Genomic DNA, 137,770 nt, shown 5'->3' with positions numbered 1-137,770 from the left:
AGGGTTATGGAGCTCAGCGCAGGGTAAGATTTCAGGTTATCCCCCTGGCTTGAGGTGTTAAAGCCAAACACTCCACATGCCCAATAAAGTCTATTTCACGCCATCACAGTATCAGGAAAGGCCTGCAAGGCCTTGTACCTACTTCCAGCCTCCAGGCACCAATGTTACTGATACCTGTGACATTTGGTGGTGTTAAGCTTCAAGGGGAGGAAGTCACACCTTCTACCCAGGGTTATGGAGCTCAGCGCAGGGTAAGAATTCAGGTTATCCCCCTGGATGGAGGTGTTAAAGCAAAACACTTTGCATGCCCATTAAAGTCTATTTCACCCCTTCACAGTATCAGGAAAGGCCTGCAAGGCCGTGTGCCTACTTCCAGCCTCCAGGCACCAATGTTACTGATACCTGTGACATGTGGTGGTGTTAAGCTTCAAGGGGATGAAGTCACACCTTCTACCCAGGGTTATGGAGCTCAGCGCAGGGTAAGAATTCAGGTTATCCCCCTGGCTTGAGGTGTTAAAGCAAAACACTTCACATGCCCTATAAAGTCTATTTCACCCCTTCACAGTATCAGGAAAGGCCTTGTGCCTTCTTCCAGCCTCTAGGCACCAATTTCACTGACACTTGTGACATTTGTAGGTGTTCAACTTCAAGGGGATGAAGTTGCACCTTCTACCCAGGGTTCTGGAACTCAGCGCAGGGTAAGATTTCAGGTTATCGCCCTGGCTTGAGGTGTTAAAGCAAAACACTCCACATGCCAAATAAAGTCTATTTCACCCCTTCACAGTATCAGGAAAGGCCTGCAAGGCCTTGGGCCTACTTCCAGCCTCCAGGCACCAAAGTTACTGATACCTGTGACATTTGGTGGTGTTAAGCTTCAAGGGGAAGAAGTCACGCCTTCTACCCAGGGTTATGGAGCTCAGTGCAGGGTAAGAATTCAGGTTATCCCCCTGGCTGGAGGTGTTAAAGCAAAACACTTCACATGCCCATTAAAGTCTATTTCACCCCTTCACAGTATCAGGAAAGGCCTGCAAGGCCTTGTGCCTACTTCCAGCCTCCAGGCACCAATGTTACTGTTACCTGTGACATGTGGTGGTGTTAAGCTTCAAGGGGATGAAGTCACACCTTTTACCCAGGGTTATGGAGCTCAGCGCAGGGTAAGATTTCAGGTTATCCCCCTGGCTTGAGGTGTTAAAGCCAAACACTCCACAAGCCCACTAAAGTCTATTTCACACCTTCACAGTATCAGGAAAGGCCTGCAAGGCCTTGTACCTACTTCCAGCCTCCAGGCACCAATGTTACTGATACCTGTGACATTTGGTGGTGTTAAGCTTCAAGGGGAGGAAGTCACACCTTCTACCCAGGGTTATGAAGCTCAGCGCAGGGTAAGAATTCAGGTTATCGCCCTGGCTTGAGGTGTTAAAGCAAAACACTTCACATGCCCAATAAAGTCTATTTCACCCCTTCACAGGATCAGGAAAGGCCTTGTGCCTACTTCCAGCCTCCAGGCACCAATGTTACTGATACCTGTGACATTTGGTGGTGTTAAGCTTCAAGGGGAAGAAGTCACACCTTTTACCCAGGGTTATGGAGCTCAGCGCAGGGTAAGATTTCAGGTTCTCACCCTGGCTTGAGGTGTTAAAGCAAAACACTTCACATGCCCAATAAAGTCTATTCCACCCCTTCACAGTATCAGGAAAGGCCTTGTGCCTACTTCCAGCCTCTTGGCACCAATTTCACTGACACTTGTGACATTTGTAGGTGTTCAACTTCAAGGGGATGAAGTTGCACCTTCTACCCAGGGTTATGGAACTCAGCGCAGGGTAAGATTCCAGGCTTCACCCCTGACTGGAGGTGTTAAAGCAAAACACTTCTCATGCCCAATAAAGTCTATTTCACCCCTCCACAGTATCAGGAAAGGCCTGCAAGGCCTTGGGCCTACTTCCAGCCTCCTGGCACCAATTATACTGATACCTGTGACATTTGGAGGTGTTAAGCTTCAAGGGGATGAAGTCGCACCTTCTACCCAGGGTTATGGAGCTCCGCGCAGGGTAAGAATTTAGGTCATCCCCCTGGCTGGAGGTGTTAAAGGAAAACACTTCACATGCCAAATAAAGTCTATTTCACCCCTCCACAGTATCAGGGAAGGCCTGCAAGGCCTTGTGCCTACTTCCAGCCTCCAGGCACCAATGTTACTGATACCTGTGACATATGGTGGTGTTAAGCTTCAAGGGGATGAAGTCACACCTCTTACCCAGGGTTATGGAGCTCAGCGCAGGGTAAGATTTCAGGTTATCGCCCTGGCTTGAGGTGTTAAAGCAAAACACTCCACATGCCAAATAAAGTCTATTTCACCCCTTCACAGTATCAGGAAAGGCCTGCAAGGCCTTGGGCCTACTTCCAGCCTCCAGGCACCAAAGTTACTGATACCTGTGACATTTGGTGGTGTTAAGCTTCAAGGGGAAGAAGTCACGCCTTCTACCCAGGGTTATGGAGCTCAGTGCAGGGTAAGAATTCAGGTTATCCCCCTGGCTGGAGGTGTTAAAGCAAAACACTTCACATGCCCATTAAAGTCTATTTCACCCCTTCACAGTATCAGGAAAGGCCTGCAAGGCCTTGTGCCTACTTCCAGCCTCCAGGCACCAATGTTACTGTTACCTGTGACATGTGGTGGTGTTAAGCTTCAAGGGGATAAAGTCACACCTTTTACCCAGGGTTATGGAGCTCAGCGCAGGGTAAGATTTCAGGTTATCCCCCTGGCTTGAGGTGTTAAAGCCAAACACTCCACATGCCCAATAAAGTCTATTTCACGCCATCACAGTATCAGGAAAGGCCTGCAAGGCCTTGTACCTACTTCCAGCCTCCAGGCACCAATGTTACTGATACCTGTGACATTTGGTGGTGTTAAGCTTCAAGGGGAGGAAGTCACACCTTCTACCCAGGGTTATGGAGCTCAGCGCAGGGTAAGAATTCAGGTTATCCCCCTGGATGGAGGTGTTAAAGCAAAACACTTTGCATGCCCATTAAAGTCTATTTCACCCCTTCACAGTATCAGGAAAGGCCTGCAAGGCCGTGTGCCTACTTCCAGCCTCCAGGCACCAATGTTACTGATACCTGTGACATGTGGTGGTGTTAAGCTTCAAGGGGATGAAGTCACACCTTCTACCCAGGGTTATGGAGCTCAGCGCAGGGTAAGAATTCAGGTTATCCCCCTGGCTTGAGGTGTTAAAGCAAAACACTTCACATGCCCTATAAAGTCTATTTCACCCCTTCACAGTATCAGGAAAGGCCTTGTGCCTTCTTCCAGCCTCTAGGCACCAATTTCACTGACACTTGTGACATTTGTAGGTGTTCAACTTCAAGGGGATGAAGTTGCACCTTCTACCCAGGGTTCTGGAACTCAGCGCAGGGTAAGATTTCAGGTTATCGCCCTGGCTTGAGGTGTTAAAGCAAAACACTCCACATGCCAAATAAAGTCTATTTCACCCCTTCACAGTATCAGGAAAGGCCTGCAAGGCCTTGGGCCTACTTCCAGCCTCCAGGCACCAAAGTTACTGATACCTGTGACATTTGGTGGTGTTAAGCTTCAAGGGGAAGAAGTCACGCCTTCTACCCAGGGTTATGGAGCTCAGTGCAGGGTAAGAATTCAGGTTATCCCCCTGGCTGGAGGTGTTAAAGCAAAACACTTCACATGCCCATTAAAGTCTATTTCACCCCTTCACAGTATCAGGAAAGGCCTGCAAGGCCTTGTGCCTACTTCCAGCCTCCAGGCACCAATGTTACTGTTACCTGTGACATGTGGTGGTGTTAAGCTTCAAGGGGATGAAGTCACACCTTTTACCCAGGGTTATGGAGCTCAGCGCAGGGTAAGATTTCAGGTTATCCCCCTGGCTTGAGGTGTTAAAGCCAAACACTCCACAAGCCCACTAAAGTCTATTTCACACCTTCACAGTATCAGGAAAGGCCTGCAAGGCCTTGTACCTACTTCCAGCCTCCAGGCACCAATGTTACTGATACCTGTGACATTTGGTGGTGTTAAGCTTCAAGGGGAGGAAGTCACACCTTCTACCCAGGGTTATGGAGCTCAGCGCAGGGTAAGAATTCAGGTCATCCCCCTGGCTGGAGGTGTTAAAGCAAAACACTTTGCATGCCCATTAAAGTCTATTTCACCCCTTCACAGTATCAGGAAAGGCCTGCAAGGCCGTGTGCCTACTTCCAGCCTCCAGGCACCAATGTTACTGATACCTGTGACATGTGGTGGTGTTAAGCTTCAAGGGGATGAAGTCACACCTTCTACCCAGGGTTATGGAGCTCAGCGCAGGGTAAGAATTCAGGTTATCCCCCTGGCTTGAGGTGTTAAAGCCAAACACTCCACAAGCCCACTAAAGTCTATTTCACACCTTCACAGTATCAGGAAAGGCCTGCAAGGCCTTGTACCTACTTCCAGCCTCCAGGCACCAATGTTACTGATACCTGTGACATGTGGTGGTGTTAAGCTTCAAGGGGATGAAGTCACACCTTCTACCCAGGGTTATGGAGCTCCGCGCAGGGTAAGAATTTAGGTCATCCCCCTGGCTGGAGGTGTTAAAGGAAAACACTTCACATGCCAAATAAAGTCTATTTCACCCCTCCACAGTATCAGGGAAGGCCTGCAAGGCCTTGTGCCTACTTCCAGCCTCCAGGCACCAATGTTACTGATACCTGTGACATTTGGTGGTGTTAAGCTTCAAGGGGAGGAAGTCACACCTTCTACCCAGGGTTATGGAGCTCAGCGCAGGGTAAGAATTCAGGTCATCCCCCTGGCTGGAGGTGTTAAAGCAAAACACTTTGCATGCCCATTAAAGTCTATTTCACCCCTTCACAGTATCAGGAAAGGCCTGCAAGGCCGTGTGCCTACTTCCAGCCTCCTGCCACCAATTATACCGATACCTGTGACATTTGGAGGTGTTAAGCTTCAAGGGGAAGAAGTCATATCTTCTACCCAGGGTTATGGAGCTCAGCGCAGGGTAAGAATTTGGGTTATCCCCCTGGCTGGAGGTGTTAAATTAAAACACTTCACATGCCCAATAAAGTCTGTTTCACCCCTTCACAGTATCAGGAAAGGCCTGCAAGGCCTTGGGCCTACTTCCAGCCTCCAGGCACCAATGTTACTGATACCTGTGACATGTGGTGGTGTTAAGCTTCAAGGGGATGAAGTCACACCTTCTACCCAGGGTTATGGAGCTCCGCGCAGGGTAAGAATTTAGGTCATCCCCCTGGCTGGAGGTGTTAAAGGAAAACACTTCACATGCCAAATAAAGTCTATTTCACCCCTCCACAGTATCAGGGAAGGCCTGCAAGGCCTTGTGCCTACTTCCAGCCTCCAGGCACCAATGTTACTGATACCTGTGACATTTGGTGGTGTTAAGCTTCAAGGGGAAGAAGTCACATCTTCTACCCAGGGTTATGGAGCTCAGCGCAGGGTAAGAATTTGGGTTATCCCCCTGGCTGGAGGTGTTAAATTAAAACACTTCACATGCCCAATAAAGTCTGTTTCACCCCTTCACAGTATCAGGAAAGGCCTGCAAGGCCTTGTGCCTACTTCCAGCCTCCAGGCACCAATGTTACTGATACCTGTGACATGTGGTGGTGTTAAGCTTCAAGGGGATGAAGTCACACCTTCTACCCAGGGTTATGGAGCTCAGTGCAGGGTAAGAATTCGGGTTATCCCCCTGGCTGGAGGTGTTAAAGCAAAACACTTCACATGCCCAATAAAGTCTATTTCACCCATTCACAGTATCAGGAAAGGCCTGCAAGGCCTTGGGCCTACTTCCAGACCCCAGGCACCTGTTTTTGTGATACTTGTGACATTTGGAGGTGTTCAGCTTCAAGGGGATGAAGTCACACCTTCTACCCAGGGTTATGGAGCTCCGCACGAGGTAAGATTTCAGGTATCACCCCTGCCTAGATGTGTGAAAACTCAAAACATCACATACACAACAAAGTGTATTTCCCTCCTTTACAGTTACAGGGAAAGGTCCGCAAGGCCTCTGGCCTACCTCCAGCCTCCAGGCAGCAGTTTTAATGAAACTTGTGACATTTGGCGGTGTTAAAGTTCAAGGGGACGAAGTTGTACCTTCTACCCAGGGTTATTGAGGTCAGCGCAGGGTAAGATTTCAGGTTATCACCCTGGCTGGAGGTGTTAAAGCAAAACACTTCACATGCCCAATAAAGTCTATTTCACCCCTTCACAGTATCAGGAAAGGCCTGCAAGTCCTTGTGCCTACTTCCAGCCTCCAGGCACCAATGTTACTGATACCTGTGACATGTGGTGGTGTTACGCTTCAAGGGGATGAAGTCACACCTTTTACCCAGGGTTATGGAGCTCAGCGCAGGGTAAGAATTCAGGTATGCGCCCTGGCTTGAGGTGTTAAAGCAAAACACTTCACATGCCCAATAAAGTCTATTTCACCCCTTTCTCAGTATCAGGAAAGGCCTGCAAGGCCTTGGGCCTACTTACAGCCTCCAGGCACCAATTGTACTGATACCGGTGACATTTGGAGGTGTTAAGCTTCAAGGGTATGAAGTCACACCTTCTACCCAGGGTTATGGAGCTCAGTGCAGGGTAAGAATTCAGGTTATCCCCCTGGCTGGAGGTGTTAAAGCAAAACACTTCACATGCCCATTAAAGTCTTTTTCACCCCTTCACAGTATCAGGAAAGGCCTGCAAGGCCTTGTGCCTACTTCCAGCCTCCAGGCACCAATGTTACTGTTACCTGTGACATGTGGTGGTGTTAAGCTTCAAGGGGATGAAGTCACACCTTTTACCCAGGGTTATGGAGCTCAGCGCAGGGTAAGATTTCAGGTTATCCCCCTGGCTTGAGGTGTTAAAGCCAAACACTCCACATGCCCAATAAAGTCTATTTCACGCCTTCACAGTATCAGGAAAGGCCTGCAAGGCCGTGTGCCTACTTCCAGCCTCCAGGCACCAATGTTACTGATACCTGTGACATTTGGTGGTGTTAAGCTTCAAGGGGAAGAAGTCACACCTTCTACCCAGGGTTATGGAGGTCAGCGCAGGGTAAGAATTCAGGTTATCCCCCTGGCTGGAGGTGTTAAAGCAAAACACTTTGCATGCCCATTAAAGTCTATTTCATCCCTTCACAGTATCAGGAAAGGCCTGCAATGCCGTGTGCCTACTTCCAGCCTCCAGGCACCAATGTTACTGATACCTGTGACATGTGGTGGTGTTAAGCTTCAAGGGGATGAAGTCACACCTTCTACCCAGGGTTATGGAGCTCAGCGCAGGGTAAGAATTCAGGTTATCCCCCTGGCTTGAGGTGTTAAAGCAAAACACTTCACATGCCCAATAAAGTCTATTTCACCCCTTCACAGTATCAGGAAAGGCCTGCAAGGCCTTGGGCCTACTTCCAGCCCCCAGGCACCTGTTTTTGTGATACTTGTGACATTTGGAGGTGCTCAGCTTCAAAGGGGATGAAGTCACACCTTCTACCCAGGGTTATGGAGCTCAGTGCAGGGTAAGATTTCAGTTTATCCCCCTGGCCTGAGGTGTTAAAGCCAAACACTTCACATGCCAAATAAAGTCTATTTCACCCCTTTCACAGTATCAGGAAAGGCCTGCAAGGCCTTGGGCCTACTTCCAGCCTCCAGGCACAAATTTTACTGATACCTGTGACATTTGGTGGTGTTGAGCTTCAAGGGGATGAAGGCACACCTTTTACCCGGGGTTAAGGAGCTCAGTGCAGGGTAAGATTTCAGGTTATCCCCCTTGCTCGAGGTGTTAAAGCAAAACACTACACATGCCAAGTAAAGTCTATTTCACCCCTTCACAGTATCAGGAAAGGCCTGCAAGGCCTTGGGCCTACATCTATTCTCCAGGCACCAATTGTACTGATACCTGTGACATTTGGTGTTGTTCAACTTCAAGGGGATGAAGTCACACCTTCTACCCAGGGTTATGGAGCTCAGCGCAGGGTAAGATATCAGCTTTTCACCCTTAGCTGGAAGTGATGAAGCAAAACACTACACATGCCAAGTAAAGTCTATTTCACCCCTTCACAGTATCAGGAAAGGCCTGCAAGGTCTTGTGCCTACTTCCAGCCTCCAGGCACCAATGATACTGATACCTGTGACATTTGGTGGTGTTAAGCTTCAAGGGGATGAAGTCACACCTTCTACCCAGGGTTATGGAGCTCAGTGCAGGGTAAGAATTCGGGTTATCCCCCTGGCTGGAGGTGTTAAAGAAAAATACTTCACATGCCCAATAAAGTCTATTTCACCCCATCACAGTATCAGGAAGGACCTGCAATGCCTTGGGCCTACTTCCAGCCTCCAGGCACCAATTATACTGATACCTGTGACATTTGGTGTTGTTCAACTTCAAGGGGGTGAAGTCACACCTTCTACCCAGGGTTATGGAGCTCAGCGCAGGGTAAGATTTCAGGTTATCGCCCTGGCTTGAGGTGTTAAAGCAAAACACTTCACATGCCCAATAAAGTCTATTTCACCCCTTCACAGTATCAGGAAAGGCCTGCAAGGCCTTGGGCCTACTTCCAGCCCCCAGGCACCAATGTACTGATACCTGTGACATTTGGTGGTGTTAAGCTTCAAGGGGATGAAGTCACACCTTCTACCCAGGGTTATGGAGCTCCTCGCAGGGTAAGATTTCAGGCTTCACCCCAGGCTGGAGGCGTGAAAATAGAACAATTACCATACACAGCAATGTGTATTTCACCCATTCACAGTATCAGGAAAGGCCTGCAAGGCCTTGGGCCTACATCCAGCCTCCAGGCACCAATTTTACTGATACCTGTGACATTTGGTGTTGTTAAGCTTCAAGGGGATGACGTCACACCTTTTACCCAGGGTTATGGAGCTCAGCGCAGGGTAAGATTTCAGGTTATCCCCCTGGCTTGAGGTGTTAAAGCAAAACACTTCACATGCCCAATAAAGTCTATTTCACCCCTTCACAGTATTAGGAAAGGCCTGCAAGGCCTTGGGCATACTTCCAGCCTCCAGGCACCAATGTAACTGATACCTGTGACATTTGGTGGTGTTAAGCTTCAAGGGGATGAAGTCACACTTTCTACCCAGGGTCATGGAGCTCAGCGCAGGGTAAGAATTCAGGTTATCCCCCTGGCTGGAGGTGTTAAAGCAAAACACTTCACATGCCCATTAAACTCTATTTCACCCCTTAACAGTATCAGGAAAGGCCTGCAAGGCCTTGTGCCTACTTCCAGCCCCCAGGCACCAATGTTACTGATGCCTGTGACATTTGGTGGTGTAAAGCTTCAAGGGGATGAAGTCGCACCTTCTACCCAGGGTTATGGAGCTCTGCGCAGGCTAAGATTTCAGGTTATCCCCCTGGCTGGAGGTGTTAAAGCAAAACACTCCACATGCCCAATAAAGTCTATTTCACCCCTTTACTGTATCAGGAAAGGCCTGCAAGGCCGTGGGCCTACTTCCAGCCTCCAGGCACCAATTTTACTGATACCTGTGACATTTGGTGGTGTTAAGCTTCAAGGGGATGAAGTCACACTTTATACCCAGGGTTATGGAGCTCAGCGCAGGGTAAGATTTTTTGGTTATCCCCCTGGCTGGAGGTGTTTAAGCAAAACACCTCACATGCCCAGTACAGTGTATTTCACCCTTTCCCAGTATCAGGAAAGGCCTGCAAGGCCTTGTGCCTACTTCCAGCCTCCAGGCACCAATGTTACTGATACCTGTGACATTTGGTGGTGTTAAGCTTCAAGGGGAAGAAGTCACACCTTCTACCCAGGGTTATGGAGCTCAGTGCAGGGTACGATTTCAGGTCATCCCTCTGGCTGGAGGTGTTAAAGCAAAACACTTCACATGCCCAATACGTTGTATTTCAGTCCTTCACAGTATCAGGAAAGGCCTGCAAGGCCTTGGGCCAACTTCCAGCCCCCAGGCACCAATGTTACTGATACCTGTGACATTTGGTGGTGTTAAGCTTCAAGGGGAAGAAGTCACACCTTCTACCCAGGGTTATGGAGCTCAGCGCAGGGTAAGATTTCAGGTTATCGCCCGGGCTTGAGTTGCTAAAGCAAAACACTTCACATGCCCAATAAAGTCTATTTCACCCCTTTCACAGTATCAGGAAAGGCCTGCAAGGCCTTGGGCCTACTTCCAGCCCCCAGGCACCAATGTTACTGATACCTGTGACATGTGGTGGTGTTAAGCTTCAAGGGGAAGAAGTCACACCTTCTACCCAGGGTTATGGAGCTCAGTGCAGGGTAAGAATTCAGGTTATCCCCCTGGCTGGAGGTGTTTAAGCAAAACACCTCACATGCCCAGTACAGTGTATTTCACCCTTTCCCAGTATCAGTAAAGGCCTGCAAGGCCTTGTGCCTACTTCCAGCCTCCAGGCACCAATGTTACTGATACCTGTGACATTTGGTGGTGTTAAGCTTCAAGGGGATGAAGTCGCACCTTCTACCCAGGGTTATGGAGCTCCGCGCAGGGTAAGATTTCAGGCTTCACCCCAGGCTTAAGGCGTGAAAATAGAACAGTTACCATACACAACAATGTGTATTTCACCCATTCACAGTATCAGGAAAGGCCTGCAAGGCCTTGGGCCTACTTCCAGGCACCAATGTTACTGATACCTGTGACATTTGGTAGTGTTAAGCTTCAAGGGGATGAAGTCACACTTTCTACCTAGGGTTATGGAGCTCAGCACAGGGTAAGATTTTAGGTTATCCCCCTGGCTGGAGGTGTTTAAGCAAAACACCTCACATGCCCAGTACAGTGTATTTCACGCTTTCCCAGTATCAGGATAGTCCTGCAAGGCCTTGTGCCTACTTCCAGCCTCCAGGCACCAATGTGACTGATACCTGTGACATTTGGTGGTCTTAAGCTTCAAGGGGATGAAGTCACACTTTATACCCAGGGTTATGGAGCTCAGCGCAGGGTAAGATTTTAGGTTATCCCCCTGGCTGGAGTTGTTAAAGCAAAACACTTCACATGCCCAATAAAGTCTATTTCACCCCTTCACAGTATCAGGAAAGGGCTGCAAGGCCTTGGGCCTCCTTCCAGCCCCCAGGCACCTGTTTTTGTGATACTTGTGACATTTGGAGGTGCTCAGCTTCAAGGGGATGAAGTCACATCTTCTACCCAGGGTTATGGAGCTCAGCGCAGGGTAAGATTTCAGGTTATCCCCCTGGCTGGAGGTGTTAAAGGAAAACACTTTGCACGCCCATTGAAGTCTATTTCACCCCTTCACAGTATCAGGAAAGGCCTGCAAGGCCTTGTGCCTACTTCCAGCCTCCAGGCACCAATGTTACTGTTACCTGTGACATGTGGTGGGGTTAAGCTTCAAGGGGATTAAGTCACACCTTCTACCCAGGGTTATGGAGCTCAGCGCAGGGTAAGATTTCAGGTTATCCCCCTGGCTTGAGGTGTTAAAGCCAAACACTCCACATGCCCAATAAAGTCTATTTCACCTCTTCACAGTATCAGGAAAGGCCTGCAAGGCATTGGGCCTACTTCCAGCCTCCACGCACCAATGTTACTGATACCTGTGACATGTGGTGGTGTTAAGCTTCAAGGGGATGTAGTCACACCTTTTACCCAGGGTCATGGAGCTCAGCGCAGGGTAAGATTTCAGGTTATCCCCCTGGATTGAGGTGTTAAAGCCAAACACTCCACATGCCCAAGAAAGTCTATTTCACACCTTCACGGTATCAGGAAAGGCCTGCAAGGCCTTGGGCCTACTTCCAGCCTCCAGGCACCAATTTTACTGATACCTGTGACATTTGGTGGTGTTAAGCTTCAAGGGGACGAAGTCACACTTTCTATCCAGGGTTATGGAGCTCAGAGCAGGGTAAGATTTTAGGTAATCCACCTGGCTGGAGGTGTTTAAGCAAAACACCTCACACGCCCAGTACAGTGTATTTCACCCTTTCCCAGTATCAGGAAAGGCCTGCAAGGCCTTGTGCCTACTTCCAGCCTCCAGGCACCAATGTTACTGATACCTGTGACATTTGGTGGTGTTAAGCTTCAAGGGGATGAAGTCGCACCTTCTACCCAGGGTTATGGAGCTCCGCGCAGGGTAAGATTTCAGGCTTCACCCCAGGCTTAAGGCGTGAAAATAGAACAGTTACCATACACAACAATGTGTATTTCACCCATTCACAGTATCAGGAAAGGCCTGCAAGGCCTTGGGCCTACTTCCAGCCTCCAGGCACCAATGTTACTGATACCTGTGACATTTGGTAGTGTTAAGCTTCAAGGGGATGAAGTCACACTTTCTACCCAGGGTTATGGAGCTCAGCGCAGGGTAAGAATTCAGGTTATCCCCCTGGCTGGAGGTGTTAAAGCAAAACACTTCACATGCCCATTAAACTCTATTTCACCCCTTCACAGTATCAGGAAAGGCCTGCAAGGCCTTGGGCCTACTTCCAGCCTCCAGGCACCAATGTTACTGATACCTGTGACCTTTGGTGGTGTTAAGCTCCAAGGGGATGAAGTCGCACCTTCTACCCAGGGTTATGGAGCTCCGCGCAGGGTAAGATTTCAGGTTATCCCCCTGGCTGGAGGTGTTTAAGCAAAACACCTCACATGCCCAGTACAGTGTATTTAACCCTTTCCCAGTATCAGGAAAGGCCTGCAAGGCCTTGTGCCTACTTCCAGCCTCCAGGCACCAATGTTACTGATACCTGTGACATTTGGTGGTGTTAAGCTTCAATGGGAAGAAGTCAAATCTTCTACCCAGGGTTATGGAGCTCAGCGCAGGGTAAGAATTTGGGTTATCCCCCTGGCTGGAGGTGTAAAATTAAAACACTTCACATGCCCAATAAAGTCTGTTTCACCCCTTCACAGTATCATGAAAGGCCTGCAAGGCCTTGTGCCTACTTCCAGCCTCCAGGCACCAATGTTACTGATACCTGTGACATGTGGTGGTGTTAAGCTTCAATGGGATGAAGTCACACCTTCTACCCAGGGTTATGGAGCTCAGTGCAGGGTAAGAATTTGGGTTATCCCCCTGGCTGGAGGTGTTAAAGCAAAACACTTCACATGCCCAATAAAGTCTGTTTCACCCCTTCACAGTATCAGGAAAGGCCTGCAAGGCCTTGTGCCTACTTCCAGCCTCCAGGCACCAATGTTACTGATACCTGTGATATTTGGTGGTGTTAAGCTTCAAGGGGATGAAGTCACACCTTTTACCCAGGGTTATGGAGCTCAGCGCAGGGTAAGATTTCAGGTTATCGCCCTGGCTTGAGGTGTTAAAGCAAAACACTCCACATGCCAAATAAAGTCTATTTCACCCCTTCACAGTATCAGGAAAGGCCTGCAAGGCCTTGGGCCTACTTCCAGCCTCCAGGCACCAAAGTTACTGATACCTGTGACATTTGGTGGTGTTAAGCTTCAAGGGGAAGAAGTCACGCCTTCTACCCAGGGTTATGGAGCTCAGTGCAGGGTAAGAATTCAGGTTATCCCCCTGGCTGGAGGTGTTAAAGCAAAACACTTCACATGCCCATTAAAGTCTATTTCACCCCTTCACAGTATCAGGAAAGGCCTGCAAGGCCTTGTGCCTACTTCCAGCCTCCAGGCACCAATGTTACTGTTACCTGTGACATGTGGTGGTGTTAAGCTTCAAGGGGATGAAGTCACACCTTTTACCCAGGGTTATGGAGCTCAGCGCAGGGTAAGATTTCAGGTTATCCCCCTGGCTTGAGGTGTTAAAGCCAAACACTCCATATGCCCAATAAAGTCTATTTCACGCCTTCACAGTATCAGGAAAGGCCTGCAAGGCCTTGTGCCTACTTCCAGCCTCCAGGCACCAATGTTACTGATACCTGTGACATTTGGTGGTGTTAAGCTTCAAGGGGAAGAAGTCAAACCTTCTACCCAGGGTTATGGAGCTCAGCGCAGGGTAAGAATTCAGGTTATCCCCCTGGCTGGAGGTGTTAAAGCAAAACACTTTGCATGCCCATTAAAGTCTATTTCACCCCTTCACAGTATCAGGAAAGGCAGGCAAGGCCGTGTGCCTACTTCCAGCCTCCAGGCACCAATGTTACTGATACCTGTGACATGTGGTGGTGTTAAGCTTCAAGGGGATGAAGTCACACCTTCTACCCAGGGTTATGGAGCTCAGCGCAGGGTAAGAATTCAGGTTATCCCCCTGGCTTGAGGTGTTAAAGCAAAACACTTCACATGCCCTATAAAGTCTATTTCACCCCTTCACAGTATCAGGAAAGGCCTTGTGCCTTCTTCCAGCCTCTAGGCACCAATTTCACTGAAACTTGTGACATTTGTAGGTGTTCAACTTCAAGGGGATGAAGTTGCACCTTCTACCCAGGGTTATGGAACTCAGCGCAGGGTAAGATTCCAGGCTTCACCCCTGACTGGAGGTGTTAAAGCAAAACACTTCTCATGCCCTTAAAGTCTATTTCACCCCTCCACAGTATCAGGAAAGGCCTGCAAGGCCTTGGGCCTACTTCCAGCCTCCTGGCACCAATTATACTGATACCTGTGACATTTGGAGGTGTTAAGCTTCAAGGGGATGAAGTTGCACCTTCTACCCAGGGTTATGGAGCTCCGCGCAGGGTAAGAATTTAGGTCATCCCCCTGGCTGGAGGTGTTAAAGGAAAACACTTCACATGCCCAATAAAGTCTAGTTCACCCCTTCACAGTATCAGGAAAGGCCTGCAAGGCCTTGGGCCTACTTCCAGCCTCCTGGCACCAATTATACTGATACCTGTGACATTTGGAGGTGTTAAGCTTCAAGGGGATGAAGTCACACCTTTTACCCAGGGTTATGGAGCTCAGCGCAGAGTAAGATTTCAGGTTATCGCCCTGGCTTGAGGTGTTAAAGCAAAACACTTCACATGCCAATAAAGTCTAGTTCACCCCTTCACAGTATCAGGAAAGGCCTGCAAGGCCTTGTGCCTACTTTCAGCCTCCAGGCACCAATGTTACTGATACCTGTGACATGTGGTGGTGTAAGCTTCAAGGGGATGAAGTCACACCTTTTACCCAGGGTTATGGAGCTCAGCGCAGGGTAAGATTTCAGGTTATCGCCCTGGCTTGAGGTGTTAAAGCAAAACACTCCACATGCCAAATAAAGTCTATTTCACCCCTTCACAGTATCAGGAAAGGCCTGCAAGGCCTTGGGCCTACTTCCAGCCTCCAGGCACCAAAGTTACTGATACCTGTGACATTTGGTGGTGTTAAGCTTCAAGGGGAAGAAGTCACGCCTTCTACCCAGGGTTATGGAGCTCAGTGCAGGGTAAGAATTCAGGTTATCCCCCTGGCTGGAGGTGTTAAAGCAAAACACTTCACATGCCCATTAAAGTCTATTTCACCCCTTCACAGTATCAGGAAAGGCCTGCAAGGCCTTGTGCCTACTTCCAGCCTCCAGGCACCAATGTTACTGTTACCTGTGACATGTGGTGGTGTTAAGCTTCAAGGGGATGAAGTCACACCTTTTACCCAGGGTTATGGAGCTCAGCGCAGGGTAAGATTTCAGGTTATCCCCCTGGCTTGAGGTGTTAAAGCCAAACACTCCACATGCCCAATAAAGTCTATTTCACGCCTTCACAGTATCAGGAAAGGCCTGCAAGGCCTTGTGCCTACTTCCAGCCTCCAGGCACCAATGTTACTGATACCTGTGACATTTGGTGGTGTTAAGCTTCAAGGGGAAGAAGTCACACCTTCTACCCAGGGTTATGGAGCTCAGCGCAGGGTAAGAATTCAGGTTATCCCCCTGGCTGGAGGTGTTAAAGCAAAACACTTTGCATGCCCATTAAAGTCTATTTCACCCCTTCACAGTATCAGGAAAGGCAGGCGAGGCAGTGTGCCTACTTCCAGCCTCCAGGCACCAATGTTACTGATACCTGTGACATGTGGTGGTGTTAAGCTTCAAGGGGATGAAGTCACACCTTCTACCCAGGGTTATGGAGCTCAGCGCAGGGTAAGAATTTGGGTTATCCCCCTGGCTGGAGGTGTTAAATTAAAACACTTCACATGCCCAATAAAATCTGTTTCACCCCTTCACAGTATCAGGAAAGGCCTGCAAGGCCTTGTGCCTACTTCCAGCCTCCAGGCACCAATGTTACTGATACCTGTGACATGTGGTGGTGTTAAGCTTCAAGGGGATGAAGTCGCACCTTCTACCCAGGGTTATGGAGCTCAGCGCAGGGTAAGATTTCAGGTTATCCCCCCTGGCTTGAGGTGTTAAAGCAAAACACTTCACATGCCCAATAAAGTCTATTTCACCCCTTCACAGTATCAGGAAAGGCCTGCAAGGCCTTGGGCCTACTTCCAGCCTCCAGGCACCAATGTTACTGATACCTGGGACATTTGGAGGTGTTAAGCTTCAAGGGGAAGAAGTCACACCTTCTACCCAGGGTTATGGAGCTCAGCGCAGGGTAAGATTTCAGCTTTTCACCCCTAGCTGGATGTGTTGAAGCAAAACACTTCTCATGCCCAATAAAGTCTATTTCAACCCTTCACAGTATCAGGAAAGGCCTGCAAGGCCTTGGGCCTACTTCCAGCGTCCAGGCACCTGTGTTTGTGATACTTGTGACATTTGGAGGTGTTCAGCTTCAAGGGGATGAAGTCACACCTTCTACACAGGGTTATGGAGCTCAGCGCAGGGTAAGATTTCAGCTTTTCACCCCTAGCTGGATGTGTTGAAGCAAAACACTTCTCATGCCCAATAAAGTCTATTTCAACCCTTCACAGTATCAGGAAAGGCCTGTAAGGCCTTGGGCCTACATCCATTCTCCAGGCACCAATGTTACTGACACCTGTGACATTTGGTGGTGTTAAGCTTCATGGGGAAGAAGTCACACCTTCTACCCAGGGTTATGGAGCTCAGCGCAGGGTAAGATTTCAGGTTATTCCCCCTGGCTCGAGGTGTTAAAGCAAAACACTTCACATGCCCAATAAATTGTATTTCACCCCTTCACAGTATCAGGAAAGGCCTGCAAGGCCTCGTGCCTACTTCCAGCCCCCAGGCACCAATGTTACTGACACCTGTGACATTTGGTGGTGTTAAGCTTCATGGGGAAGAAGTCACACCTTCTACCCAGGGTTATGGAGCTCAGCGCAGGGTAAGAATTCAGGTTATTCCCCCTGGCTCGAGGTGTTAAAGCAAAACACTTCACATGCCCAATAAATTGTATTTCACCCCTTCACAGTATCAGGAAAGGCCTGCAAGGCCTTGGGCCTACTTGCAGCCCCCAGGCACCAATGTTACTGACACCTGTGACATTTGGTGGTGTTAAGCTTCAAGGGGAAGATGTCACACCTTCTACCCAGGGTTATGGAGCTCAGCGCAGGGTATGATTTTAGGTTATCCCCCTGGCTGGAGGTGTTTAAGCAAAACACCTCACATGCCCAGTACAGTGTATTTCACCCTTTCCCAGTATCAGTAAAGGCCTGCAAGGCCTTGTGCCTACTTCCAGCCTCCAGGCACCAATGTTACTGATACCTGTGACATTTGGTGGTGTTAAGCTTCAAGGGGATGAAGTCGCACCTTCTACCCAGGGTTATGGAGCTCCGCGCAGGGTAAGATTTCAGGCTTCACCCCAGGCTTAAGGCGTGAACATAGAACAATTACCATACACAACAATGTGTATTTCACCCATTCACAGTATCAGGAAAGGCCTGCTAGGCCTTGGGCCTACTTCCAGCCTCCAGGCACCAATGTTACTGATACCTGTGACATGTGGTGGTGTTAAGCTTCAAGGGGATGAAGTCACACTTTCTACCCAGGGTTATGGAGCTCAGCGCAGGGTAAGAATTCAGGTTATCCCCCTGGCTGGAGGTGTTAAAGCAAAACACTTCACATGCCCAATAAATTGTATTTCACCCCTTCACAGTATCAGGAAAGGCCTGCAAGGCCTTGGGCCTACTTCCAGCCTCCAGGCACCAATGTTACTGATGCCTGTGACATTTGGTGGTGTTAAGCTTCAAGGGGATGAAGTCACACCTTTTACCCAGGGTTATGGAGCTCAGTGCAGGGTAAGAATTCAGGGTATCCCCCTGGCTGGAGGTGTTAAAGCAAAACACTTCACATGCCCAGTACAGTGTATTTCACCCTTTCCCAGTATCAGGAAAGGCCTGCAAGGCCTTGTGCCTACTTCCAGCCTCCAGGCACCAATGTTACTGATACCTGTGACATTTGGCGGTGTTAAGCTTCAAGGGGAAGAAGTCACACCATCTACCCAGGGTTATGGAGCTCAGTGCAGGGTAAGATTTCAGGTTATCCCCCTGGCTTGAGGTGTTAAAGCAAAACACTTCACATGCCCAATAAAGTCTATTTCACCCCTTCACAGTATCAGGAAAGGCCTGCAAGGCCTTGGGCCTACTTCCAGCCCCCAGGCACCAATGTACTGATACCTGTGACATTTGGTGCTGTTAAGCTTCAAGGGGATGAAGTCACACCTTCTACCCAGGGTTATGGAGCTCCTCGCAGGGTAAGATTTCAGGCTTCACCCCAGGCTGGAGGCGTGAAAATAGAACAATTACCATACACAGCAATGTGTATTTCACCCATTCACAGTATCAGGGAAGGCCTGCAAGGCCTTGTGCCTACTTCCAGCCTCCAGGCACCAATTTTACTGATACCTGTGACATTTGGTGGTGTTAAGCTTCAAGGGGATGAAGTCACACTTTATACCCAGGGTTATGGAGCTCAGCGCAGGGTAAGATTTTTGGTTATCCCCCTGGCTGGAGGTGTTTAAGCAAAACACCTCACATGCCCAGTACAGTGTATTTCACCCTTTCCCAGTATCAGGAAAGGCCTGCAAGGCCTTGTGCCTACTTCCAGCCTCCAGGCACCAATGTTACTGATACCTGTGACATTTGGTGGTGTTAAGCTTCAAGGGGAAGAAGTCCCACCTTCTACCCAGGGTTATGGAGCTCAGCGCAGGGTAAGATTTCAGGTTATCCCCCTGGCTTGAGGTGTTAAAGCCAAACACTCCACATGCCCAAGAATGTCTATTTCACACCTTCACGGTATCAGGGAAGGCCTGCAAGGCCTTGGGCCTGCTTCCAGCCTCCAGGCACCAATGTTACTGATACCTGTGACATTTGGTGGTGTTAAGCTTCAAGGGGAAGGAGTCACATCTTCAACCCAGGGTTATGGAGCTCAGTGCAGGGTAAGAATTCAGGGTATCCCCCTGGCTGGAGGTGTTAAAGCAAAACATTTCACATGCCCAATAAGGTCTATTTCTCCCCTTCGCAGTGTCGGGAAAGGCCTGTAATGCCTTTGGCCTATTTCCAACCTCCAGGCACCATTTTTTGGGATACATGTAACATTTGGAGGTGTTAATCTTCAAAGGGATACAGTTGCTCCTTCTACCCAGGGCTATGGAAGTATGCACAGGGGGAGATCGCAGGTTTTCCCCTTGGAAGGAGGCGGAGAAGTAAAACACTTCCCTCAAATCCAAGGCGGCAAGGCTGAAATCTTACCCTATGCAGAGCTCCGTAGTTCTGGGTAGACGGAGTGCCATTGTCCCCTTGCAGCTGAGCACATCATAATTTCACATTTATCACTAAAACATGTGTTTGGTGGATAGAAATGTGCCCATGTCTCTGCAGGCCAAGGCCTGATCTTTCAAATGGGTGTATGTACCTTTTAGGCTAGGTGAAGTGTTTTCATTTCTTCACCTCCACTCGTGAGGGAAATCTTGAATCTTACCCTGCCTGGAGCTCCAAATCCCTGGGTAGAAAGAGTGACTTAGTGCCCTTGAATCTGAAAACCTCATAATGTCACAAATATCACTAAAGCAGGTCCCTGGTGGCTAGAAATGCCCCAGAGCCCTGAAGGCTCTATTCTGATATGGTGACTGGGTTATTTTGTGCTGTTTTGGGCCGTGTGAAGTATTTTATTCTTACACCGCCACCCCAGGGAAAGACGTGAAATATTTTCCTGTGCGGAGCTCTATATCTCTGGGAAGAAGGGCTGACGTTGTCCCCTTTATTCTGGAAACCTCATAGTATCAGATATATTACTAAAACAGGTTCCTGGAAGCTAGGGATGGGCCAGGGTACCTGAAGGCTAAGATCTGAAACTGTGAATGGTGTTCATGTACGTCTTGGACTATGAGAAGTGTTTTATTTGTGTTTCCCTCTACCTACATATAAGGCGAAAACCTGTAATTAGCAGTAGACCTCAATCAGGCTGCCAGGCGCAGAATCTGATTTGTCGGCGCAGGTCGCACTCTTGACATGCCATTTGATTCAGGAGTGGTCCCCACCCCAGCAATCGGGCTCAATACAACATTGATAGTCACAGGCCTCACTCTGTACTGTGGGATGTATGATGTAACAATTAGATTGCGGTACATTACATTGCTGTTTTAGGCGCTCTCCACGACTTGCACGGGAGGGCGCTCTAGACTTAGGAATAGTATGATTTACTATTCGAACTCCAGCCTAAGTAAGGTAGGGAAGGTGTTGGAATAGTAAATCGCACTATTCCATAGTCTAGTGCGCCCTCCCGTGCAAGTCGTGGAAAAGACTTGCGTTGTAAATGCAGCGATCGAAATGTACTGCGGTGTTTTGACCGCGTTGTTAAGGTCGGTTCCCGTCCAAAGATGTCACCTGAGATGTAAACCTAACTCCAGCTGTGAACATCAGCTCAGCAGAGTGCCTCCATGCAGGTACTGGGGTCACCATTTCAGGTGCCTTCACACCTTCTGCTCTCACGCTGGGTGCCAATGTAGGTCTAACTCGGCCGCCTGCCTCTATTGTGTCACTGTGTGTTTATTATGTTTAGTGTGCCCCCGTCTCCTCCAGCTCGGCGCTTGGCAGTGAATGCCCTCTGGCTGCATGTGAAGCTACCAGCGCGCAGCCGCCTTGTGATGCCCGTGAGTCTTGAGCCCGGCCCGTGCCCCGCTGCTTGTAAAAATCCCCCGGCTGCCCCCGAGTCGTGGGTGCCACAGCCGAGGGTGCAGGCGCGCGGCGAGGGCCCCCCTGACCCCCGGGCCGGGGCCCCCTGTTGTTGTCTTCGCTTCCCCGCTCGGCCGGCGGAGCCCTGTGTTACTTCGGCCCGTTCCAGAACGCGCTCCCCGCGTCCCCCTGAGCCCCATTGTGACGCCACAGGGCCCGCTCCCTGCAGGAGGCCCCTCCCGCCCGCGGGCCGCCGCTCCCGGCCTCAGAGCGCGAGGGTGGACCGGGGGAAAGGGGCCCGGGGCCCGGGATTCAAGGCACGGGGGCGTCAGCCATCGGGGGAGGGCAGAGATTCACGGCGGATTACAAGCCTCTGAGGACGGGGTCGGCTGAAACGGGGGAGGGCACGGGAAGGGGTTGAAGTTGGGCTTCTTTTCATGTGTGTATGGGAGCGTGTGTTTAACGGATTGTGTTTAAAAACTTAGATAATCCGATAGTAGGAAACACAAAAGTCAGCTCGGAGCAGAGAGCCGAGTGCGCCTCGCACACAGCCCTCACTCCTCGGAACCAATCAGGGGCTGGCTCCTCCCTATATATGCACGGGGCTCGGGTTGGGAGGTACATTTGACATTTCTCATTCATTTATTGATTGATACAGCTGATCTGGTGACGACGATGAGCAGCAGCTGATTAGGGCTCTCCCCCCCCCGCCCTCCCGCCCTCGCGCCTCGCTGCCTGCCTGCTCCTCCGAGGTGCTGGGCCTGCGTTCCCTGGCTTGTCCGGGGCCAGGCTGCGCTCCAAGGAGGGGAAGCTACAGCTGATGGCAGCACCTGAGTAGGGCCTCTCCCTCCCTCGCTCCACGCTCTCTCTCCCCACTCCTCTAAGGTGCTGGGCCTGCGCTCCCTGGCTTGACCGGGGCCAGGCTGCGCACCGAGGAGGGGAAGGAGAAGAGCTAGCCCCATTTCACAGCCAGCTCCTCTTGGGTGCTGGGCCTGCGTCTCCCTGGCTTGACCGGGGCCAGGCTGCGCACCAGAGAGGGGGGCAGGCAAGCAGGCTGACTGCCTGAGAATACCAAGGGCTTCCCCCAGACCCTCCCCCAGACCCATCCACCTGGACTGACTGTTCCTGCCGTGGGGGCGTGCTGTCTTCCGGAGAATCGCCGCTGGATTGCCGGGGGTCAACAAAACAGTGAGTACCTGCTAAAACTGCACTTGTGATTTGATTCTGTGCTTTTTAACCTGGTAAATACTATCATATTCTACTGCATTGCTCGCAATTGTGACCTTGTATTAACTGAATTTGTGGTTTCCGCATCGTTTCTTGCCTGCGCCTCTGCTAAACGCTGCGCTATTCCCTGGCATTGTTTAGCATTTGTAATATTATATTGCATTGCCTGCATTTGTGAACTTGCATTTACTGAACCTGTGGTTTTGCATAGTTTGCTACCTGCGCTTTCTGACCTGCTATAAGCTGTGCTATCCTCCTGCATTGTCTGCACTTGCATTTGTGATTTTACAACAGCTGATTCTGAGACTGTGGTTTTGCATCAATTGACCTTTTGATACTCTGGATCTTGCGACTCCCTAGCAACACTGTCTGTGAATTTCAGGTTTTTCTTAGCAAAAAACTTAGTGTTACTATACCCGTAGAAGCCCCATAGCTACTACCCTATGTCTACCCAAGGCGACCCACAGCCCCTCCACCAAGCAGCACCAACCATGGATGCAGACGCCGGGACTCAACCCTGCAACACCGGAGACGACACGGAATGGCGCACTCAGGCAAAAAGAAAGGGACGCGACTCAAATCCAAGCTCGCCGGAAAAACATGCAAAGCTTGCCCGCCCACCTCTCATCAGTCCTACAATTCCAACCTCAAACCGCTATCAGGCTCTCCAGCTTACCCAGGACTGCGACGCCAACCCTCAGGACCACGGGGCAGGTGAACCAGGGACGTCTCCAGGTCCCACAAAAAGACTACGGATCCCCCCCATCATCCTGAAGAACTTACCCACACACAAGGACCTCGTGGAGATGCTGGATGAACACTGCGGCTCCCCCTACACGATCAAGCCCAGGCAAGACCACGCCAAGCTTATGCTCACCACCCCAGAAGACTACAGGAGCGTGACCAGCACACTCACCGAACAGAAAATGGAGTATTACACCTTCCCAATGACCACTGCAAAAGCCCAGCGCTTTGTAATACGGGGACTCCCAGCAAATGCATCACTTGACCACATCACTGGGGACTTAGCTGAACGCGGGCTTCCAGTCAAAAATATCGCGCAGATTGCCTCTCCAGCAGACAAGAGCAAGAAATTTCCCCTCTTTGTCGTAACCCTGTCAGCAAGCCACGACGGGAAACCAGCGGACCTTTCAGCAGTCACACGGCTCTGCGGCTGCATCGTAACCACAGAAGCACCTAAAGGGAAACGAGGACCAGTCATGTGCTACAACTGCCAGCGCCTGGGGCACACCTCTGCTTTCTGCCAACAGAAGCCAAAGTGTGTACGCTGCGGAGGTGAACACACCTCCACCCAATGCACAAGGAACCGGGAAACCGAACCAGCAAAGTGTGCCAACTGCGCAGGACCCCACCCAGCGAGCTATCGCGGCTGTCCCTATCTACAGAATGCAAAGAAGGTTGAACACCGCAAGCCACCCTCACAACCACAAAGGTCTTCCCAACAATCATCAGCAACGGACCAGCACCAAAGGAAGACCTACAACCGCAGACCTGCACTGGACCACAGGATCCCAACCCCCAATACAACCGACAACAGTAGAGAAGCACACGTGGATGGAAGGACATACGCGGACGTCATAGTACCGAAACAAGTCAGCCCGCCTCCCACAACAGCACCGGGACCATCCGGTGGAACAGGCTCAACCAGCCCACCTCCAACAACCGCACCGGGACCATCCTGTGAAATAGGCTCAGCCATCAACTGGCAGGAACTCATTGCGAAGATTGCAAAAACGGTTGCAGATATGAACATCCACCCGGTGGTGACAATGGTGGCGAATATTATCGCCGGACTTTTCCAGGGCGAAGAAAACACCAGCAATGGCAGCAAAATCTAAAAGAAACTCCCTCTTCGTGATGTGGAATGCTAATGGCATTCAGAAGAAAACTGCAGAACTCCTGCACCTGATGGAAACCATGGACGTGGATATAGCGCTTATCTCCGAGACCCACCTTCAAGGAAGCCAGAAGCTCAACATAGCAAACCACAGGGTATACCGCACAGATCGCACCACTGGAGCCAAGGGTGGGGGAACAGCGGTGATCGTCAGCACAAAAGTGAAGCACCACGAGATCTCTCTACCACCAGTTGGGAGCATTGAAGCAACTGGCATACAGATTCAGACATCTGCAGGCCCGCTGCGGCTGATCGCCGCCTACTCACCCCCAGGCAAGCTAAGCCCAAAGGACCTGGATGCTTTACTGGACCCCAGCATCCCAACACTAATTGGAGGCGACCTTAATGCCAAGCACAAATGCTGGAACTCTCGGACGGGAAACAGCAAAGGACACGCCCTACTTGCCCACTCAAAGAAGGAGGACTTTGTAGTGGCCGGCCCGACTCAACCAACGCACTATCCAGGCTCTGCACTGCATAAACCAGATGTTCTGGACATTGTGGTCATGAAGAATCTCTCCCAGTCTATGGAGCTTGAAACCCTAACAGCGCTGACATCCGACCACAACCCAGTATTGATCACAGTTGGAGACGTACTTGAAGACCAGCAGCAGGGCATCAGACACAACTTCAAGAAGGCGGACTGGTGCCTATACAAGAGATGCCTGGAGGAGACACTGGTCCCAGGTCCCCTGCGAAGCACTGAAGACATTGACCAGGCAATTCACCACTTCACAGCTTCAATCCACACAGCTATTGAGCGCAGCATTCCAGAGCAGAAACTACAACGATGCTCTATCTACGATCTCCCGAAGGGCATCAAGCAGTCAATAGCTGCCAAGAACAGAGCCCGCAGAGAGTGGCAAAGGAACCGCACCCCCGACCTGCTGAAGAAGTATAATGAACTGACAAGACAGCTGAAGATGCAAATAAGCCAGCATAGAGGCGAAAAATGGGAAGCAGCTACAGCCAACCTTAAGGACTCAGACAACTCTCTCTGGAGAATGACCCGCCGCCTGACTGGGAAGAAGGAACCAAACCCACCGATACAAGGGACGACTCACCTGGCATGCAGCAGCAGGGATAAGGCTGAGGTCTTCGCTGACACGCTGGAGGCATCATTCAGGCCCAACCAGGCAAGCAAACTGGCACCAGAAGTAGAGCAAGAGGTCGCCAAGCATCACCGGGAGCACCCACCAGAAACAGAAACTGCACACATTGAGGAATGCTCAATGGGCGAATTACTGGACCTGGCAAAAACACTAAAAAACGGCAAGGCACCAGGGAAGGACAGAATAGTCAACCAAGCCATCAAGATGCTACCAGATACTGCAGTGGATCACCTTGCTGAGATATTTAACGCATGCATGAAGCACCAGTATTTCCCAAACACCTGGAAAGAAGCAAGAGTCGTCGTATTCCCCAAGGCTGGGAAACCACTGCGAGATCCTGCAAATTACCGGCCCATAAGTCTACTATCTGGCCTATCAAAACTCTTTGAAAAAGTTATCCACGCCCGTCTTGTGGACTTTGCGACAAGCAACAACCTCCTTGCCAAAGAACAGTTTGGGTTCCGGAAAGATCACTCAACCAATCACCAACTCCTCAGAGTTGTGGACATCATCAGCCATGGTTTCAACATCAACAAGTCTACCGGAGTAGTCTTTCTGGATGTAGCCAAAGCGTTCGACCGAGTATGGCACGAGGGACTGCTTTATAAACTTATCAAGCTCCAGTTTCCCAGCTACCTGGTCATGCTACTGTCCAGCTACCTGACAAATCGGACCTTTCACGTGGCAGTGCGAGAAGAATGCTCATCGCCACGCCCAATTCTTGCTGGAGTGCCTCAGGGATCAATCCTAGGACCATTCCTCTTCAACATATTCACAAACGACATCCCCACGGACCTAAAGAAGACTGATCTTGCCCTTTACGCAGATGATGTCGCGGTCATCTCTCAATCCTTCAGCGACAAGGAAGTGGCTAAGAACCTGGAGACATCGCTCTGCAGACTCTCCGAATGGTACAGCGACTGGCAGATCACCTTGAACACGGGCAAAACCACTGCAACATTATTTACCAGGAAGCAGAACAGGAAACACCCACAGATCCTCCTCAACGGGGACGAGGTCAAATGGGAAAACAGCAGCTCCTACCTGGGGGTGACTCTGGACTCTAAACTCAGCTGGAAAAACCACATAGAGAAGACCTGCCAGAAAGCAGCATCCAAACTGGCTGCATTATACCCACTCCTGAAGACCAAGTCGATGCCCATGCAGAGCAAGGTGCGAGTAGTCACTGCAATAATTCGACCAACTATGACATACGCTTCACCAGTTTGGAGTGGCTGCCGCCCACAGCTTCGGATGGACCTACAGAAAGTACAGAACAAGGCCTTACGGATTGCAGCAGGTGCACCTATGTTCACACGAACAGCAGACCTCCACAGAGACTTAGGGATTGAGATGCTGGACGACCATCTCCTCAAACTCAACAGGAAATTCTACACAGGATTAGATCAAAAAGAAAACCCACTGATCAGGAAACTCGCAGACATCTCTACGAACCCATTTGACCGCTACCCGCGTCCCATTGAAGCGCTAACCTTGCGAAACTGAAACAGAAACGCAGCATCCAAAAACTCAGCACTGCTTGAAGGCAAACGCCGGCAGGTACACAAAACCCACCGCTGCCAGATGGCATGATAGCCTCGGCAAGCAACCAAAACTCAACACTATCAGAAGGAACTTGATGGACAAAGACAAGACCCCCTGAGGAAACATGCTGACAATTCTGCATACTCAATCGACCGCTACCCGCGGCCCATCACTGAGATGACCATGTGATGCAACCTCAACTGTGACAAAGCGTCACACATCAATAAGACAATCTAAACAGCGACTAAAAAATTCAAAACGATTGTGGAGTAATGAGGCTACTGCCTCGGTATCCAAAAACTCACCACTGTCAGAAGGAATCTGACAGACGAAAACAAGACAGCAGACGGGAGGTACAGACATTGACCGATTCACAGACAGACATTGACCGATTCACAGACATTTGATTCGGCAGCAGCTGATTAGGGCTCTCCCCCCCCCGCCCTCCCGCCCTCGCGCCTCGCTGCCTGCCTGCTCCTCCGAGGTGCTGGGCCTGCGTTCCCTGGCTTGTCCGGGGCCAGGCTGCGCTCCAAGGAGGGGAAGCTACAGCTGATGGCAGCACCTGAGTAGGGCCTCTCCCTCCCTCGCTCCACGCTCTCTCTCCCCACTCCTCTAAGGTGCTGGGCCTGCGCTCCCTGGCTTGACCGGGGCCAGGCTGCGCACCGAGGAGGGGAAGGTGAAGAGCTAGCCCCATTTCACAGCCAGCTCCTCTTGGGTGCTGGGCCTGCGTCTCCCTGGCTTGACCGGGGCCAGGCTGCGCACCAGAGAGGGGGGCAGGCAAGCAGGCTGACTGCCTGAGAATACCAAGGGCTTCCCCCCAGACCCTCCCCCAGACCCATCCACCTGGACTGACTGTTCCTGCCGTGGGGGCGTGCTGTCTTCCGGAGAATCGCCGCTGGATTGCCGGGGGTCAACAAAACAGTGAGTACCTGCTAAAACTGCACTTGTGATTTGATTCTGTGCTTTTTAACCTGGTAAATACTATCATATTCTACTGCATTGCTCGCAATTGTGACCTTGTATTAACTGAATTTGTGGTTTCCGCATCGTTTCTTCCCTGCGCCTCTGCTAAACGCTGCGCTATTCCCTGGCATTGTTTAGCATTTGTAATATTATATTGCATTGCCTGCATTTGTGAACTTGCATTTACTGAACCTGTGGTTTTGCATAGTTTGCTACCTGCGCTTTCTGACCTGCTATACGCTGTGCTATCCTCCTGCATTGTCTGCATTTGCATTTGTGATTTTACAACAGCTGATTCTGAGACTGTGGTTTTGCATCAATTGACCTTTTGATACTCTGGATCTTGCGACTCCCTAGCAACACTGTCTGTGAATTTCAGGTTTTTCTTAGCAAAAAACTTAGTGTTACTATACCCGTAGAAGCCCCATAGCTACTACCCTATGTCTACCCAAGGCGACCCACAGCCCCTCCACCAAGCAGCACCAACCATGGATGCAGACGCCGGGACTCAACCCTGCAACACCGGAGACGACACGGAATGGCGCACTCAGGCAAAAAGAAAGGGACGCGACTCAAATCCAAGCTCGCCGGAAAAACATGCAAAGCTTGCCCGCCCACCTCTCATCAGTCCTACAATTCCAACCTCAAACCGCTATCAGGCTCTCCAGCTTACCCAGGACTGCGACGCCAACCCTCAGGACCACGGGGCAGGTGAACCAGGGACGTCTCCAGGTCCCACAAAAAGACTACGGATCCCCCCCATCATCCTGAAGAACTTACCCACACACAAGGACCTCGTGGAGATGCTGGATGAACACTGCGGCTCCCCCTACACGATCAAGCCCAGGCAAGACCACGCCAAGCTTATGCTCACCACCCCAGAAGACTACAGGAGCGTGACCAGCACACTCACCGAACAGAAAATGGAGTATTACACCTTCCCAATGACCACTGCAAAAGCCCAGCGCTTTGTAATACGGGGACTCCCAGCAAATGCATCACTTGACCACATCACTGGGGACTTAGCTGAACGCGGGCTTCCAGTCAAAAATATCGCGCAGATTGCCTCTCCAGCAGACAAGAGCAAGAAATTTCCCCTCTTTGTCGTAACCCTGTCAGCAAGCCACGACGGGAAACCAGCGGACCTTTCAGCAGTCACACGGCTCTGCGGCTGCATCGTAACCACAGAAGCACCTAAAGGGAAACGAGGACCAGTCATGTGCTACAACTGCCAGCGCCTGGGGCACACCTCTGCTTTCTGCCAACAGAAGCCAAAGTGTGTACGCTGCGGAGGTGAACACACCTCCACCCAATGCACAAGGAACCGGGAAACCGAACCAGCAAAGTGTGCCAACTGCGCAGGACCCCACCCAGCGAGCTATCGCGGCTGTCCCTATCTACAGAATGCAAAGAAGGTTGAACACCGCAAGCCACCCTCACAACCACAAAGGTCTTCCCAACAATCATCAGCAACGGACCAGCACCAAAGGAAGACCTACAACCGCAGACCTGCACTGGACCACAGGATCCCAACCCCCAATACAACCGACAACAGTAGAGAAGCACACGTGGATGGAAGGACATACGCGGACGTCATAGTACCGAAACAAGTCAGCCCGCCTCCCACAACAGCACCGGGACCATCCGGTGGAACAGGCTCAACCAGCCCACCTCCAACAACCGCACCGGGACCATCCTGTGAAATAGGCTCAGCCATCAACTGGCAGGAACTCATTGCGAAGATTGCAAAAACGGTTGCAGATATGAACATCCACCCGGTGGTGACAATGGTGGCGAATATTATCGCCGGACTTTTCCAGGGCGAAGAAAACACCAGCAATGGCAGCAAAATCTAAAAGAAACTCCCTCTTCGTGATGTGGAATGCTAATGGCATTCAGAAGAAAACTGCAGAACTCCTGCACCTGATGGAAACCATGGACGTGGATATAGCGCTTATCTCCGAGACCCACCTTCAAGGAAGCCAGAAGCTCAACATAGCAAACCACAGGGTATACCGCACAGATCGCACCACTGGAGCCAAGGGTGGGGGAACAGCGGTGATCGTCAGCACAAAAGTGAAGCACCACGAGATCTCTCTACCACCAGTTGGGAGCATTGAAGCAACTGGCATACAGATTCAGACATCTGCAGGCCCGCTGCGGCTGATCGCCGCCTACTCACCCCCAGGCAAGCTAAGCCCAAAGGACCTGGATGCTTTACTGGACCCCAGCATCCCAACACTAATTGGAGGCGACCTTAATGCCAAGCACAAATGCTGGAACTCTCGGACGGGAAACAGCAAAGGACACGCCCTACTTGCCCACTCAAAGAAGGAGGACTTTGTAGTGGCCGGCCCGACTCAACCAACGCACTATCCAGGCTCTGCACTGCATAAACCAGATGTTCTGGACATTGTGGTCATGAAGAATCTCTCCCAGTCTATGGAGCTTGAAACCCTAACAGCGCTGACATCCGACCACAACCCAGTATTGATCACAGTTGGAGACGTACTTGAAGACCAGCAGCAGGGCATCAGACACAACTTCAAGAAGGCGGACTGGTGCCTATACAAGAGATGCCTGGAGGAGACACTGGTCCCAGGTCCCCTGCGAAGCACTGAAGACATTGACCAGGCAATTCACCACTTCACAGCTTCAATCCACACAGCTATTGAGCGCAGCATTCCAGAGCAGAAACTACAACGATGCTCTATCTACGATCTCCCGAAGGGCATCAAGCAGTCAATAGCTGCCAAGAACAGAGCCCGCAGAGAGTGGCAAAGGAACCGCACCCCCGACCTGCTGAAGAAGTATAATGAACTGACAAGACAGCTGAAGATGCAAATAAGCCAGCATAGAGGCGAAAAATGGGAAGCAGCTACAGCCAACCTTAAGGACTCAGACAACTCTCTCTGGAGAATGACCCGCCGCCTGACTGGGAAGAAGGAACCAAACCCACCGATACAAGGGACGACTCACCTGGCATGCAGCAGCAGGGATAAGGCTGAGGTCTTCGCTGACACGCTGGAGGCATCATTCAGGCCCAACCAGGCAAGCAAACTGGCACCAGAAGTAGAGCAAGAGGTCGCCAAGCATCACCGGGAGCACCCACCAGAAACAGAAACTGCACACATTGAGGAATGCTCAATGGGCGAATTACTGGACCTGGCAAAAACACTAAAAAACGGCAAGGCACCAGGGAAGGACAGAATAGTCAACCAAGCCATCAAGATGCTACCAGATACTGCAGTGGATCACCTTGCTGAGATATTTAACGCATGCATGAAGCACCAGTATTTCCCAAACACCTGGAAAGAAGCAAGAGTCGTCGTATTCCCCAAGGCTGGGAAACCACTGCGAGATCCTGCAAATTACCGGCCCATAAGTCTACTATCTGGCCTATCAAAACTCTTTGAAAAAGTTATCCACGCCCGTCTTGTGGACTTTGCGACAAGCAACAACCTCCTTGCCAAAGAACAGTTTGGGTTCCGGAAAGATCACTCAACCAATCACCAACTCCTCAGAGTTGTGGACATCATCAGCCATGGTTTCAACATCAACAAGTCTACCGGAGTAGTCTTTCTGGATGTAGCCAAAGCGTTCGACCGAGTATGGCACGAGGGACTGCTTTATAAACTTATCAAGCTCCAGTTTCCCAGCTACCTGGTCATGCTACTGTCCAGCTACCTGACAAATCGGACCTTTCACGTGGCAGTGCGAGAAGAATGCTCATCGCCACGCCCAATTCTTGCTGGAGTGCCTCAGGGATCAATCCTAGGACCATTCCTCTTCAACATATTCACAAACGACATCCCCACGGACCTAAAGAAGACTGATCTTGCCCTTTACGCAGATGATGTCGCGGTCATCTCTCAATCCTTCAGCGACAAGGAAGTGGCTAAGAACCTGGAGACATCGCTCTGCAGACTCTCCGAATGGTACAGCGACTGGCAGATCACCTTGAACACGGGCAAAACCACTGCAACATTATTTACCAGGAAGCAGAACAGGAAACACCCACAGATCCTCCTCAACGGGGACGAGGTCAAATGGGAAAACAGCAGCTCCTACCTGGGGGTGACTCTGGACTCTAAACTCAGCTGGAAAAACCACATAGAGAAGACCTGCCAGAAAGCAGCATCCAAACTGGCTGCATTATACCCACTCCTGAAGACCAAGTCGATGCCCATGCAGAGCAAGGTGCGAGTAGTCACTGCAATAATTCGACCAACTATGACATACGCTTCACCAGTTTGGAGTGGCTGCCGCCCACAGCTTCGGATGGACCTACAGAAAGTACAGAACAAGGCCTTACGGATTGCAGCAGGTGCACCTATGTTCACACGAACAGCAGACCTCCACAGAGACTTAGGGATTGAGATGCTGGACGACCATCTCCTCAAACTCAACAGGAAATTCTACACAGGATTAGATCAAAAAGAAAACCCACTGATCAGGAAACTCGCAGACATCTCTACGAACCCATTTGACCGCTACCCGCGTCCCATTGAAGCGCTAACCTTGCGAAACTGAAACAGAAACGCAGCATCCAAAAACTCAGCACTGCTTGAAGGCAAACGCCGGCAGGTACACAAAACCCACCGCTGCCAGATGGCATGATAGCCTCGGCAAGCAACCAAAACTCAACACTATCAGAAGGAACTTGATGGACAAAGACAAGACCCCCTGAGGAAACATGCTGACAATTCTGCATACTCAATCGACCGCTACCCGCGGCCCATCACTGAGATGACCATGTGATGCAACCTCAACTGTGACAAAGCGTCACACATCAATAAGACAATCTAAACAGCGACTAAAAAATTCAAAACGATTGTGGAGTAATGAGGCTACTGCCTCGGTATCCAAAAACTCACCACTGTCAGAAGGAATCTGACAGACGAAAACAAGACAGCAGACGGGAGGTACATTTCTGTTCTGTGACAGCGCCGAGACTCGTATTGCAATGGCAGAAACCGCTCCAGCCGCCGCGGCTCCTCCCGCTGAGGTCGCCCCCAAGAAGAAGCAGAAGAAAGCAGCGGGGGCCTCCAAGGCCAAGAAGCCTTCCGGTCCCAGCGTGTCCGACCTGATTTTGAAGTGTGTGACCGCCTCGGCCGAGAGGAAGGGAGTCTCCCTGGTGGCTCTGAAGAAGGCGCTGACCGCCGCCGGCTACGATGCGGACAAGAACAAGGGCCGCGTTAAGGTCTCCCTGAAGAGCCTGGTCAGTAAAGGCGCCCTAGCCCAGCTGAAGGGCACCGGGGCCTCCGGGTCCTTCAAAGTGAACAAGAAGCAGCTGGAGGGCAAGAAGGCAGCCAAGAAGACAGCTGCCAAGACCAAGAAGCCAGCGGCCAAGAAAGCTGCCCCTGCCGCCGCGAAGCCCAAAAAGGCTCCCGCGGGGGTCAAGAAGAGCCCGAAGAAGGTCAAGAAGCCAGCAGCAGCCAAGAGCCCCAAGAAGCCCAAGGCTGCCCCTGCCAAGAAGGCTGCCAAGAGCCCAGCGAAAGCCAAGGCGGCGAAGCCCAAAGTAGCCAAGAAAAGCCCTGCCAAGGTAGTCAAACCCAAGGCAGCCAAGCCCAAAGCAGCGAAGCCCAAAAAGGCAGCGCCCAAGAAGAAGTAAGGGCTGGCACCGAGACACTGCAAACACAACGGCTCTTTTAAGGGCCACCACCCTATCTAGAAGAGAGCGTGTTCCTCCCCACCTTTGCACCCACCCAATGGCCCCACTTCTCAAAAATAAACCGCACCATACATCCATAGCGCACTTTTCCACACGCGAGTGCCGCGTGTGATCTTGGCCATATAAACGGCTCTTTCGGTGCTGCGTGGATTGAAATCGTTATTACATAGAAAATAAGGGGGTCCGGGAGTTATAAGGCCTCCGTTTATAATACATGTGCAATAACGTGTGTGTCTCTGTGCTTTCACTGTACCCGGGCAGACTCTAAATAGTGTCTGCATAAAGCAGATGATTGTGAACTTTAATTGGAGCGCAGGTAACTGCGTGCTCCAGGGTGAGGGTAAAAAGCGGGTCTGGGAGTTATAAGACCTCAGTTTATTATAAACGTGTTTGTGTTGGTGCTTTCACTGTATCCGGGCAGACTCGATATAGCGCCTGCATAAAGCAGACGATTGTGAACTTTCAATCGAGCGCAGGTAACGGGGGCGTGTTCCAGAGTGACCAAGGGCAGTGTGCTTATGACATCTCGGGCTCCTCTCCCGGTTGACCGGGGTCGAGTCGTCCTCGTGACTACAAGTGGATGGACGGACGGAGACAAAGGCTGACCGAGGCGCGGGCTCCGGCGCCATCATCCAAGGGGGGGGTCTCTTTTATCCACAGCTCATTGGACAGCTAGGCTGCAGCCTCCAGTTCAGTATCCAATCGTTGCACACCGCGGGCTATTTTCGAACGTGGGGCGGTCTCCTCAGCCAACCAGAGCAGCCCTCCGTCTGTGAGGGCATAAATAGGGCTCTTTCCCTGGTAGACGCCATTCTTCTCTGCCTTCGCTGAGAGAGACCGCTCCCGCCATGGCCCGCACCAAGCAGACAGCCCGCAAGTCCACCGGCGGCAAAGCGCCCCGCAAGCAGCTGGCCACCAAGGCAGCCCGCAAGAGCGCGCCTGCCACCGGAGGAGTCAAGAAGCCTCACCGCTACCGGCCAGGCACCGTGGCTCTCCGCGAGATCCGCCGCTACCAGAAGTCCACCGAGCTCCTCATCCGCAAGCTGCCCTTCCAGCGCTTGGTGAGGGAGATCGCCCAGGACTTCAAGACCGACCTGCGCTTCCAGAGCTCCGCCGTCATGGCCCTGCAGGAGGCCAGCGAGGCCTACCTGGTCGGGCTCTTCGAGGACACCAACCTGTGCGCCATCCACGCCAAGAGGGTGACCATCATGCCCAAGGACATCCAGCTGGCCCGTCGCATCCGAGGCGAGAGGGCCTAAGGAGACGGACCGACCCGAACAACCACCACCACAACGGCTCTTTTAAGGGCCACCACCCTGTCACCTACGAGCTTCTCTTATCTGTCATGGCATGTGTTTTACAGGTTAGGGAGGGTGTGCTGTGAGTACCACGGTCACTGGGCAACTTATACCGGCTCTGGGTTAACCAGAGCACTCTGTGTTCACAGTGCATAAACGCCTGTTCAATGTGTCCATCTAATAATAAAAAGCCTTTTTATAGGGGGTTGTGCAGGGATCCGCTGGTCACAAGCCACCGCTTAAGGGGCATCTGTGTCCCCGGTACATCGGGTTCGTGTGTCTGATTTCGGGAACGTTTGCCCCGGGGTGAACTAACGCCGTTCCCCAGGGTCTTAAAAGTACAAACACAACGTTAAACCCGCTCACAGAGACACTGTTCGCCCCCAACATGGAAAACCATAAGCCCGGGGGGGGGGGGGGGGCAGATGTGTGAATTCCCCAGTGGGTTTATTGAACCTCATCGTTACAGTGCTCATGTGACACTTGGTCCCATTCATATAGACATGTTAATTTAAAGAGGCGGAACGGGTTGCCTGCTGTCGGCCCTCGGTCTGCAGCAAGCCCCGTGAGAGCGGGCCTTTCTGCACTTAACATTACCCTTAAAAAACACATATTCCAAAACACATTTCTCCGGTCATAATAGAAGCACGTTAGCTCTTAGGGGAGGAAGTGGTTGGCCCTTAAAAGAGCCGTTGTGTTCGTTGGGGTGCGCCTGGAAGCCTTACTTGGCGCTGGTGTACTTGGTGACGGCCTTGGTGCCCTCCGACACGGCGTGCTTGGCCAGCTCTCCGGGGAGCAGAAGGCGGACTGCGGTCTGGATCTCCCGGGAGGTGATGGTGCGCCGCGAGTTGTAGTGAGCCAGTTTGGAAGCCTCTGCAGCGATGCGCTCGAAGATGTCGTTCACGAAGGAGTTCATGATGCCCATGGCCTTGGAGGAAATGCCGGTATCCGGGTGCACCTGCTTCATCACTTTGTAAATGTAGATGGCATAGCTTTCCTTCCTGCTCCTCTTGCGCTTCTTCCCGTCCTTCTTGGGCGGCTTGGAGAGCGCTTTCTTGGAGCCCTTCTTGGGTGCCGGCGCGGACTTGGCTGGTTCAGGCATGGTCGACGCTCTTTCGCTGCTTGCTGTGGAGCCGAGAGAAATGATGCCTGGGCGTCCGGCACTTGTATTTATAGGCTGGGCGTGCAAAGCAGCTTCTTCCCGTTTCTCCTTTCTCATTGGCAGGGCCCCCACTTCCTATTGTAATGCGGTTCTGGGACACTGATTGGTTAAACAGAAGCCCGCCTCCCTCCATTGAAAAGTACTATCGGCGCCTAGCTGTCAACCAATCAGACGCTCCCGAAGTCTTTATATTACCGGAGTCCAGCAGAAGGCGCAGTACCATTCTCTCTGTTGTGTGACTGAGACCCTAGATCGATCGCCATGTCTGGACGCGGAAAGCAAGGAGGAAAGGCCCGCGCCAAGGCCAAGACACGCTCTTCCAGAGCCGGGCTCCAGTTCCCCGTGGGCCGTGTGCACAGGCTGCTCAGGAAGGGAAGCTACGCCGAGAGGGTGGGCGCCGGTGCCCCCGTCTATCTGGCTGCAGTGCTGGAGTACCTGACCGCTGAGATTCTGGAGCTGGCTGGCAACGCCGCCCGGGACAACAAGAAGACCCGCATCATCCCCAGACACCTCCAGCTGGCCATCCGCAACGACGAGGAGCTGAACAAGCTGCTGGGCCGAGTCACCATCGCCCAGGGAGGAGTCCTGCCCAACATCCAGGCCGTGCTGCTGCCCAAGAAAACCGAGAGCCACAAGGCACAGGGCAAAGCAAGCAAGTAAAGGCCCGCAGACCACCGTGGAAACGCACCCTAAACACAAAGGCTCTTTTCAGGGCCATCCACAGACTCCATCAAAGAGCGTATCCGTGCCGAGGTGTTACTCTGGCGGCTTCATAGATGCGGCAGCGCCCGCCACCGTAGCTTTGTAGTGGAGGGCATGCCCAAGCTCTGGCCGTACACTTTAATGTTGTCCCGTCCCAAAGCCTAGCATGAGGCAGACCATATCGATGTTTTTGTTATACATATATAATTTTTAATTTTCAGGGACACGTTTTGCAGACGTGCCCCAGCCGAGCGGGCACCGAACGCGAGGGTTAGGCGGGCCGCGGTGACAAGTGGGGGCCTGGAAGGGAGGAGTGTGTGTGTTTGACTGATCAGTGCACCGGCGGCAGCTGCTGAGCCAAGCCGAGCGGGCACCGAACGCGAGGGTTAGGCAGGCCGCGGTGACAAGTGGGGGGGGGGGGGGGGCTGGAAGGTAGGAGTGTGCGTGTTTGACTGATCAGTGCACCGGCGGCAGCTGCTGAGCCCCCCATCGGGAGCCCCTGACAGAGGCGGGCTGGGAGCGCGCTCTTTTTCAAACAATATATACATATATATTTTTTTCTTTTCATTTTTGGGGGACACATTTTGCAGGCTTGCCCCAGCCGGGCGCGGGATGTGGGCAGTGCTACGAGGTTGCAGGCGGCCAAACGCAGCGGGGTGGTGCCGGTGAGGCCGCTAACGTGTGTGGCTCCATTAAAACATACAGAGCCTTCTGCTTATATTGGACAGGGGGCTCCGAACGCAGGGGATGGGTGGCCCGCGGTCACAAGGGGAGGCCGGGAAGGGAGGTGCTTGCGTGTGTTTGACTGTGATCTGTGCACCGGCAGCGGCAGCTGCTGAGCCAGCCCATGACAAAGGCGGGCTGGGAGCCCGCTCTTTTTCAGAAGGCAACGGCCGCTCCAGCCCCCGCTTCCTGCAGAAGGCGGGCCGGGTCCGAGCTCTCCCGCCTCACAGGGCGTCACGTGGGCGCTTGGAGCTCCCGCGCAGGTCCGCTGAGCCTCCATAGAAAGCAGCCGGTGCTGGTTTTCCTCTTCATTTCTGCTCCCAGCACCGAGAAGAGAACATGTCTGGACGCGGCAAAGGAGGGAAGGGGCTCGGCAAAGGCGGCGCCAAGAGACACCGCAAGGTGCTCCGGGACAACATCCAGGGCATCACCAAGCCGGCCATTCGCCGCCTGGCGCGCCGTGGCGGAGTCAAGCGCATCTCCGGCCTCATCTACGAGGAGACCCGCGGGGTGCTCAAGGTTTTCCTGGAGAACGTGATCCGGGACGCCGTCACCTACACCGAGCACGCCAAGAGGAAGACCGTCACCGCCATGGATGTGGTCTATGCCCTGAAGCGCCAGGGCCGCACTCTCTACGGATTCGGCGGTTACACCACGGAAAAAAAGGAAAAAAAAAACAACCCAAAGGCTCTTTTAAGAGCCGACCACCATGTCGTGTGAGAGCTGTGTCTATGAACTATTATCGCCGCAGCGCAGGGCTGCTATCTAGGCCCACACTCGCTCGGGAGGGGAGGAGGGGGGAACCCGGGGAGTTGCTCCGCAGCCACTCTGCTCTGGAAGGCACGGCCGGGAAGGCGGGTTTACCCCGTCCCACGGGCCCGCCACCATGGAGCTCTAAACTAGGGACCAAAGGTGGGTTCAGCCCGGCCCAGGGGCCCGCCACCGTGGAGCCCTTGCCTGGGGACCTACGGTGGGTTTAGCCCGGCCCGGCTGCCCGCCATCATGGAGCCCTTGTCTGGGGACCTACGGTGGGTTTAGCCCCGACCAGGGGCCCGCCATCATGGAGCCCTTGCCTGGGGGCCTACGGTGGGTTTAGCCCGGACCAGGGGCCCGCCATCATGGAGCCCTTGCCTGGGGACCTACGGTGGGTTTAGCCCGGAGCAGGTGCCCGCCATCATGGAGCCCTTGCATGGGGACCTAAGGCGGGTTTAGCCCGGCACAGGGCCCCACGAGTCACGCAGTTCTAAGGGGGGTGTTTAGACCGGCCCAGGTGCCCGCCATCATGGAGCCCTTGCATGGGGACCTAAGGCGGGTTTAGCCCGGCACAGGGCCCCACGAGTCACGCAGTTCACCGACTATTAAGCCCCCCACGTAGTGGGGGCTTACAGCGCCTGGCTGGGAAACAAAGTTGGAGATAGCGCGGCCGTTCCGCCGCCCGGCCATCTGGTCGCCGCAGCTCACTGGGCCATCTGGTCGCCCCTCTGTGGGTCGACCAGATGGCCCAGTGAGCTGCGGCGACCAGATGGCCGGGCGGCGGATTGGCCGCGCTAACTCCGACTTTGTTCTCCACCCAGGAGCTGTAAGCCCCCACTACGTGGGGGGCTTAATAGTCGATAAAATAGGGTTCCCATGCAGGCCCAAGGAAGCGGGTGTGGGATCCTAATTTTTGTGGTGAACCGCCATGTCCCTTTAGGGGTCCCTGTGGGCCTTTAAGCCCCCGTTTCAGTATTTTTATTTTTTTTGTGTGGGCATTTTGGTTCAAGGGGACGATGGCACTAATTCTACCCGGGGCTGGGGAGCTCAGATTCGGGTACAATTTCAGGTTCCCCCCCGTAGGTGGAGGTCGGAAAAAAAAAAACTTAAAAAAAAAAAACATACACGCATTTCTTTTTTTTTTTTAACAAACTCCTTAGGTTCAAGGGGACAAAGTCACTTTTTCTTCCCGGGGCTATGGAGCTCCGATTCGGGTAAAATGTCCGGTTTCCCCCCTTAGCTGGAGGTCGGCAAAAAAAAATAAACACACACACACACACACACACTTCTTTTTTTTTTTTTTTTTTACTAACTCCTTAGGTTCAAGGGGACAAAGTCACTTTTTCTTCCCGGGGCTATGGAGCTCCGATTCGGGTAAAATCTCAGTTTTCCCCCCTTAGCTGGAGGTCGGCAAAAAAAAAAAAAAAAATAAACACACACATTTCTTTTATTTTTTTTTACTAACTCCTTATGTTCAAGGGGACACAGTCCCTTTTTCTTCCCGGGGCTATGGAGCTCCGATTCGGGTAAAATTTCCGGTTTCCCCCCTTAGCTGGAGGTCGGCAAAAAAATAAAAAATAAACACACACACATTTCTTTTTTTTTTTTTACTAACTCCTTAGGTTCAAGGGGACAAAGTCACTTTTTCTACCCGGGGCTGTGGAGCTCCAATCCGGGTACAATTCCTGGTTTAACCCCTAAGCTGAAGGAGGGCCAAAAAAAGAAAAATAATAATTGTATATATATATATATATATATATATATATATATATCACAAATTAATTACAATAAGTCCCTCGCAGTATGGGATCTGAAAAAGTGTCTCTGTTCCATTTTTAGTCTCCAGGCACCCGTTTAAAACTGTTAACATTTATCACATTTTATTAAGGTTCAAGGGGACTAAGTCACTTTTTCTACAGAGGGCTATGGAGCTCCGATTAGGGTTATATTTCAGGATTTACCCCTTGGCTGGAGGTGGAGAAATACAAAACGTCATTCAAAAACCCCTTTACATTATCAGACATCAGTCTCCCAAGCCCATTTCTAGCCTCCAGGCACAGAGTGGCTATTTCTACTCAGAGCTATGGTGCTCCGCGCAATGTGAGATTCCCCCCTGTTACAGTATCAGCTCAAGGCTGTGGGCCCGTTTGCAGCCTCCATACACCTCTTTTAGTGATAATTGTAACATTTGGCGGAGTTAATCTTCAAAGGGGATACAGTTGCTCCTACTAGCCTGGGCTATGGAGCTCCGCGCAGGGTAAGATGTCAGGTTCCACTCCTGGCTGGAGGTGGGAAAACAGAATAATTCTTTATTCCAACACTGTATCTAACCCCTTTACAGTATCAGACCTAGGCCTGCAAGACCGTAGGCACATTTCCAGCCTCCAGGCACCTGTTTTAGTGATACTTGTGACATTAGGAAGCCTGCAGCTTCAAGGGGACAGAGTCACTCCTTCTACCCAGGGTAATGGAGCTCCGAACAGGGTAAGATTTCTGGTTATTCCCCTGGCTGGAGGTGTTAAAGCAAAACACTCCACATGCCCAATAAAGTCTATTTCACCCCTTCACTGTCTCAGGAAAGGCCTGCAAGGCCTTGGGCCTACTTCCAGTCTCACGGCACCAATTTTACTGATACCTGTGACATTTGGAGGTGTTAAGCTTCAAGGGGAAGAAGTCACACTTTCTACCCAGGGTTATGGAGCTCAGTGCAGGGTAAGAATTCAGGTTACCCCCCCTGGCTGGAGGTGTTAAAGCAAAACACTTCTCATGCCCAATAAAGTCTATTTCAACCCTTCACAGTATCAGGAAAGGCCTGCAAGGCCTTGGGCCTACTTCCACCCTCCAGGCACCAGTGTTTGTGATACTTGTGACATTTGGAGGTGTTCAGCTTCAAGGGGATGAAGTCACACCTTCTACCAAGGGTTATGGAGCTCAGCGCAGGGTAAGATTTCAGCTTTTCGCCCCTAGCTGGATGTGTTGAAGCAAAACACTTCTCATGCCCAATAAAGTCTATTTCAACCCTTCACAGTATCAGGAAAGGCCTGCAAGGCCTTGGGCCTACATCCATTCTCCAGGCACCAATGTTACTGATACCTGTGACATTTGGTGGTGTTAAGCTTCAAGGGTAAGAAGTCACACTTTCTACCCAGGGTTATGGAGCTCAGCGCAGGGTAAGACTTTAGGTTATCCCCCTGGCTGGAGGTGTCAAAGCAAAACACTTCTCATGCCCAATAAATTGTATTTCACCCCTTCACAGGATCAGGAAAGAGCTGCAAGGCCTCGTGCCTACTTCCAGGCACCAATGTTACTGACACCTGTGACATTTGGTGGTGTTAAGCTTCATGGGGAAGAAGTCACACCTTCTACCCAGGGTTATGGAGCTCAGCGCAGGGTAAGATTTCAGGTTATTCCCCCTGGCTCGAGGTGTTAAAGCAAAACACTTCACATGCCCAATAAATTGTATTTCACCCCTTCACAGTATCAGGAAAGGCCTGCAAGGCCTTGGGCCTACTTGCAGCCCCCCAGGCACCAATGTTACTGACACCTGTGACATTTGGTGGTGTTAAGCTTCAAGGGGAAGATGTCACACCTTCTACCCAGGGTTATGGAGCTCAGCGCTGGGTAAGAATTCAGGTTATCCCCCTGGCTGGAGGTGTTACAGCAAAACACTCCACATGCCCAATAAAGTTTATTTCACCCCTTCACAGTATCAGGAAAAGCCTGCAAGGCCTTGGGCCTACTTCCAGCCTCCAGGCACCAATGTTACTGATGCCTGTGACATTTGGTGGTGTTAAGCTTCAACGGGATGAAGTCACACCTTTTACCCAGGGTTATGGAGCTCAGCTCAGGGTAAGATTTCAGGTTATCGCCCTGGCTTGAGGTGTTAAAGCAAAACACTTCACATGCCCAATAAAGTCTAGTTCACCCCTTTCACAGTATCAGGAAAGGCCTGCAAGGCCTTGTGCCTACTTCCAGCCCCCAGGCACCAATGTTACTGACACCTGTGACATTCGGTGGTGTTAAGCTTCAAGGGGAAGAAGTCACACCTTCTACCCAGGGTTATGGAGCTTAGCGCAGGGTAAGATTTCAGGTTATCGCCCTGGCTTAAGGTGTTAAAGCAAAACACTTCACATGCCCAATAAAGTCTATTTTACCCCTTTCACAGTATCAGGAAAGGCCTGCAAGGCCTTGTGCATACTTCCAGCCTCCAGGCACCAATGTTACTGATACCTGTGACATGTGGTGGTGTTAAGCTTCAAGGGGATGAAGTCACACCTTTTACCCAGGGTTATGGAGCTCAGCGCAGGATTTCAGGTTATCGCCCTGGCTTGAGGTGTTAAAGCAAAACACTTCACATGCCCAATAAAGTCTATTTCACCCCTTTCACAGTATCAGGAAAGGCCTGCAAGGCCTTGTGCCTACTTCCAGCCTTCAGGCACCAATGTTACTGATACCTGTGACATTTGGAGGTGTTAAGCTTCAAGGGGATGAAGTCACACCTTCTACCCAGGGTTATGGAGCTCAGCGCAGGGTAAGATTTCAGGTTATCGCCCTGGCTTGAGGTGTTAAAGCAAAACACTTCACATGCCCAATAAAGTCTATTTCACCCCTTTCACAGTATCAGGAAAGGACTGAAAGGCCTTGGGCCTACTTCCAGCCTCCAGGTACCAATGTTACTGACACCTGTGACATGTGGTGGTGTTAAGCTTCAAGGGGATGAAGTCACACCTTTTACCCAGGGTTATGGAGCTCAGCGCAGGGTAAGATTTCAGGTTATCCCCCTGGCTTGAGGTGTTAAAGCAAAACACTTCACATGCCCAATAAAGTCTATTTCACCCCTTCACAGTATCAGGAAAGGCCTGCAAGGCCTTGGGCCTTCTTCCAGCCACCAGGCACCAATGTACTGATACCTGTGACATTTGGTGGTGTTAAGCTTCAAGGGGATGAAGTCACACCTTCTACCCAGGGTTATGGAGCTCCTCGCAGGGTAAGATTTCAGGCTTCACCCCAGGCTGGAGGCGTGAAATTAGAACAATTACCATACACAGCAATGTGTATTTCACCCATTCACAGTATCAGGAAAGGCCTGCAAGGCCTTGGGCCTACTTCCAGCCTCCAGGCACCAATGTTACTGATACCTGTGACATGTGGTGGTGTTAAGCTTCAAGGGGAAGAAGTCACACCTTCTACCCAGGGTTATGGAGCTCAGCGCAGGGTAAGAATTCAGGTTATCCCCCTGGCTGGAGGTGTTAAAGCAAAACACTCCACATGCCCAATAAAGTCTATTTCACCTCTTCACAGTATCAGGAAAGGCCTGCAAGGCATTGGGCCTACTTCCAGCCTCCAGGCACCGATGTTACTGATACCTGTGACATGTGGTGGTGTTAAGCTTCAAGGGGAAGATGTCACATCTTCTACCCAGGGTTATGGAGCTCAGCGCAGGGTAAGATTTCAGGTTATCCCCCCTGGCTGGAGGTGTTAAAGCAAAACACTTCACATGCCCATTAAAGTCTATTTCACCCCTTCACAGTATCAGGAAAGGCCTGCAAGGCCTTGTGCCTGCTTCCAGCCTCCAGGCACCAATGTTACTGATACCTGTGACATGTGGTGGTGTTACGCTTCAAGGGGACGAAGTTGTACCTTTTACCCAGGGTTATGGAGCTCAGCGCAGGGTAAGATTTCAGGTTATCACCCTGGCTGGAGGTGTTAAAGCAAAACACTTCACATGACCAATAAAGTCTATTTCACCCCTTCACAGTATCAGGAAAGGCCTGCAAGGCCTTGTGCCTACTTCCAGCCTCCAGGCACCAATGTTACTGATACCGGTGACATTTGGAGGTGTTAGGCTTCAAGGGTATGAAGTCACACCTTCTACCCAGGGTTATGGAGCTCAGTGCAGGGTAAGAATTCAGGTTATCCCCCTGGCTGGAGGTGTTAAAGCAAAACACTTCACATGCCCATTAAAGTCTTTTTCACCCCTTCACAGTATCAGGAAAGGCTCTGTGCCTACTTCCAGCCTCCAGGCACCAATGTTACTGATACCTGTGACATTTGGTGGTGTTAAGCTTCAAGGGGAAGAAGTCACATCTTCTACCCAGGGTTATGAAGCTCAGCGCAGGGTAAGAATTCAGGTTATCGCCCTGGCTTGAGGTGTTAAAGCAAAACACTTCACATGCCCAATAAAGTCTATTTCACCCCTTCACAGGATCAGGAAAGGCCTTGTGCCTACTTCCAGCCTCCAGGCACCAATGTTACTGATACCTGTGACATTTGGTGGTGTTAAGCTTCAAGGGGAAGAAGTCACACCTTTTACCCAGGGTTATGGAGCTCAGCGCAGGGTAAGATTTCAGGTTCTCACCCTGGCTTGAGGTGTTAAAGCAAAACACTTCACATGCCCAATAAAGTCTATTCCACCCCTTCACAGTATCAGGAAAGGCCTTGTGCCTACTTCCAGCCTCTTGGCACCAATTTCACTGACACTTGTGACATTTGTAGGTGTTCAACTTCAAGGGGATGAAGTTGCACCTTCTACCCAGGGTTATGGAACTCAGCGCAGGGTAAGATTCCAGGCTTCACCCCTGACTGGAGGTGTTAAAGCAAAACACTTCTCATGCCCAATAAAGTCTATTTCACCCCTCCACAGTATCAGGAAAGGCCTGCAAGGCCTTGGGCCTACTTCCAGCCTCCTGGCACCAATTATACTGATACCTGTGACATTTGGAGGTGTTAAGCTTCAAGGGGATGAAGTCGCACCTTCTACCCAGGGTTATGGAGCTCCGCGCAGGGTAAGAATTTAGGTCATCCCCCTGGCTGGAGGTGTTAAAGGAAAACACTTCACATGCCAAATAAAGTCTATTTCACCCCTCCACAGTATCAGGGAAGGCCTGCAAGGCCTTGTGCCTACTTCCAGCCTCCAGGCACCAATGTTACTGATACCTGTGACATATGGTGGTGTTAAGCTTCAAGGGGATGAAGTCACACCTCTTACCCAGGGTTATGGAGCTCAGCGCAGGGTAAGATTTCAGGTTATCGCCCTGGCTTGAGGTGTTAAAGCAAAACACTCCACATGCCAAATAAAGTCTATTTCACCCCTTCACAGTATCAGGAAAGGCCTGCAAGGCCTTGGGCCTACTTCCAGCCTCCAGGCACCAAAGTTACTGATACCTGTGACATTTGGTGGTGTTAAGCTTCAAGGGGAAGAAGTCACGCCTTCTACCCAGGGTTATGGAGCTCAGTGCAGGGTAAGAATTCAGGTTATCCCCCTGGCTGGAGGTGTTAAAGCAAAACACTTCACATGCCCATTAAAGTCTATTTCACCCCTTCACAGTATCAGGAAAGGCCTGCAAGGCCTTGTGCCTACTTCCAGCCTCCAGGCACCAATGTTACTGTTACCTGTGACATGTGGTGGTGTTAAGCTTCAAGGGGATAAAGTCACACCTTTTACCCAGGGTTATGGAGCTCAGCGCAGGGTAAGATTTCAGGTTATCCCCCTGGCTTGAGGTGTTAAAGCCAAACACTCCACATGCCCAATAAAGTCTATTTCACGCCATCACAGTATCAGGAAAGGCCTGCAAGGCCTTGTACCTACTTCCAGCCTCCAGGCACCAATGTTACTGATACCTGTGACATTTGGTGGTGTTAAGCTTCAAGGGGAGGAAGTCACACCTTCTACCCAGGGTTATGGAGCTCAGCGCAGGGTAAGAATTCAGGTTATCCCCCTGGATGGAGGTGTTAAAGCAAAACACTTTGCATGCCCATTAAAGTCTATTTCACCCCTTCACAGTATCAGGAAAGGCCTGCAAGGCCGTGTGCCTACTTCCAGCCTCCAGGCACCAATGTTACTGATACCTGTGACATGTGGTGGTGTTAAGCTTCAAGGGGATGAAGTCACACCTTCTACCCAGGGTTATGGAGCTCAGCGCAGGGTAAGAATTCAGGTTATCCCCCTGGCTTGAGGTGTTAAAGCAAAACACTTCACATGCCCTATAAAGTCTATTTCACCCCTTCACAGTATCAGGAAAGGCCTTGTGCCTTCTTCCAGCCTCTAGGCACCAATTTCACTGACACTTGTGACATTTGTAGGTGTTCAACTTCAAGGGGATGAAGTTGCACCTTCTACCCAGGGTTCTGGAACTCAGCGCAGGGTAAGATTTCAGGTTATCGCCCTGGCTTGAGGTGTTAAAGCAAAACACTCCACATGCCAAATAAAGTCTATTTCACCCCTTCACAGTATCAGGAAAGGCCTGCAAGGCCTTGGGCCTACTTCCAGCCTCCAGGCACCAAAGTTACTGATACCTGTGACATTTGGTGGTGTTAAGCTTCAAGGGGAAGAAGTCACGCCTTCTACCCAGGGTTATGGAGCTCAGTGCAGGGTAAGAATTCAGGTTATCCCCCTGGCTGGAGGTGTTAAAGCAAAACACTTCACATGCCCATTAAAGTCTATTTCACCCCTTCACAGTATCAGGAAAGGCCTGCAAGGCCTTGTGCCTACTTCCAGCCTCCAGGCACCAATGTTACTGTTACCTGTGACATGTGGTGGTGTTAAGCTTCAAGGGGATGAAGTCACACCTTTTACCCAGGGTTATGGAGCTCAGCGCAGGGTAAGATTTCAGGTTATCCCCCTGGCTTGAGGTGTTAAAGCCAAACACTCCACAAGCCCACTAAAGTCTATTTCACACCTTCACAGTATCAGGAAAGGCCTGCAAGGCCTTGTACCTACTTCCAGCCTCCAGGCACCAATGTTACTGATACCTGTGACATTTGGTGGTGTTAAGCTTCAAGGGGAGGAAGTCACACCTTCTACCCAGGGTTATGGAGCTCAGCGCAGGGTAAGAATTCAGGTCATCCCCCTGGCTGGAGGTGTTAAAGCAAAACACTTTGCATGCCCATTAAAGTCTATTTCACCCCTTCACAGTATCAGGAAAGGCCTGCAAGGCCGTGTGCCTACTTCCAGCCTCCAGGCACCAATGTTACTGATACCTGTGACATGTGGTGGTGTTAAGCTTCAAGGGGATGAAGTCACACCTTCTACCCAGGGTTATGGAGCTCAGCGCAGGGTAAGAATTCAGGTTATCCCCCTGGCTTGAGGTGTTAAAGCCAAACACTCCACAAGCCCACTAAAGTCTATTTCACACCTTCACAGTATCAGGAAAGGCCTGCAAGGCCTTGTACCTACTTCCAGCCTCCAGGCACCAATGTTACTGATACCTGTGACATGTGGTGGTGTTAAGCTTCAAGGGGATGAAGTCACACCTTCTACCCAGGGTTATGGAGCTCCGCGCAGGGTAAGAATTTAGGTCATCCCCCTGGCTGGAGGTGTTAAAGGAAAACACTTCACATGCCAAATAAAGTCTATTTCACCCCTCCACAGTATCAGGGAAGGCCTGCAAGGCCTTGTGCCTACTTCCAGCCTCCAGGCACCAATGTTACTGATACCTGTGACATTTGGTGGTGTTAAGCTTCAAGGGGAGGAAGTCACACCTTCTACCCAGGGTTATGGAGCTCAGCGCAGGGTAAGAATTCAGGTCATCCCCCTGGCTGGAGGTGTTAAAGCAAAACACTTTGCATGCCCATTAAAGTCTATTTCACCCCTTCACAGTATCAGGAAAGGCCTGCAAGGCCGTGTGCCTACTTCCAGCCTCCTGCCACCAATTATACCGATACCTGTGACATTTGGAGGTGTTAAGCTTCAAGGGGAAGAAGTCATATCTTCTACCCAGGGTTATGGAGCTCAGCGCAGGGTAAGAATTTGGGTTATCCCCCTGGCTGGAGGTGTTAAATTAAAACACTTCACATGCCCAATAAAGTCTGTTTCACCCCTTCACAGTATCAGGAAAGGCCTGCAAGGCCTTGGGCCTACTTCCAGCCTCCAGGCACCAATGTTACTGATACCTGTGACATGTGGTGGTGTTAAGCTTCAAGGGGATGAAGTCACACCTTCTACCCAGGGTTATGGAGCTCCGCGCAGGGTAAGAATTTAGGTCATCCCCCTGGCTGGAGGTGTTAAAGGAAAACACTTCACATGCCAAATAAAGTCTATTTCACCCCTCCACAGTATCAGGGAAGGCCTGCAAGGCCTTGTGCCTACTTCCAGCCTCCAGGCACCAATGTTACTGATACCTGTGACATTTGGTGGTGTTAAGCTTCAAGGGGAAGAAGTCACATCTTCTACCCAGGGTTATGGAGCTCAGCGCAGGGTAAGAATTTGGGTTATCCCCCTGGCTGGAGGTGTTAAATTAAAACACTTCACATGCCCAATAAAGTCTGTTTCACCCCTTCACAGTATCAGGAAAGGCCTGCAAGGCCTTGTGCCTACTTCCAGCCTCCAGGCACCAATGTTACTGATACCTGTGACATGTGGTGGTGTTAAGCTTCAAGGGGATGAAGTCACACCTTCTACCCAGGGTTATGGAGCTCAGTGCAGGGTAAGAATTCGGGTTATCCCCCTGGCTGGAGGTGTTAAAGCAAAACACTTCACATGCCCAATAAAGTCTATTTCACCCATTCACAGTATCAGGAAAGGCCTGCAAGGCCTTGGGCCTACTTCCAGACCCCAGGCACCTGTTTTTGTGATACTTGTGACATTTGGAGGTGTTCAGCTTCAAGGGGATGAAGTCACACCTTCTACCCAGGGTTATGGAGCTCCGCACGAGGTAAGATTTCAGGTATCACCCCTGCCTAGATGTGTGAAAACTCAAAACATCACATACACAACAAAGTGTATTTCCCTCCTTTACAGTTACAGGGAAAGGTCCGCAAGGCCTCTGGCCTACCTCCAGCCTCCAGGCAGCAGTTTTAATGAAACTTGTGACATTTGGCGGTGTTAAAGTTCAAGGGGACGAAGTTGTACCTTCTACCCAGGGTTATTGAGGTCAGCGCAGGGTAAGATTTCAGGTTATCACCCTGGCTGGAGGTGTTAAAGCAAAACACTTCACATGCCCAATAAAGTCTATTTCACCCCTTCACAGTATCAGGAAAGGCCTGCAAGTCCTTGTGCCTACTTCCAGCCTCCAGGCACCAATGTTACTGATACCTGTGACATGTGGTGGTGTTACGCTTCAAGGGGATGAAGTCACACCTTTTACCCAGGGTTATGGAGCTCAGCGCAGGGTAAGAATTCAGGTATGCGCCCTGGCTTGAGGTGTTAAAGCAAAACACTTCACATGCCCAATAAAGTCTATTTCACCCCTTTCTCAGTATCAGGAAAGGCCTGCAAGGCCTTGGGCCTACTTACAGCCTCCAGGCACCAATTGTACTGATACCGGTGACATTTGGAGGTGTTAAGCTTCAAGGGTATGAAGTCACACCTTCTACCCAGGGTTATGGAGCTCAGTGCAGGGTAAGAATTCAGGTTATCCCCCTGGCTGGAGGTGTTAAAGCAAAACACTTCACATGCCCATTAAAGTCTTTTTCACCCCTTCACAGTATCAGGAAAGGCCTGCAAGGCCTTGTGCCTACTTCCAGCCTCCAGGCACCAATGTTACTGTTACCTGTGACATGTGGTGGTGTTAAGCTTCAAGGGGATGAAGTCACACCTTTTACCCAGGGTTATGGAGCTCAGCGCAGGGTAAGATTTCAGGTTATCCCCCTGGCTTGAGGTGTTAAAGCCAAACACTCCACATGCCCAATAAAGTCTATTTCACGCCTTCACAGTATCAGGAAAGGCCTGCAAGGCCGTGTGCCTACTTCCAGCCTCCAGGCACCAATGTTACTGATACCTGTGACATTTGGTGGTGTTAAGCTTCAAGGGGAAGAAGTCACACCTTCTACCCAGGGTTATGGAGCTCAGCGCAGGGTAAGAATTCAGGTTATCCCCCTGGCTGGAGGTGTTAAAGCAAAACACTTTGCATGCCCATTAAAGTCTATTTCATCCCTTCACAGTATCAGGAAAGGCCTGCAATGCCGTGTGCCTACTTCCAGCCTCCAGGCACCAATGTTACTGATACCTGTGACATGTGGTGGTGTTAAGCTTCAAGGGGATGAAGTCACACCTTCTACCCAGGGTTATGGAGCTCAGCGCAGGGTAAGAATTCAGGTTATCCCCCTGGCTTGAGGTGTTAAAGCAAAACACTTCACATGCCCAATAAAGTCTATTTCACCCCTTCACAGTATCAGGAAAGGCCTGCAAGGCCTTGGGCCTACTTCCAGCCCCCAGGCACCTGTTTTTGTGATACTTGTGACATTTGGAGGTGCTCAGCTTCAAAGGGGATGAAGTCACACCTTCTACCCAGGGTTATGGAGCTCAGTGCAGGGTAAGATTTCAGTTTATCCCCCTGGCCTGAGGTGTTAAAGCCAAACACTTCACATGCCAAATAAAGTCTATTTCACCCCTTTCACAGTATCAGGAAAGGCCTGCAAGGCCTTGGGCCTACTTCCAGCCTCCAGGCACAAATTTTACTGATACCTGTGACATTTGGTGGTGTTGAGCTTCAAGGGGATGAAGGCACACCTTTTACCCGGGGTTAAGGAGCTCAGTGCAGGGTAAGATTTCAGGTTATCCCCCTTGCTCGAGGTGTTAAAGCAAAACACTACACATGCCAAGTAAAGTCTATTTCACCCCTTCACAGTATCAGGAAAGGCCTGCAAGGCCTTGGGCCTACATCTATTCTCCAGGCACCAATTGTACTGATACCTGTGACATTTGGTGTTGTTCAACTTCAAGGGGATGAAGTCACACCTTCTACCCAGGGTTATGGAGCTCAGCGCAGGGTAAGATATCAGCTTTTCACCCTTAGCTGGAAGTGATGAAGCAAAACACTACACATGCCAAGTAAAGTCTATTTCACCCCTTCACAGTATCAGGAAAGGCCTGCAAGGTCTTGTGCCTACTTCCAGCCTCCAGGCACCAATGATACTGATACCTGTGACATTTGGTGGTGTTAAGCTTCAAGGGGATGAAGTCACACCTTCTACCCAGGGTTATGGAGCTCAGTGCAGGGTAAGAATTCGGGTTATCCCCCTGGCTGGAGGTGTTAAAGAAAAATACTTCACATGCCCAATAAAGTCTATTTCACCCCATCACAGTATCAGGAAGGACCTGCAATGCCTTGGGCCTACTTCCAGCCTCCAGGCACCAATTATACTGATACCTGTGACATTTGGTGTTGTTCAACTTCAAGGGGGTGAAGTCACACCTTCTACCCAGGGTTATGGAGCTCAGCGCAGGGTAAGATTTCAGGTTATCGCCCTGGCTTGAGGTGTTAAAGCAAAACACTTCACATGCCCAATAAAGTCTATTTCACCCCTTCACAGTATCAGGAAAGGCCTGCAAGGCCTTGGGCCTACTTCCAGCCCCCAGGCACCAATGTACTGATACCTGTGACATTTGGTGGTGTTAAGCTTCAAGGGGATGAAGTCACACCTTCTACCCAGGGTTATGGAGCTCCTCGCAGGGTAAGATTTCAGGCTTCACCCCAGGCTGGAGGCGTGAAAATAGAACAATTACCATACACAGCAATGTGTATTTCACCCATTCACAGTATCAGGAAAGGCCTGCAAGGCCTTGGGCCTACATCCAGCCTCCAGGCACCAATTTTACTGATACCTGTGACATTTGGTGTTGTTAAGCTTCAAGGGGATGACGTCACACCTTTTACCCAGGGTTATGGAGCTCAGCGCAGGGTAAGATTTCAGGTTATCCCCCTGGCTTGAGGTGTTAAAGCAAAACACTTCACATGCCCAATAAAGTCTATTTCACCCCTTCACAGTATTAGGAAAGGCCTGCAAGGCCTTGGGCATACTTCCAGCCTCCAGGCACCAATGTAACTGATACCTGTGACATTTGGTGGTGTTAAGCTTCAAGGGGATGAAGTCACACTTTCTACCCAGGGTCATGGAGCTCAGCGCAGGGTAAGAATTCAGGTTATCCCCCTGGCTGGAGGTGTTAAAGCAAAACACTTCACATGCCCATTAAACTCTATTTCACCCCTTAACAGTATCAGGAAAGGCCTGCAAGGCCTTGTGCCTACTTCCAGCCCCCAGGCACCAATGTTACTGATGCCTGTGACATTTGGTGGTGTAAAGCTTCAAGGGGATGAAGTCGCACCTTCTACCCAGGGTTATGGAGCTCTGCGCAGGCTAAGATTTCAGGTTATCCCCCTGGCTGGAGGTGTTAAAGCAAAACACTCCACATGCCCAATAAAGTCTATTTCACCCCTTTACTGTATCAGGAAAGGCCTGCAAGGCCGTGGGCCTACTTCCAGCCTCCAGGCACCAATTTTACTGATACCTGTGACATTTGGTGGTGTTAAGCTTCAAGGGGATGAAGTCACACTTTATACCCAGGGTTATGGAGCTCAGCGCAGGGTAAGATTTTTTGGTTATCCCCCTGGCTGGAGGTGTTTAAGCAAAACACCTCACATGCCCAGTACAGTGTATTTCACCCTTTCCCAGTATCAGGAAAGGCCTGCAAGGCCTTGTGCCTACTTCCAGCCTCCAGGCACCAATGTTACTGATACCTGTGACATTTGGTGGTGTTAAGCTTCAAGGGGAAGAAGTCACACCTTCTACCCAGGGTTATGGAGCTCAGTGCAGGGTACGATTTCAGGTCATCCCTCTGGCTGGAGGTGTTAAAGCAAAACACTTCACATGCCCAATACGTTGTATTTCAGTCCTTCACAGTATCAGGAAAGGCCTGCAAGGCCTTGGGCCAACTTCCAGCCCCCAGGCACCAATGTTACTGATACCTGTGACATTTGGTGGTGTTAAGCTTCAAGGGGAAGAAGTCACACCTTCTACCCAGGGTTATGGAGCTCAGCGCAGGGTAAGATTTCAGGTTATCGCCCGGGCTTGAGTTGCTAAAGCAAAACACTTCACATGCCCAATAAAGTCTATTTCACCCCTTTCACAGTATCAGGAAAGGCCTGCAAGGCCTTGGGCCTACTTCCAGCCCCCAGGCACCAATGTTACTGATACCTGTGACATGTGGTGGTGTTAAGCTTCAAGGGGAAGAAGTCACACCTTCTACCCAGGGTTATGGAGCTCAGTGCAGGGTAAGAATTCAGGTTATCCCCCTGGCTGGAGGTGTTTAAGCAAAACACCTCACATGCCCAGTACAGTGTATTTCACCCTTTCCCAGTATCAGTAAAGGCCTGCAAGGCCTTGTGCCTACTTCCAGCCTCCAGGCACCAATGTTACTGATACCTGTGACATTTGGTGGTGTTAAGCTTCAAGGGGATGAAGTCGCACCTTCTACCCAGGGTTATGGAGCTCCGCGCAGGGTAAGATTTCAGGCTTCACCCCAGGCTTAAGGCGTGAAAATAGAACAGTTACCATACACAACAATGTGTATTTCACCCATTCACAGTATCAGGAAAGGCCTGCAAGGCCTTGGGCCTACTTCCAGGCACCAATGTTACTGATACCTGTGACATTTGGTAGTGTTAAGCTTCAAGGGGATGAAGTCACACTTTCTACCTAGGGTTATGGAGCTCAGCACAGGGTAAGATTTTAGGTTATCCCCCTGGCTGGAGGTGTTTAAGCAAAACACCTCACATGCCCAGTACAGTGTATTTCACGCTTTCCCAGTATCAGGATAGTCCTGCAAGGCCTTGTGCCTACTTCCAGCCTCCAGGCACCAATGTGACTGATACCTGTGACATTTGGTGGTCTTAAGCTTCAAGGGGATGAAGTCACACTTTATACCCAGGGTTATGGAGCTCAGCGCAGGGTAAGATTTTAGGTTATCCCCCTGGCTGGAGTTGTTAAAGCAAAACACTTCACATGCCCAATAAAGTCTATTTCACCCCTTCACAGTATCAGGAAAGGGCTGCAAGGCCTTGGGCCTCCTTCCAGCCCCCAGGCACCTGTTTTTGTGATACTTGTGACATTTGGAGGTGCTCAGCTTCAAGGGGATGAAGTCACATCTTCTACCCAGGGTTATGGAGCTCAGCGCAGGGTAAGATTTCAGGTTATCCCCCTGGCTGGAGGTGTTAAAGGAAAACACTTTGCACGCCCATTGAAGTCTATTTCACCCCTTCACAGTATCAGGAAAGGCCTGCAAGGCCTTGTGCCTACTTCCAGCCTCCAGGCACCAATGTTACTGTTACCTGTGACATGTGGTGGGGTTAAGCTTCAAGGGGATTAAGTCACACCTTCTACCCAGGGTTATGGAGCTCAGCGCAGGGTAAGATTTCAGGTTATCCCCCTGGCTTGAGGTGTTAAAGCCAAACACTCCACATGCCCAATAAAGTCTATTTCACCTCTTCACAGTATCAGGAAAGGCCTGCAAGGCATTGGGCCTACTTCCAGCCTCCACGCACCAATGTTACTGATACCTGTGACATGTGGTGGTGTTAAGCTTCAAGGGGATGTAGTCACACCTTTTACCCAGGGTCATGGAGCTCAGCGCAGGGTAAGATTTCAGGTTATCCCCCTGGATTGAGGTGTTAAAGCCAAACACTCCACATGCCCAAGAAAGTCTATTTCACACCTTCACGGTATCAGGAAAGGCCTGCAAGGCCTTGGGCCTACTTCCAGCCTCCAGGCACCAATTTTACTGATACCTGTGACATTTGGTGGTGTTAAGCTTCAAGGGGACGAAGTCACACTTTCTATCCAGGGTTATGGAGCTCAGAGCAGGGTAAGATTTTAGGTAATCCACCTGGCTGGAGGTGTTTAAGCAAAACACCTCACACGCCCAGTACAGTGTATTTCACCCTTTCCCAGTATCAGGAAAGGCCTGCAAGGCCTTGTGCCTACTTCCAGCCTCCAGGCACCAATGTTACTGATACCTGTGACATTTGGTGGTGTTAAGCTTCAAGGGGATGAAGTCGCACCTTCTACCCAGGGTTATGGAGCTCCGCGCAGGGTAAGATTTCAGGCTTCACCCCAGGCTTAAGGCGTGAAAATAGAACAGTTACCATACACAACAATGTGTATTTCACCCATTCACAGTATCAGGAAAGGCCTGCAAGGCCTTGGGCCTACTTCCAGCCTCCAGGCACCAATGTTACTGATACCTGTGACATTTGGTAGTGTTAAGCTTCAAGGGGATGAAGTCACACTTTCTACCCAGGGTTATGGAGCTCAGCGCAGGGTAAGAATTCAGGTTATCCCCCTGGCTGGAGGTGTTAAAGCAAAACACTTCACATGCCCATTAAACTCTATTTCACCCCTTCACAGTATCAGGAAAGGCCTGCAAGGCCTTGGGCCTACTTCCAGCCTCCAGGCACCAATGTTACTGATACCTGTGACCTTTGGTGGTGTTAAGCTCCAAGGGGATGAAGTCGCACCTTCTACCCAGGGTTATGGAGCTCCGCGCAGGGTAAGATTTCAGGTTATCCCCCTGGCTGGAGGTGTTTAAGCAAAACACCTCACATGCCCAGTACAGTGTATTTAACCCTTTCCCAGTATCAGGAAAGGCCTGCAAGGCCTTGTGCCTACTTCCAGCCTCCAGGCACCAATGTTACTGATACCTGTGACATTTGGTGGTGTTAAGCTTCAATGGGAAGAAGTCAAATCTTCTACCCAGGGTTATGGAGCTCAGCGCAGGGTAAGAATTTGGGTTATCCCCCTGGCTGGAGGTGTAAAATTAAAACACTTCACATGCCCAATAAAGTCTGTTTCACCCCTTCACAGTATCATGAAAGGCCTGCAAGGCCTTGTGCCTACTTCCAGCCTCCAGGCACCAATGTTACTGATACCTGTGACATGTGGTGGTGTTAAGCTTCAATGGGATGAAGTCACACCTTCTACCCAGGGTTATGGAGCTCAGTGCAGGGTAAGAATTTGGGTTATCCCCCTGGCTGGAGGTGTTAAAGCAAAACACTTCACATGCCCAATAAAGTCTGTTTCACCCCTTCACAGTATCAGGAAAGGCCTGCAAGGCCTTGTGCCTACTTCCAGCCTCCAGGCACCAATGTTACTGATACCTGTGATATTTGGTGGTGTTAAGCTTCAAGGGGATGAAGTCACACCTTTTACCCAGGGTTATGGAGCTCAGCGCAGGGTAAGATTTCAGGTTATCGCCCTGGCTTGAGGTGTTAAAGCAAAACACTCCACATGCCAAATAAAGTCTATTTCACCCCTTCACAGTATCAGGAAAGGCCTGCAAGGCCTTGGGCCTACTTCCAGCCTCCAGGCACCAAAGTTACTGATACCTGTGACATTTGGTGGTGTTAAGCTTCAAGGGGAAGAAGTCACGCCTTCTACCCAGGGTTATGGAGCTCAGTGCAGGGTAAGAATTCAGGTTATCCCCCTGGCTGGAGGTGTTAAAGCAAAACACTTCACATGCCCATTAAAGTCTATTTCACCCCTACACAGTATCAGGAAAGGCCTGCAAGGCCTTGTGCCTACTTCCAGCCTCCAGGCACCAATGTTACTGTTACCTGTGACATGTGGTGGTGTTAAGCTTCAAGGGGATGAAGTCACACCTTTTACCCAGGGTTATGGAGCTCAGCGCAGGGTAAGATTTCAGGTTATCCCCCTGGCTTGAGGTGTTAAAGCCAAACACTCCATATGCCCAATAAAGTCTATTTCACGCCTTCACAGTATCAGGAAAGGCCTGCAAGGCCTTGTGCCTACTTCCAGCCTCCAGGCACCAATGTTACTGATACCTGTGACATTTGGTGGTGTTAAGCTTCAAGGGGAAGAAGTCAAACCTTCTACCCAGGGTTATGGAGCTCAGCGCAGGGTAAGAATTCAGGTTATCCCCCTGGCTGGAGGTGTTAAAGCAAAACACTTTGCATGCCCATTAAAGTCTATTTCACCCCTTCACAGTATCAGGAAAGGCAGGCAAGGCCGTGTGCCTACTTCCAGCCTCCAGGCACCAATGTTACTGATACCTGTGACATGTGGTGGTGTTAAGCTTCAAGGGGATGAAGTCACACCTTCTACCCAGGGTTATGGAGCTCAGCGCAGGGTAAGAATTCAGGTTATCCCCCTGGCTTGAGGTGTTAAAGCAAAACACTTCACATGCCCTATAAAGTCTATTTCACCCCTTCACAGTATCAGGAAAGGCCTTGTGCCTTCTTCCAGCCTCTAGGCACCAATTTCACTGAAACTTGTGACATTTGTAGGTGTTCAACTTCAAGGGGATGAAGTTGCACCTTCTACCCAGGGTTATGGAACTCAGCGCAGGGTAAGATTCCAGGCTTCACCCCTGACTGGAGGTGTTAAAGCAAAACACTTCTCATGCCCAATAAAGTCTATTTCACCCCTCCACAGTATCAGGAAAGGCCTGCAAGGCCTTGGGCCTACTTCCAGCCTCCTGGCACCAATTATACTGATACCTGTGACATTTGGAGGTGTTAAGCTTCAAGGGGATGAAGTTGCACCTTCTACCCAGGGTTATGGAGCTCCGCGCAGGGTAAGAATTTAGGTCATCCCCCTGGCTGGAGGTGTTAAAGGAAAACACTTCACATGCCCAATAAAGTCTAGTTCACCCCTTCACAGTATCAGGAAAGGCCTGCAAGGCCTTGGGCCTACTTCCAGCCTCCTGGCACCAATTATACTGATACCTGTGACATTTGGAGGTGTTAAGCTTCAAGGGGATGAAGTCACACCTTTTACCCAGGGTTATGGAGCTCAGCGCAGAGTAAGATTTCAGGTTATCGCCCTGGCTTGAGGTGTTAAAGCAAAACACTTCACATGCCAATAAAGTCTAGTTCACCCCTTCACAGTATCAGGAAAGGCCTGCAAGGCCTTGTGCCTACTTTCAGCCTCCAGGCACCAATGTTACTGATACCTGTGACATGTGGTGGTGTAAGCTTCAAGGGGATGAAGTCACACCTTTTACCCAGGGTTATGGAGCTCAGCGCAGGGTAAGATTTCAGGTTATCGCCCTGGCTTGAGGTGTTAAAGCAAAACACTCCACATGCCAAATAAAGTCTATTTCACCCCTTCACAGTATCAGGAAAGGCCTGCAAGGCCTTGGGCCTACTTCCAGCCTCCAGGCACCAAAGTTACTGATACCTGTGACATTTGGTGGTGTTAAGCTTCAAGGGGAAGAAGTCACGCCTTCTACCCAGGGTTATGGAGCTCAGTGCAGGGTAAGAATTCAGGTTATCCCCCTGGCTGGAGGTGTTAAAGCAAAACACTTCACATGCCCATTAAAGTCTATTTCACCCCTTCACAGTATCAGGAAAGGCCTGCAAGGCCTTGTGCCTACTTCCAGCCTCCAGGCACCAATGTTACTGTTACCTGTGACATGTGGTGGTGTTAAGCTTCAAGGGGATGAAGTCACACCTTTTACCCAGGGTTATGGAGCTCAGCGCAGGGTAAGATTTCAGGTTATCCCCCTGGCTTGAGGTGTTAAAGCCAAACACTCCACATGCCCAATAAAGTCTATTTCACGCCTTCACAGTATCAGGAAAGGCCTGCAAGGCCTTGTGCCTACTTCCAGCCTCCAGGCACCAATGTTACTGATACCTGTGACATTTGGTGGTGTTAAGCTTCAAGGGGAAGAAGTCACACCTTCTACCCAGGGTTATGGAGCTCAGCGCAGGGTAAGAATTCAGGTTATCCCCCTGGCTGGAGGTGTTAAAGCAAAACACTTTGCATGCCCATTAAAGTCTATTTCACCCCTTCACAGTATCAGGAAAGGCAGGCAAGGCAGTGTGCCTACTTCCAGCCTCCAGGCACCAATGTTACTGATACCTGTGACATGTGGTGGTGTTAAGCTTCAAGGGGATGAAGTCACACCTTCTACCCAGGGTTATGGAGCTCAGCGCAGGGTAAGAATTTGGGTTATCCCCCTGGCTGGAGGTGTTAAATTAAAACACTTCACATGCCCAATAAAATCTGTTTCACCCCTTCACAGTATCAGGAAAGGCCTGCAAGGCCTTGTGCCTACTTCCAGCCTCCAGGCACCAATGTTACTGATACCTGTGACATGTGGTGGTGTTAAGCTTCAAGGGGATGAAGTCGCACCTTCTACCCAGGGTTATGGAGCTCAGCGCAGGGTAAGATTTCAGGTTATCCCCCCTGGCTTGAGGTGTTAAAGCAAAACACTTCACATGCCCAATAAAGTCTATTTCACCCCTTCACAGTATCAGGAAAGGCCTGCAAGGCCTTGGGCCTACTTCCAGCCTCCAGGCACCAATGTTACTGATACCTGGGACATTTGGAGGTGTTAAGCTTCAAGGGGAAGAAGTCACACCTTCTACCCAGGGTTATGGAGCTCAGCGCAGGGTAAGATTTCAGCTTTTCACCCCTAGCTGGATGTGTTGAAGCAAAACACTTCTCATGCCCAATAAAGTCTATTTCAACCCTTCACAGTATCAGGAAAGGCCTGCAAGGCCTTGGGCCTACTTCCAGCGTCCAGGCACCTGTGTTTGTGATACTTGTGACATTTGGAGGTGTTCAGCTTCAAGGGGATGAAGTCACACCTTCTACACAGGGTTATGGAGCTCAGCGCAGGGTAAGATTTCAGCTTTTCACCCCTAGCTGGATGTGTTGAAGCAAAACACTTCTCATGCCCAATAAAGTCTATTTCAACCCTTCACAGTATCAGGAAAGGCCTGTAAGGCCTTGGGCCTACATCCATTCTCCAGGCACCAATGTTACTGACACCTGTGACATTTGGTGGTGTTAAGCTTCATGGGGAAGAAGTCACACCTTCTACCCAGGGTTATGGAGCTCAGCGCAGGGTAAGATTTCAGGTTATTCCCCCTGGCTCGAGGTGTTAAAGCAAAACACTTCACATGCCCAATAAATTGTATTTCACCCCTTCACAGTATCAGGAAAGGCCTGCAAGGCCTCGTGCCTACTTCCAGCCCCCAGGCACCAATGTTACTGACACCTGTGACATTTGGTGGTGTTAAGCTTCATGGGGAAGAAGTCACACCTTCTACCCAGGGTTATGGAGCTCAGCGCAGGGTAAGAATTCAGGTTATTCCCCCTGGCTCGAGGTGTTAAAGCAAAACACTTCACATGCCCAATAAATTGTATTTCACCCCTTCACAGTATCAGGAAAGGCCTGCAAGGCCTTGGGCCTACTTGCAGCCCCCAGGCACCAATGTTACTGACACCTGTGACATTTGGTGGTGTTAAGCTTCAAGGGGAAGATGTCACACCTTCTACCCAGGGTTATGGAGCTCAGCGCAGGGTATGATTTTAGGTTATCCCCCTGGCTGGAGGTGTTTAAGCAAAACACCTCACATGCCCAGTACAGTGTATTTCACCCTTTCCCAGTATCAGTAAAGGCCTGCAAGGCCTTGTGCCTACTTCCAGCCTCCAGGCACCAATGTTACTGATACCTGTGACATTTGGTGGTGTTAAGCTTCAAGGGGATGAAGTCGCACCTTCTACCCAGGGTTATGGAGCTCCGCGCAGGGTAAGATTTCAGGCTTCACCCCAGGCTTAAGGCGTGAACATAGAACAATTACCATACACAACAATGTGTATTTCACCCATTCACAGTATCAGGAAAGGCCTGCTAGGCCTTGGGCCTACTTCCAGCCTCCAGGCACCAATGTTACTGATACCTGTGACATGTGGTGGTGTTAAGCTTCAAGGGGATGAAGTCACACTTTCTACCCAGGGTTATGGAGCTCAGCGCAGGGTAAGAATTCAGGTTATCCCCCTGGCTGGAGGTGTTAAAGCAAAACACTTCACATGCCCAATAAATTGTATTTCACCCCTTCACAGTATCAGGAAAGGCCTGCAAGGCCTTGGGCCTACTTCCAGCCTCCAGGCACCAATGTTACTGATGCCTGTGACATTTGGTGGTGTTAAGCTTCAAGGGGATGAAGTCACACCTTTTACCCAGGGTTATGGAGCTCAGTGCAGGGTAAGAATTCAGGGTATCCCCCTGGCTGGAGGTGTTAAAGCAAAACACTTCACATGCCCAGTACAGTGTATTTCACCCTTTCCCAGTATCAGGAAAGGCCTGCAAGGCCTTGTGCCTACTTCCAGCCTCCAGGCACCAATGTTACTGATACCTGTGACATTTGGCGGTGTTAAGCTTCAAGGGGAAGAAGTCACACCATCTACCCAGGGTTATGGAGCTCAGTGCAGGGTAAGATTTCAGGTTATCCCCCTGGCTTGAGGTGTTAAAGCAAAACACTTCACATGCCCAATAAAGTCTATTTCACCCCTTCACAGTATCAGGAAAGGCCTGCAAGGCCTTGGGCCTACTTCCAGCCCCCAGGCACCAATGTACTGATACCTGTGACATTTGGTGCTGTTAAGCTTCAAGGGGATGAAGTCACACCTTCTACCCAGGGTTATGGAGCTCCTCGCAGGGTAAGATTTCAGGCTTCACCCCAGGCTGGAGGCGTGAAAATAGAACAATTACCATACACAGCAATGTGTATTTCACCCATTCACAGTATCAGGGAAGGCCTGCAAGGCCTTGTGCCTACTTCCAGCCTCCAGGCACCAATTTTACTGATACCTGTGACATTTGGTGGTGTTAAGCTTCAAGGGGATGAAGTCACACTTTATACCCAGGGTTATGGAGCTCAGCGCAGGGTAAGATTTTTGGTTATCCCCCTGGCTGGAGGTGTTTAAGCAAAACACCTCACATGCCCAGTACAGTGTATTTCACCCTTTCCCAGTATCAGGAAAGGCCTGCAAGGCCTTGTGCCTACTTCCAGCCTCCAGGCACCAATGTTACTGATACCTGTGACATTTGGTGGTGTTAAGCTTCAAGGGGAAGAAGTCCCACCTTCTACCCAGGGTTATGGAGCTCAGCGCAGGGTAAGATTTCAGGTTATCCCCCTGGCTTGAGGTGTTAAAGCCAAACACTCCACATGCCCAAGAATGTCTATTTCACACCTTCACGGTATCAGGGAAGGCCTGCAAGGCCTTGGGCCTGCTTCCAGCCTCCAGGCACCAATGTTACTGATACCTGTGACATTTGGTGGTGTTAAGCTTCAAGGGGAAGGAGTCACATCTTCAACCCAGGGTTATGGAGCTCAGTGCAGGGTAAGAATTCAGGGTATCCCCCTGGCTGGAGGTGTTAAAGCAAAACATTTCACATGCCCAATAAGGTCTATTTCTCCCCTTCGCAGTGTCGGGAAAGGCCTGTAATGCCTTTGGCCTATTTCCAACCTCCAGGCACCATTTTTTGGGATACATGTAACATTTGGAGGTGTTAATCTTCAAAGGGATACAGTTGCTCCTTCTACCCAGGGCTATGGAAGTATGCACAGGGGGAGATCGCAGGTTTTCCCCTTGGAAGGAGGCGGAGAAGTAAAACACTTCCCTCAAATCCAAGGCGGCAAGGCTGAAATCTTACCCTATGCAGAGCTCCGTAGTTCTGGGTAGACGGAGTGCCATTGTCCCCTTGCAGCTGAGCACATCATAATTTCACATTTATCACTAAAACATGTGTTTGGTGGATAGAAATGTGCCCATGTCTCTGCAGGCCAAGGCCTGATCTTTCAAATGGGTGTATGTACCTTTTAGGCTAGGTGAAGTGTTTTCATTTCTTCACCTCCACTCGTGAGGGAAATCTTGAATCTTACCCTGCCTGGAGCTCCAAATCCCTGGGTAGAAAGAGTGACTTAGTGCCCTTGAATCTGAAAACCTCATAATGTCACAAATATCACTAAAGCAGGTCCCTGGTGGCTAGAAATGCCCCAGAGCCCTGAAGGCTCTATTCTGATATGGTGACTGGGTTATTTTGTGCTGTTTTGGGCCGTGTGAAGTATTTTATTCTTACACCGCCACCCCAGGGAAAGACGTGAAATATTTTCCTGTGCGGAGCTCTATATCTCTGGGAAGAAGGGCTGACGTTGTCCCCTTTATTCTGGAAACCTCATAGTATCAGATATATTACTAAAACAGGTTCCTGGAAGCTAGGGATGGGCCAGGGTACCTGAAGGCTAAGATCTGAAACTGTGAATGGTGTTCATGTACGTCTTGGACTATGAGAAGTGTTTTATTTGTGTTTCCCTCTACCTACATATAAGGCGAAAACCTGTAATTAGCAGTAGACCTCAATCAGGCTGCCAGGCGCAGAATCTGATTTGTCGGCGCAGGTCGCACTCTTGACATGCCATTTGATTCAGGAGTGGTCCCCACCCCAGCAATCGGGCTCAATACAACATTGATAGTCACAGGCCTCACTCTGTACTGTGGGATGTATGATGTAACAATTAGATTGCGGTACATTACATTGCTGTTTTAGGCGCTCTCCACGACTTGCACGGGAGGGCGCTCTAGACTTAGGAATAGTATGATTTACTATTCGAACTCCAGCCTAAGTAAGGTAGGGAAGGTGTTGGAATAGTAAATCGCACTATTCCATAGTCTAGTGCGCCCTCCCGTGCAAGTCGTGGAAAAGACTTGCGTTGTAAATGCAGCGATCGAAATGTACTGCGGTGTTTTGACCGCGTTGTTAAGGTCGGTTCCCGTCCAAAGATGTCACCTGAGATGTAAACCTAACTCCAGCTGTGAACATCAGCTCAGCAGAGTGCCTCCATGCAGGTACTGGGGTCACCATTTCAGGTGCCTTCACACCTTCTGCTCTCACGCTGGGTGCCAATGTAGGTCTAACTCGGCCGCCTGCCTCTATTGTGTCACTGTGTGTTTATTATGTTTAGTGTGCCCCCGTCTCCTCCAGCTCGGCGCTTGGCAGTGAATGCCCTCTGGCTGCATGTGAAGCTACCAGCGCGCAGCCGCCTTGTGATGCCCGTGAGTCTTGAGCCCGGCCCGTGCCCCGCTGCTTGTAAAAATCCCCCGGCTGCCCCCGAGTCGTGGGTGCCACAGCCGAGGGTGCAGGCGCGCGGCGAGGGCCCCCCTGACCCCCGGGCCGGGGCCCCCTGTTGTTGTCTTCGCTTCCCCGCTCGGCCGGCGGAGCCCTGTGTTACTTCGGCCCGTTCCAGAACGCGCTCCCCGCGTCCCCCTGAGCCCCATTGTGACGCCACAGGGCCCGCTCCCTGCAGGAGGCCCCTCCCGCCCGCGGGCCGCCGCTCCCGGCCTCAGAGCGCGAGGGTGGACCGGGGGAAAGGGGCCCGGGGCCCGGGATTCAAGGCACGGGGGCGTCAGCCATCGGGGGAGGGCAGAGATTCACGGCGGATTACAAGCCTCTGAGGACGGGGTCGGCTGAAACGGGGGAGGGCACGGGAAGGGGTTGAAGTTGGGCTTCTTTTCATGTGTGTATGGGAGCGTGTGTTTAACGGATTGTGTTTAAAAACTTAGATAATCCGATAGTAGGAAACACAAAAGTCAGCTCGGAGCAGAGAGCCGAGTGCGCCTCGCACACAGCCCTCACTCCTCGGAACCAATCAGGGGCTGGCTCCTCCCTATATATGCACGGGGCTCGGGTTGGGAGGTACATTTCTGTTCTGTGACAGCGCCGAGACTCGTATTGCAATGGCAGAAACCGCTCCAGCCGCCGCGGCTCCTCCCGCTGAGGTCGCCCCCAAGAAGAAGCAGAAGAAAGCAGCGGGGGCCTCCAAGGCCAAGAAGCCTTCCGGTCCCAGCGTGTCCGACCTGATTTTGAAGTGTGTGACCGCCTCGGCCGAGAGGAAGGGAGTCTCCCTGGTGGCTCTGAAGAAGGCGCTGACCGCCGCCGGCTACGATGCGGACAAGAACAAGGGCCGCGTTAAGGTCTCCCTGAAGAGCCTGGTCAGTAAAGGCGCCCTAGCCCAGCTGAAGGGCACCGGGGCCTCCGGGTCCTTCAAAGTGAACAAGAAGCAGCTGGAGGGCAAGAAGGCAGCCAAGAAGACAGCTGCCAAGACCAAGAAGCCAGCGGCCAAGAAAGCTGCCCCTGCCGCCGCGAAGCCCAAAAAGGCTCCCGCGGGGGTCAAGAAGAGCCCGAAGAAGGTCAAGAAGCCAGCAGCAGCCAAGAGCCCCAAGAAGCCCAAGGCTGCCCCTGCCAAGAAGGCTGCCAAGAGCCCAGCGAAAGCCAAGGCGGCGAAGCCCAAAGTAGCCAAGAAAAGCCCTGCCAAGGTAGTCAAACCCAAGGCAGCCAAGCCCAAAGCAGCGAAGCCCAAAAAGGCAGCGCCCAAGAAGAAGTAAGGGCTGGCACCGAGACACTGCAAACACAACGGCTCTTTTAAGGGCCACCACCCTATCTAGAAGAGAGCGTGTTCCTCCCCACCTTTGCACCCACCCAATGGCCCCACTTCTCAAAAATAAACCGCACCATACATCCATAGCGCACTTTTCCACACGCGAGTGCCGCGTGTGATCTTGGCCATATAAACGGCTCTTTCGGTGCTGCGTGGATTGAAATCGTTATTACATAGAAAATAAGGGGGTCCGGGAGTTATAAGGCCTCCGTTTATAATACATGTGCAATAACGTGTGTGTCTCTGTGCTTTCACTGTACCCGGGCAGACTCTAAATAGTGTCTGCATAAAGCAGATGATTGTGAACTTTAATTGGAGCGCAGGTAACTGCGTGCTCCAGGGTGAGGGTAAAAAGCGGGTCTGGGAGTTATAAGACCTCAGTTTATTATAAACGTGTTTGTGTTGGTGCTTTCACTGTATCCGGGCAGACTCGATATAGCGCCTGCATAAAGCAGACGATTGTGAACTTTCAATCGAGCGCAGGTAACGGGGGCGTGTTCCAGAGTGACCAAGGGCAGTGTGCTTATGACATCTCGGGCTCCTCTCCCGGTTGACCGGGGTCGAGTCGTCCTCGTGACTACAAGTGGATGGACGGACGGAGACAAAGGCTGACCGAGGCGCGGGCTCCGGCGCCATCATCCAAGGGGGGGGTCTCTTTTATCCACAGCTCATTGGACAGCTAGGCTGCAGCCTCCAGTTCAGTATCCAATCGTTGCACACCGCGGGCTATTTTCGAACGTGGGGCGGTCTCCTCAGCCAACCAGAGCAGCCCTCCGTCTGTGAGGGCATAAATAGGGCTCTTTCCCTGGTAGACGCCATTCTTCTCTGCCTTCGCTGAGAGAGACCGCTCCCGCCATGGCCCGCACCAAGCAGACAGCCCGCAAGTCCACCGGCGGCAAAGCGCCCCGCAAGCAGCTGGCCACCAAGGCAGCCCGCAAGAGCGCGCCTGCCACCGGAGGAGTCAAGAAGCCTCACCGCTACCGGCCAGGCACCGTGGCTCTCCGCGAGATCCGCCGCTACCAGAAGTCCACCGAGCTCCTCATCCGCAAGCTGCCCTTCCAGCGGAATATATGATGTTACCACGAATACAAGTTCCACGCATGGCAATACCACGCGAATTTTAGTTCGCAAGTGGCTTTACCACGCTGGAATTTGCAACGAAGGATCATACCACGCATTTTTACGTCCTAAACACAAACACAAATGCTAAAGATTATTTTCTTACCTGACACCTTCCTGTCTTTCACCAGCAGCCCGTACCTTCCATCCACCATCGAAACAAGCGTGAAAACACGTCTGCCAAAATTAAAAAAGGACTGCCGTAACGGCACGTCTTTGGGGGAGGCACTTTCCTTTTACCTCAGTGCTACTGAAGTGCGTTTTTTTTTTTAAATGTAATTAACCCGCTCTGGAGGAAGCCGTCGACGCCTGCTCAATTAATTTAGGTTTTTCTTTGTCTAATTATCGTAAGCACTGGGAAAGGGAGCCGAGCTCAGGGCAGTAAACTGACACTCTGACGCCGTGTGTGGCATCCTCGTTGGTACTGAAGTGCGTTTTTTTAAATTTAATTAACCCGTTCCTTTTTTTTTTTTCTGGGGGGGAGACCCCCCCAGGCCCCCCCAGCCCCGTTCCTTTTTTTTTTTCTGGGGGGGAGACCCCCCCAGGCCCCCCCCAGCCCCTCCCCCAGCCGACCCCCGCCAACCCACCAATCCCCCTAGCCAGTACGTATATGCGTGGCAAAGACTGTCGTTGAAGGCATACGCGTGGAAAAGACGTTTGCGAGGTAAGTGCCTCGTAGTAAACGTCACGCGTAGAAAAGCTTTCGTTGAAAATGATGTTTCCCCTTCCAGCGCTTGGTGAGGGAGATCGCCCAGGACTTCAAGACCGACCTGCGCTTCCAGAGCTCCGCCGTCATGGCCCTGCAGGAGGCCAGCGAGGCCTACCTGGTCGGGCTCTTCGAGGACACCAACCTGTGCGCCATCCACGCCAAGAGGGTGACCATCATGCCCAAGGACATCCAGCTGGCCCGTCGCATCCGAGGCGAGAGGGCCTAAGGAGACGGACCGACCCGAACAACCACCACCACAACGGCTCTTTTAAGGGCCACCACCCTGTCACCTACGAGCTTCTCTTATCTGTCATGGCATGTGTTTTACAGGTTAGGGAGGGTGTGCTGTGAGTACCACGGTCACTGGGCAACTTATACCGGCTCTGGGTTAACCAGAGCACTCTGTGTTCACAGTGCATAAACGCCTGTTCAATGTGTCCATCTAATAATAAAAAGCCTTTTTATAGGGGGTTGTGCAGGGATCCGCTGGTCACAAGCCACCGCTTAAGGGGCATCTGTGTCCCCGGTACATCGGGTTCGTGTGTCTGATTTCGGGAACGTTTGCCCCGGGGTGAACTAACGCCGTTCCCCAGGGTCTTAAAAGTACAAACACAACGTTAAACCCGCTCACAGAGACACTGTTCGCCCCCAACATGGAAAACCATAAGCCCGGGGGGGGGGGGGGGGGCAGATGTGTGAATTCCCCAGTGGGTTTATTGAACCTCATCGTTACAGTGCTCATGTGACACTTGGTCCCATTCATATAGACATGTTAATTTAAAGAGGCGGAACGGGTTGCCTGCTGTCGGCCCTCGGTCTGCAGCAAGCCCCGTGAGAGCGGGCCTTTCTGCACTTAACATTACCCTTAAAAAACACATATTCCAAAACACATTTCTCCGGTCATAATAGAAGCACGTTAGCTCTTAGGGGAGGAAGTGGTTGGCCCTTAAAAGAGCCGTTGTGTTCGTTGGGGTGCGCCTGGAAGCCTTACTTGGCGCTGGTGTACTTGGTGACGGCCTTGGTGCCCTCCGACACGGCGTGCTTGGCCAGCTCTCCGGGGAGCAGAAGGCGGACTGCGGTCTGGATCTCCCGGGAGGTGATGGTGCGCCGCGAGTTGTAGTGAGCCAGTTTGGAAGCCTCTGCAGCGATGCGCTCGAAGATGTCGTTCACGAAGGAGTTCATGATGCCCATGGCCTTGGAGGAAATGCCGGTATCCGGGTGCACCTGCTTCATCACTTTGTAAATGTAGATGGCATAGCTTTCCTTCCTGCTCCTCTTGCGCTTCTTCCCGTCCTTCTTGGGCGGCTTGGAGAGCGCTTTCTTGGAGCCCTTCTTGGGTGCCGGCGCGGACTTGGCTGGTTCAGGCATGGTCGACGCTCTTTCGCTGCTTGCTGTGGAGCCGAGAGAAATGATGCCTGGGCGTCCGGCACTTGTATTTATAGGCTGGGCGTGCAAAGCAGCTTCTTCCCGTTTCTCCTTTCTCATTGGCAGGGCCCCCACTTCCTATTGTAATGCGGTTCTGGGACACTGATTGGTTAAACAGAAGCCCGCCTCCCTCCATTGAAAAGTACTATCGGCGCCTAGCTGTCAACCAATCAGACGCTCCCGAAGTCTTTATATTACCGGAGTCCAGCAGAAGGCGCAGTACCATTCTCTCTGTTGTGTGACTGAGACCCTAGATCGATCGCCATGTCTGGACGCGGAAAGCAAGGAGGAAAGGCCCGCGCCAAGGCCAAGACACGCTCTTCCAGAGCCGGGCTCCAGTTCCCCGTGGGCCGTGTGCACAGGCTGCTCAGGAAGGGAAGCTACGCCGAGAGGGTGGGCGCCGGTGCCCCCGTCTATCTGGCTGCAGTGCTGGAGTACCTGACCGCTGAGATTCTGGAGCTGGCTGGCAACGCCGCCCGGGACAACAAGAAGACCCGCATCATCCCCAGACACCTCCAGCTGGCCATCCGCAACGACGAGGAGCTGAACAAGCTGCTGGGCCGAGTCACCATCGCCCAGGGAGGAGTCCTGCCCAACATCCAGGCCGTGCTGCTGCCCAAGAAAACCGAGAGCCACAAGGCACAGGGCAAAGCAAGCAAGTAAAGGCCCGCAGACCACCGTGGAAACGCACCCTAAACACAAAGGCTCTTTTCAGGGCCATCCACAGACTCCATCAAAGAGCGTATCCGTGCCGAGGTGTTACTCTGGCGGCTTCATAGATGCGGCAGCGCCCGCCACCGTAGCTTTGTAGTGGAGGGCATGCCCAAGCTCTGGCCGTACACTTTAATGTTGTCCCGTCCCAAAGCCTAGCATGAGGCAGACCATATCGATGTTTTTGTTATACATATATAATTTTTAATTTTCAGGGACACGTTTTGCAGACGTGCCCCAGCCGAGCGGGCACCGAACGCGAGGGTTAGGCGGGCCGCGGTGACAAGTGGGGGCCTGGAAGGGAGGAGTGTGTGTGTTTGACTGATCAGTGCACCGGCGGCAGCTGCTGAGCCAAGCCGAGCGGGCACCGAACGCGAGGGTTAGGCAGGCCGCGGTGACAAGTGGGGGGGGGGGGGGGGGCTGGAAGGTAGGAGTGTGCGTGTTTGACTGATCAGTGCACCGGCGGCAGCTGCTGAGCCCCCCATCGGGAGCCCCTGACAGAGGCGGGCTGGGAGCGCGCTCTTTTTCAAACAATATATACATATATATTTTTTTCTTTTCATTTTTGGGGGACACATTTTGCAGGCTTGCCCCAGCCGGGCGCGGGATGTGGGCAGTGCTACGAGGTTGCAGGCGGCCAAACGCAGCGGGGTGGTGCCGGTGAGGCCGCTAACGTGTGTGGCTCCATTAAAACATACAGAGCCTTCTGCTTATATTGGACAGGGGGCTCCGAACGCAGGGGATGGGTGGCCCGCGGTCACAAGGGGAGGCCGGGAAGGGAGGTGCTTGCGTGTGTTTGACTGTGATCTGTGCACCGGCAGCGGCAGCTGCTGAGCCAGCCCATGACAAAGGCGGGCTGGGAGCCCGCTCTTTTTCAGAAGGCAACGGCCGCTCCAGCCCCCGCTTCCTGCAGAAGGCGGGCCGGGTCCGAGCTCTCCCGCCTCACAGGGCGTCACGTGGGCGCTTGGAGCTCCCGCGCAGGTCCGCTGAGCCTCCATAGAAAGCAGCCGGTGCTGGTTTTCCTCTTCATTTCTGCTCCCAGCACCGAGAAGAGAACATGTCTGGACGCGGCAAAGGAGGGAAGGGGCTCGGCAAAGGCGGCGCCAAGAGACACCGCAAGGTGCTCCGGGACAACATCCAGGGCATCACCAAGCCGGCCATTCGCCGCCTGGCGCGCCGTGGCGGAGTCAAGCGCATCTCCGGCCTCATCTACGAGGAGACCCGCGGGGTGCTCAAGGTTTTCCTGGAGAACGTGATCCGGGACGCCGTCACCTACACCGAGCACGCCAAGAGGAAGACCGTCACCGCCATGGATGTGGTCTATGCCCTGAAGCGCCAGGGCCGCACTCTCTACGGATTCGGCGGTTAAACCACGGAAAAAAAGGAAAAAAAAAACAACCCAAAGGCTCTTTTAAGAGCCGACCACCATGTCGTGTGAGAGCTGTGTCTATGAACTATTATCGCCGCAGCGCAGGGCTGCTATCTAGGCCCACACTCGCTCGGGAGGGGAGGAGGGGGGAACCCGGGGAGTTGCTCCGCAGCCACTCTGCTCTGGAAGGCACGGCCGGGAAGGCGGGTTTACCCCGTCCCACGGGCCCGCCACCATGGAGCTCTAAACTAGGGACCAAAGGTGGGTTCAGCCCGGCCCAGGGGCCCGCCACCGTGGAGCCCTTGCCTGGGGACCTACGGTGGGTTTAGCCCGGCCCGGCTGCCCGCCATCATGGAGCCCTTGTCTGGGGACCTACGGTGGGTTTAGCCCCGACCAGGGGCCCGCCATCATGGAGCCCTTGCCTGGGGGCCTACGGTGGGTTTAGCCCGGACCAGGGGCCCGCCATCATGGAGCCCTTGCCTGGGGACCTACGGTGGGTTTAGCCCGGAGCAGGTGCCCGCCATCATGGAGCCCTTGCATGGGGACCTAAGGCGGGTTTAGCCCGGCACAGGGCCCCACGAGTCACGCAGTTCTAAGGGGGGTGTTTAGACCGGCCCAGGTGCCCGCCATCATGGAGCCCTTGCATGGGGACCTAAGGCGGGTTTAGCCCGGCACAGGGCCCCACGAGTCACGCAGTTCTAAGGGGGGTGTTTAGACCGGCCCAGGTGCCCGCCATCATGGAGCCCTTGCATGGGGACCTAAGGCGGGTTTAGCCCGGCACAGGGCCCCACGAGTCACGCAGTTCACCGACTATTAAGCCCCCCACGTAGTGGGGGCTTACAGCGCCTGGCTGGGAAACAAAGTTGGAGATAGCGCGGCCGTTCCGCCGCCCGGCCATCTGGTCGCCGCAGCTCACTGGGCCATCTGGTCGCCCCTCTGTGGGTCGACCAGATGGCCCAGTGAGCTGCGGCGACCAGATGGCCGGGCGGCGGATTGGCCGCGCTAACTCCGACTTTGTTCTCCACCCAGGAGCTGTAAGCCCCCACTACGTGGGGGGCTTAATAGTCGATAAAATAGGGTTCCCATGCAGGCCCAAGGAAGCGGGTGTGGGATCCTAATTTTTGTGGTGAACCGCCATGTCCCTTTAGGGGTCCCTGTGGGCCTTTAAGCCCCCGTTTCAGTATTTTTATTTTTTTTGTGTGGGCATTTTGGTTCAAGGGGACGATGGCACTAATTCTACCCGGGGCTGGGGAGCTCAGATTCGGGTACAATTTCAGGTTCCCCCCCGTAGGTGGAGGTCGGAAAAAAAAAAACTTAAAAAAAAAAAACATACACGCATTTCTTTTTTTTTTTTAACAAACTCCTTAGGTTCAAGGGGACAAAGTCACTTTTTCTTCCCGGGGCTATGGAGCTCCGATTCGGGTAAAATGTCCGGTTTCCCCCCTTAGCTGGAGGTCGGCAAAAAAAAATAAACACACACACACACACACACACTTCTTTTTTTTTTTTTTTTTTACTAACTCCTTAGGTTCAAGGGGACAAAGTCACTTTTTCTTCCCGGGGCTATGGAGCTCCGATTCGGGTAAAATCTCAGTTTTCCCCCCTTAGCTGGAGGTCGGCAAAAAAAAAAAAAAAAATAAACACACACATTTCTTTTATTTTTTTTTACTAACTCCTTATGTTCAAGGGGACACAGTCCCTTTTTCTTCCCGGGGCTATGGAGCTCCGATTCGGGTAAAATTTCCGGTTTCCCCCCTTAGCTGGAGGTCGGCAAAAAAATAAAAAATAAACACACACACATTTCTTTTTTTTTTTTTACTAACTCCTTAGGTTCAAGGGGACAAAGTCACTTTTTCTACCCGGGGCTGTGGAGCTCCAATCCGGGTACAATTCCTGGTTTAACCCCTAAGCTGAAGGAGGGCCAAAAAAAGAAAAATAATAATTGTATATATATATATATATATATATATATATATATATATCACAAATTAATTACAATAAGTCCCTCGCAGTATGGGATCTGAAAAAGTGTCTCTGTTCCATTTTTAGTCTCCAGGCACCCGTTTAAAACTGTTAACATTTATCACATTTTATTAAGGTTCAAGGGGACTAAGTCACTTTTTCTACAGAGGGCTATGGAGCTCCGATTAGGGTTATATTTCAGGATTTACCCCTTGGCTGGAGGTGGAGAAATACAAAACGTCATTCAAAAACCCCTTTACATTATCAGACATCAGTCTCCCAAGCCCATTTCTAGCCTCCAGGCACAGAGTGGCTATTTCTACTCAGAGCTATGGTGCTCCGCGCAATGTGAGATTCCCCCCTGTTACAGTATCAGCTCAAGGCTGTGGGCCCGTTTGCAGCCTCCATACACCTCTTTTAGTGATAATTGTAACATTTGGCGGAGTTAATCTTCAAAGGGGATACAGTTGCTCCTACTAGCCTGGGCTATGGAGCTCCGCGCAGGGTAAGATGTCAGGTTCCACTCCTGGCTGGAGGTGGGAAAACAGAATAATTCTTTATTCCAACACTGTATCTAACCCCTTTACAGTATCAGACCTAGGCCTGCAAGACCGTAGGCACATTTCCAGCCTCCAGGCACCTGTTTTAGTGATACTTGTGACATTAGGAAGCCTGCAGCTTCAAGGGGACAGAGTCACTCCTTCTACCCAGGGTAATGGAGCTCCGAACAGGGTAAGATTTCTGGTTATTCCCCTGGCTGGAGGTGTTAAAGCAAAACACTCCACATGCCCAATAAAGTCTATTTCACCCCTTCACTGTCTCAGGAAAGGCCTGCAAGGCCTTGGGCCTACTTCCAGTCTCACGGCACCAATTTTACTGATACCTGTGACATTTGGAGGTGTTAAGCTTCAAGGGGAAGAAGTCACACTTTCTACCCAGGGTTATGGAGCTCAGTGCAGGGTAAGAATTCAGGTTACCCCCCCTGGCTGGAGGTGTTAAAGCAAAACACTTCTCATGCCCAATAAAGTCTATTTCAACCCTTCACAGTATCAGGAAAGGCCTGCAAGGCCTTGGGCCTACTTCCACCCTCCAGGCACCAGTGTTTGTGATACTTGTGACATTTGGAGGTGTTCAGCTTCAAGGGGATGAAGTCACACCTTCTACCAAGGGTTATGGAGCTCAGCGCAGGGTAAGATTTCAGCTTTTCGCCCCTAGCTGGATGTGTTGAAGCAAAACACTTCTCATGCCCAATAAAGTCTATTTCAACCCTTCACAGTATCAGGAAAGGCCTGCAAGGCCTTGGGCCTACATCCATTCTCCAGGCACCAATGTTACTGATACCTGTGACATTTGGTGGTGTTAAGCTTCAAGGGTAAGAAGTCACACTTTCTACCCAGGGTTATGGAGCTCAGCGCAGGGTAAGACTTTAGGTTATCCCCCTGGCTGGAGGTGTCAAAGCAAAACACTTCTCATGCCCAATAAATTGTATTTCACCCCTTCACAGGATCAGGAAAGAGCTGCAAGGCCTCGTGCCTACTTCCAGGCACCAATGTTACTGACACCTGTGACATTTGGTGGTGTTAAGCTTCATGGGGAAGAAGTCACACCTTCTACCCAGGGTTATGGAGCTCAGCGCAGGGTAAGATTTCAGGTTATTCCCCCTGGCTCGAGGTGTTAAAGCAAAACACTTCACATGCCCAATAAATTGTATTTCACCCCTTCACAGTATCAGGAAAGGCCTGCAAGGCCTTGGGCCTACTTGCAGCCCCCCAGGCACCAATGTTACTGACACCTGTGACATTTGGTGGTGTTAAGCTTCAAGGGGAAGATGTCACACCTTCTACCCAGGGTTATGGAGCTCAGCGCTGGGTAAGAATTCAGGTTATCCCCCTGGCTGGAGGTGTTACAGCAAAACACTCCACATGCCCAATAAAGTTTATTTCACCCCTTCACAGTATCAGGAAAAGCCTGCAAGGCCTTGGGCCTACTTCCAGCCTCCAGGCACCAATGTTACTGATGCCTGTGACATTTGGTGGTGTTAAGCTTCAACGGGATGAAGTCACACCTTTTACCCAGGGTTATGGAGCTCAGCTCAGGGTAAGATTTCAGGTTATCGCCCTGGCTTGAGGTGTTAAAGCAAAACACTTCACATGCCCAATAAAGTCTAGTTCACCCCTTTCACAGTATCAGGAAAGGCCTGCAAGGCCTTGTGCCTACTTCCAGCCCCCAGGCACCAATGTTACTGACACCTGTGACATTCGGTGGTGTTAAGCTTCAAGGGGAAGAAGTCACACCTTCTACCCAGGGTTATGGAGCTTAGCGCAGGGTAAGATTTCAGGTTATCGCCCTGGCTTAAGGTGTTAAAGCAAAACACTTCACATGCCCAATAAAGTCTATTTTACCCCTTTCACAGTATCAGGAAAGGCCTGCAAGGCCTTGTGCATACTTCCAGCCTCCAGGCACCAATGTTACTGATACCTGTGACATGTGGTGGTGTTAAGCTTCAAGGGGATGAAGTCACACCTTTTACCCAGGGTTATGGAGCTCAGCGCAGGATTTCAGGTTATCGCCCTGGCTTGAGGTGTTAAAGCAAAACACTTCACATGCCCAATAAAGTCTATTTCACCCCTTTCACAGTATCAGGAAAGGCCTGCAAGGCCTTGTGCCTACTTCCAGCCTTCAGGCACCAATGTTACTGATACCTGTGACATTTGGAGGTGTTAAGCTTCAAGGGGATGAAGTCACACCTTCTACCCAGGGTTATGGAGCTCAGCGCAGGGTAAGATTTCAGGTTATCGCCCTGGCTTGAGGTGTTAAAGCAAAACACTTCACATGCCCAATAAAGTCTATTTCACCCCTTTCACAGTATCAGGAAAGGACTGAAAGGCCTTGGGCCTACTTCCAGCCTCCAGGTACCAATGTTACTGACACCTGTGACATGTGGTGGTGTTAAGCTTCAAGGGGATGAAGTCACACCTTTTACCCAGGGTTATGGAGCTCAGCGCAGGGTAAGATTTCAGGTTATCCCCCTGGCTTGAGGTGTTAAAGCAAAACACTTCACATGCCCAATAAAGTCTATTTCACCCCTTCACAGTATCAGGAAAGGCCTGCAAGGCCTTGGGCCTTCTTCCAGCCACCAGGCACCAATGTACTGATACCTGTGACATTTGGTGGTGTTAAGCTTCAAGGGGATGAAGTCACACCTTCTACCCAGGGTTATGGAGCTCCTCGCAGGGTAAGATTTCAGGCTTCACCCCAGGCTGGAGGCGTGAAATTAGAACAATTACCATACACAGCAATGTGTATTTCACCCATTCACAGTATCAGGAAAGGCCTGCAAGGCCTTGGGCCTACTTCCAGCCTCCAGGCACCAATGTTACTGATACCTGTGACATGTGGTGGTGTTAAGCTTCAAGGGGAAGAAGTCACACCTTCTACCCAGGGTTATGGAGCTCAGCGCAGGGTAAGAATTCAGGTTATCCCCCTGGCTGGAGGTGTTAAAGCAAAACACTCCACATGCCCAATAAAGTCTATTTCACCTCTTCACAGTATCAGGAAAGGCCTGCAAGGCATTGGGCCTACTTCCAGCCTCCAGGCACCGATGTTACTGATACCTGTGACATGTGGTGGTGTTAAGCTTCAAGGGGAAGATGTCACATCTTCTACCCAGGGTTATGGAGCTCAGCGCAGGGTAAGATTTCAGGTTATCCCCCCTGGCTGGAGGTGTTAAAGCAAAACACTTCACATGCCCATTAAAGTCTATTTCACCCCTTCACAGTATCAGGAAAGGCCTGCAAGGCCTTGTGCCTGCTTCCAGCCTCCAGGCACCAATGTTACTGATACCTGTGACATGTGGTGGTGTTACGCTTCAAGGGGACGAAGTTGTACCTTTTACCCAGGGTTATGGAGCTCAGCGCAGGGTAAGATTTCAGGTTATCACCCTGGCTGGAGGTGTTAAAGCAAAACACTTCACATGACCAATAAAGTCTATTTCACCCCTTCACAGTATCAGGAAAGGCCTGCAAGGCCTTGTGCCTACTTCCAGCCTCCAGGCACCAATGTTACTGATACCGGTGACATTTGGAGGTGTTAGGCTTCAAGGGTATGAAGTCACACCTTCTACCCAGGGTTATGGAGCTCAGTGCAGGGTAAGAATTCAGGTTATCCCCCTGGCTGGAGGTGTTAAAGCAAAACACTTCACATGCCCATTAAAGTCTTTTTCACCCCTTCACAGTATCAGGAAAGGCTCTGTGCCTACTTCCAGCCTCCAGGCACCAATGTTACTGATACCTGTGACATTTGGTGGTGTTAAGCTTCAAGGGGAAGAAGTCACATCTTCTACCCAGGGTTATGAAGCTCAGCGCAGGGTAAGAATTCAGGTTATCGCCCTGGCTTGAGGTGTTAAAGCAAAACACTTCACATGCCCAATAAAGTCTATTTCACCCCTTCACAGGATCAGGAAAGGCCTTGTGCCTACTTCCAGCCTCCAGGCACCAATGTTACTGATACCTGTGACATTTGGTGGTGTTAAGCTTCAAGGGGAAGAAGTCACACCTTTTACCCAGGGTTATGGAGCTCAGCGCAGGGTAAGATTTCAGGTTCTCACCCTGGCTTGAGGTGTTAAAGCAAAACACTTCACATGCCCAATAAAGTCTATTCCACCCCTTCACAGTATCAGGAAAGGCCTTGTGCCTACTTCCAGCCTCTTGGCACCAATTTCACTGACACTTGTGACATTTGTAGGTGTTCAACTTCAAGGGGATGAAGTTGCACCTTCTACCCAGGGTTATGGAACTCAGCGCAGGGTAAGATTCCAGGCTTCACCCCTGACTGGAGGTGTTAAAGCAAAACACTTCTCATGCCCAATAAAGTCTATTTCACCCCTCCACAGTATCAGGAAAGGCCTGCAAGGCCTTGGGCCTACTTCCAGCCTCCTGGCACCAATTATACTGATACCTGTGACATTTGGAGGTGTTAAGCTTCAAGGGGATGAAGTCGCACCTTCTACCCAGGGTTATGGAGCTCCGCGCAGGGTAAGAATTTAGGTCATCCCCCTGGCTGGAGGTGTTAAAGGAAAACACTTCACATGCCAAATAAAGTCTATTTCACCCCTCCACAGTATCAGGGAAGGCCTGCAAGGCCTTGTGCCTACTTCCAGCCTCCAGGCACCAATGTTACTGATACCTGTGACATATGGTGGTGTTAAGCTTCAAGGGGATGAAGTCACACCTCTTACCCAGGGTTATGGAGCTCAGCGCAGGGTAAGATTTCAGGTTATCGCCCTGGCTTGAGGTGTTAAAGCAAAACACTCCACATGCCAAATAAAGTCTATTTCACCCCTTCACAGTATCAGGAAAGGCCTGCAAGGCCTTGGGCCTACTTCCAGCCTCCAGGCACCAAAGTTACTGATACCTGTGACATTTGGTGGTGTTAAGCTTCAAGGGGAAGAAGTCACGCCTTCTACCCAGGGTTATGGAGCTCAGTGCAGGGTAAGAATTCAGGTTATCCCCCTGGCTGGAGGTGTTAAAGCAAAACACTTCACATGCCCATTAAAGTCTATTTCACCCCTTCACAGTATCAGGAAAGGCCTGCAAGGCCTTGTGCCTACTTCCAGCCTCCAGGCACCAATGTTACTGTTACCTGTGACATGTGGTGGTGTTAAGCTTCAAGGGGATAAAGTCACACCTTTTACCCAGGGTTATGGAGCTCAGCGCAGGGTAAGATTTCAGGTTATCCCCCTGGCTTGAGGTGTTAAAGCCAAACACTCCACATGCCCAATAAAGTCTATTTCACGCCATCACAGTATCAGGAAAGGCCTGCAAGGCCTTGTACCTACTTCCAGCCTCCAGGCACCAATGTTACTGATACCTGTGACATTTGGTGGTGTTAAGCTTCAAGGGGAGGAAGTCACACCTTCTACCCAGGGTTATGGAGCTCAGCGCAGGGTAAGAATTCAGGTTATCCCCCTGGATGGAGGTGTTAAAGCAAAACACTTTGCATGCCCATTAAAGTCTATTTCACCCCTTCACAGTATCAGGAAAGGCCTGCAAGGCCGTGTGCCTACTTCCAGCCTCCAGGCACCAATGTTACTGATACCTGTGACATGTGGTGGTGTTAAGCTTCAAGGGGATGAAGTCACACCTTCTACCCAGGGTTATGGAGCTCAGCGCAGGGTAAGAATTCAGGTTATCCCCCTGGCTTGAGGTGTTAAAGCAAAACACTTCACATGCCCTATAAAGTCTATTTCACCCCTTCACAGTATCAGGAAAGGCCTTGTGCCTTCTTCCAGCCTCTAGGCACCAATTTCACTGACACTTGTGACATTTGTAGGTGTTCAACTTCAAGGGGATGAAGTTGCACCTTCTACCCAGGGTTCTGGAACTCAGCGCAGGGTAAGATTTCAGGTTATCGCCCTGGCTTGAGGTGTTAAAGCAAAACACTCCACATGCCAAATAAAGTCTATTTCACCCCTTCACAGTATCAGGAAAGGCCTGCAAGGCCTTGGGCCTACTTCCAGCCTCCAGGCACCAAAGTTACTGATACCTGTGACATTTGGTGGTGTTAAGCTTCAAGGGGAAGAAGTCACGCCTTCTACCCAGGGTTATGGAGCTCAGTGCAGGGTAAGAATTCAGGTTATCCCCCTGGCTGGAGGTGTTAAAGCAAAACACTTCACATGCCCATTAAAGTCTATTTCACCCCTTCACAGTATCAGGAAAGGCCTGCAAGGCCTTGTGCCTACTTCCAGCCTCCAGGCACCAATGTTACTGTTACCTGTGACATGTGGTGGTGTTAAGCTTCAAGGGGATGAAGTCACACCTTTTACCCAGGGTTATGGAGCTCAGCGCAGGGTAAGATTTCAGGTTATCCCCCTGGCTTGAGGTGTTAAAGCCAAACACTCCACAAGCCCACTAAAGTCTATTTCACACCTTCACAGTATCAGGAAAGGCCTGCAAGGCCTTGTACCTACTTCCAGCCTCCAGGCACCAATGTTACTGATACCTGTGACATTTGGTGGTGTTAAGCTTCAAGGGGAGGAAGTCACACCTTCTACCCAGGGTTATGGAGCTCAGCGCAGGGTAAGAATTCAGGTCATCCCCCTGGCTGGAGGTGTTAAAGCAAAACACTTTGCATGCCCATTAAAGTCTATTTCACCCCTTCACAGTATCAGGAAAGGCCTGCAAGGCCGTGTGCCTACTTCCAGCCTCCAGGCACCAATGTTACTGATACCTGTGACATGTGGTGGTGTTAAGCTTCAAGGGGATGAAGTCACACCTTCTACCCAGGGTTATGGAGCTCAGCGCAGGGTAAGAATTCAGGTTATCCCCCTGGCTTGAGGTGTTAAAGCCAAACACTCCACAAGCCCACTAAAGTCTATTTCACACCTTCACAGTATCAGGAAAGGCCTGCAAGGCCTTGTACCTACTTCCAGCCTCCAGGCACCAATGTTACTGATACCTGTGACATGTGGTGGTGTTAAGCTTCAAGGGGATGAAGTCACACCTTCTACCCAGGGTTATGGAGCTCCGCGCAGGGTAAGAATTTAGGTCATCCCCCTGGCTGGAGGTGTTAAAGGAAAACACTTCACATGCCAAATAAAGTCTATTTCACCCCTCCACAGTATCAGGGAAGGCCTGCAAGGCCTTGTGCCTACTTCCAGCCTCCAGGCACCAATGTTACTGATACCTGTGACATTTGGTGGTGTTAAGCTTCAAGGGGAGGAAGTCACACCTTCTACCCAGGGTTATGGAGCTCAGCGCAGGGTAAGAATTCAGGTCATCCCCCTGGCTGGAGGTGTTAAAGCAAAACACTTTGCATGCCCATTAAAGTCTATTTCACCCCTTCACAGTATCAGGAAAGGCCTGCAAGGCCGTGTGCCTACTTCCAGCCTCCTGCCACCAATTATACCGATACCTGTGACATTTGGAGGTGTTAAGCTTCAAGGGGAAGAAGTCATATCTTCTACCCAGGGTTATGGAGCTCAGCGCAGGGTAAGAATTTGGGTTATCCCCCTGGCTGGAGGTGTTAAATTAAAACACTTCACATGCCCAATAAAGTCTGTTTCACCCCTTCACAGTATCAGGAAAGGCCTGCAAGGCCTTGGGCCTACTTCCAGCCTCCAGGCACCAATGTTACTGATACCTGTGACATGTGGTGGTGTTAAGCTTCAAGGGGATGAAGTCACACCTTCTACCCAGGGTTATGGAGCTCCGCGCAGGGTAAGAATTTAGGTCATCCCCCTGGCTGGAGGTGTTAAAGGAAAACACTTCACATGCCAAATAAAGTCTATTTCACCCCTCCACAGTATCAGGGAAGGCCTGCAAGGCCTTGTGCCTACTTCCAGCCTCCAGGCACCAATGTTACTGATACCTGTGACATTTGGTGGTGTTAAGCTTCAAGGGGAAGAAGTCACATCTTCTACCCAGGGTTATGGAGCTCAGCGCAGGGTAAGAATTTGGGTTATCCCCCTGGCTGGAGGTGTTAAATTAAAACACTTCACATGCCCAATAAAGTCTGTTTCACCCCTTCACAGTATCAGGAAAGGCCTGCAAGGCCTTGTGCCTACTTCCAGCCTCCAGGCACCAATGTTACTGATACCTGTGACATGTGGTGGTGTTAAGCTTCAAGGGGATGAAGTCACACCTTCTACCCAGGGTTATGGAGCTCAGTGCAGGGTAAGAATTCGGGTTATCCCCCTGGCTGGAGGTGTTAAAGCAAAACACTTCACATGCCCAATAAAGTCTATTTCACCCATTCACAGTATCAGGAAAGGCCTGCAAGGCCTTGGGCCTACTTCCAGACCCCAGGCACCTGTTTTTGTGATACTTGTGACATTTGGAGGTGTTCAGCTTCAAGGGGATGAAGTCACACCTTCTACCCAGGGTTATGGAGCTCCGCACGAGGTAAGATTTCAGGTATCACCCCTGCCTAGATGTGTGAAAACTCAAAACATCACATACACAACAAAGTGTATTTCCCTCCTTTACAGTTACAGGGAAAGGTCCGCAAGGCCTCTGGCCTACCTCCAGCCTCCAGGCAGCAGTTTTAATGAAACTTGTGACATTTGGCGGTGTTAAAGTTCAAGGGGACGAAGTTGTACCTTCTACCCAGGGTTATTGAGGTCAGCGCAGGGTAAGATTTCAGGTTATCACCCTGGCTGGAGGTGTTAAAGCAAAACACTTCACATGCCCAATAAAGTCTATTTCACCCCTTCACAGTATCAGGAAAGGCCTGCAAGTCCTTGTGCCTACTTCCAGCCTCCAGGCACCAATGTTACTGATACCTGTGACATGTGGTGGTGTTACGCTTCAAGGGGATGAAGTCACACCTTTTACCCAGGGTTATGGAGCTCAGCGCAGGGTAAGAATTCAGGTATGCGCCCTGGCTTGAGGTGTTAAAGCAAAACACTTCACATGCCCAATAAAGTCTATTTCACCCCTTTCTCAGTATCAGGAAAGGCCTGCAAGGCCTTGGGCCTACTTACAGCCTCCAGGCACCAATTGTACTGATACCGGTGACATTTGGAGGTGTTAAGCTTCAAGGGTATGAAGTCACACCTTCTACCCAGGGTTATGGAGCTCAGTGCAGGGTAAGAATTCAGGTTATCCCCCTGGCTGGAGGTGTTAAAGCAAAACACTTCACATGCCCATTAAAGTCTTTTTCACCCCTTCACAGTATCAGGAAAGGCCTGCAAGGCCTTGTGCCTACTTCCAGCCTCCAGGCACCAATGTTACTGTTACCTGTGACATGTGGTGGTGTTAAGCTTCAAGGGGATGAATTCACACCTTTTACCCAGGGTTATGGAGCTCAGCGCAGGGTAAGATTTCAGGTTATCCCCCTGGCTTGAGGTGTTAAAGCCAAACACTCCACATGCCCAATAAAGTCTATTTCACGCCTTCACAGTATCAGGAAAGGCCTGCAAGGCCGTGTGCCTACTTCCAGCCTCCAGGCACCAATGTTACTGATACCTGTGACATTTGGTGGTGTTAAGCTTCAAGGGGAAGAAGTCACACCTTCTACCCAGGGTTATGGAGCTCAGCGCAGGGTAAGAATTCAGGTTATCCCCCTGGCTGGAGGTGTTAAAGCAAAACACTTTGCATGCCCATTAAAGTCTATTTCATCCCTTCACAGTATCAGGAAAGGCCTGCAATGCCGTGTGCCTACTTCCAGCCTCCAGGCACCAATGTTACTGATACCTGTGACATGTGGTGGTGTTAAGCTTCAAGGGGATGAAGTCACACCTTCTACCCAGGGTTATGGAGCTCAGCGCAGGGTAAGAATTCAGGTTATCCCCCTGGCTTGAGGTGTTAAAGCAAAACACTTCACATGCCCAATAAAGTCTATTTCACCCCTTCACAGTATCAGGAAAGGCCTGCAAGGCCTTGGGCCTACTTCCAGCCCCCAGGCACCTGTTTTTGTGATACTTGTGACATTTGGAGGTGCTCAGCTTCAAAGGGGATGAAGTCACACCTTCTACCCAGGGTTATGGAGCTCAGTGCAGGGTAAGATTTCAGTTTATCCCCCTGGCCTGAGGTGTTAAAGCCAAACACTTCACATGCCAAATAAAGTCTATTTCACCCCTTTCACAGTATCAGGAAAGGCCTGCAAGGCCTTGGGCCTACTTCCAGCCTCCAGGCACAAATTTTACTGATACCTGTGACATTTGGAGGTGTTGAGCTTCAAGGGGATGAAGGCACACCTTTTACCCGGGGTTAAGGAGCTCAGTGCAGGGTAAGATTTCAGGTTATCCCCCTTGCTCGAGGTGTTAAAGCAAAACACTACACATGCCAAGTAAAGTCTATTTCACCCCTTCACAGTATCAGGAAAGGCCTGCAAGGCCTTGGGCCTACATCTATTCTCCAGGCACCAATTGTACTGATACCTGTGACATTTGGTGTTGTTCAACTTCAAGGGGATGAAGTCACACCTTCTACCCAGGGTTATGGAGCTCAGCGCAGGGTAAGATATCAGCTTTTCACCCTTAGCTGGAAGTGATGAAGCAAAACACTACACATGCCAAGTAAAGTCTATTTCACCCCTTCACAGTATCAGGAAAGGCCTGCAAGGTCTTGTGCCTACTTCCAGCCTCCAGGCACCAATGATACTGATACCTGTGACATTTGGTGGTGTTAAGCTTCAAGGGGATGAAGTCACACCTTCTACCCAGGGTTATGGAGCTCAGTGCAGGGTAAGAATTCGGGTTATCCCCCTGGCTGGAGGTGTTAAAGAAAAATACTTCACATGCCCAATAAAGTCTATTTCACCCCATCACAGTATCAGGAAGGACCTGCAATGCCTTGGGCCTACTTCCAGCCTCCAGGCACCAATTATACTGATACCTGTGACATTTGGTGTTGTTCAACTTCAAGGGGGTGAAGTCACACCTTCTACCCAGGGTTATGGAGCTCAGCGCAGGGTAAGATTTCAGGTTATCGCCCTGGCTTGAGGTGTTAAAGCAAAACACTTCACATGCCCAATAAAGTCTATTTCACCCCTTCACAGTATCAGGAAAGGCCTGCAAGGCCTTGGGCCTACTTCCAGCCCCCAGGCACCAATGTACTGATACCTGTGACATTTGGTGGTGTTAAGCTTCAAGGGGATGAAGTCACACCTTCTACCCAGGGTTATGGAGCTCCTCGCAGGGTAAGATTTCAGGCTTCACCCCAGGCTGGAGGCGTGAAAATAGAACAATTACCATACACAGCAATGTGTATTTCACCCATTCACAGTATCAGGAAAGGCCTGCAAGGCCTTGGGCCTACATCCAGCCTCCAGGCACCAATTTTACTGATACCTGTGACATTTGGTGTTGTTAAGCTTCAAGGGGATGACGTCACACCTTTTACCCAGGGTTATGGAGCTCAGCGCAGGGTAAGATTTCAGGTTATCCCCCTGGCTTGAGGTGTTAAAGCAAAACACTTCACATGCCCAATAAAGTCTATTTCACCCCTTCACAGTATTAGGAAAGGCCTGCAAGGCCTTGGGCATACTTCCAGCCTCCAGGCACCAATGTAACTGATACCTGTGACATTTGGTGGTGTTAAGCTTCAAGGGGATGAAGTCACACTTTCTACCCAGGGTCATGGAGCTCAGCGCAGGGTAAGAATTCAGGTTATCCCCCTGGCTGGAGGTGTTAAAGCAAAACACTTCACATGCCCATTAAACTCTATTTCACCCCTTAACAGTATCAGGAAAGGCCTGCAAGGCCTTGTGCCTACTTCCAGCCCCCAGGCACCAATGTTACTGATGCCTGTGACATTTGGTGGTGTAAAGCTTCAAGGGGATGAAGTCGCACCTTCTACCCAGGGTTATGGAGCTCTGCGCAGGCTAAGATTTCAGGTTATCCCCCTGGCTGGAGGTGTTAAAGCAAAACACTCCACATGCCCAATAAAGTCTATTTCACCCCTTTACTGTATCAGGAAAGGCCTGCAAGGCCGTGGGCCTACTTCCAGCCTCCAGGCACCAATTTTACTGATACCTGTGACATTTGGTGGTGTTAAGCTTCAAGGGGATGAAGTCACACTTTATACCCAGGGTTATGGAGCTCAGCGCAGGGTAAGATTTTTTGGTTATCCCCCTGGCTGGAGGTGTTTAAGCAAAACACCTCACATGCCCAGTACAGTGTATTTCACCCTTTCCCAGTATCAGGAAAGGCCTGCAAGGCCTTGTGCCTACTTCCAGCCTCCAGGCACCAATGTTACTGATACCTGTGACATTTGGTGGTGTTAAGCTTCAAGGGGAAGAAGTCACACCTTCTACCCAGGGTTATGGAGCTCAGTGCAGGGTACGATTTCAGGTCATCCCTCTGGCTGGAGGTGTTAAAGCAAAACACTTCACATGCCCAATACGTTGTATTTCAGTCCTTCACAGTATCAGGAAAGGCCTGCAAGGCCTTGGGCCAACTTCCAGCCCCCAGGCACCAATGTTACTGATACCTGTGACATTTGGTGGTGTTAAGCTTCAAGGGGAAGAAGTCACACCTTCTACCCAGGGTTATGGAGCTCAGCGCAGGGTAAGATTTCAGGTTATCGCCCGGGCTTGAGTTGCTAAAGCAAAACACTTCACATGCCCAATAAAGTCTATTTCACCCCTTTCACAGTATCAGGAAAGGCCTGCAAGGCCTTGGGCCTACTTCCAGCCCCCAGGCACCAATGTTACTGATACCTGTGACATGTGGTGGTGTTAAGCTTCAAGGGGAAGAAGTCACACCTTCTACCCAGGGTTATGGAGCTCAGTGCAGGGTAAGAATTCAGGTTATCCCCCTGGCTGGAGGTGTTTAAGCAAAACACCTCACATGCCCAGTACAGTGTATTTCACCCTTTCCCAGTATCAGTAAAGGCCTGCAAGGCCTTGTGCCTACTTCCAGCCTCCAGGCACCAATGTTACTGATACCTGTGACATTTGGTGGTGTTAAGCTTCAAGGGGATGAAGTCGCACCTTCTACCCAGGGTTATGGAGCTCCGCGCAGGGTAAGATTTCAGGCTTCACCCCAGGCTTAAGGCGTGAAAATAGAACAGTTACCATACACAACAATGTGTATTTCACCCATTCACAGTATCAGGAAAGGCCTGCAAGGCCTTGGGCCTACTTCCAGGCACCAATGTTACTGATACCTGTGACATTTGGTAGTGTTAAGCTTCAAGGGGATGAAGTCACACTTTCTACCTAGGGTTATGGAGCTCAGCACAGGGTAAGATTTTAGGTTATCCCCCTGGCTGGAGGTGTTTAAGCAAAACACCTCACATGCCCAGTACAGTGTATTTCACGCTTTCCCAGTATCAGGATAGTCCTGCAAGGCCTTGTGCCTACTTCCAGCCTCCAGGCACCAATGTGACTGATACCTGTGACATTTGGTGGTCTTAAGCTTCAAGGGGATGAAGTCACACTTTATACCCAGGGTTATGGAGCTCAGCGCAGGGTAAGATTTTAGGTTATCCCCCTGGCTGGAGTTGTTAAAGCAAAACACTTCACATGCCCAATAAAGTCTATTTCACCCCTTCACAGTATCAGGAAAGGGCTGCAAGGCCTTGGGCCTCCTTCCAGCCCCCAGGCACCTGTTTTTGTGATACTTGTGACATTTGGAGGTGCTCAGCTTCAAGGGGATGAAGTCACATCTTCTACCCAGGGTTATGGAGCTCAGCGCAGGGTAAGATTTCAGGTTATCCCCCTGGCTGGAGGTGTTAAAGGAAAACACTTTGCACGCCCATTGAAGTCTATTTCACCCCTTCACAGTATCAGGAAAGGCCTGCAAGGCCTTGTGCCTACTTCCAGCCTCCAGGCACCAATGTTACTGTTACCTGTGACATGTGGTGGGGTTAAGCTTCAAGGGGATTAAGTCACACCTTCTACCCAGGGTTATGGAGCTCAGCGCAGGGTAAGATTTCAGGTTATCCCCCTGGCTTGAGGTGTTAAAGCCAAACACTCCACATGCCCAATAAAGTCTATTTCACCTCTTCACAGTATCAGGAAAGGCCTGCAAGGCATTGGGCCTACTTCCAGCCTCCACGCACCAATGTTACTGATACCTGTGACATGTGGTGGTGTTAAGCTTCAAGGGGATGTAGTCACACCTTTTACCCAGGGTCATGGAGCTCAGCGCAGGGTAAGATTTCAGGTTATCCCCCTGGATTGAGGTGTTAAAGCCAAACACTCCACATGCCCAAGAAAGTCTATTTCACACCTTCACGGTATCAGGAAAGGCCTGCAAGGCCTTGGGCCTACTTCCAGCCTCCAGGCACCAATTTTACTGATACCTGTGACATTTGGTGGTGTTAAGCTTCAAGGGGACGAAGTCACACTTTCTATCCAGGGTTATGGAGCTCAGAGCAGGGTAAGATTTTAGGTAATCCACCTGGCTGGAGGTGTTTAAGCAAAACACCTCACACGCCCAGTACAGTGTATTTCACCCTTTCCCAGTATCAGGAAAGGCCTGCAAGGCCTTGTGCCTACTTCCAGCCTCCAGGCACCAATGTTACTGATACCTGTGACATTTGGTGGTGTTAAGCTTCAAGGGGATGAAGTCGCACCTTCTACCCAGGGTTATGGAGCTCCGCGCAGGGTAAGATTTCAGGCTTCACCCCAGGCTTAAGGCGTGAAAATAGAACAGTTACCATACACAACAATGTGTATTTCACCCATTCACAGTATCAGGAAAGGCCTGCAAGGCCTTGGGCCTACTTCCAGCCTCCAGGCACCAATGTTACTGATACCTGTGACATTTGGTAGTGTTAAGCTTCAAGGGGATGAAGTCACACTTTCTACCCAGGGTTATGGAGCTCAGCGCAGGGTAAGAATTCAGGTTATCCCCCTGGCTGGAGGTGTTAAAGCAAAACACTTCACATGCCCATTAAACTCTATTTCACCCCTTCACAGTATCAGGAAAGGCCTGCAAGGCCTTGGGCCTACTTCCAGCCTCCAGGCACCAATGTTACTGATACCTGTGACCTTTGGTGGTGTTAAGCTCCAAGGGGATGAAGTCGCACCTTCTACCCAGGGTTATGGAGCTCCGCGCAGGGTAAGATTTCAGGTTATCCCCCTGGCTGGAGGTGTTTAAGCAAAACACCTCACATGCCCAGTACAGTGTATTTAACCCTTTCCCAGTATCAGGAAAGGCCTGCAAGGCCTTGTGCCTACTTCCAGCCTCCAGGCACCAATGTTACTGATACCTGTGACATTTGGTGGTGTTAAGCTTCAATGGGAAGAAGTCAAATCTTCTACCCAGGGTTATGGAGCTCAGCGCAGGGTAAGAATTTGGGTTATCCCCCTGGCTGGAGGTGTAAAATTAAAACACTTCACATGCCCAATAAAGTCTGTTTCACCCCTTCACAGTATCATGAAAGGCCTGCAAGGCCTTGTGCCTACTTCCAGCCTCCAGGCACCAATGTTACTGATACCTGTGACATGTGGTGGTGTTAAGCTTCAATGGGATGAAGTCACACCTTCTACCCAGGGTTATGGAGCTCAGTGCAGGGTAAGAATTTGGGTTATCCCCCTGGCTGGAGGTGTTAAAGCAAAACACTTCACATGCCCAATAAAGTCTGTTTCACCCCTTCACAGTATCAGGAAAGGCCTGCAAGGCCTTGTGCCTACTTCCAGCCTCCAGGCACCAATGTTACTGATACCTGTGATATTTGGTGGTGTTAAGCTTCAAGGGGATGAAGTCACACCTTTTACCCAGGGTTATGGAGCTCAGCGCAGGGTAAGATTTCAGGTTATCGCCCTGGCTTGAGGTGTTAAAGCAAAACACTCCACATGCCAAATAAAGTCTATTTCACCCCTTCACAGTATCAGGAAAGGCCTGCAAGGCCTTGGGCCTACTTCCAGCCTCCAGGCACCAAAGTTACTGATACCTGTGACATTTGGTGGTGTTAAGCTTCAAGGGGAAGAAGTCACGCCTTCTACCCAGGGTTATGGAGCTCAGTGCAGGGTAAGAATTCAGGTTATCCCCCTGGCTGGAGGTGTTAAAGCAAAACACTTCACATGCCCATTAAAGTCTATTTCACCCCTTCACAGTATCAGGAAAGGCCTGCAAGGCCTTGTGCCTACTTCCAGCCTCCAGGCACCAATGTTACTGTTACCTGTGACATGTGGTGGTGTTAAGCTTCAAGGGGATGAAGTCACACCTTTTACCCAGGGTTATGGAGCTCAGCGCAGGGTAAGATTTCAGGTTATCCCCCTGGCTTGAGGTGTTAAAGCCAAACACTCCATATGCCCAATAAAGTCTATTTCACGCCTTCACAGTATCAGGAAAGGCCTGCAAGGCCTTGTGCCTACTTCCAGCCTCCAGGCACCAATGTTACTGATACCTGTGACATTTGGTGGTGTTAAGCTTCAAGGGGAAGAAGTCAAACCTTCTACCCAGGGTTATGGAGCTCAGCGCAGGGTAAGAATTCAGGTTATCCCCCTGGCTGGAGGTGTTAAAGCAAAACACTTTGCATGCCCATTAAAGTCTATTTCACCCCTTCACAGTATCAGGAAAGGCAGGCAAGGCCGTGTGCCTACTTCCAGCCTCCAGGCACCAATGTTACTGATACCTGTGACATGTGGTGGTGTTAAGCTTCAAGGGGATGAAGTCACACCTTCTACCCAGGGTTATGGAGCTCAGCGCAGGGTAAGAATTCAGGTTATCCCCCTGGCTTGAGGTGTTAAAGCAAAACACTTCACATGCCCTATAAAGTCTATTTCACCCCTTCACAGTATCAGGAAAGGCCTTGTGCCTTCTTCCAGCCTCTAGGCACCAATTTCACTGAAACTTGTGACATTTGTAGGTGTTCAACTTCAAGGGGATGAAGTTGCACCTTCTACCCAGGGTTATGGAACTCAGCGCAGGGTAAGATTCCAGGCTTCACCCCTGACTGGAGGTGTTAAAGCAAAACACTTCTCATGCCCAATAAAGTCTATTTCACCCCTCCACAGTATCAGGAAAGGCCTGCAAGGCCTTGGGCCTACTTCCAGCCTCCTGGCACCAATTATACTGATACCTGTGACATTTGGAGGTGTTAAGCTTCAAGGGGATGAAGTTGCACCTTCTACCCAGGGTTATGGAGCTCCGCGCAGGGTAAGAATTTAGGTCATCCCCCTGGCTGGAGGTGTTAAAGGAAAACACTTCACATGCCCAATAAAGTCTAGTTCACCCCTTCACAGTATCAGGAAAGGCCTGCAAGGCCTTGGGCCTACTTCCAGCCTCCTGGCACCAATTATACTGATACCTGTGACATTTGGAGGTGTTAAGCTTCAAGGGGATGAAGTCACACCTTTTACCCAGGGTTATGGAGCTCAGCGCAGAGTAAGATTTCAGGTTATCGCCCTGGCTTGAGGTGTTAAAGCAAAACACTTCACATGCCAATAAAGTCTAGTTCACCCCTTCACAGTATCAGGAAAGGCCTGCAAGGCCTTGTGCCTACTTTCAGCCTCCAGGCACCAATGTTACTGATACCTGTGACATGTGGTGGTGTAAGCTTCAAGGGGATGAAGTCACACCTTTTACCCAGGGTTATGGAGCTCAGCGCAGGGTAAGATTTCAGGTTATCGCCCTGGCTTGAGGTGTTAAAGCAAAACACTCCACATGCCAAATAAAGTCTATTTCACCCCTTCACAGTATCAGGAAAGGCCTGCAAGGCCTTGGGCCTACTTCCAGCCTCCAGGCACCAAAGTTACTGATACCTGTGACATTTGGTGGTGTTAAGCTTCAAGGGGAAGAAGTCACGCCTTCTACCCAGGGTTATGGAGCTCAGTGCAGGGTAAGAATTCAGGTTATCCCCCTGGCTGGAGGTGTTAAAGCAAAACACTTCACATGCCCATTAAAGTCTATTTCACCCCTTCACAGTATCAGGAAAGGCCTGCAAGGCCTTGTGCCTACTTCCAGCCTCCAGGCACCAATGTTACTGTTACCTGTGACATGTGGTGGTGTTAAGCTTCAAGGGGATGAAGTCACACCTTTTACCCAGGGTTATGGAGCTCAGCGCAGGGTAAGATTTCAGGTTATCCCCCTGGCTTGAGGTGTTAAAGCCAAACACTCCACATGCCCAATAAAGTCTATTTCACGCCTTCACAGTATCAGGAAAGGCCTGCAAGGCCTTGTGCCTACTTCCAGCCTCCAGGCACCAATGTTACTGATACCTGTGACATTTGGTGGTGTTAAGCTTCAAGGGGAAGAAGTCACACCTTCTACCCAGGGTTATGGAGCTCAGCGCAGGGTAAGAATTCAGGTTATCCCCCTGGCTGGAGGTGTTAAAGCAAAACACTTTGCATGCCCATTAAAGTCTATTTCACCCCTTCACAGTATCAGGAAAGGCAGGCAAGGCAGTGTGCCTACTTCCAGCCTCCAGGCACCAATGTTACTGATACCTGTGACATGTGGTGGTGTTAAGCTTCAAGGGGATGAAGTCACACCTTCTACCCAGGGTTATGGAGCTCAGCGCAGGGTAAGAATTTGGGTTATCCCCCTGGCTGGAGGTGTTAAATTAAAACACTTCACATGCCCAATAAAATCTGTTTCACCCCTTCACAGTATCAGGAAAGGCCTGCAAGGCCTTGTGCCTACTTCCAGCCTCCAGGCACCAATGTTACTGATACCTGTGACATGTGGTGGTGTTAAGCTTCAAGGGGATGAAGTCGCACCTTCTACCCAGGGTTATGGAGCTCAGCGCAGGGTAAGATTTCAGGTTATCCCCCCTGGCTTGAGGTGTTAAAGCAAAACACTTCACATGCCCAATAAAGTCTATTTCACCCCTTCACAGTATCAGGAAAGGCCTGCAAGGCCTTGGGCCTACTTCCAGCCTCCAGGCACCAATGTTACTGATACCTGGGACATTTGGAGGTGTTAAGCTTCAAGGGGAAGAAGTCACACCTTCTACCCAGGGTTATGGAGCTCAGCGCAGGGTAAGATTTCAGCTTTTCACCCCTAGCTGGATGTGTTGAAGCAAAACACTTCTCATGCCCAATAAAGTCTATTTCAACCCTTCACAGTATCAGGAAAGGCCTGCAAGGCCTTGGGCCTACTTCCAGCGTCCAGGCACCTGTGTTTGTGATACTTGTGACATTTGGAGGTGTTCAGCTTCAAGGGGATGAAGTCACACCTTCTACACAGGGTTATGGAGCTCAGCGCAGGGTAAGATTTCAGCTTTTCACCCCTAGCTGGATGTGTTGAAGCAAAACACTTCTCATGCCCAATAAAGTCTATTTCAACCCTTCACAGTATCAGGAAAGGCCTGTAAGGCCTTGGGCCTACATCCATTCTCCAGGCACCAATGTTACTGACACCTGTGACATTTGGTGGTGTTAAGCTTCATGGGGAAGAAGTCACACCTTCTACCCAGGGTTATGGAGCTCAGCGCAGGGTAAGATTTCAGGTTATTCCCCCTGGCTCGAGGTGTTAAAGCAAAACACTTCACATGCCCAATAAATTGTATTTCACCCCTTCACAGTATCAGGAAAGGCCTGCAAGGCCTCGTGCCTACTTCCAGCCCCCAGGCACCAATGTTACTGACACCTGTGACATTTGGTGGTGTTAAGCTTCATGGGGAAGAAGTCACACCTTCTACCCAGGGTTATGGAGCTCAGCGCAGGGTAAGAATTCAGGTTATTCCCCCTGGCTCGAGGTGTTAAAGCAAAACACTTCACATGCCCAATAAATTGTATTTCACCCCTTCACAGTATCAGGAAAGGCCTGCAAGGCCTTGGGCCTACTTGCAGCCCCCAGGCACCAATGTTACTGACACCTGTGACATTTGGTGGTGTTAAGCTTCAAGGGGAAGATGTCACACCTTCTACCCAGGGTTATGGAGCTCAGCGCAGGGTATGATTTTAGGTTATCCCCCTGGCTGGAGGTGTTTAAGCAAAACACCTCACATGCCCAGTACAGTGTATTTCACCCTTTCCCAGTATCAGTAAAGGCCTGCAAGGCCTTGTGCCTACTTCCAGCCTCCAGGCACCAATGTTACTGATACCTGTGACATTTGGTGGTGTTAAGCTTCAAGGGGATGAAGTCGCACCTTCTACCCAGGGTTATGGAGCTCCGCGCAGGGTAAGATTTCAGGCTTCACCCCAGGCTTAAGGCGTGAACATAGAACAATTACCATACACAACAATGTGTATTTCACCCATTCACAGTATCAGGAAAGGCCTGCTAGGCCTTGGGCCTACTTCCAGCCTCCAGGCACCAATGTTACTGATACCTGTGACATGTGGTGGTGTTAAGCTTCAAGGGGATGAAGTCACACTTTCTACCCAGGGTTATGGAGCTCAGCGCAGGGTAAGAATTCAGGTTATCCCCCTGGCTGGAGGTGTTAAAGCAAAACACTTCACATGCCCAATAAATTGTATTTCACCCCTTCACAGTATCAGGAAAGGCCTGCAAGGCCTTGGGCCTACTTCCAGCCTCCAGGCACCAATGTTACTGATGCCTGTGACATTTGGTGGTGTTAAGCTTCAAGGGGATGAAGTCACACCTTTTACCCAGGGTTATGGAGCTCAGTGCAGGGTAAGAATTCAGGGTATCCCCCTGGCTGGAGGTGTTAAAGCAAAACACTTCACATGCCCAGTACAGTGTATTTCACCCTTTCCCAGTATCAGGAAAGGCCTGCAAGGCCTTGTGCCTACTTCCAGCCTCCAGGCACCAATGTTACTGATACCTGTGACATTTGGCGGTGTTAAGCTTCAAGGGGAAGAAGTCACACCATCTACCCAGGGTTATGGAGCTCAGTGCAGGGTAAGATTTCAGGTTATCCCCCTGGCTTGAGGTGTTAAAGCAAAACACTTCACATGCCCAATAAAGTCTATTTCACCCCTTCACAGTATCAGGAAAGGCCTGCAAGGCCTTGGGCCTACTTCCAGCCCCCAGGCACCAATGTACTGATACCTGTGACATTTGGTGCTGTTAAGCTTCAAGGGGATGAAGTCACACCTTCTACCCAGGGTTATGGAGCTCCTCGCAGGGTAAGATTTCAGGCTTCACCCCAGGCTGGAGGCGTGAAAATAGAACAATTACCATACACAGCAATGTGTATTTCACCCATTCACAGTATCAGGGAAGGCCTGCAAGGCCTTGTGCCTACTTCCAGCCTCCAGGCACCAATTTTACTGATACCTGTGACATTTGGTGGTGTTAAGCTTCAAGGGGATGAAGTCACACTTTATACCCAGGGTTATGGAGCTCAGCGCAGGGTAAGATTTTTGGTTATCCCCCTGGCTGGAGGTGTTTAAGCAAAACACCTCACATGCCCAGTACAGTGTATTTCACCCTTTCCCAGTATCAGGAAAGGCCTGCAAGGCCTTGTGCCTACTTCCAGCCTCCAGGCACCAATGTTACTGATACCTGTGACATTTGGTGGTGTTAAGCTTCAAGGGGAAGAAGTCCCACCTTCTACCCAGGGTTATGGAGCTCAGCGCAGGGTAAGATTTCAGGTTATCCCCCTGGCTTGAGGTGTTAAAGCCAAACACTCCACATGCCCAAGAATGTCTATTTCACACCTTCACGGTATCAGGGAAGGCCTGCAAGGCCTTGGGCCTGCTTCCAGCCTCCAGGCACCAATGTTACTGATACCTGTGACATTTGGTGGTGTTAAGCTTCAAGGGGAAGGAGTCACATCTTCAACCCAGGGTTATGGAGCTCAGTGCAGGGTAAGAATTCAGGGTATCCCCCTGGCTGGAGGTGTTAAAGCAAAACATTTCACATGCCCAATAAGGTCTATTTCTCCCCTTCGCAGTGTCGGGAAAGGCCTGTAATGCCTTTGGCCTATTTCCAACCTCCAGGCACCATTTTTTGGGATACATGTAACATTTGGAGGTGTTAATCTTCAAAGGGATACAGTTGCTCCTTCTACCCAGGGCTATGGAAGTATGCACAGGGGGAGATCGCAGGTTTTCCCCTTGGAAGGAGGCGGAGAAGTAAAACACTTCCCTCAAATCCAAGGCGGCAAGGCTGAAATCTTACCCTATGCAGAGCTCCGTAGTTCTGGGTAGACGGAGTGCCATTGTCCCCTTGCAGCTGAGCACATCATAATTTCACATTTATCACTAAAACATGTGTTTGGTGGATAGAAATGTGCCCATGTCTCTGCAGGCCAAGGCCTGATCTTTCAAATGGGTGTATGTACCTTTTAGGCTAGGTGAAGTGTTTTCATTTCTTCACCTCCACTCGTGAGGGAAATCTTGAATCTTACCCTGCCTGGAGCTCCAAATCCCTGGGTAGAAAGAGTGACTTAGTGCCCTTGAATCTGAAAACCTCATAATGTCACAAATATCACTAAAGCAGGTCCCTGGTGGCTAGAAATGCCCCAGAGCCCTGAAGGCTCTATTCTGATATGGTGACTGGGTTATTTTGTGCTGTTTTGGGCCGTGTGAAGTATTTTATTCTTACACCGCCACCCCAGGGAAAGACGTGAAATATTTTCCTGTGCGGAGCTCTATATCTCTGGGAAGAAGGGCTGACGTTGTCCCCTTTATTCTGGAAACCTCATAGTATCAGATATATTACTAAAACAGGTTCCTGGAAGCTAGGGATGGGCCAGGGTACCTGAAGGCTAAGATCTGAAACTGTGAATGGTGTTCATGTACGTCTTGGACTATGAGAAGTGTTTTATTTGTGTTTCCCTCTACCTACATATAAGGCGAAAACCTGTAATTAGCAGTAGACCTCAATCAGGCTGCCAGGCGCAGAATCTGATTTGTCGGCGCAGGTCGCACTCTTGACATGCCATTTGATTCAGGAGTGGTCCCCACCCCAGCAATCGGGCTCAATACAACATTGATAGTCACAGGCCTCACTCTGTACTGTGGGATGTATGATGTAACAATTAGATTGCGGTACATTACATTGCTGTTTTAGGCGCTCTCCACGACTTGCACGGGAGGGCGCTCTAGACTTAGGAATAGTATGATTTACTATTCGAACTCCAGCCTAAGTAAGGTAGGGAAGGTGTTGGAATAGTAAATCGCACTATTCCATAGTCTAGTGCGCCCTCCCGTGCAAGTCGTGGAAAAGACTTGCGTTGTAAATGCAGCGATCGAAATGTACTGCGGTGTTTTGACCGCGTTGTTAAGGTCGGTTCCCGTCCAAAGATGTCACCTGAGATGTAAACCTAACTCCAGCTGTGAACATCAGCTCAGCAGAGTGCCTCCATGCAGGTACTGGGGTCACCATTTCAGGTGCCTTCACACCTTCTGCTCTCACGCTGGGTGCCAATGTAGGTCTAACTCGGCCGCCTGCCTCTATTGTGTCACTGTGTGTTTATTATGTTTAGTGTGCCCCCGTCTCCTCCAGCTCGGCGCTTGGCAGTGAATGCCCTCTGGCTGCATGTGAAGCTACCAGCGCGCAGCCGCCTTGTGATGCCCGTGAGTCTTGAGCCCGGCCCGTGCCCCGCTGCTTGTAAAAATCCCCCGGCTGCCCCCGAGTCGTGGGTGCCACAGCCGAGGGTGCAGGCGCGCGGCGAGGGCCCCCCTGACCCCCGGGCCGGGGCCCCCTGTTGTTGTCTTCGCTTCCCCGCTCGGCCGGCGGAGCCCTGTGTTACTTCGGCCCGTTCCAGAACGCGCTCCCCGCGTCCCCCTGAGCCCCATTGTGATGCCACAGGGCCCGCTCCCTGCAGGAGGCCCCTCCCGCCCGCGGGCCGCCGCTCCCGGCCTCAGAGCGCGAGGGTGGACCGGGGGAAAGGGGCCCGGGGCCCGGGATTCAAGGCACGGGGGCGTCAGCCATCGGGGGAGGGCAGAGATTCACGGCGGATTACAAGCCTCTGAGGACGGGGTCGGCTGAAACGGGGGAGGGCACGGGAAGGGGTTGAAGTTGGGCTTCTTTTCATGTGTGTATGGGAGCGTGTGTTTAACGGATTGTGTTTAAAAACTTAGATAATCCGATAGTAGGAAACACAAAAGTCAGCTCGGAGCAGAGAGCCGAGTGCGCCTCGCACACAGCCCTCACTCCTCGGAACCAATCAGGGGCTGGCTCCTCCCTATATATGCACGGGGCTCGGGTTGGGAGGTACATTTCTGTTCTGTGACAGCGCCGAGACTCGTATTGCAATGGCAGAAACCGCTCCAGCCGCCGCGGCTCCTCCCGCTGAGGTCGCCCCCAAGAAGAAGCAGAAGAAAGCAGCGGGGGCCTCCAAGGCCAAGAAGCCTTCCGGTCCCAGCGTGTCCGACCTGATTTTGAAGTGTGTGACCGCCTCGGCCGAGAGGAAGGGAGTCTCCCTGGTGGCTCTGAAGAAGGCGCTGACCGCCGCCGGCTACGATGCGGACAAGAACAAGGGCCGCGTTAAGGTCTCCCTGAAGAGCCTGGTCAGTAAAGGCGCCCTAGCCCAGCTGAAGGGCACCGGGGCCTCCGGGTCCTTCAAAGTGAACAAGAAGCAGCTGGAGGGCAAGAAGGCAGCCAAGAAGACAGCTGCCAAGACCAAGAAGCCAGCGGCCAAGAAAGCTGCCCCTGCCGCCGCGAAGCCCAAAAAGGCTCCCGCGGGGGTCAAGAAGAGCCCGAAGAAGGTCAAGAAGCCAGCAGCAGCCAAGAGCCCCAAGAAGCCCAAGGCTGCCCCTGCCAAGAAGGCTGCCAAGAGCCCAGCGAAAGCCAAGGCGGCGAAGCCCAAAGTAGCCAAGAAAAGCCCTGCCAAGGTAGTCAAACCCAAGGCAGCCAAGCCCAAAGCAGCGAAGCCCAAAAAGGCAGCGCCCAAGAAGAAGTAAGGGCTGGCACCGAGACACTGCAAACACAACGGCTCTTTTAAGGGCCACCACCCTATCTAGAAGAGAGCGTGTTCCTCCCCACCTTTGCACCCACCCAATGGCCCCACTTCTCAAAAATAAACCGCACCATACATCCATAGCGCACTTTTCCACACGCGAGTGCCGCGTGTGATCTTGGCCATATAAACGGCTCTTTCGGTGCTGCGTGGATTGAAATCGTTATTACATAGAAAATAAGGGGGTCCGGGAGTTATAAGGCCTCCGTTTATAATACATGTGCAATAACGTGTGTGTCTCTGTGCTTTCACTGTACCCGGGCAGACTCTAAATAGTGTCTGCATAAAGCAGATGATTGTGAACTTTAATTGGAGCGCAGGTAACTGCGTGCTCCAGGGTGAGGGTAAAAAGCGGGTCTGGGAGTTATAAGACCTCAGTTTATTATAAACGTGTTTGTGTTGGTGCTTTCACTGTATCCGGGCAGACTCGATATAGCGCCTGCATAAAGCAGACGATTGTGAACTTTCAATCGAGCGCAGGTAACGGGGGCGTGTTCCAGAGTGACCAAGGGCAGTGTGCTTATGACATCTCGGGCTCCTCTCCCGGTTGACCGGGGTCGAGTCGTCCTCGTGACTACAAGTGGATGGACGGACGGAGACAAAGGCTGACCGAGGCGCGGGCTCCGGCGCCATCATCCAAGGGGGGGGTCTCTTTTATCCACAGCTCATTGGACAGCTAGGCTGCAGCCTCCAGTTCAGTATCCAATCGTTGCACACCGCGGGCTATTTTCGAACGTGGGGCGGTCTCCTCAGCCAACCAGAGCAGCCCTCCGTCTGTGAGGGCATAAATAGGGCTCTTTCCCTGGTAGACGCCATTCTTCTCTGCCTTCGCTGAGAGAGACCGCTCCCGCCATGGCCCGCACCAAGCAGACAGCCCGCAAGTCCACCGGCGGCAAAGCGCCCCGCAAGCAGCTGGCCACCAAGGCAGCCCGCAAGAGCGCGCCTGCCACCGGAGGAGTCAAGAAGCCTCACCGCTACCGGCCAGGCACCGTGGCTCTCCGCGAGATCCGCCGCTACCAGAAGTCCACCGAGCTCCTCATCCGCAAGCTGCCCTTCCAGCGCTTGGTGAGGGAGATCGCCCAGGACTTCAAGACCGACCTGCGCTTCCAGAGCTCCGCCGTCATGGCCCTGCAGGAGGCCAGCGAGGCCTACCTGGTCGGGCTCTTCGAGGACACCAACCTGTGCGCCATCCACGCCAAGAGGGTGACCATCATGCCCAAGGACATCCAGCTGGCCCGTCGCATCCGAGGCGAGAGGGCCTAAGGAGACGGACCGACCCGAACAACCACCACCACAACGGCTCTTTTAAGGGCCACCACCCTGTCACCTACGAGCTTCTCTTATCTGTCATGGCATGTGTTTTACAGGTTAGGGAGGGTGTGCTGTGAGTACCACGGTCACTGGGCAACTTATACCGGCTCTGGGTTAACCAGAGCACTCTGTGTTCACAGTGCATAAACGCCTGTTCAATGTGTCCATCTAATAATAAAAAGCCTTTTTATAGGGGGTTGTGCAGGGATCCGCTGGTCACAAGCCACCGCTTAAGGGGCATCTGTGTCCCCGGTACATCGGGTTCGTGTGTCTGATTTCGGGAACGTTTGCCCCGGGGTGAACTAACGCCGTTCCCCAGGGTCTTAAAAGTACAAACACAACGTTAAACCCGCTCACAGAGACACTGTTCGCCCCCAACATGGAAAACCATAAGCCCGGGGGGGGGGGGGGGGCAGATGTGTGAATTCCCCAGTGGGTTTATTGAACCTCATCGTTACAGTGCTCATGTGACACTTGGTCCCATTCATATAGACATGTTAATTTAAAGAGGCGGAACGGGTTGCCTGCTGTCGGCCCTCGGTCTGCAGCAAGCCCCGTGAGAGCGGGCCTTTCTGCACTTAACATTACCCTTAAAAAACACATATTCCAAAACACATTTCTCCGGTCATAATAGAAGCACGTTAGCTCTTAGGGGAGGAAGTGGTTGGCCCTTAAAAGAGCCGTTGTGTTCGTTGGGGTGCGCCTGGAAGCCTTACTTGGCGCTGGTGTACTTGGTGACGGCCTTGGTGCCCTCCGACACGGCGTGCTTGGCCAGCTCTCCGGGGAGCAGAAGGCGGACTGCGGTCTGGATCTCCCGGGAGGTGATGGTGCGCCGCGAGTTGTAGTGAGCCAGTTTGGAAGCCTCTGCAGCGATGCGCTCGAAGATGTCGTTCACGAAGGAGTTCATGATGCCCATGGCCTTGGAGGAAATGCCGGTATCCGGGTGCACCTGCTTCATCACTTTGTAAATGTAGATGGCATAGCTTTCCTTCCTGCTCCTCTTGCGCTTCTTCCCGTCCTTCTTGGGCGGCTTGGAGAGCGCTTTCTTGGAGCCCTTCTTGGGTGCCGGCGCGGACTTGGCTGGTTCAGGCATGGTCGACGCTCTTTCGCTGCTTGCTGTGGAGCCGAGAGAAATGATGCCTGGGCGTCCGGCACTTGTATTTATAGGCTGGGCGTGCAAAGCAGCTTCTTCCCGTTTCTCCTTTCTCATTGGCAGGGCCCCCACTTCCTATTGTAATGCGGTTCTGGGACACTGATTGGTTAAACAGAAGCCCGCCTCCCTCCATTGAAAAGTACTATCGGCGCCTAGCTGTCAACCAATCAGACGCTCCCGAAGTCTTTATATTACCGGAGTCCAGCAGAAGGCGCAGTACCATTCTCTCTGTTGTGTGACTGAGACCCTAGATCGATCGCCATGTCTGGACGCGGAAAGCAAGGAGGAAAGGCCCGCGCCAAGGCCAAGACACGCTCTTCCAGAGCCGGGCTCCAGTTCCCCGTGGGCCGTGTGCACAGGCTGCTCAGGAAGGGAAGCTACGCCGAGAGGGTGGGCGCCGGTGCCCCCGTCTATCTGGCTGCAGTGCTGGAGTACCTGACCGCTGAGATTCTGGAGCTGGCTGGCAACGCCGCCCGGGACAACAAGAAGACCCGCATCATCCCCAGACACCTCCAGCTGGCCATCCGCAACGACGAGGAGCTGAACAAGCTGCTGGGCCGAGTCACCATCGCCCAGGGAGGAGTCCTGCCCAACATCCAGGCCGTGCTGCTGCCCAAGAAAACCGAGAGCCACAAGGCACAGGGCAAAGCAAGCAAGTAAAGGCCCGCAGACCACCGTGGAAACGCACCCTAAACACAAAGGCTCTTTTCAGGGCCATCCACAGACTCCATCAAAGAGCGTATCCGTGCCGAGGTGTTACTCTGGCGGCTTCATAGATGCGGCAGCGCCCGCCACCGTAGCTTTGTAGTGGAGGGCATGCCCAAGCTCTGGCCGTACACTTTAATGTTGTCCCGTCCCAAAGCCTAGCATGAGGCAGACCATATCGATGTTTTTGTTATACATATATAATTTTTAATTTTCAGGGACACGTTTTGCAGACGTGCCCCAGCCGAGCGGGCACCGAACGCGAGGGTTAGGCGGGCCGCGGTGACAAGTGGGGGCCTGGAAGGGAGGAGTGTGTGTGTTTGACTGATCAGTGCACCGGCGGCAGCTGCTGAGCCAAGCCGAGCGGGCACCGAACGCGAGGGTTAGGCAGGCCGCGGTGACAAGTGGGGGGGGGGGGGGCTGGAAGGTAGGAGTGTGCGTGTTTGACTGATCAGTGCACCGGCGGCAGCTGCTGAGCCCCCCATCGGGAGCCCCTGACAGAGGCGGGCTGGGAGCGCGCTCTTTTTCAAACAATATATACATATATATTTTTTTCTTTTCATTTTTGGGGGACACATTTTGCAGGCTTGCCCCAGCCGGGCGCGGGATGTGGGCAGTGCTACGAGGTTGCAGGCGGCCAAACGCAGCGGGGTGGTGCCGGTGAGGCCGCTAACGTGTGTGGCTCCATTAAAACATACAGAGCCTTCTGCTTATATTGGACAGGGGGCTCCGAACGCAGGGGATGGGTGGCCCGCGGTCACAAGGGGAGGCCGGGAAGGGAGGTGCTTGCGTGTGTTTGACTGTGATCTGTGCACCGGCAGCGGCAGCTGCTGAGCCAGCCCATGACAAAGGCGGGCTGGGAGCCCGCTCTTTTTCAGAAGGCAACGGCCGCTCCAGCCCCCGCTTCCTGCAGAAGGCGGGCCGGGTCCGAGCTCTCCCGCCTCACAGGGCGTCACGTGGGCGCTTGGAGCTCCCGCGCAGGTCCGCTGAGCCTCCATAGAAAGCAGCCGGTGCTGGTTTTCCTCTTCATTTCTGCTCCCAGCACCGAGAAGAGAACATGTCTGGACGCGGCAAAGGAGGGAAGGGGCTCGGCAAAGGCGGCGCCAAGAGACACCGCAAGGTGCTCCGGGACAACATCCAGGGCATCACCAAGCCGGCCATTCGCCGCCTGGCGCGCCGTGGCGGAGTCAAGCGCATCTCCGGCCTCATCTACGAGGAGACCCGCGGGGTGCTCAAGGTTTTCCTGGAGAACGTGATCCGGGACGCCGTCACCTACACCGAGCACGCCAAGAGGAAGACCGTCACCGCCATGGATGTGGTCTATGCCCTGAAGCGCCAGGGCCGCACTCTCTACGGATTCGGCGGTTAAACCACGGAAAAAAAGGAAAAAAAAAACAACCCAAAGGCTCTTTTAAGAGCCGACCACCATGTCGTGTGAGAGCTGTGTCTATGAACTATTATCGCCGCAGCGCAGGGCTGCTATCTAGGCCCACACTCGCTCGGGAGGGGAGGAGGGGGGAACCCGGGGAGTTGCTCCGCAGCCACTCTGCTCTGGAAGGCACGGCCGGGAAGGCGGGTTTACCCCGTCCCACGGGCCCGCCACCATGGAGCTCTAAACTAGGGACCAAAGGTGGGTTCAGCCCGGCCCAGGGGCCCGCCACCGTGGAGCCCTTGCCTGGGGACCTACGGTGGGTTTAGCCCGGCCCGGCTGCCCGCCATCATGGAGCCCTTGTCTGGGGACCTACGGTGGGTTTAGCCCCGACCAGGGGCCCGCCATCATGGAGCCCTTGCCTGGGGGCCTACGGTGGGTTTAGCCCGGACCAGGGGCCCGCCATCATGGAGCCCTTGCCTGGGGACCTACGGTGGGTTTAGCCCGGAGCAGGTGCCCGCCATCATGGAGCCCTTGCATGGGGACCTAAGGCGGGTTTAGCCCGGCACAGGGCCCCACGAGTCACGCAGTTCTAAGGGGGGTGTTTAGACCGGCCCAGGTGCCCGCCATCATGGAGCCCTTGCATGGGGACCTAAGGCGGGTTTAGCCCGGCACAGGGCCCCACGAGTCACGCAGTTCTAAGGGGGGTGTTTAGACCGGCCCAGGTGCCCGCCATCATGGAGCCCTTGCATGGGGACCTAAGGCGGGTTTAGCCCGGCACAGGGCCCCACGAGTCACGCAGTTCACCGACTATTAAGCCCCCCACGTAGTGGGGGCTTACAGCGCCTGGCTGGGAAACAAAGTTGGAGATAGCGCGGCCGTTCCGCCGCCCGGCCATCTGGTCGCCGCAGCTCACTGGGCCATCTGGTCGCCCCTCTGTGGGTCGACCAGATGGCCCAGTGAGCTGCGGCGACCAGATGGCCGGGCGGCGGATTGGCCGCGCTAACTCCGACTTTGTTCTCCACCCAGGAGCTGTAAGCCCCCACTACGTGGGGGGCTTAATAGTCGATAAAATAGGGTTCCCATGCAGGCCCAAGGAAGCGGGTGTGGGATCCTAATTTTTGTGGTGAACCGCCATGTCCCTTTAGGGGTCCCTGTGGGCCTTTAAGCCCCCGTTTCAGTATTTTTATTTTTTTTGTGTGGGCATTTTGGTTCAAGGGGACGATGGCACTAATTCTACCCGGGGCTGGGGAGCTCAGATTCGGGTACAATTTCAGGTTCCCCCCCGTAGGTGGAGGTCGGAAAAAAAAAAACTTAAAAAAAAAAAACATACACGCATTTCTTTTTTTTTTTTAACAAACTCCTTAGGTTCAAGGGGACAAAGTCACTTTTTCTTCCCGGGGCTATGGAGCTCCGATTCGGGTAAAATGTCCGGTTTCCCCCCTTAGCTGGAGGTCGGCAAAAAAAAATAAACACACACACACACACACACACTTCTTTTTTTTTTTTTTTTTTACTAACTCCTTAGGTTCAAGGGGACAAAGTCACTTTTTCTTCCCGGGGCTATGGAGCTCCGATTCGGGTAAAATCTCAGTTTTCCCCCCTTAGCTGGAGGTCGGCAAAAAAAAAAAAAAGAAATAAACACACACATTTCTTTTATTTTTTTTTACTAACTCCTTATGTTCAAGGGGACACAGTCCCTTTTTCTTCCCGGGGCTATGGAGCTCCGATTCGGGTAAAATTTCCGGTTTCCCCCCTTAGCTGGAGGTCGGCAAAAAAATAAAAAATAAACACACACACATTTCTTTTTTTTTTTTTACTAACTCCTTAGGTTCAAGGGGACAAAGTCACTTTCACTTTTTCTACCCGGGGCTGTGGAGCTCCAATCCGGGTACAATTCCTGGTTTAACCCCTAAGCTGAAGGAGGGCCAAAAAAAGAAAAATAATAATTGTATATATATATATATATATATATATATATATCACAAATTAATTACAATAAGTCCCTCGCAGTATGGGATCTGAAAAAGTGTCTCTGTTCCATTTTTAGTCTCCAGGCACCCGTTTAAAACTGTTAACATTTATCACATTTTATTAAGGTTCAAGGGGACTAAGTCACTTTTTCTACAGAGGGCTATGGAGCTCCGATTAGGGTTATATTTCAGGATTTACCCCTTGGCTGGAGGTGGAGAAATACAAAACGTCATTCAAAAACCCCTTTACATTATCAGACATCAGTCTCCCAAGCCCATTTCTAGCCTCCAGGCACAGAGTGGCTATTTCTACTCAGAGCTATGGTGCTCCGCGCAATGTGAGATTCCCCCCTGTTACAGTATCAGCTCAAGGCTGTGGGCCCGTTTGCAGCCTCCATACACCTCTTTTAGTGATAATTGTAACATTTGGCGGAGTTAATCTTCAAAGGGGATACAGTTGCTCCTACTAGCCTGGGCTATGGAGCTCCGCGCAGGGTAAGATGTCAGGTTCCACTCCTGGCTGGAGGTGGGAAAACAGAATAATTCTTTATTCCAACACTGTATCTAACCCCTTTACAGTATCAGACCTAGGCCTGCAAGACCGTAGGCACATTTCCAGCCTCCAGGCACCTGTTTTAGTGATACTTGTGACATTAGGAAGCCTGCAGCTTCAAGGGGACAGAGTCACTCCTTCTACCCAGGGTAATGGAGCTCCGAACAGGGTAAGATTTCTGGTTATTCCCCTGGCTGGAGGTGTTAAAGCAAAACACTCCACATGCCCAATAAAGTCTATTTCACCCCTTCACTGTCTCAGGAAAGGCCTGCAAGGCCTTGGGCCTACTTCCAGTCTCACGGCACCAATTTTACTGATACCTGTGACATTTGGAGGTGTTAAGCTTCAAGGGGAAGAAGTCACACTTTCTACCCAGGGTTATGGAGCTCAGTGCAGGGTAAGAATTCAGGTTACCCCCCCTGGCTGGAGGTGTTAAAGCAAAACACTTCTCATGCCCAATAAAGTCTATTTCAACCCTTCACAGTATCAGGAAAGGCCTGCAAGGCCTTGGGCCTACTTCCACCCTCCAGGCACCAGTGTTTGTGATACTTGTGACATTTGGAGGTGTTCAGCTTCAAGGGGATGAAGTCACACCTTCTACCAAGGGTTATGGAGCTCAGCGCAGGGTAAGATTTCAGCTTTTCGCCCCTAGCTGGATGTGTTGAAGCAAAACACTTCTCATGCCCAATAAAGTCTATTTCAACCCTTCACAGTATCAGGAAAGGCCTGCAAGGCCTTGGGCCTACATCCATTCTCCAGGCACCAATGTTACTGATACCTGTGACATTTGGTGGTGTTAAGCTTCAAGGGTAAGAAGTCACACTTTCTACCCAGGGTTATGGAGCTCAGCGCAGGGTAAGACTTTAGGTTATCCCCCTGGCTGGAGGTGTCAAAGCAAAACACTTCTCATGCCCAATAAATTGTATTTCACCCCTTCACAGGATCAGGAAAGAGCTGCAAGGCCTCGTGCCTACTTCCAGGCACCAATGTTACTGACACCTGTGACATTTGGTGGTGTTAAGCTTCATGGGGAAGAAGTCACACCTTCTACCCAGGGTTATGGAGCTCAGCGCAGGGTAAGATTTCAGGTTATTCCCCCTGGCTCGAGGTGTTAAAGCAAAACACTTCACATGCCCAATAAATTGTATTTCACCCCTTCACAGTATCAGGAAAGGCCTGCAAGGCCTTGGGCCTACTTGCAGCCCCCCAGGCACCAATGTTACTGACACCTGTGACATTTGGTGGTGTTAAGCTTCAAGGGGAAGATGTCACACCTTCTACCCAGGGTTATGGAGCTCAGCGCTGGGTAAGAATTCAGGTTATCCCCCTGGCTGGAGGTGTTACAGCAAAACACTCCACATGCCCAATAAAGTTTATTTCACCCCTTCACAGTATCAGGAAAAGCCTGCAAGGCCTTGGGCCTACTTCCAGCCTCCAGGCACCAATGTTACTGATGCCTGTGACATTTGGTGGTGTTAAGCTTCAACGGGATGAAGTCACACCTTTTACCCAGGGTTATGGAGCTCAGCTCAGGGTAAGATTTCAGGTTATCGCCCTGGCTTGAGGTGTTAAAGCAAAACACTTCACATGCCCAATAAAGTCTAGTTCACCCCTTTCACAGTATCAGGAAAGGCCTGCAAGGCCTTGTGCCTACTTCCAGCCCCCAGGCACCAATGTTACTGACACCTGTGACATTCGGTGGTGTTAAGCTTCAAGGGGAAGAAGTCACACCTTCTACCCAGGGTTATGGAGCTTAGCGCAGGGTAAGATTTCAGGTTATCGCCCTGGCTTAAGGTGTTAAAGCAAAACACTTCACATGCCCAATAAAGTCTATTTTACCCCTTTCACAGTATCAGGAAAGGCCTGCAAGGCCTTGTGCATACTTCCAGCCTCCAGGCACCAATGTTACTGATACCTGTGACATGTGGTGGTGTTAAGCTTCAAGGGGATGAAGTCACACCTTTTACCCAGGGTTATGGAGCTCAGCGCAGGATTTCAGGTTATCGCCCTGGCTTGAGGTGTTAAAGCAAAACACTTCACATGCCCAATAAAGTCTATTTCACCCCTTTCACAGTATCAGGAAAGGCCTGCAAGGCCTTGTGCCTACTTCCAGCCTTCAGGCACCAATGTTACTGATACCTGTGACATTTGGAGGTGTTAAGCTTCAAGGGGATGAAGTCACACCTTCTACCCAGGGTTATGGAGCTCAGCGCAGGGTAAGATTTCAGGTTATCGCCCTGGCTTGAGGTGTTAAAGCAAAACACTTCACATGCCCAATAAAGTCTATTTCACCCCTTTCACAGTATCAGGAAAGGACTGAAAGGCCTTGGGCCTACTTCCAGCCTCCAGGTACCAATGTTACTGACACCTGTGACATGTGGTGGTGTTAAGCTTCAAGGGGATGAAGTCACACCTTTTACCCAGGGTTATGGAGCTCAGCGCAGGGTAAGATTTCAGGTTATCCCCCTGGCTTGAGGTGTTAAAGCAAAACACTTCACATGCCCAATAAAGTCTATTTCACCCCTTCACAGTATCAGGAAAGGCCTGCAAGGCCTTGGGCCTTCTTCCAGCCACCAGGCACCAATGTACTGATACCTGTGACATTTGGTGGTGTTAAGCTTCAAGGGGATGAAGTCACACCTTCTACCCAGGGTTATGGAGCTCCTCGCAGGGTAAGATTTCAGGCTTCACCCCAGGCTGGAGGCGTGAAATTAGAACAATTACCATACACAGCAATGTGTATTTCACCCATTCACAGTATCAGGAAAGGCCTGCAAGGCCTTGGGCCTACTTCCAGCCTCCAGGCACCAATGTTACTGATACCTGTGACATGTGGTGGTGTTAAGCTTCAAGGGGAAGAAGTCACACCTTCTACCCAGGGTTATGGAGCTCAGCGCAGGGTAAGAATTCAGGTTATCCCCCTGGCTGGAGGTGTTAAAGCAAAACACTCCACATGCCCAATAAAGTCTATTTCACCTCTTCACAGTATCAGGAAAGGCCTGCAAGGCATTGGGCCTACTTCCAGCCTCCAGGCACCGATGTTACTGATACCTGTGACATGTGGTGGTGTTAAGCTTCAAGGGGAAGATGTCACATCTTCTACCCAGGGTTATGGAGCTCAGCGCAGGGTAAGATTTCAGGTTATCCCCCCTGGCTGGAGGTGTTAAAGCAAAACACTTCACATGCCCATTAAAGTCTATTTCACCCCTTCACAGTATCAGGAAAGGCCTGCAAGGCCTTGTGCCTGCTTCCAGCCTCCAGGCACCAATGTTACTGATACCTGTGACATGTGGTGGTGTTACGCTTCAAGGGGACGAAGTTGTACCTTTTACCCAGGGTTATGGAGCTCAGCGCAGGGTAAGATTTCAGGTTATCACCCTGGCTGGAGGTGTTAAAGCAAAACACTTCACATGACCAATAAAGTCTATTTCACCCCTTCACAGTATCAGGAAAGGCCTGCAAGGCCTTGTGCCTACTTCCAGCCTCCAGGCACCAATGTTACTGATACCGGTGACATTTGGAGGTGTTAGGCTTCAAGGGTATGAAGTCACACCTTCTACCCAGGGTTATGGAGCTCAGTGCAGGGTAAGAATTCAGGTTATCCCCCTGGCTGGAGGTGTTAAAGCAAAACACTTCACATGCCCATTAAAGTCTTTTTCACCCCTTCACAGTATCAGGAAAGGCTCTGTGCCTACTTCCAGCCTCCAGGCACCAATGTTACTGATACCTGTGACATTTGGTGGTGTTAAGCTTCAAGGGGAAGAAGTCACATCTTCTACCCAGGGTTATGAAGCTCAGCGCAGGGTAAGAATTCAGGTTATCGCCCTGGCTTGAGGTGTTAAAGCAAAACACTTCACATGCCCAATAAAGTCTATTTCACCCCTTCACAGGATCAGGAAAGGCCTTGTGCCTACTTCCAGCCTCCAGGCACCAATGTTACTGATACCTGTGACATTTGGTGGTGTTAAGCTTCAAGGGGAAGAAGTCACACCTTTTACCCAGGGTTATGGAGCTCAGCGCAGGGTAAGATTTCAGGTTCTCACCCTGGCTTGAGGTGTTAAAGCAAAACACTTCACATGCCCAATAAAGTCTATTCCACCCCTTCACAGTATCAGGAAAGGCCTTGTGCCTACTTCCAGCCTCTTGGCACCAATTTCACTGACACTTGTGACATTTGTAGGTGTTCAACTTCAAGGGGATGAAGTTGCACCTTCTACCCAGGGTTATGGAACTCAGCGCAGGGTAAGATTCCAGGCTTCACCCCTGACTGGAGGTGTTAAAGCAAAACACTTCTCATGCCCAATAAAGTCTATTTCACCCCTCCACAGTATCAGGAAAGGCCTGCAAGGCCTTGGGCCTACTTCCAGCCTCCTGGCACCAATTATACTGATACCTGTGACATTTGGAGGTGTTAAGCTTCAAGGGGATGAAGTCGCACCTTCTACCCAGGGTTATGGAGCTCCGCGCAGGGTAAGAATTTAGGTCATCCCCCTGGCTGGAGGTGTTAAAGGAAAACACTTCACATGCCAAATAAAGTCTATTTCACCCCTCCACAGTATCAGGGAAGGCCTGCAAGGCCTTGTGCCTACTTCCAGCCTCCAGGCACCAATGTTACTGATACCTGTGACATATGGTGGTGTTAAGCTTCAAGGGGATGAAGTCACACCTCTTACCCAGGGTTATGGAGCTCAGCGCAGGGTAAGATTTCAGGTTATCGCCCTGGCTTGAGGTGTTAAAGCAAAACACTCCACATGCCAAATAAAGTCTATTTCACCCCTTCACAGTATCAGGAAAGGCCTGCAAGGCCTTGGGCCTACTTCCAGCCTCCAGGCACCAAAGTTACTGATACCTGTGACATTTGGTGGTGTTAAGCTTCAAGGGGAAGAAGTCACGCCTTCTACCCAGGGTTATGGAGCTCAGTGCAGGGTAAGAATTCAGGTTATCCCCCTGGCTGGAGGTGTTAAAGCAAAACACTTCACATGCCCATTAAAGTCTATTTCACCCCTTCACAGTATCAGGAAAGGCCTGCAAGGCCTTGTGCCTACTTCCAGCCTCCAGGCACCAATGTTACTGTTACCTGTGACATGTGGTGGTGTTAAGCTTCAAGGGGATAAAGTCACACCTTTTACCCAGGGTTATGGAGCTCAGCGCAGGGTAAGATTTCAGGTTATCCCCCTGGCTTGAGGTGTTAAAGCCAAACACTCCACATGCCCAATAAAGTCTATTTCACGCCATCACAGTATCAGGAAAGGCCTGCAAGGCCTTGTACCTACTTCCAGCCTCCAGGCACCAATGTTACTGATACCTGTGACATTTGGTGGTGTTAAGCTTCAAGGGGAGGAAGTCACACCTTCTACCCAGGGTTATGGAGCTCAGCGCAGGGTAAGAATTCAGGTTATCCCCCTGGATGGAGGTGTTAAAGCAAAACACTTTGCATGCCCATTAAAGTCTATTTCACCCCTTCACAGTATCAGGAAAGGCCTGCAAGGCCGTGTGCCTACTTCCAGCCTCCAGGCACCAATGTTACTGATACCTGTGACATGTGGTGGTGTTAAGCTTCAAGGGGATGAAGTCACACCTTCTACCCAGGGTTATGGAGCTCAGCGCAGGGTAAGAATTCAGGTTATCCCCCTGGCTTGAGGTGTTAAAGCAAAACACTTCACATGCCCTATAAAGTCTATTTCACCCCTTCACAGTATCAGGAAAGGCCTTGTGCCTTCTTCCAGCCTCTAGGCACCAATTTCACTGACACTTGTGACATTTGTAGGTGTTCAACTTCAAGGGGATGAAGTTGCACCTTCTACCCAGGGTTCTGGAACTCAGCGCAGGGTAAGATTTCAGGTTATCGCCCTGGCTTGAGGTGTTAAAGCAAAACACTCCACATGCCAAATAAAGTCTATTTCACCCCTTCACAGTATCAGGAAAGGCCTGCAAGGCCTTGGGCCTACTTCCAGCCTCCAGGCACCAAAGTTACTGATACCTGTGACATTTGGTGGTGTTAAGCTTCAAGGGGAAGAAGTCACGCCTTCTACCCAGGGTTATGGAGCTCAGTGCAGGGTAAGAATTCAGGTTATCCCCCTGGCTGGAGGTGTTAAAGCAAAACACTTCACATGCCCATTAAAGTCTATTTCACCCCTTCACAGTATCAGGAAAGGCCTGCAAGGCCTTGTGCCTACTTCCAGCCTCCAGGCACCAATGTTACTGTTACCTGTGACATGTGGTGGTGTTAAGCTTCAAGGGGATGAAGTCACACCTTTTACCCAGGGTTATGGAGCTCAGCGCAGGGTAAGATTTCAGGTTATCCCCCTGGCTTGAGGTGTTAAAGCCAAACACTCCACAAGCCCACTAAAGTCTATTTCACACCTTCACAGTATCAGGAAAGGCCTGCAAGGCCTTGTACCTACTTCCAGCCTCCAGGCACCAATGTTACTGATACCTGTGACATTTGGTGGTGTTAAGCTTCAAGGGGAGGAAGTCACACCTTCTACCCAGGGTTATGGAGCTCAGCGCAGGGTAAGAATTCAGGTCATCCCCCTGGCTGGAGGTGTTAAAGCAAAACACTTTGCATGCCCATTAAAGTCTATTTCACCCCTTCACAGTATCAGGAAAGGCCTGCAAGGCCGTGTGCCTACTTCCAGCCTCCAGGCACCAATGTTACTGATACCTGTGACATGTGGTGGTGTTAAGCTTCAAGGGGATGAAGTCACACCTTCTACCCAGGGTTATGGAGCTCAGCGCAGGGTAAGAATTCAGGTTATCCCCCTGGCTTGAGGTGTTAAAGCCAAACACTCCACAAGCCCACTAAAGTCTATTTCACACCTTCACAGTATCAGGAAAGGCCTGCAAGGCCTTGTACCTACTTCCAGCCTCCAGGCACCAATGTTACTGATACCTGTGACATGTGGTGGTGTTAAGCTTCAAGGGGATGAAGTCACACCTTCTACCCAGGGTTATGGAGCTCCGCGCAGGGTAAGAATTTAGGTCATCCCCCTGGCTGGAGGTGTTAAAGGAAAACACTTCACATGCCAAATAAAGTCTATTTCACCCCTCCACAGTATCAGGGAAGGCCTGCAAGGCCTTGTGCCTACTTCCAGCCTCCAGGCACCAATGTTACTGATACCTGTGACATTTGGTGGTGTTAAGCTTCAAGGGGAGGAAGTCACACCTTCTACCCAGGGTTATGGAGCTCAGCGCAGGGTAAGAATTCAGGTCATCCCCCTGGCTGGAGGTGTTAAAGCAAAACACTTTGCATGCCCATTAAAGTCTATTTCACCCCTTCACAGTATCAGGAAAGGCCTGCAAGGCCGTGTGCCTACTTCCAGCCTCCTGCCACCAATTATACCGATACCTGTGACATTTGGAGGTGTTAAGCTTCAAGGGGAAGAAGTCATATCTTCTACCCAGGGTTATGGAGCTCAGCGCAGGGTAAGAATTTGGGTTATCCCCCTGGCTGGAGGTGTTAAATTAAAACACTTCACATGCCCAATAAAGTCTGTTTCACCCCTTCACAGTATCAGGAAAGGCCTGCAAGGCCTTGGGCCTACTTCCAGCCTCCAGGCACCAATGTTACTGATACCTGTGACATGTGGTGGTGTTAAGCTTCAAGGGGATGAAGTCACACCTTCTACCCAGGGTTATGGAGCTCCGCGCAGGGTAAGAATTTAGGTCATCCCCCTGGCTGGAGGTGTTAAAGGAAAACACTTCACATGCCAAATAAAGTCTATTTCACCCCTCCACAGTATCAGGGAAGGCCTGCAAGGCCTTGTGCCTACTTCCAGCCTCCAGGCACCAATGTTACTGATACCTGTGACATTTGGTGGTGTTAAGCTTCAAGGGGAAGAAGTCACATCTTCTACCCAGGGTTATGGAGCTCAGCGCAGGGTAAGAATTTGGGTTATCCCCCTGGCTGGAGGTGTTAAATTAAAACACTTCACATGCCCAATAAAGTCTGTTTCACCCCTTCACAGTATCAGGAAAGGCCTGCAAGGCCTTGTGCCTACTTCCAGCCTCCAGGCACCAATGTTACTGATACCTGTGACATGTGGTGGTGTTAAGCTTCAAGGGGATGAAGTCACACCTTCTACCCAGGGTTATGGAGCTCAGTGCAGGGTAAGAATTCGGGTTATCCCCCTGGCTGGAGGTGTTAAAGCAAAACACTTCACATGCCCAATAAAGTCTATTTCACCCATTCACAGTATCAGGAAAGGCCTGCAAGGCCTTGGGCCTACTTCCAGACCCCAGGCACCTGTTTTTGTGATACTTGTGACATTTGGAGGTGTTCAGCTTCAAGGGGATGAAGTCACACCTTCTACCCAGGGTTATGGAGCTCCGCACGAGGTAAGATTTCAGGTATCACCCCTGCCTAGATGTGTGAAAACTCAAAACATCACATACACAACAAAGTGTATTTCCCTCCTTTACAGTTACAGGGAAAGGTCCGCAAGGCCTCTGGCCTACCTCCAGCCTCCAGGCAGCAGTTTTAATGAAACTTGTGACATTTGGCGGTGTTAAAGTTCAAGGGGACGAAGTTGTACCTTCTACCCAGGGTTATTGAGGTCAGCGCAGGGTAAGATTTCAGGTTATCACCCTGGCTGGAGGTGTTAAAGCAAAACACTTCACATGCCCAATAAAGTCTATTTCACCCCTTCACAGTATCAGGAAAGGCCTGCAAGTCCTTGTGCCTACTTCCAGCCTCCAGGCACCAATGTTACTGATACCTGTGACATGTGGTGGTGTTACGCTTCAAGGGGATGAAGTCACACCTTTTACCCAGGGTTATGGAGCTCAGCGCAGGGTAAGAATTCAGGTATGCGCCCTGGCTTGAGGTGTTAAAGCAAAACACTTCACATGCCCAATAAAGTCTATTTCACCCCTTTCTCAGTATCAGGAAAGGCCTGCAAGGCCTTGGGCCTACTTACAGCCTCCAGGCACCAATTGTACTGATACCGGTGACATTTGGAGGTGTTAAGCTTCAAGGGTATGAAGTCACACCTTCTACCCAGGGTTATGGAGCTCAGTGCAGGGTAAGAATTCAGGTTATCCCCCTGGCTGGAGGTGTTAAAGCAAAACACTTCACATGCCCATTAAAGTCTTTTTCACCCCTTCACAGTATCAGGAAAGGCCTGCAAGGCCTTGTGCCTACTTCCAGCCTCCAGGCACCAATGTTACTGTTACCTGTGACATGTGGTGGTGTTAAGCTTCAAGGGGATGAAGTCACACCTTTTACCCAGGGTTATGGAGCTCAGCGCAGGGTAAGATTTCAGGTTATCCCCCTGGCTTGAGGTGTTAAAGCCAAACACTCCACATGCCCAATAAAGTCTATTTCACGCCTTCACAGTATCAGGAAAGGCCTGCAAGGCCGTGTGCCTACTTCCAGCCTCCAGGCACCAATGTTACTGATACCTGTGACATTTGGTGGTGTTAAGCTTCAAGGGGAAGAAGTCACACCTTCTACCCAGGGTTATGGAGCTCAGCGCAGGGTAAGAATTCAGGTTATCCCCCTGGCTGGAGGTGTTAAAGCAAAACACTTTGCATGCCCATTAAAGTCTATTTCATCCCTTCACAGTATCAGGAAAGGCCTGCAATGCCGTGTGCCTACTTCCAGCCTCCAGGCACCAATGTTACTGATACCTGTGACATGTGGTGGTGTTAAGCTTCAAGGGGATGAAGTCACACCTTCTACCCAGGGTTATGGAGCTCAGCGCAGGGTAAGAATTCAGGTTATCCCCCTGGCTTGAGGTGTTAAAGCAAAACACTTCACATGCCCAATAAAGTCTATTTCACCCCTTCACAGTATCAGGAAAGGCCTGCAAGGCCTTGGGCCTACTTCCAGCCCCCAGGCACCTGTTTTTGTGATACTTGTGACATTTGGAGGTGCTCAGCTTCAAAGGGGATGAAGTCACACCTTCTACCCAGGGTTATGGAGCTCAGTGCAGGGTAAGATTTCAGTTTATCCCCCTGGCCTGAGGTGTTAAAGCCAAACACTTCACATGCCAAATAAAGTCTATTTCACCCCTTTCACAGTATCAGGAAAGGCCTGCAAGGCCTTGGGCCTACTTCCAGCCTCCAGGCACAAATTTTACTGATACCTGTGACATTTGGTGGTGTTGAGCTTCAAGGGGATGAAGGCACACCTTTTACCCGGGGTTAAGGAGCTCAGTGCAGGGTAAGATTTCAGGTTATCCCCCTTGCTCGAGGTGTTAAAGCAAAACACTACACATGCCAAGTAAAGTCTATTTCACCCCTTCACAGTATCAGGAAAGGCCTGCAAGGCCTTGGGCCTACATCTATTCTCCAGGCACCAATTGTACTGATACCTGTGACATTTGGTGTTGTTCAACTTCAAGGGGATGAAGTCACACCTTCTACCCAGGGTTATGGAGCTCAGCGCAGGGTAAGATATCAGCTTTTCACCCTTAGCTGGAAGTGATGAAGCAAAACACTACACATGCCAAGTAAAGTCTATTTCACCCCTTCACAGTATCAGGAAAGGCCTGCAAGGTCTTGTGCCTACTTCCAGCCTCCAGGCACCAATGATACTGATACCTGTGACATTTGGTGGTGTTAAGCTTCAAGGGGATGAAGTCACACCTTCTACCCAGGGTTATGGAGCTCAGTGCAGGGTAAGAATTCGGGTTATCCCCCTGGCTGGAGGTGTTAAAGAAAAATACTTCACATGCCCAATAAAGTCTATTTCACCCCATCACAGTATCAGGAAGGACCTGCAATGCCTTGGGCCTACTTCCAGCCTCCAGGCACCAATTATACTGATACCTGTGACATTTGGTGTTGTTCAACTTCAAGGGGGTGAAGTCACACCTTCTACCCAGGGTTATGGAGCTCAGCGCAGGGTAAGATTTCAGGTTATCGCCCTGGCTTGAGGTGTTAAAGCAAAACACTTCACATGCCCAATAAAGTCTATTTCACCCCTTCACAGTATCAGGAAAGGCCTGCAAGGCCTTGGGCCTACTTCCAGCCCCCAGGCACCAATGTACTGATACCTGTGACATTTGGTGGTGTTAAGCTTCAAGGGGATGAAGTCACACCTTCTACCCAGGGTTATGGAGCTCCTCGCAGGGTAAGATTTCAGGCTTCACCCCAGGCTGGAGGCGTGAAAATAGAACAATTACCATACACAGCAATGTGTATTTCACCCATTCACAGTATCAGGAAAGGCCTGCAAGGCCTTGGGCCTACATCCAGCCTCCAGGCACCAATTTTACTGATACCTGTGACATTTGGTGTTGTTAAGCTTCAAGGGGATGACGTCACACCTTTTACCCAGGGTTATGGAGCTCAGCGCAGGGTAAGATTTCAGGTTATCCCCCTGGCTTGAGGTGTTAAAGCAAAACACTTCACATGCCCAATAAAGTCTATTTCACCCCTTCACAGTATTAGGAAAGGCCTGCAAGGCCTTGGGCATACTTCCAGCCTCCAGGCACCAATGTAACTGATACCTGTGACATTTGGTGGTGTTAAGCTTCAAGGGGATGAAGTCACACTTTCTACCCAGGGTCATGGAGCTCAGCGCAGGGTAAGAATTCAGGTTATCCCCCTGGCTGGAGGTGTTAAAGCAAAACACTTCACATGCCCATTAAACTCTATTTCACCCCTTAACAGTATCAGGAAAGGCCTGCAAGGCCTTGTGCCTACTTCCAGCCCCCAGGCACCAATGTTACTGATGCCTGTGACATTTGGTGGTGTAAAGCTTCAAGGGGATGAAGTCGCACCTTCTACCCAGGGTTATGGAGCTCTGCGCAGGCTAAGATTTCAGGTTATCCCCCTGGCTGGAGGTGTTAAAGCAAAACACTCCACATGCCCAATAAAGTCTATTTCACCCCTTTACTGTATCAGGAAAGGCCTGCAAGGCCGTGGGCCTACTTCCAGCCTCCAGGCACCAATTTTACTGATACCTGTGACATTTGGTGGTGTTAAGCTTCAAGGGGATGAAGTCACACTTTATACCCAGGGTTATGGAGCTCAGCGCAGGGTAAGATTTTTTGGTTATCCCCCTGGCTGGAGGTGTTTAAGCAAAACACCTCACATGCCCAGTACAGTGTATTTCACCCTTTCCCAGTATCAGGAAAGGCCTGCAAGGCCTTGTGCCTACTTCCAGCCTCCAGGCACCAATGTTACTGATACCTGTGACATTTGGTGGTGTTAAGCTTCAAGGGGAAGAAGTCACACCTTCTACCCAGGGTTATGGAGCTCAGTGCAGGGTACGATTTCAGGTCATCCCTCTGGCTGGAGGTGTTAAAGCAAAACACTTCACATGCCCAATACGTTGTATTTCAGTCCTTCACAGTATCAGGAAAGGCCTGCAAGGCCTTGGGCCAACTTCCAGCCCCCAGGCACCAATGTTACTGATACCTGTGACATTTGGTGGTGTTAAGCTTCAAGGGGAAGAAGTCACACCTTCTACCCAGGGTTATGGAGCTCAGCGCAGGGTAAGATTTCAGGTTATCGCCCGGGCTTGAGTTGCTAAAGCAAAACACTTCACATGCCCAATAAAGTCTATTTCACCCCTTTCACAGTATCAGGAAAGGCCTGCAAGGCCTTGGGCCTACTTCCAGCCCCCAGGCACCAATGTTACTGATACCTGTGACATGTGGTGGTGTTAAGCTTCAAGGGGAAGAAGTCACACCTTCTACCCAGGGTTATGGAGCTCAGTGCAGGGTAAGAATTCAGGTTATCCCCCTGGCTGGAGGTGTTTAAGCAAAACACCTCACATGCCCAGTACAGTGTATTTCACCCTTTCCCAGTATCAGTAAAGGCCTGCAAGGCCTTGTGCCTACTTCCAGCCTCCAGGCACCAATGTTACTGATACCTGTGACATTTGGTGGTGTTAAGCTTCAAGGGGATGAAGTCGCACCTTCTACCCAGGGTTATGGAGCTCCGCGCAGGGTAAGATTTCAGGCTTCACCCCAGGCTTAAGGCGTGAAAATAGAACAGTTACCATACACAACAATGTGTATTTCACCCATTCACAGTATCAGGAAAGGCCTGCAAGGCCTTGGGCCTACTTCCAGGCACCAATGTTACTGATACCTGTGACATTTGGTAGTGTTAAGCTTCAAGGGGATGAAGTCACACTTTCTACCTAGGGTTATGGAGCTCAGCACAGGGTAAGATTTTAGGTTATCCCCCTGGCTGGAGGTGTTTAAGCAAAACACCTCACATGCCCAGTACAGTGTATTTCACGCTTTCCCAGTATCAGGATAGTCCTGCAAGGCCTTGTGCCTACTTCCAGCCTCCAGGCACCAATGTGACTGATACCTGTGACATTTGGTGGTCTTAAGCTTCAAGGGGATGAAGTCACACTTTATACCCAGGGTTATGGAGCTCAGCGCAGGGTAAGATTTTAGGTTATCCCCCTGGCTGGAGTTGTTAAAGCAAAACACTTCACATGCCCAATAAAGTCTATTTCACCCCTTCACAGTATCAGGAAAGGGCTGCAAGGCCTTGGGCCTCCTTCCAGCCCCCAGGCACCTGTTTTTGTGATACTTGTGACATTTGGAGGTGCTCAGCTTCAAGGGGATGAAGTCACATCTTCTACCCAGGGTTATGGAGCTCAGCGCAGGGTAAGATTTCAGGTTATCCCCCTGGCTGGAGGTGTTAAAGGAAAACACTTTGCACGCCCATTGAAGTCTATTTCACCCCTTCACAGTATCAGGAAAGGCCTGCAAGGCCTTGTGCCTACTTCCAGCCTCCAGGCACCAATGTTACTGTTACCTGTGACATGTGGTGGGGTTAAGCTTCAAGGGGATTAAGTCACACCTTCTACCCAGGGTTATGGAGCTCAGCGCAGGGTAAGATTTCAGGTTATCCCCCTGGCTTGAGGTGTTAAAGCCAAACACTCCACATGCCCAATAAAGTCTATTTCACCTCTTCACAGTATCAGGAAAGGCCTGCAAGGCATTGGGCCTACTTCCAGCCTCCACGCACCAATGTTACTGATACCTGTGACATGTGGTGGTGTTAAGCTTCAAGGGGATGTAGTCACACCTTTTACCCAGGGTCATGGAGCTCAGCGCAGGGTAAGATTTCAGGTTATCCCCCTGGATTGAGGTGTTAAAGCCAAACACTCCACATGCCCAAGAAAGTCTATTTCACACCTTCACGGTATCAGGAAAGGCCTGCAAGGCCTTGGGCCTACTTCCAGCCTCCAGGCACCAATTTTACTGATACCTGTGACATTTGGTGGTGTTAAGCTTCAAGGGGACGAAGTCACACTTTCTATCCAGGGTTATGGAGCTCAGAGCAGGGTAAGATTTTAGGTAATCCACCTGGCTGGAGGTGTTTAAGCAAAACACCTCACACGCCCAGTACAGTGTATTTCACCCTTTCCCAGTATCAGGAAAGGCCTGCAAGGCCTTGTGCCTACTTCCAGCCTCCAGGCACCAATGTTACTGATACCTGTGACATTTGGTGGTGTTAAGCTTCAAGGGGATGAAGTCGCACCTTCTACCCAGGGTTATGGAGCTCCGCGCAGGGTAAGATTTCAGGCTTCACCCCAGGCTTAAGGCGTGAAAATAGAACAGTTACCATACACAACAATGTGTATTTCACCCATTCACAGTATCAGGAAAGGCCTGCAAGGCCTTGGGCCTACTTCCAGCCTCCAGGCACCAATGTTACTGATACCTGTGACATTTGGTAGTGTTAAGCTTCAAGGGGATGAAGTCACACTTTCTACCCAGGGTTATGGAGCTCAGCGCAGGGTAAGAATTCAGGTTATCCCCCTGGCTGGAGGTGTTAAAGCAAAACACTTCACATGCCCATTAAACTCTATTTCACCCCTTCACAGTATCAGGAAAGGCCTGCAAGGCCTTGGGCCTACTTCCAGCCTCCAGGCACCAATGTTACTGATACCTGTGACCTTTGGTGGTGTTAAGCTCCAAGGGGATGAAGTCGCACCTTCTACCCAGGGTTATGGAGCTCCGCGCAGGGTAAGATTTCAGGTTATCCCCCTGGCTGGAGGTGTTTAAGCAAAACACCTCACATGCCCAGTACAGTGTATTTAACCCTTTCCCAGTATCAGGAAAGGCCTGCAAGGCCTTGTGCCTACTTCCAGCCTCCAGGCACCAATGTTACTGATACCTGTGACATTTGGTGGTGTTAAGCTTCAATGGGAAGAAGTCAAATCTTCTACCCAGGGTTATGGAGCTCAGCGCAGGGTAAGAATTTGGGTTATCCCCCTGGCTGGAGGTGTAAAATTAAAACACTTCACATGCCCAATAAAGTCTGTTTCACCCCTTCACAGTATCATGAAAGGCCTGCAAGGCCTTGTGCCTACTTCCAGCCTCCAGGCACCAATGTTACTGATACCTGTGACATGTGGTGGTGTTAAGCTTCAATGGGATGAAGTCACACCTTCTACCCAGGGTTATGGAGCTCAGTGCAGGGTAAGAATTTGGGTTATCCCCCTGGCTGGAGGTGTTAAAGCAAAACACTTCACATGCCCAATAAAGTCTGTTTCACCCCTTCACAGTATCAGGAAAGGCCTGCAAGGCCTTGTGCCTACTTCCAGCCTCCAGGCACCAATGTTACTGATACCTGTGATATTTGGTGGTGTTAAGCTTCAAGGGGATGAAGTCACACCTTTTACCCAGGGTTATGGAGCTCAGCGCAGGGTAAGATTTCAGGTTATCGCCCTGGCTTGAGGTGTTAAAGCAAAACACTCCACATGCCAAATAAAGTCTATTTCACCCCTTCACAGTATCAGGAAAGGCCTGCAAGGCCTTGGGCCTACTTCCAGCCTCCAGGCACCAAAGTTACTGATACCTGTGACATTTGGTGGTGTTAAGCTTCAAGGGGAAGAAGTCACGCCTTCTACCCAGGGTTATGGAGCTCAGTGCAGGGTAAGAATTCAGGTTATCCCCCTGGCTGGAGGTGTTAAAGCAAAACACTTCACATGCCCATTAAAGTCTATTTCACCCCTTCACAGTATCAGGAAAGGCCTGCAAGGCCTTGTGCCTACTTCCAGCCTCCAGGCACCAATGTTACTGTTACCTGTGACATGTGGTGGTGTTAAGCTTCAAGGGGATGAAGTCACACCTTTTACCCAGGGTTATGGAGCTCAGCGCAGGGTAAGATTTCAGGTTATCCCCCTGGCTTGAGGTGTTAAAGCCAAACACTCCACAAGCCCACTAAAGTCTATTTCACACCTTCACAGTATCAGGAAAGGCCTGCAAGGCCTTGTACCTACTTCCAGCCTCCAGGCACCAATGTTACTGATACCTGTGACATTTGGTGGTGTTAAGCTTCAAGGGGAAGAAGTCAAACCTTCTACCCAGGGTTATGGAGCTCAGCGCAGGGTAAGAATTCAGGTTATCCCCCTGGCTGGAGGTGTTAAAGCAAAACACTTTGCATGCCCATTAAAGTCTATTTCACCCCTTCACAGTATCAGGAAAGGCAGGCAAGGCCGTGTGCCTACTTCCAGCCTCCAGGCACCAATGTTACTGATACCTGTGACATGTGGTGGTGTTAAGCTTCAAGGGGATGAAGTCACACCTTCTACCCAGGGTTATGGAGCTCAGCGCAGGGTAAGAATTCAGGTTATCCCCCTGGCTTGAGGTGTTAAAGCAAAACACTTCACATGCCCTATAAAGTCTATTTCACCCCTTCACAGTATCAGGAAAGGCCTTGTGCCTTCTTCCAGCCTCTAGGCACCAATTTCACTGAAACTTGTGACATTTGTAGGGGTTCAACTTCAAGGGGATGAAGTTGCACCTTCTACCCAGGGTTATGGAACTCAGCGCAGGGTAAGATTCCAGGCTTCACCCCTGACTGGAGGTGTTAAAGCAAAACACTTCTCATGCCCAATAAAGTCTATTTCACCCCTCCACAGTATCAGGAAAGGCCTGCAAGGCCTTGGGCCTACTTCCAGCCTCCTGGCACCAATTATACTGATACCTGTGACATTTGGAGGTGTTAAGCTTCAAGGGGATGAAGTTGCACCTTCTACCCAGGGTTATGGAGCTCCGCGCAGGGTAAGAATTTAGGTCATCCCCCTGGCTGGAGGTGTTAAAGGAAAACACTTCACATGCCCAATAAAGTCTAGTTCACCCCTTCACAGTATCAGGAAAGGCCTGCAAGGCCTTGGGCCTACTTCCAGCCTCCTGGCACCAATTATACTGATACCTGTGACATTTGGAGGTGTTAAGCTTCAAGGGGATGAAGTCACACCTTTTACCCAGGGTTATGGAGCTCAGCGCAGAGTAAGATTTCAGGTTATCGCCCTGGCTTGAGGTGTTAAAGCAAAACACTTCACATGCCAATAAAGTCTAGTTCACCCCTTCACAGTATCAGGAAAGGCCTGCAAGGCCTTGTGCCTACTTTCAGCCTCCAGGCACCAATGTTACTGATACCTGTGACATGTGGTGGTGTAAGCTTCAAGGGGATGAAGTCACACCTTTTACCCAGGGTTATGGAGCTCAGCGCAGGGTAAGATTTCAGGTTATCGCCCTGGCTTGAGGTGTTAAAGCAAAACACTCCACATGCCAAATAAAGTCTATTTCACCCCTTCACAGTATCAGGAAAGGCCTGCAAGGCCTTGGGCCTACTTCCAGCCTCCAGGCACCAAAGTTACTGATACCTGTGACATTTGGTGGTGTTAAGCTTCAAGGGGAAGAAGTCACGCCTTCTACCCAGGGTTATGGAGCTCAGTGCAGGGTAAGAATTCAGGTTATCCCCCTGGCTGGAGGTGTTAAAGCAAAACACTTCACATGCCCATTAAAGTCTATTTCACCCCTTCACAGTATCAGGAAAGGCCTGCAAGGCCTTGTGCCTACTTCCAGCCTCCAGGCACCAATGTTACTGTTACCTGTGACATGTGGTGGTGTTAAGCTTCAAGGGGATGAAGTCACACCTTTTACCCAGGGTTATGGAGCTCAGCGCAGGGTAAGATTTCAGGTTATCCCCCTGGCTTGAGGTGTTAAAGCCAAACACTCCACATGCCCAATAAAGTCTATTTCACGCCTTCACAGTATCAGGAAAGGCCTGCAAGGCCTTGTGCCTACTTCCAGCCTCCAGGCACCAATGTTACTGATACCTGTGACATTTGGTGGTGTTAAGCTTCAAGGGGAAGAAGTCACACCTTCTACCCAGGGTTATGGAGCTCAGCGCAGGGTAAGAATTCAGGTTATCCCCCTGGCTGGAGGTGTTAAAGCAAAACACTTTGCATGCCCATTAAAGTCTATTTCACCCCTTCACAGTATCAGGAAAGGCAGGCAAGGCAGTGTGCCTACTTCCAGCCTCCAGGCACCAATGTTACTGATACCTGTGACATGTGGTGGTGTTAAGCTTCAAGGGGATGAAGTCACACCTTCTACCCAGGGTTATGGAGCTCAGCGCAGGGTAAGAATTTGGGTTATCCCCCTGGCTGGAGGTGTTAAATTAAAACACTTCACATGCCCAATAAAATCTGTTTCACCCCTTCACAGTATCAGGAAAGGCCTGCAAGGCCTTGTGCCTACTTCCAGCCTCCAGGCACCAATGTTACTGATACCTGTGACATGTGGTGGTGTTAAGCTTCAAGGGGATGAAGTCGCACCTTCTACCCAGGGTTATGGAGCTCAGCGCAGGGTAAGATTTCAGGTTATCCCCCCTGGCTTGAGGTGTTAAAGCAAAACACTTCACATGCCCAATAAAGTCTATTTCACCCCTTCACAGTATCAGGAAAGGCCTGCAAGGCCTTGGGCCTACTTCCAGCCTCCAGGCACCAATGTTACTGATACCTGGGACATTTGGAGGTGTTAAGCTTCAAGGGGAAGAAGTCACACCTTCTACCCAGGGTTATGGAGCTCAGCGCAGGGTAAGATTTCAGCTTTTCACCCCTAGCTGGATGTGTTGAAGCAAAACACTTCTCATGCCCAATAAAGTCTATTTCAACCCTTCACAGTATCAGGAAAGGCCTGCAAGGCCTTGGGCCTACTTCCAGCGTCCAGGCACCTGTGTTTGTGATACTTGTGACATTTGGAGGTGTTCAGCTTCAAGGGGATGAAGTCACACCTTCTACACAGGGTTATGGAGCTCAGCGCAGGGTAAGATTTCAGCTTTTCACCCCTAGCTGGATGTGTTGAAGCAAAACACTTCTCATGCCCAATAAAGTCTATTTCAACCCTTCACAGTATCAGGAAAGGCCTGTAAGGCCTTGGGCCTACATCCATTCTCCAGGCACCAATGTTACTGACACCTGTGACATTTGGTGGTGTTAAGCTTCATGGGGAAGAAGTCACACCTTCTACCCAGGGTTATGGAGCTCAGCGCAGGGTAAGATTTCAGGTTATTCCCCCTGGCTCGAGGTGTTAAAGCAAAACACTTCACATGCCCAATAAATTGTATTTCACCCCTTCACAGTATCAGGAAAGGCCTGCAAGGCCTCGTGCCTACTTCCAGCCCCCAGGCACCAATGTTACTGACACCTGTGACATTTGGTGGTGTTAAGCTTCATGGGGAAGAAGTCACACCTTCTACCCAGGGTTATGGAGCTCAGCGCAGGGTAAGAATTCAGGTTATTCCCCCTGGCTCGAGGTGTTAAAGCAAAACACTTCACATGCCCAATAAATTGTATTTCACCCCTTCACAGTATCAGGAAAGGCCTGCAAGGCCTTGGGCCTACTTGCAGCCCCCAGGCACCAATGTTACTGACACCTGTGACATTTGGTGGTGTTAAGCTTCAAGGGGAAGATGTCACACCTTCTACCCAGGGTTATGGAGCTCAGCGCAGGGTATGATTTTAGGTTATCCCCCTGGCTGGAGGTGTTTAAGCAAAACACCTCACATGCCCAGTACAGTGTATTTCACCCTTTCCCAGTATCAGTAAAGGCCTGCAAGGCCTTGTGCCTACTTCCAGCCTCCAGGCACCAATGTTACTGATACCTGTGACATTTGGTGGTGTTAAGCTTCAAGGGGATGAAGTCGCACCTTCTACCCAGGGTTATGGAGCTCCGCGCAGGGTAAGATTTCAGGCTTCACCCCAGGCTTAAGGCGTGAACATAGAACAATTACCATACACAACAATGTGTATTTCACCCATTCACAGTATCAGGAAAGGCCTGCTAGGCCTTGGGCCTACTTCCAGCCTCCAGGCACCAATGTTACTGATACCTGTGACATGTGGTGGTGTTAAGCTTCAAGGGGATGAAGTCACACTTTCTACCCAGGGTTATGGAGCTCAGCGCAGGGTAAGAATTCAGGTTATCCCCCTGGCTGGAGGTGTTAAAGCAAAACACTTCACATGCCCAATAAATTGTATTTCACCCCTTCACAGTATCAGGAAAGGCCTGCAAGGCCTTGGGCCTACTTCCAGCCTCCAGGCACCAATGTTACTGATGCCTGTGACATTTGGTGGTGTTAAGCTTCAAGGGGATGAAGTCACACCTTTTACCCAGGGTTATGGAGCTCAGTGCAGGGTAAGAATTCAGGGTATCCCCCTGGCTGGAGGTGTTAAAGCAAAACACTTCACATGCCCAGTACAGTGTATTTCACCCTTTCCCAGTATCAGGAAAGGCCTGCAAGGCCTTGTGCCTACTTCCAGCCTCCAGGCACCAATGTTACTGATACCTGTGACATTTGGCGGTGTTAAGCTTCAAGGGGAAGAAGTCACACCATCTACCCAGGGTTATGGAGCTCAGTGCAGGGTAAGATTTCAGGTTATCCCCCTGGCTTGAGGTGTTAAAGCAAAACACTTCACATGCCCAATAAAGTCTATTTCACCCCTTCACAGTATCAGGAAAGGCCTGCAAGGCCTTGGGCCTACTTCCAGCCCCCAGGCACCAATGTACTGATACCTGTGACATTTGGTGCTGTTAAGCTTCAAGGGGATGAAGTCACACCTTCTACCCAGGGTTATGGAGCTCCTCGCAGGGTAAGATTTCAGGCTTCACCCCAGGCTGGAGGCGTGAAAATAGAACAATTACCATACACAGCAATGTGTATTTCACCCATTCACAGTATCAGGGAAGGCCTGCAAGGCCTTGTGCCTACTTCCAGCCTCCAGGCACCAATTTTACTGATACCTGTGACATTTGGTGGTGTTAAGCTTCAAGGGGATGAAGTCACACTTTATACCCAGGGTTATGGAGCTCAGCGCAGGGTAAGATTTTTGGTTATCCCCCTGGCTGGAGGTGTTTAAGCAAAACACCTCACATGCCCAGTACAGTGTATTTCACCCTTTCCCAGTATCAGGAAAGGCCTGCAAGGCCTTGTGCCTACTTCCAGCCTCCAGGCACCAATGTTACTGATACCTGTGACATTTGGTGGTGTTAAGCTTCAAGGGGAAGAAGTCCCACCTTCTACCCAGGGTTATGGAGCTCAGCGCAGGGTAAGATTTCAGGTTATCCCCCTGGCTTGAGGTGTTAAAGCCAAACACTCCACATGCCCAAGAATGTCTATTTCACACCTTCACGGTATCAGGGAAGGCCTGCAAGGCCTTGGGCCTGCTTCCAGCCTCCAGGCACCAATGTTACTGATACCTGTGACATTTGGTGGTGTTAAGCTTCAAGGGGAAGGAGTCACATCTTCAACCCAGGGTTATGGAGCTCAGTGCAGGGTAAGAATTCAGGGTATCCCCCTGGCTGGAGGTGTTAAAGCAAAACATTTCACATGCCCAATAAGGTCTATTTCTCCCCTTCGCAGTGTCGGGAAAGGCCTGTAATGCCTTTGGCCTATTTCCAACCTCCAGGCACCATTTTTTGGGATACATGTGTTAATCTTCAAAGGGATACAGTTGCTCCTTCTACCCAGGGCTATGGAAGTATGCACAGGGGGAGATCGCAGGTTTTCCCCTTGGAAGGAGGCGGAGAAGTAAAACACTTCCCTCAAATCCAAGGCGGCAAGGCTGAAATCTTACCCTATGCAGAGCTCCGTAGTTCTGGGTAGACGGAGTGCCATTGTCCCCTTGCAGCTGAGCACATCATAATTTCACATTTATCACTAAAACATGTGTTTGGTGGATAGAAATGTGCCCATGTCTCTGCAGGCCAAGGCCTGATCTTTCAAATGGGTGTATGTACCTTTTAGGCTAGGTGAAGTGTTTTCATTTCTTCACCTCCACTCGTGAGGGAAATCTTGAATCTTACCCTGCCTGGAGCTCCAAATCCCTGGGTAGAAAGAGTGACTTAGTGCCCTTGAATCTGAAAACCTCATAATGTCACAAATATCACTAAAGCAGGTCCCTGGTGGCTAGAAATGCCCCAGAGCCCTGAAGGCTCTATTCTGATATGGTGACTGGGTTATTTTGTGCTGTTTTGGGCCGTGTGAAGTATTTTATTCTTACACCGCCACCCCAGGGAAAGACGTGAAATATTTTCCTGTGCGGAGCTCTATATCTCTGGGAAGAAGGGCTGACGTTGTCCCCTTTATTCTGGAAACCTCATAGTATCAGATATATTACTAAAACAGGTTCCTGGAAGCTAGGGATGGGCCAGGGTACCTGAAGGCTAAGATCTGAAACTGTGAATGGTGTTCATGTACGTCTTGGACTATGAGAAGTGTTTTATTTGTGTTTCCCTCTACCTACATATAAGGCGAAAACCTGTAATTAGCAGTAGACCTCAATCAGGCTGCCAGGCGCAGAATCTGATTTGTCGGCGCAGGTCGCACTCTTGACATGCCATTTGATTCAGGAGTGGTCCCCACCCCAGCAATCGGGCTCAATACAACATTGATAGTCACAGGCCTCACTCTGTACTGTGGGATGTATGATGTAACAATTAGATTGCGGTACATTACATTGCTGTTTTAGGCGCTCTCCACGACTTGCACGGGAGGGCGCTCTAGACTTAGGAATAGTATGATTTACTATTCGAACTCCAGCCTAAGTAAGGTAGGGAAGGTGTTGGAATAGTAAATCGCACTATTCCATAGTCTAGTGCGCCCTCCCGTGCAAGTCGTGGAAAAGACTTGCGTTGTAAATGCAGCGATCGAAATGTACTGCGGTGTTTTGACCGCGTTGTTAAGGTCGGTTCCCGTCCAAAGATGTCACCTGAGATGTAAACCTAACTCCAGCTGTGAACATCAGCTCAGCAGAGTGCCTCCATGCAGGTACTGGGGTCACCATTTCAGGTGCCTTCACACCTTCTGCTCTCACGCTGGGTGCCAATGTAGGTCTAACTCGGCCGCCTGCCTCTATTGTGTCACTGTGTGTTTATTATGTTTAGTGTGCCCCCGTCTCCTCCAGCTCGGCGCTTGGCAGTGAATGCCCTCTGGCTGCATGTGAAGCTACCAGCGCGCAGCCGCCTTGTGATGCCCGTGAGTCTTGAGCCCGGCCCGTGCCCCGCTGCTTGTAAAAATCCCCCGGCTGCCCCCGAGTCGTGGGTGCCACAGCCGAGGGTGCAGGCGCGCGGCGAGGGCCCCCCTGACCCCCGGGCCGGGGCCCCCTGTTGTTGTCTTCGCTTCCCCGCTCGGCCGGCGGAGCCCTGTGTTACTTCGGCCCGTTCCAGAACGCGCTCCCCGCGTCCCCCTGAGCCCCATTGTGACGCCACAGGGCCCGCTCCCTGCAGGAGGCCCCTCCCGCCCGCGGGCCGCCGCTCCCGGCCTCAGAGCGCGAGGGTGGACCGGGGGAAAGGGGCCCGGGGCCCGGGATTCAAGGCACGGGGGCGTCAGCCATCGGGGGAGGGCAGAGATTCACGGCGGATTACAAGCCTCTGAGGACGGGGTCGGCTGAAACGGGGGAGGGCACGGGAAGGGGTTGAAGTTGGGCTTCTTTTCATGTGTGTATGGGAGCGTGTGTTTAACGGATTGTGTTTAAAAACTTAGATAATCCGATAGTAGGAAACACAAAAGTCAGCTCGGAGCAGAGAGCCGAGTGCGCCTCGCACACAGCCCTCACTCCTCGGAACCAATCAGGGGCTGGCTCCTCCCTATATATGCACGGGGCTCGGGTTGGGAGGTACATTTCTGTTCTGTGACAGCGCCGAGACTCGTATTGCAATGGCAGAAACCGCTCCAGCCGCCGCGGCTCCTCCCGCTGAGGTCGCCCCCAAGAAGAAGCAGAAGAAAGCAGCGGGGGCCTCCAAGGCCAAGAAGCCTTCCGGTCCCAGCGTGTCCGACCTGATTTTGAAGTGTGTGACCGCCTCGGCCGAGAGGAAGGGAGTCTCCCTGGTGGCTCTGAAGAAGGCGCTGACCGCCGCCGGCTACGATGCGGACAAGAACAAGGGCCGCGTTAAGGTCTCCCTGAAGAGCCTGGTCAGTAAAGGCGCCCTAGCCCAGCTGAAGGGCACCGGGGCCTCCGGGTCCTTCAAAGTGAACAAGAAGCAGCTGGAGGGCAAGAAGGCAGCCAAGAAGACAGCTGCCAAGACCAAGAAGCCAGCGGCCAAGAAAGCTGCCCCTGCCGCCGCGAAGCCCAAAAAGGCTCCCGCGGGGGTCAAGAAGAGCCCGAAGAAGGTCAAGAAGCCAGCAGCAGCCAAGAGCCCCAAGAAGCCCAAGGCTGCCCCTGCCAAGAAGGCTGCCAAGAGCCCAGCGAAAGCCAAGGCGGCGAAGCCCAAAGTAGCCAAGAAAAGCCCTGCCAAGGTAGTCAAACCCAAGGCAGCCAAGCCCAAAGCAGCGAAGCCCAAAAAGGCAGCGCCCAAGAAGAAGTAAGGGCTGGCACCGAGACACTGCAAACACAACGGCTCTTTTAAGGGCCACCACCCTATCTAGAAGAGAGCGTGTTCCTCCCCACCTTTGCACCCACCCAATGGCCCCACTTCTCAAAAATAAACCGCACCATACATCCATAGCGCACTTTTCCACACGCGAGTGCCGCGTGTGATCTTGGCCATATAAACGGCTCTTTCGGTGCTGCGTGGATTGAAATCGTTATTACATAGAAAATAAGGGGGTCCGGGAGTTATAAGGCCTCCGTTTATAATACATGTGCAATAACGTGTGTGTCTCTGTGCTTTCACTGTACCCGGGCAGACTCTAAATAGTGTCTGCATAAAGCAGATGATTGTGAACTTTAATTGGAGCGCAGGTAACTGCGTGCTCCAGGGTGAGGGTAAAAAGCGGGTCTGGGAGTTATAAGACCTCAGTTTATTATAAACGTGTTTGTGTTGGTGCTTTCACTGTATCCGGGCAGACTCGATATAGCGCCTGCATAAAGCAGACGATTGTGAACTTTCAATCGAGCGCAGGTAACGGGGGCGTGTTCCAGAGTGACCAAGGGCAGTGTGCTTATGACATCTCGGGCTCCTCTCCCGGTTGACCGGGGTCGAGTCGTCCTCGTGACTACAAGTGGATGGACGGACGGAGACAAAGGCTGACCGAGGCGCGGGCTCCGGCGCCATCATCCAAGGGGGGGGTCTCTTTTATCCACAGCTCATTGGACAGCTAGGCTGCAGCCTCCAGTTCAGTATCCAATCGTTGCACACCGCGGGCTATTTTCGAACGTGGGGCGGTCTCCTCAGCCAACCAGAGCAGCCCTCCGTCTGTGAGGGCATAAATAGGGCTCTTTCCCTGGTAGACGCCATTCTTCTCTGCCTTCGCTGAGAGAGACCGCTCCCGCCATGGCCCGCACCAAGCAGACAGCCCGCAAGTCCACCGGCGGCAAAGCGCCCCGCAAGCAGCTGGCCACCAAGGCAGCCCGCAAGAGCGCGCCTGCCACCGGAGGAGTCAAGAAGCCTCACCGCTACCGGCCAGGCACCGTGGCTCTCCGCGAGATCCGCCGCTACCAGAAGTCCACCGAGCTCCTCATCCGCAAGCTGCCCTTCCAGCGCTTGGTGAGGGAGATCGCCCAGGACTTCAAGACCGACCTGCGCTTCCAGAGCTCCGCCGTCATGGCCCTGCAGGAGGCCAGCGAGGCCTACCTGGTCGGGCTCTTCGAGGACACCAACCTGTGCGCCATCCACGCCAAGAGGGTGACCATCATGCCCAAGGACATCCAGCTGGCCCGTCGCATCCGAGGCGAGAGGGCCTAAGGAGACGGACCGACCCGAACAACCACCACCACAACGGCTCTTTTAAGGGCCACCACCCTGTCACCTACGAGCTTCTCTTATCTGTCATGGCATGTGTTTTACAGGTTAGGGAGGGTGTGCTGTGAGTACCACGGTCACTGGGCAACTTATACCGGCTCTGGGTTAACCAGAGCACTCTGTGTTCACAGTGCATAAACGCCTGTTCAATGTGTCCATCTAATAATAAAAAGCCTTTTTATAGGGGGTTGTGCAGGGATCCGCTGGTCACAAGCCACCGCTTAAGGGGCATCTGTGTCCCCGGTACATCGGGTTCGTGTGTCTGATTTCGGGAACGTTTGCCCCGGGGTGAACTAACGCCGTTCCCCAGGGTCTTAAAAGTACAAACACAACGTTAAACCCGCTCACAGAGACACTGTTCGCCCCCAACATGGAAAACCATAAGCCCGGGGGGGGGGGGGGGGGCAGATGTGTGAATTCCCCAGTGGGTTTATTGAACCTCATCGTTACAGTGCTCATGTGACACTTGGTCCCATTCATATAGACATGTTAATTTAAAGAGGCGGAACGGGTTGCCTGCTGTCGGCCCTCGGTCTGCAGCAAGCCCCGTGAGAGCGGGCCTTTCTGCACTTAACATTACCCTTAAAAAACACATATTCCAAAACACATTTCTCCGGTCATAATAGAAGCACGTTAGCTCTTAGGGGAGGAAGTGGTTGGCCCTTAAAAGAGCCGTTGTGTTCGTTGGGGTGCGCCTGGAAGCCTTACTTGGCGCTGGTGTACTTGGTGACGGCCTTGGTGCCCTCCGACACGGCGTGCTTGGCCAGCTCTCCGGGGAGCAGAAGGCGGACTGCGGTCTGGATCTCCCGGGAGGTGATGGTGCGCCGCGAGTTGTAGTGAGCCAGTTTGGAAGCCTCTGCAGCGATGCGCTCGAAGATGTCGTTCACGAAGGAGTTCATGATGCCCATGGCCTTGGAGGAAATGCCGGTATCCGGGTGCACCTGCTTCATCACTTTGTAAATGTAGATGGCATAGCTTTCCTTCCTGCTCCTCTTGCGCTTCTTCCCGTCCTTCTTGGGCGGCTTGGAGAGCGCTTTCTTGGAGCCCTTCTTGGGTGCCGGCGCGGACTTGGCTGGTTCAGGCATGGTCGACGCTCTTTCGCTGCTTGCTGTGGAGCCGAGAGAAATGATGCCTGGGTGTCCGGCACTTGTATTTATAGGCTGGGCGTGCAAAGCAGCTTCTTCCCGTTTCTCCTTTCTCATTGGCAGGGCCCCCACTTCCTATTGTAATGCGGTTCTGGGACACTGATTGGTTAAACAGAAGCCCGCCTCCCTCCATTGAAAAGTACTATCGGCGCCTAGCTGTCAACCAATCAGACGCTCCCGAAGTCTTTATATTACCGGAGTCCAGCAGAAGGCGCAGTACCATTCTCTCTGTTGTGTGACTGAGACCCTAGATCGATCGCCATGTCTGGACGCGGAAAGCAAGGAGGAAAGGCCCGCGCCAAGGCCAAGACACGCTCTTCCAGAGCCGGGCTCCAGTTCCCCGTGGGCCGTGTGCACAGGCTGCTCAGGAAGGGAAGCTACGCCGAGAGGGTGGGCGCCGGTGCCCCCGTCTATCTGGCTGCAGTGCTGGAGTACCTGACTGCTGAGATTCTGGAGCTGGCTGGCAACGCCGCCCGGGACAACAAGAAGACCCGCATCATCCCCAGACACCTCCAGCTGGCCATCCGCAACGACGAGGAGCTGAACAAGCTGCTGGGCCGAGTCACCATCGCCCAGGGAGGAGTCCTGCCCAACATCCAGGCCGTGCTGCTGCCCAAGAAAACCGAGAGCCACAAGGCACAGGGCAAAGCAAGCAAGTAAAGGCCCGCAGACCACCGTGGAAACGCACCCTAAACACAAAGGCTCTTTTCAGGGCCATCCACAGACTCCATCAAAGAGCGTATCCGTGCCGAGGTGTTACTCTGGCGGCTTCATAGATGCGGCAGCGCCCGCCACCGTAGCTTTGTAGTGGAGGGCATGCCCAAGCTCTGGCCGTACACTTTAATGTTGTCCCGTCCCAAAGCCTAGCATGAGGCAGACCATATCGATGTTTTTGTTATACATATATAATTTTTAATTTTCAGGGACACGTTTTGCAGACGTGCCCCAGCCGAGCGGGCACCGAACGCGAGGGTTAGGCGGGCCGCGGTGACAAGTGGGGGCCTGGAAGGGAGGAGTGTGTGTGTTTGACTGATCAGTGCACCGGCGGCAGCTGCTGAGCCAAGCCGAGCGGGCACCGAACGCGAGGGTTAGGCAGGCCGCGGTGACAAGTGGGGGGGGGGGGGGGGGCTGGAAGGTAGGAGTGTGCGTGTTTGACTGATCAGTGCACCGGCGGCAGCTGCTGAGCCCCCCATCGGGAGCCCCTGACAGAGGCGGGCTGGGAGCGCGCTCTTTTTCAAACAATATATACATATATATTTTTTTCTTTTCATTTTTGGGGGACACATTTTGCAGGCTTGCCCCAGCCGGGCGCGGGATGTGGGCAGTGCTACGAGGTTGCAGGCGGCCAAACGCAGCGGGGTGGTGCCGGTGAGGCCGCTAACGTGTGTGGCTCCATTAAAACATACAGAGCCTTCTGCTTATATTGGACAGGGGGCTCCGAACGCAGGGGATGGGTGGCCCGCGGTCACAAGGGGAGGCCGGGAAGGGAGGTGCTTGCGTGTGTTTGACTGTGATCTGTGCACCGGCAGCGGCAGCTGCTGAGCCAGCCCATGACAAAGGCGGGCTGGGAGCCCGCTCTTTTTCAGAAGGCAACGGCCGCTCCAGCCCCCGCTTCCTGCAGAAGGCGGGCCGGGTCCGAGCTCTCCCGCCTCACAGGGCGTCACGTGGGCGCTTGGAGCTCCCGCGCAGGTCCGCTGAGCCTCCATAGAAAGCAGCCGGTGCTGGTTTTCCTCTTCATTTCTGCTCCCAGCACCGAGAAGAGAACATGTCTGGACGCGGCAAAGGAGGGAAGGGGCTCGGCAAAGGCGGCGCCAAGAGACACCGCAAGGTGCTCCGGGACAACATCCAGGGCATCACCAAGCCGGCCATTCGCCGCCTGGCGCGCCGTGGCGGAGTCAAGCGCATCTCCGGCCTCATCTACGAGGAGACCCGCGGGGTGCTCAAGGTTTTCCTGGAGAACGTGATCCGGGACGCCGTCACCTACACCGAGCACGCCAAGAGGAAGACCGTCACCGCCATGGATGTGGTCTATGCCCTGAAGCGCCAGGGCCGCACTCTCTACGGATTCGGCGGTTAAACCACGGAAAAAAAGGAAAAAAAAAACAACCCAAAGGCTCTTTTAAGAGCCGACCACCATGTCGTGTGAGAGCTGTGTCTATGAACTATTATCGCCGCAGCGCAGGGCTGCTATCTAGGCCCACACTCGCTCGGGAGGGGAGGAGGGGGGAACCCGGGGAGTTGCTCCGCAGCCACTCTGCTCTGGAAGGCACGGCCGGGAAGGCGGGTTTACCCCGTCCCACGGGCCCGCCACCATGGAGCTCTAAACTAGGGACCAAAGGTGGGTTCAGCCCGGCCCAGGGGCCCGCCACCGTGGAGCCCTTGCCTGGGGACCTACGGTGGGTTTAGCCCGGCCCGGCTGCCCGCCATCATGGAGCCCTTGTCTGGGGACCTACGGTGGGTTTAGCCCCGACCAGGGGCCCGCCATCATGGAGCCCTTGCCTGGGGGCCTACGGTGGGTTTAGCCCGGACCAGGGGCCCGCCATCATGGAGCCCTTGCCTGGGGACCTACGGTGGGTTTAGCCCGGAGCAGGTGCCCGCCATCATGGAGCCCTTGCATGGGGACCTAAGGCGGGTTTAGCCCGGCACAGGGCCCCACGAGTCACGCAGTTCTAAGGGGGGTGTTTAGACCGGCCCAGGTGCCCGCCATCATGGAGCCCTTGCATGGGGACCTAAGGCGGGTTTAGCCCGGCACAGGGCCCCACGAGTCACGCAGTTCTAAGGGGGGTGTTTAGACCGGCCCAGGTGCCCGCCATCATGGAGCCCTTGCATGGGGACCTAAGGCGGGTTTAGCCCGGCACAGGGCCCCACGAGTCACGCAGTTCACCGACTATTAAGCCCCCCACGTAGTGGGGGCTTACAGCGCCTGGCTGGGAAACAAAGTTGGAGATAGCGCGGCCGTTCCGCCGCCCGGCCATCTGGTCGCCGCAGCTCACTGGGCCATCTGGTCGCCCCTCTGTGGGTCGACCAGATGGCCCAGTGAGCTGCGGCGACCAGATGGCCGGGCGGCGGATTGGCCGCGCTAACTCCGACTTTGTTCTCCACCCAGGAGCTGTAAGCCCCCACTACGTGGGGGGCTTAATAGTCGATAAAATAGGGTTCCCATGCAGGCCCAAGGAAGCGGGTGTGGGATCCTAATTTTTGTGGTGAACCGCCATGTCCCTTTAGGGGTCCCTGTGGGCCTTTAAGCCCCCGTTTCAGTATTTTTATTTTTTTTGTGTGGGCATTTTGGTTCAAGGGGACGATGGCACTAATTCTACCCGGGGCTGGGGAGCTCAGATTCGGGTACAATTTCAGGTTCCCCCCCGTAGGTGGAGGTCGGAAAAAAAAAAACTTTAAAAAAAAAAACATACACGCATTTCTTTTTTTTTTTTAACAAACTCCTTAGGTTCAAGGGGACAAAGTCACTTTTTCTTCCCGGGGCTATGGAGCTCCGATTCGGGTAAAATGTCCGGTTTCCCCCCTTAGCTGGAGGTCGGCAAAAAAAAATAAACACACACACACACACACACACTTCTTTTTTTTTTTTTTTTTTACTAACTCCTTAGGTTCAAGGGGACAAAGTCACTTTTTCTTCCCGGGGCTATGGAGCTCCGATTCGGGTAAAATCTCAGTTTTCCCCCCTTAGCTGGAGGTCGGCAAAAAAAAAAAAAAAAATAAACACACACATTTCTTTTATTTTTTTTTACTAACTCCTTATGTTCAAGGGGACACAGTCCCTTTTTCTTCCCGGGGCTATGGAGCTCCGATTCGGGTAAAATTTCCGGTTTCCCCCCTTAGCTGGAGGTCGGCAAAAAAATAAAAAATAAACACACACACATTTCTTTTTTTTTTTTTACTAACTCCTTAGGTTCAAGGGGACAAAGTCACTTTTTCTACCCGGGGCTGTGGAGCTCCAATCCGGGTACAATTCCTGGTTTAACCCCTAAGCTGAAGGAGGGCCAAAAAAAGAAAAATAATAATTGTATATATATATATATATATATATATATATATATATATATCACAAATTAATTACAATAAGTCCCTCGCAGTATGGGATCTGAAAAAGTGTCTCTGTTCCATTTTTAGTCTCCAGGCACCCGTTTAAAACTGTTAACATTTATCACATTTTATTAAGGTTCAAGGGGACTAAGTCACTTTTTCTACAGAGGGCTATGGAGCTCCGATTAGGGTTATATTTCAGGATTTACCCCTTGGCTGGAGGTGGAGAAATACAAAACGTCATTCAAAAACCCCTTTACATTATCAGACATCAGTCTCCCAAGCCCATTTCTAGCCTCCAGGCACAGAGTGGCTATTTCTACTCAGAGCTATGGTGCTCCGCGCAATGTGAGATTCCCCCCTGTTACAGTATCAGCTCAAGGCTGTGGGCCCGTTTGCAGCCTCCATACACCTCTTTTAGTGATAATTGTAACATTTGGCGGAGTTAATCTTCAAAGGGGATACAGTTGCTCCTACTAGCCTGGGCTATGGAGCTCCGCGCAGGGTAAGATGTCAGGTTCCACTCCTGGCTGGAGGTGGGAAAACAGAATAATTCTTTATTCCAACACTGTATCTAACCCCTTTACAGTATCAGACCTAGGCCTGCAAGACCGTAGGCACATTTCCAGCCTCCAGGCACCTGTTTTAGTGATACTTGTGACATTAGGAAGCCTGCAGCTTCAAGGGGACAGAGTCACTCCTTCTACCCAGGGTAATGGAGCTCCGAACAGGGTAAGATTTCTGGTTATTCCCCTGGCTGGAGGTGTTAAAGCAAAACACTCCACATGCCCAATAAAGTCTATTTCACCCCTTCACTGTCTCAGGAAAGGCCTGCAAGGCCTTGGGCCTACTTCCAGTCTCACGGCACCAATTTTACTGATACCTGTGACATTTGGAGGTGTTAAGCTTCAAGGGGAAGAAGTCACACTTTCTACCCAGGGTTATGGAGCTCAGTGCAGGGTAAGAATTCAGGTTACCCCCCCTGGCTGGAGGTGTTAAAGCAAAACACTTCTCATGCCCAATAAAGTCTATTTCAACCCTTCACAGTATCAGGAAAGGCCTGCAAGGCCTTGGGCCTACTTCCACCCTCCAGGCACCAGTGTTTGTGATACTTGTGACATTTGGAGGTGTTCAGCTTCAAGGGGATGAAGTCACACCTTCTACCAAGGGTTATGGAGCTCAGCGCAGGGTAAGATTTCAGCTTTTCGCCCCTAGCTGGATGTGTTGAAGCAAAACACTTCTCATGCCCAATAAAGTCTATTTCAACCCTTCACAGTATCAGGAAAGGCCTGCAAGGCCTTGGGCCTACATCCATTCTCCAGGCACCAATGTTACTGATACCTGTGACATTTGGTGGTGTTAAGCTTCAAGGGTAAGAAGTCACACTTTCTACCCAGGGTTATGGAGCTCAGCGCAGGGTAAGACTTTAGGTTATCCCCCTGGCTGGAGGTGTCAAAGCAAAACACTTCTCATGCCCAATAAATTGTATTTCACCCCTTCACAGGATCAGGAAAGAGCTGCAAGGCCTCGTGCCTACTTCCAGGCACCAATGTTACTGACACCTGTGACATTTGGTGGTGTTAAGCTTCATGGGGAAGAAGTCACACCTTCTACCCAGGGTTATGGAGCTCAGCGCAGGGTAAGATTTCAGGTTATTCCCCCTGGCTCGAGGTGTTAAAGCAAAACACTTCACATGCCCAATAAATTGTATTTCACCCCTTCACAGTATCAGGAAAGGCCTGCAAGGCCTTGGGCCTACTTGCAGCCCCCCAGGCACCAATGTTACTGACACCTGTGACATTTGGTGGTGTTAAGCTTCAAGGGGAAGATGTCACACCTTCTACCCAGGGTTATGGAGCTCAGCGCTGGGTAAGAATTCAGGTTATCCCCCTGGCTGGAGGTGTTACAGCAAAACACTCCACATGCCCAATAAAGTTTATTTCACCCCTTCACAGTATCAGGAAAAGCCTGCAAGGCCTTGGGCCTACTTCCAGCCTCCAGGCACCAATGTTACTGATGCCTGTGACATTTGGTGGTGTTAAGCTTCAACGGGATGAAGTCACACCTTTTACCCAGGGTTATGGAGCTCAGCTCAGGGTAAGATTTCAGGTTATCGCCCTGGCTTGAGGTGTTAAAGCAAAACACTTC

General features: G+C 51.3%; 20 protein-coding genes across 20 annotated transcripts; 16 read left to right on the top strand and 4 right to left on the bottom strand.

Annotated features, from left to right (window-relative positions):
- The first annotated feature begins 32,576 nt into the window (after positions 1-32,576).
- Positions 32,577-33,244, top strand: LOC144807548 (histone H1.01-like). The gene has a single exon (XM_078673184.1). The coding sequence runs from the start codon at positions 32,597-32,599 to the stop codon at positions 33,242-33,244; it is 648 nt and encodes a 215-aa protein (XP_078529310.1). The 5' UTR covers positions 32,577-32,596.
- A 674-nt stretch (positions 33,245-33,918) lies between these two features.
- On the top strand, positions 33,919-35,004 carry LOC144807522 (histone H3). The gene has a single exon (XM_078673157.1). It carries the CDS (start codon positions 34,153-34,155, stop codon positions 34,561-34,563), a length of 411 nt encoding a protein of 136 aa, XP_078529283.1. The 5' UTR covers positions 33,919-34,152; the 3' UTR covers positions 34,564-35,004.
- A 268-nt stretch (positions 35,005-35,272) lies between these two features.
- On the bottom strand, positions 35,273-35,804 carry LOC144807508 (histone H2B 1.2-like). The gene has a single exon (XM_078673143.1). The coding sequence runs from the start codon at positions 35,702-35,704 to the stop codon at positions 35,324-35,326; it is 381 nt and encodes a 126-aa protein (XP_078529269.1). The 5' UTR covers positions 35,705-35,804; the 3' UTR covers positions 35,273-35,323.
- A 159-nt stretch (positions 35,805-35,963) lies between these two features.
- LOC144807575 (histone H2A type 2-C-like) lies at positions 35,964-36,646 on the top strand. The gene has a single exon (XM_078673215.1). The coding sequence runs from the start codon at positions 36,026-36,028 to the stop codon at positions 36,422-36,424; it is 399 nt and encodes a 132-aa protein (XP_078529341.1). The 5' UTR covers positions 35,964-36,025; the 3' UTR covers positions 36,425-36,646.
- A 333-nt stretch (positions 36,647-36,979) lies between these two features.
- LOC144807568 (histone H4-like) lies at positions 36,980-37,909 on the top strand. Its single transcript, XM_078673207.1, has one exon. The coding sequence runs from the start codon at positions 37,529-37,531 to the stop codon at positions 37,907-37,909; it is 381 nt and encodes a 126-aa protein (XP_078529333.1). The 5' UTR covers positions 36,980-37,528.
- A 26,233-nt stretch (positions 37,910-64,142) lies between these two features.
- LOC144807534 (histone H1.01-like) lies at positions 64,143-64,852 on the top strand. The gene has a single exon (XM_078673168.1). The coding sequence runs from the start codon at positions 64,205-64,207 to the stop codon at positions 64,850-64,852; it is 648 nt and encodes a 215-aa protein (XP_078529294.1). The 5' UTR covers positions 64,143-64,204.
- A 653-nt stretch (positions 64,853-65,505) lies between these two features.
- Positions 65,506-67,400, top strand: LOC144807518 (histone H3). The gene is made up of 2 exons (XM_078673153.1): positions 65,506-65,956; positions 66,745-67,400. The coding sequence occupies exons 1-2, from the start codon at positions 65,761-65,763 to the stop codon at positions 66,957-66,959; spliced, it is 411 nt and encodes a 136-aa protein (XP_078529279.1). The 5' UTR covers positions 65,506-65,760; the 3' UTR covers positions 66,960-67,400.
- A 269-nt stretch (positions 67,401-67,669) lies between these two features.
- LOC144807509 (histone H2B 1.2-like) lies at positions 67,670-68,201 on the bottom strand. Its single transcript, XM_078673144.1, has one exon. It carries the CDS (start codon positions 68,099-68,101, stop codon positions 67,721-67,723), a length of 381 nt encoding a protein of 126 aa, XP_078529270.1. The 5' UTR covers positions 68,102-68,201; the 3' UTR covers positions 67,670-67,720.
- Positions 68,202-68,360: 159 nt separating this feature from the next.
- On the top strand, positions 68,361-69,043 carry LOC144807574 (histone H2A type 2-C-like). Its single transcript, XM_078673214.1, has one exon. The coding sequence runs from the start codon at positions 68,423-68,425 to the stop codon at positions 68,819-68,821; it is 399 nt and encodes a 132-aa protein (XP_078529340.1). The 5' UTR covers positions 68,361-68,422; the 3' UTR covers positions 68,822-69,043.
- Positions 69,044-69,377: 334 nt separating this feature from the next.
- On the top strand, positions 69,378-70,636 carry LOC144807541 (histone H4). The gene has a single exon (XM_078673176.1). The coding sequence runs from the start codon at positions 69,927-69,929 to the stop codon at positions 70,236-70,238; it is 312 nt and encodes a 103-aa protein (XP_078529302.1). The 5' UTR covers positions 69,378-69,926; the 3' UTR covers positions 70,239-70,636.
- A 26,012-nt stretch (positions 70,637-96,648) lies between these two features.
- On the top strand, positions 96,649-97,358 carry LOC144807530 (histone H1.01-like). Its single transcript, XM_078673164.1, has one exon. It carries the CDS (start codon positions 96,711-96,713, stop codon positions 97,356-97,358), a length of 648 nt encoding a protein of 215 aa, XP_078529290.1. The 5' UTR covers positions 96,649-96,710.
- A 674-nt stretch (positions 97,359-98,032) lies between these two features.
- On the top strand, positions 98,033-99,118 carry LOC144807523 (histone H3). The gene has a single exon (XM_078673158.1). It carries the CDS (start codon positions 98,267-98,269, stop codon positions 98,675-98,677), a length of 411 nt encoding a protein of 136 aa, XP_078529284.1. The 5' UTR covers positions 98,033-98,266; the 3' UTR covers positions 98,678-99,118.
- Positions 99,119-99,386: 268 nt separating this feature from the next.
- On the bottom strand, positions 99,387-99,918 carry LOC144807510 (histone H2B 1.2-like). The gene has a single exon (XM_078673145.1). The coding sequence runs from the start codon at positions 99,816-99,818 to the stop codon at positions 99,438-99,440; it is 381 nt and encodes a 126-aa protein (XP_078529271.1). The 5' UTR covers positions 99,819-99,918; the 3' UTR covers positions 99,387-99,437.
- Positions 99,919-100,077: 159 nt separating this feature from the next.
- On the top strand, positions 100,078-100,760 carry LOC144807571 (histone H2A type 2-C-like). Its single transcript, XM_078673211.1, has one exon. It carries the CDS (start codon positions 100,140-100,142, stop codon positions 100,536-100,538), a length of 399 nt encoding a protein of 132 aa, XP_078529337.1. The 5' UTR covers positions 100,078-100,139; the 3' UTR covers positions 100,539-100,760.
- A 331-nt stretch (positions 100,761-101,091) lies between these two features.
- Positions 101,092-102,350, top strand: LOC144807542 (histone H4). Its single transcript, XM_078673177.1, has one exon. It carries the CDS (start codon positions 101,641-101,643, stop codon positions 101,950-101,952), a length of 312 nt encoding a protein of 103 aa, XP_078529303.1. The 5' UTR covers positions 101,092-101,640; the 3' UTR covers positions 101,953-102,350.
- Positions 102,351-128,350: 26,000 nt separating this feature from the next.
- Positions 128,351-129,060, top strand: LOC144807581 (histone H1.01-like). Its single transcript, XM_078673220.1, has one exon. The coding sequence runs from the start codon at positions 128,413-128,415 to the stop codon at positions 129,058-129,060; it is 648 nt and encodes a 215-aa protein (XP_078529346.1). The 5' UTR covers positions 128,351-128,412.
- Positions 129,061-129,734: 674 nt separating this feature from the next.
- LOC144807527 (histone H3) lies at positions 129,735-130,820 on the top strand. Its single transcript, XM_078673160.1, has one exon. The coding sequence runs from the start codon at positions 129,969-129,971 to the stop codon at positions 130,377-130,379; it is 411 nt and encodes a 136-aa protein (XP_078529286.1). The 5' UTR covers positions 129,735-129,968; the 3' UTR covers positions 130,380-130,820.
- A 269-nt stretch (positions 130,821-131,089) lies between these two features.
- Positions 131,090-131,543, bottom strand: LOC144807512 (histone H2B 1.2-like). The gene has a single exon (XM_078673147.1). It carries the CDS (start codon positions 131,519-131,521, stop codon positions 131,141-131,143), a length of 381 nt encoding a protein of 126 aa, XP_078529273.1. The 5' UTR covers positions 131,522-131,543; the 3' UTR covers positions 131,090-131,140.
- Positions 131,544-131,741: 198 nt separating this feature from the next.
- LOC144807570 (histone H2A type 2-C-like) lies at positions 131,742-132,386 on the top strand. Its single transcript, XM_078673209.1, has one exon. The coding sequence runs from the start codon at positions 131,843-131,845 to the stop codon at positions 132,239-132,241; it is 399 nt and encodes a 132-aa protein (XP_078529335.1). The 5' UTR covers positions 131,742-131,842; the 3' UTR covers positions 132,242-132,386.
- A 411-nt stretch (positions 132,387-132,797) lies between these two features.
- Positions 132,798-134,056, top strand: LOC144807543 (histone H4). The gene has a single exon (XM_078673179.1). The coding sequence runs from the start codon at positions 133,347-133,349 to the stop codon at positions 133,656-133,658; it is 312 nt and encodes a 103-aa protein (XP_078529305.1). The 5' UTR covers positions 132,798-133,346; the 3' UTR covers positions 133,659-134,056.
- Positions 134,057-137,770: the final 3,714 nt, after the last annotated feature.

This window comes from Lissotriton helveticus, unplaced genomic scaffold (assembly GCF_964261635.1).
Source record: "Lissotriton helveticus unplaced genomic scaffold, aLisHel1.1 SCAFFOLD_559, whole genome shotgun sequence".
Taxonomy (NCBI): Eukaryota; Metazoa; Chordata; class Amphibia; order Caudata; family Salamandridae; genus Lissotriton; species Lissotriton helveticus.
Note: the sequence above shows the minus strand (reverse complement) of the source record. Positions and strands in the feature narration are given on the sequence as shown.

Excerpts from the sequence above, each read along its gene's own strand:
- LOC144807548 (XM_078673184.1), top strand. The coding sequence starts at position 32,597 with ATGGCAGAAACCGCTCCAGCCGCCGCGGCTCCTCCCGCTGAGGTCGCC.
- LOC144807522 (XM_078673157.1), top strand. The coding sequence starts at position 34,153 with ATGGCCCGCACCAAGCAGACAGCCCGCAAGTCCACCGGCGGCAAAGCG.
- LOC144807508 (XM_078673143.1), bottom strand. The coding sequence starts at position 35,704 with ATGCCTGAACCAGCCAAGTCCGCGCCGGCACCCAAGAAGGGCTCCAAG.
- LOC144807575 (XM_078673215.1), top strand. The coding sequence starts at position 36,026 with ATGTCTGGACGCGGAAAGCAAGGAGGAAAGGCCCGCGCCAAGGCCAAG.
- LOC144807568 (XM_078673207.1), top strand. The coding sequence starts at position 37,529 with ATGTCTGGACGCGGCAAAGGAGGGAAGGGGCTCGGCAAAGGCGGCGCC.
- LOC144807534 (XM_078673168.1), top strand. The coding sequence starts at position 64,205 with ATGGCAGAAACCGCTCCAGCCGCCGCGGCTCCTCCCGCTGAGGTCGCC.
- LOC144807518 (XM_078673153.1), top strand. The coding sequence starts at position 65,761 with ATGGCCCGCACCAAGCAGACAGCCCGCAAGTCCACCGGCGGCAAAGCG. Across the intron at positions 65,957-66,744 it reads CGAGCTCCTCATCCGCAAGC|TCCCCTTCCAGCGCTTGGTG; the intron begins TGCCCTTCCAGC and ends GAAAATGATGTT.
- LOC144807509 (XM_078673144.1), bottom strand. The coding sequence starts at position 68,101 with ATGCCTGAACCAGCCAAGTCCGCGCCGGCACCCAAGAAGGGCTCCAAG.
- LOC144807574 (XM_078673214.1), top strand. The coding sequence starts at position 68,423 with ATGTCTGGACGCGGAAAGCAAGGAGGAAAGGCCCGCGCCAAGGCCAAG.
- LOC144807541 (XM_078673176.1), top strand. The coding sequence starts at position 69,927 with ATGTCTGGACGCGGCAAAGGAGGGAAGGGGCTCGGCAAAGGCGGCGCC.
- LOC144807530 (XM_078673164.1), top strand. The coding sequence starts at position 96,711 with ATGGCAGAAACCGCTCCAGCCGCCGCGGCTCCTCCCGCTGAGGTCGCC.
- LOC144807523 (XM_078673158.1), top strand. The coding sequence starts at position 98,267 with ATGGCCCGCACCAAGCAGACAGCCCGCAAGTCCACCGGCGGCAAAGCG.
- LOC144807510 (XM_078673145.1), bottom strand. The coding sequence starts at position 99,818 with ATGCCTGAACCAGCCAAGTCCGCGCCGGCACCCAAGAAGGGCTCCAAG.
- LOC144807571 (XM_078673211.1), top strand. The coding sequence starts at position 100,140 with ATGTCTGGACGCGGAAAGCAAGGAGGAAAGGCCCGCGCCAAGGCCAAG.
- LOC144807542 (XM_078673177.1), top strand. The coding sequence starts at position 101,641 with ATGTCTGGACGCGGCAAAGGAGGGAAGGGGCTCGGCAAAGGCGGCGCC.
- LOC144807581 (XM_078673220.1), top strand. The coding sequence starts at position 128,413 with ATGGCAGAAACCGCTCCAGCCGCCGCGGCTCCTCCCGCTGAGGTCGCC.
- LOC144807527 (XM_078673160.1), top strand. The coding sequence starts at position 129,969 with ATGGCCCGCACCAAGCAGACAGCCCGCAAGTCCACCGGCGGCAAAGCG.
- LOC144807512 (XM_078673147.1), bottom strand. The coding sequence starts at position 131,521 with ATGCCTGAACCAGCCAAGTCCGCGCCGGCACCCAAGAAGGGCTCCAAG.
- LOC144807570 (XM_078673209.1), top strand. The coding sequence starts at position 131,843 with ATGTCTGGACGCGGAAAGCAAGGAGGAAAGGCCCGCGCCAAGGCCAAG.
- LOC144807543 (XM_078673179.1), top strand. The coding sequence starts at position 133,347 with ATGTCTGGACGCGGCAAAGGAGGGAAGGGGCTCGGCAAAGGCGGCGCC.